Source organism: Rhipicephalus sanguineus, chromosome 3 (genome assembly GCF_013339695.2).
Source record: "Rhipicephalus sanguineus isolate Rsan-2018 chromosome 3, BIME_Rsan_1.4, whole genome shotgun sequence".
Classification (NCBI taxonomy): Eukaryota; Metazoa; Arthropoda; class Arachnida; order Ixodida; family Ixodidae; genus Rhipicephalus; species Rhipicephalus sanguineus.
The window spans coordinates 118,641,722-118,763,617 of record NC_051178.1 but is presented as its reverse complement, the minus strand read 5'-3'; the positions used below and the strand labels follow the sequence as shown (position 1 = coordinate 118,763,617).

At 45.2% G+C, this 121,896-nt stretch overlaps 5 protein-coding genes across 6 annotated transcripts; 1 reads left to right on the top strand and 4 right to left on the bottom strand.

Annotated features, from left to right (window-relative positions):
- Positions 1–2,255: 2,255 nt before the first annotated feature.
- On the bottom strand, positions 2,256–16,852 carry LOC119387004 (zinc finger protein 623). 2 transcript variants are annotated; one of them, XM_037654308.2, is made up of 7 exons: positions 16,458–16,852; positions 15,809–16,318; positions 12,402–12,749; positions 11,197–11,397; positions 9,209–9,532; positions 5,084–5,414; positions 2,256–2,457 (listed from the first exon to the last, which is right to left on the bottom strand). In XM_037654308.2, the coding sequence occupies exons 1-7, from the start codon at positions 16,509–16,511 to the stop codon at positions 2,270–2,272; spliced, it is 1,956 nt and encodes a 651-aa protein (XP_037510236.1). In that variant the 5' UTR covers positions 16,512–16,852; the 3' UTR covers positions 2,256–2,269. The 2 variants fall into 2 exon arrangements, with proteins under 2 accessions (XP_037510236.1, XP_037510237.1); XM_037654309.2 differs by having other exon boundaries at positions 12,402–12,746.
- A 997-nt stretch (positions 16,853–17,849) lies between these two features.
- Positions 17,850–62,109, top strand: LOC119387003 (integrin beta-PS). Its single transcript, XM_037654306.2, has 21 exons — positions 17,850–18,056; positions 18,614–18,745; positions 20,741–20,835; positions 21,056–21,160; positions 21,262–21,346; positions 22,617–22,845; positions 24,643–24,814; positions 28,299–28,382; positions 32,858–33,118; positions 36,198–36,277; positions 38,194–38,245; positions 39,234–39,389; positions 39,781–39,923; positions 41,262–41,334; positions 43,077–43,158; positions 45,465–45,574; positions 47,076–47,174; positions 47,994–48,123; positions 54,412–54,528; positions 55,427–55,593; positions 59,406–62,109. Exons 2-21 carry the CDS (start codon positions 18,646–18,648, stop codon positions 59,472–59,474), a joined length of 2,409 nt encoding a protein of 802 aa, XP_037510234.1. The 5' UTR covers positions 17,850–18,056; positions 18,614–18,645; the 3' UTR covers positions 59,475–62,109.
- A 17,745-nt stretch (positions 62,110–79,854) lies between these two features.
- On the bottom strand, positions 79,855–88,293 carry LOC119387002 (uncharacterized). Its single transcript, XM_037654304.2, has 9 exons — positions 88,138–88,293; positions 87,232–88,053; positions 86,766–86,878; positions 86,143–86,386; positions 82,964–83,119; positions 82,804–82,873; positions 82,242–82,288; positions 82,096–82,177; positions 79,855–80,322 (listed from the first exon to the last, which is right to left on the bottom strand). Exons 1-9 carry the CDS (start codon positions 88,190–88,192, stop codon positions 80,079–80,081), a joined length of 1,833 nt encoding a protein of 610 aa, XP_037510232.1. The 5' UTR covers positions 88,193–88,293; the 3' UTR covers positions 79,855–80,078.
- Positions 88,294–93,377: 5,084 nt separating this feature from the next.
- On the bottom strand, positions 93,378–96,652 carry LOC119385787 (uncharacterized). The gene is made up of 2 exons (XM_037653171.2): positions 96,239–96,652; positions 93,378–93,989 (listed from the first exon to the last, which is right to left on the bottom strand). The coding sequence occupies exons 1-2, from the start codon at positions 96,650–96,652 to the stop codon at positions 93,378–93,380; spliced, it is 1,026 nt and encodes a 341-aa protein (XP_037509099.1).
- Positions 96,653–107,075: 10,423 nt separating this feature from the next.
- On the bottom strand, positions 107,076–108,591 carry LOC125757966 (uncharacterized). The gene is made up of 2 exons (XM_049414361.1): positions 108,163–108,591; positions 107,076–107,536 (listed from the first exon to the last, which is right to left on the bottom strand). Exons 1-2 carry the CDS (start codon positions 108,589–108,591, stop codon positions 107,366–107,368), a joined length of 600 nt encoding a protein of 199 aa, XP_049270318.1. The 3' UTR covers positions 107,076–107,365.
- Positions 108,592–121,896: the final 13,305 nt, after the last annotated feature.

Here is a 121,896-nt window from a genome sequence, read left to right as displayed (position 1 = left end):
CTTAAGAACATTGGTTTCACTGTGTAAAGGAACAACAAGAAATTGACTGAACATTTTTATTCAAACAAAAATAGAGAAGCTTTTGTCACCACATGACAGTGACTATACACATTTTCATACATTTATGGGGATAATAATGTAATATATACACCTATATTGTTGCATGAACGAGCAATATTTTTTTAAAAATCCATGACACAAAGGCAGAGCTCGTGCATTAGATTAGTGTAATTTTGCAACAAAATTCACACCACTGCCTTAGGTGCTGTGTACATTATTTGGCCCTGAACTAGAGGAAGCCGCACAAAGTTGACTAAGCTTCCATAATGGATCTGCCATGCGACCATAAATTGTAGCTGCACCCATAAAGACATACTCCGCAGAGGACTGGACGTCCGAAATCCAATATTCTGGTGCAAAAAGCAAAACACAATGCCAATGTTCATTGCAGGATGTCGGGAGTTTTATGAAAGATCCTGTTCACTTTGGAACCGGCTTTGGAACCAAATTATCTTACAAGTGTCTGCCATTTTTCACATTTCCTGGGCATCATCGTTTTACATGTGAGAACTGTGCAGTAGAGCTTCTGCTCCATCTAGAAAAATATGTATCAGCACTCCTTGAATGCTGGATGAAATGCGATCAACTGGAATGGCTTCCAGTTGCAGATATTCGAGGCAACGAGTCTAAAGAAGTACCGAGCGATTCTAACGCAGCATGGGCTCGCAGTACAAGAGATCAATAGTCATGCATTACATGTCAAGAAGAGGCAGAGTCGACAGCTCAGTTCATTGCACACTTTCGGTAAACAACACAAAGCCTACAGTCAGCTCAAAGCACTGTGAATTCCTCAGCTCTGGTGTGCCGTTACGATAAAACATTTTCCGCCCATGTACCTCACACGACTGCTGAAAAAAATTAAAGGTTTGTGTTTTGAGTGCATTCCACGTGCAGTGTATTCACTGGACCTGTGATGAAATATATCTTATACATTCAGGCTCTGTCGTTTAGAAGACAAGTTGATAGGAGCAGTGCATTTTCATTACAGCAATCAGGCACGAGTTTTTTTTTTTTTTTTTCCTTTTCCATGTGGCATACATAGGTAGTAGATTGCACATGTCACAGCCACAAAACAGTGGGGGGGGGGTGTGTTTTGTTGAAGGTTGAAGAATGACATGGTGGTACTTTTCTTCTGGTCTCTATAATTATGGTGAAACTGAATGATTTTCTGTTACCTTTCAAATGTGCCAAGCAGAGGTCAGATTACACATGTATAAACCTTGCAACACGTGTTGTGTACCACGAACCAATTTAGTTGCACAGAAAATCATGACTAAAAGGGCCAAACGAATCCGAAACACGAGCATCAAACTTCTCAAGGGCAACAAAATGTGCGAGTACACTATGTTAGCTTTGGCGACAACAGAAAAGGCCTTTCATTTTTTGTGATACATATACTTACACATAATCTGAAGTTTTTAATCAAGCTATTGATGCAGAAAACTTACCGAAACTTTGATAAAGCTATGATGATGGCATGTATGATGGCTTCAATTACAAGTACCTTATATTACACAACAAATGGTCATCTATCAATGTTTCAGTTCATCAAGTGGCAGTTCATAAAACACAGCAGTTCAAGCAACCTGCAATGTGACAAAGTGACACCTGCAGTTTGTGTTTATGTACAAGAAACAGCTCTGTTTAATGCAACACTGTGATAATATACTGTGAAGCTGTGTGTCATCATCTGCAATAAGAAATGACCATCATGTCACAATGACAGTCAAATATAAGAGCTCAAAGAAGAGAAGGCACTGCAGCCGACACCAAACCTGGGAGCCTTCCTTTAAAAGTGGTCGTTACATCAATGTAGATCAGTGCTAAGGGGCACCCTTTGTGGATTATGCCGGAGTGCGCAAGGCGTTATGTATACACAAGCAGGTGATAAAGACGTCCCTTTCAATCACGAAGGCATCCACGCAAACACCAGAGAGCAGAGCCTAGTGAGCTTTTTGACAATTGGAATCACTTCAGAAGAGCAACGTTTACTATAAACATCCACCAAATATATACCATCATTTCGAATTCATGCATAAATCACTACGCGTGTTCAAATTTCAATCGCGAATCTGTCGCAACTGCAGCCTGCGGCACAAGCGTTCACTGCCTATTAGTATACGTACATACAGCTGCTTTGAGATTTCTAAAGTGCTGCGAAATTTTTCCCGACATTCATGAAACTTGAAAATCTCTTCTTTCTTTGAGTTCAAAATGGTGGCAGAGGGTTTGTTAGGTACAGCAGGGTTGCAGTCTCCGCAGGTTGCAGCATGGCTGTCGAGATCTGTCCAATCACGTCGCACGTGTCTTGAATGGGCACGGTTGTTATGACATGCTCTAGGCCAGGCACCTCGGCCACTGGTCCGGACATGGCAGGAGCCGTGCTTCCAAGGACGTCTGGTTTATAGCAGAAGGAGGAGGGGGAGGGGGGGAAAGAAAAGGAAAAGACATGAATGAATGGCAACTCGCACTCTGTTCTGGTAAATTAACTTCATTAAGCGTTATGTTACTCAACAGGCCCATAGACAGGAACTTTTTTTGAGGGAGGGGCCCACTTGCTGTAGTGCTTGACTATTTTAGAAAAACACCTATTTTCATTATTTATTTTCTGTAAAACACCCCCCTCTATAAAAACCTGGGGGGAGGGGGGGGGGAGGGCCCTCTTCCCCCCTGGCTACAGGCCTGTTACTTAATATCAACAATACAGATGTTCAGGGAAAGATGGAGGCTTAGGCGACGAAAAATCGTTAACAGGAGAGTCTTCCGGAGCCAATGCTTCGACAAGACGACTTGACTTTGCCTCAGCAGCAACCCTGCAGACAAGTCTAGGGGCATTACCTGTTCAATATACTAGGGATGGGCGAATAGTAAATTTGATGTTCGAAGCGAATCCGAAGCGAATAGTGGTTTGGTCGAATAATTTCGAATCGAATAGTTCGAATAGTTCTCACCACATATTATTAAGCAAAATGAGCATTTTCGTCATGACCCTTGCACAATATTTTTAAGAATTGGAACTAGGTATGAGTGAATGTCACTTTTTTGGTTTGAAATGAAGTGGAAGAAACCTTGAATAGCATAAAAATTTGAATAGCAGTAGGGTGCAAGTTATAAGTGGTACAATACGTTACAATTTAAAAATTACTAGACTTAGCGCATATAAGCCCATATAGCAAGCTTTTAAACTTAAAAAAAGAAAAATATGTACATTTAACCTTGAAGTGTGGCCTTGCGGCAGTGCAGATTTCCCCTAGATAGGTGGTTTCACTGCACAGCAATCAGACGCTGCAGTGAAACTACCTTTACAGGAAGTTATGTGTGGTCAAATATATACATGTATTCGTTCATTTCGAATACTTCGAAATTTCGAATAATCTAAATTCGTATCGAAGCGAATTCGAATACTTTAATATTCGTTCGAATATTCGAAACGCCCGAATATTCGCCCATCCCTACAATATACCCTATATAGCAGTGTGGATAAAGGAGTAGAAGGTTCAAAAGCAGCGATCAGACATTGAAACAGGAGGATATGACGATGAAATAAATTAAAAAAAAAAAAAGGATGTGAAACACGTTACTACAAAAAGTAAAGACTGTAGTCCAACCATTTGTAGCACAAAGCTTAGATCATTCCCTTTTAGATCCTCTATCCACCTTACGGGCTTCTGCAGGACTGAACTGTCATTAAATGCTCATACCGCCATGGTTTAAAAAGTTATCCAGCCAACACGAGACACTTCTGACTACTTTAATATTAGACACACTTGCCCCAAGTACTACTAGTGTGGGATGTCTTTCTTTTTTTTTGGTCATACAGCATTTTCATAAACTGGTTGTGACAGAAAGCGCAATCGTAATCTCCGAGCACGATTAGTCAAAGTGACAGACTGACATCAGTACTTGGAAGGGAAGTCAAAATACCCAGCTGGTTAATAAAAAAAATTAATAATCAATAGCAACTATCCTTGAGGCTACTACTTACTTTAACGCACATACTGCAATTTACAAGAAGCCAGTGAGCTTCCAGGGTGCGTCTACTTCCAACTGATTTTCAGGATGGACACCATTTTCAAGACATTCATTCTGGGCGTGTTTGATAAAATGCATCGGTACACATACAAAGTATGTGAATGTCCTTATACTCAAGCTTCAGTGTGTTTGATGTAAGAGTTCCCCAAATTTGCATACATGTGCGAAGGTTAGAACTTTCGAATGGCTCCAACCACAAAATGGGTCTGCTTTCTCGATGTTTCGGGACAAACTTGGTTCCTTTTTCAAGGGGAGTGAAGATGGAGACAGTAAAATTAAAGTTTTAAAAGGTGCGTCATGCAATCTTCATCATCACTACCCCTGAAGAAGGCACTGGGTTGGCTCTGAAATGTCGGGAAAATACTAAACTAATTTATTTTCGTTGAGGCTGCTTGAAAGTTCTAGGTTATGTTTCTGGTTAGGTTTCTAGGGTTTAACATCCCAAAGCGACTCACACTATGAGAGATGCTGTAATGAAGGGCTTGGGATAATCTTGAATACGTGGGGTTCTTTAACAAGAACTGACCCTGCACAGTACATGGACCTCTAGCATTTTGCCTCCACCGAAATACGACTGCCGTAGCCAGAATCAAACCCGTGTCTTTGAAAGCAGGAATGTTAGCTCTAATGATATAAATGCTACTGAGCACAAGAAAAGACGCAACACACAAGGAAGATACACAAGGGAGCTTGTGTATCTTCCTTGTGTGTTGCGTCTTTTCTTGCGTTCAGTAACCTTTACATCATTATACACCAACAAGGCCGTCAAAAAGTCCTTTCACGTTAACTCTAAGTATGTGTGAAAGTGTGTGTGTTTTTTGTGGAACGTACATCTCACCCACTTTTGTTGCTGGCTGTACAACAATTTAACGAGTGGTAAAGGTCGAGCATACACTATCGATATTTTATGCTGGAGGGATGGGGTGAGAGGCAGAGGAGTCAGGAGCCCAGCTTCTGCCGCTTCAACTGCAAATTTACTTTGTGCATTTACCTTGAAGTGTTGTTGCAGCATGAATCTGCTCCTCTGGTAGTGGCAATGATGGGGGTGCGAGTAGATGCGGCTGTGCTGGCTGCTGGTGCCGTTGTTGCTGCTCGGATGGCGGCTGGTGAAGCTTCTGGTGCCGTTTTAACGCATACTGAGTGTTGAACTTCTTGGTGCAGCAGCTGCAGCAGAATGCCCGCGGATTGTTGTGAACCGACTGAACGTGCTTGCGTTGCACGGAGCGCGTCTTGAAAGCCGAGCCGCAGATCTCGCACAAAAATGGTCGTGCCGTTGAATGGATTGCTTGGTGCTCCGAGAGGTGCGAGTGGGTCCGGAAGACCTGGAAAAATGGTAATTTCATTGCAAGGTCTGCAACCATGCAAGCTGAAAACGTTGCCAATCACAGATGTGGGCATCGAGATGACAAAATTGTAATCATGAACTGGGGGCTACTCACTTCTTTATGTCCTTCTGCGTTGGACTGTCAGTTTAACACACAGTAATCAGATTCCGCTGTTTTGTTTTTTAGTTAATGAAACCGATATTAGCTACAGACAGCACACCATCTTGTTACATGTCTTGCAGTCACACAGCAGTGAAGTGACAAAAGGGAAATGTAGTAAGGAGAGCAGACAACAGAAGAACGAAAACCTCGACATGAGACAAGATGCCAAGAGACGAGAGTACATCTTTTCTTTCCTTCTTTTTCTGTTGGTGCTTGGTTCTCAAGATGAGGGAGCATACAAATTAGACATTTCATACATTTAACAATCAACAAAGCAATGTTACGTTAGATTGTGAAGGTAGCGTCATTGGAAAACGAAAAAACAAACATCAGGTGCTTTCAAGGATAAGAATAAAAAGAGCACTGTAAAAGGCCAGTGACCATGTGGTTCAATGGAGACAAAACAGAGCAATCAACCATGATTTGATACTGCTGTCATCACTATCACACTATAGAAAACAACTCTGCCATGCTGCAGGATGGAATAGTACAGTCGAACCTCGATATATCGAACGGCACGGCGATCGCGAAATAGTTCGATATATCCAGAATTCGATATAAAAAATCACGTAAAAAATGCGTCAAGAACTTGTGGAAAACAACCAACGAACTAATCGTGGTGCAGTAAATACTCACTTGAAGATTCAAACAAAGTATTTATTGTGTTGGCTTAAAATACTGAAAAAGAGTAGCCTGCTTTTTGTTGGCAATGGCGTGTTTGACGACTGCGTCCTCAACATAGTCCAGGCGATCCACAAGTGAAAGGCCGGTGCCTTCAATCGCGCTGCAGTGGCGGCGCGCAAGGGCCAATGCGGCTACGACCTCAGCTGATGTCGGGAGCGGGGCACCATCAGCGCTTGCGGGATCCACCTCGGCAGCGTCTTCATTCGGCTGCTCAGCGGTAGCTTCGGCGACGATCTCTACATCCGTTAGCTCCGCCGTTGTACCAGTGCTGTCGTCACCTCCAACGAAGTCTTCGATGCACATGCTTTGCGGCTCCGCACCAACAAAGCTCTCCAGCTTGCTCCACGTTTCGGCGAGCTCGCTTTCTTCATCTGCGCATGCCAACCCAGCTTCCTCGGATTCTTCCACTGATGCTTCGTCAGTGCGTCCACCGAAGCCCGCATGCCAAAAGCAGTTGGCTATCGTCGACTGCTTGACGTTTTCCCACGACGCCTTGAGCATTTGGATGGCGCCCAAAAGATCGATCTTCAGATCTTGGCCCATCCGGAGTCTTACAAGCAAAATGTCGATCAGCTGACGCTTGTAGATAGACTTAAATGTGCGGATAATGCCCTGGTCCAACGGTTGGAGCTTCGAAGTGGTGTTGGGCGGCAGAAATACCACTTCGATGTTGCTCAGCTGGGCATCGGTGTGGTGTGCCGTGCAGTTATCGACGATAAGGCATACCTTCCGTCCCTGACGCACCAGGTCCGAATCCCACGCCTTCAGCCACTTGAGGAAAATATCCCTCGTCATCCACGACTTCTTATTCCAGGCATAAGTCACCGGAATATTGGGGCAGTTCCGCATGCACCTCGGGGTTTTAAATTTGCCAATTACAAGTGGCCGCAGCTTCGTGCTCCCATCCATATTGGCAGCCAATAGGACCGTCACACGGGCCTTGCCTTGCTTGCCCCCGTGGCACTTGTCCCCGCGAGTGTCCAGCGTTTGCCGCGGAAGCATTCGCCAGAACAGGCCCGTCTCGTCAGCATTAAAGATTTGGCTCGGCTCATACTTGGCGAGAACTTTGGGCCACTCATGATCAAGCCACTTCTGAATTTCTTCATCATTGGCGTCCTCACTCTCTCCCGACACAGTCTTCCCGACAATGTTGAAACGAGTCTTAAAACGTTGTAGCCAACCGCTACTCGCACTGAAATTCTCGACGCCGAGAATGAATGCAAAGTTCTTTGCCTTCTGTTGCAACATCGGCCCCGATACAGGAATATTTCGGGCCCTTGCGTCCATGAACCACTTGTGGAGAGACTTCTCAACATCTTCAAAAGCAGCTTTGCGTACACGCCGCGCGCCCGAGTGCTGACTCTTCTCGGCCTTGGCCTTTATGTCGGCTTTGTTTTTGAGCAGAGTACTCAATGTGCTCCTTGGTATGCCTAACCCGTCCGCGACGCTCGACTTCTTCTCACCATTCTCAACGCGCTGGATTGCTTCCAGTTTTGCTGCAAAAGTCAGGGTCGTCCGTTTCTTCGCGTCTGCAGCCATCGCTACACACACCACAACGCGCGGCAGGCCTAACACACGAGCACAACAACGACCGATGCGACGGATGCCTGGCGATACTATCAAGGAGGAGCTGGTGCAACAAGTGCAGTGCGTCGTTGCTGCAAGGCTGCGGCGTGCGTATGCCGCTACGTTCAAGTGGCGCACTCGGCGCCATCGATGTGTGCAGCAGTCGTAAACGCCCACCGCGCTACCGCTATTTTCGAGAGTTGCGGGAAAGCTCGCCGCCTGTCAACGGAGCGCGGCGGGAAAGCTCGCCGCCTGTCAACGGAGCGCGGGCGGTTTGGGGTGGCCGAGTTCGATATATCCATTATACGTCAAATTTCGTTCTAAATAAAAAATTAAAAATGCATGCGATTTCCCACGTGATATAGGAACCGTTCGATATAGGCAATAATTCGATATGTCCGTGTTCGATATATCGAGGTTTGACTGTAGAAGTTAAAGTGCAGAAACTCTCACCACTGGACAAGAAACAAAATAGTGGAGAGAGGGAGGAAGACGGGGCAGGTGACCAATTTTCCGACATCGGTTTCTAGCGGTTGACAGAGCGAGAAGATAAGTTTAAACATCCCTAACTGGTCCAAAATGACTATAACCAGAGAAGAACCTGCTATTACATGCATACAGAATTAACAATGCATCTGAATATCTGGGAATCAAAATAGTAGCGAATGATTTAACATTTAGTGTGCACATTAAATACAATTTTTCATCAACATATCGAAAACCGATTGCTCTCGCATTGCCTGACTGCACAAGTCAAGGCCGATGTGCAGTTGCATTGTTTCTATAGAAGATTTTATGCATGGGCGCGCCGCCACCTTGGGCTGTTATACGAATGCTTTCTTGTTTTTGTATATCACGACATGAATTAATAAGGTCATGGAACATCGAATGCACAGACCCAACCGTCTTCATGCGTATGCGTCTACCTTAGCAATGTTCGTCGAGTTGTTAAACATACAAAACGGCAAGGCTACAGCCCAATATGGCGGCACTGAAACCCATCTGTAAAATAGTCTACAAGGTTGGTATAGATTAATACTGAAGTCGTTACAAAGTTTTCACGGCATCATCATAATAAGGTTTCTCATCGTTTCACTATGATACCATTAGTGCTACACATACCTGACACCTATTGCAGGAAAACAATACAATAGAAAAGACAGATGACCTCCTCACATCTTGTTCATCAAAACATTTCTTTGCTAAATTTTGTGAACTCATGAGTCCGCATATATGCATACTTCCACACTATGATAACATGCTGCAGGGCTTGCTGTTGCTGTACCAAAGGCTCGCATGTTTTGTGTTCTAATGGTCCTCAGCGTCAGCAACAACACAATTTCATTTGGCATTTGGCACCGAATGCAGACAGTACCCACCTTGTGGCATTGTGGGCATGCAAAAGAGGCTGGAGGGGCACCCTCGTTCGGGCCGGCATGTGTCAGATGGTGCTGGCGCAAGGCATCTGCCCGTTTGAAGGCCTTGCCACAACGGTGACACAGGAATGGGCGCGCCCCTCCGTGGACATTGGCTCGGTGCCGCACCAGGTGCTCCTTGCGATGCGTCTGGTAGCCACACTGGGTGCACTGGTGCAAGGGCGCACTGCTCTGGAGCGTCCCGCTGTCGCCTGCGTGGCGTTGACGGTGTCTGGCAAGTAGTAGTGGCCGTGTGGTACGGTAGTTGCAGTGGGGGCATTCCATAGGCTGCAAGGCAGAGGACACATTGAAACTTTATAAAAGCAAGTTTTATCCTAAATATTTGTGACTGCTTGCTTTGGAAAAAAATGCAATACTGCATGGAGGGTGAGTGACCTATCTAGAATGTAATCAAGCATGCAATGAGTGTTGCATAAATAGAAGCGGAGGATGTACACAACTTAAAACTAAACTGCTGGTTCATTTCCGTTGATGTACTTTTCACAGACATAGCATTTTGCAAAAGAATCAGTTTAATAGCCCAAATTCAAGCTTATTTGCCTGTGTTGTTCGCAGTAAAGCTTAAGTTCATGCTGTCTGCCAGGGCATCATTCAAGAAACGCCGATTTCGCTGAAGCAGCCCGGAGGCACCACCCGTCACTGTTACGTGTCTTTCAACAAAGCGACAACCATTCTTTTGCAGTGGTGAATGCAGGCTAAGTGGCTGCTATTTCTCACCTCCCCGTTTCAAAGGCCACGCCAATGAAAAATAACCACCATCCATTAAATTGACATTCCTATAGTGCCTAGATTAGTAAACAATGTGCACTCAAGCTTTATTGACAAGTAAACAGAGAAGAAAATGCTCTCGTCCATGACTGTGCACAGCGTGGCATGCTGTAGAAGAATTGAAGGCGGGCAAATTGGGAACTATACCTTTAAGCAGCACGCAAAGGGGGCCCATTCTGTGCAATATTTCAGCAGAAACTGACCAGAGGTGTAGGTAATACAGCTGGCTCTCTAACTGCAAGCTTTGGCTGCAGCAGGTTGCAAGGATAGACTTCGAGTGCCATCAAACACCATGAAGCCGTGCCTCCTGCACCTCGGCACTACCACCTACACACTTAACATTCTTACTGGCATACAGCCGCATTCCTTCCCATACCCCCAGTTAACCTCTGTATAACAAATGTCCAGCGTCATACGCACCACTAAGTGACTAAGACATAACGAAACAACATGGTGTGGCTAACTAAAAACAAGATGAAGCTGGCAATAAATCACACATAATTAGTCAAATGCTGACACCAACCATTATACAGCTACACTATCGTATACTCATCTGCCCTAAATAGTGCAGCTTTCCCTTTTGGCACTATGCGTTTGAGGTGATGGTATCTCCAATCTTTTTCACCTTATTTTGGTAAAATTTCCTGTGCATGAACACAAAGGGGAGCGAGGAAGGAAGAGAGAGAGAGACCAGAAAAGTAATTCAGCCCTATAATCATTCATTCATTCATTCATTCATTCATTCATTCATTCATTCATTCATTCATTCATTCATTCATTCATTCATTCATTCATTCATTCAAATACTACCTACAGTGCCGAAATGGGCACTACTGTAGGGGGCAAAAAATAAAGTGATACAGGTAGTATAATACAATATCAAAAGTAATTAACACAATGTTAAGATAAGGGGTAACATAACATCTACACTCAAAACATAACACTCTAAAAAAACATAAAATAGAAGACAAAAAGAGTACAAAACAATGTATCAATAAAAGGAGGATACAAACTACAGATGGTTAGACAAGGTTCAAATGTAACACAAATTTATATTACTATGTCTCAAGCATTCGACTACGAGAAGCTGCATAGATCCCACATGCTTCTGAAGTTGAAACTAAGCAGAAAGCATAGGAAATGTAACTGCTGTTGCCCCGTACCTTGGCCGGTGCTTGTCGGGAACGCTTAGTCCGATAATGGCGCATGCGGTTGTGTCGCAGGAGCAACTTTTGGTCGTCAGTTGTGTAGCTGCAATGGGTGCAGCGATGAAGATGGTTGCTGTGAGTAGATGCATGCCTTCTCAAGTGGCCCAGGCGCATCGTGGTGAAGGAACACTTGTCGCAGCTGTGCAGTGTAGTCACCTGCCATTGAGATAAGAGCACACATCTGCTACTCAAGACGAGGAACATTCTCTAAACACGGAAAAGGAAGCTAGTCAGCAAAGAGCAATTGGTATTAATCTTACAAAAATAAGCCAAAGTGCAAAATTGATGTGTCTAGGTTAGCAAATGCAGTGGTTTCAAAGCTTTATCAAATTAGAGTCTCAAATCACTTGGCATGATGTAAGATTCCAAATGTAAAAGTAGAAGCATAGGGGCATGTGATTAAAAATTTATAGCACGAACCAAATGGTCTTCTCTATTCAGTTTGCATTGTTTGAGAATTTGCCTTTTAGTTGTTTCTTTTTCAATACTAGGAACAACGAAACTTGTTTGAACACACAGGGAGAAAGAAGGATGTAAGTAGTGAAAAGCCATGATAACGCCTCGTTACATAAAGACTGCTCATGCATGATTAGGTAGTACATAAGAGAATTCATTATTCTGGTACTGTACCTTCCTTGCCATTGGTCCTGCGCTACTAGATAGAAATATTTTGGTCAGTGCTAAATTGCCTGCTTGTCAAGCGATGTCACCATCACTTTGACACACAGCACATTCATAAACCAAAGAAACCCCACACTTTTATAAAATAGCCGAACAGTACCCCCTTCAAAACAAAATATAAGATGGCTACATCTCATGAATGTTAACATCATTTTGCAGCAGACATAACTTTTAGTTAAATCCCTACTTACAGTCTGCTCAGTTGAGTGAACATCCACTTTTAAATGCCATTTTATTCGATAAGTGAAATATTTTAAATAAAACTTTTTATTTTTTTTAGTACTAAATGGACCATTCACAATCTTTACATGTAGTTGGAAATCGCAAAATACTCGACAGTCGATAAAGTTTCTTTTTTCCAAATATCTGCATTCAGTTCGATTATGATTTCGCTATATGAACACTCCCAGCTGTGGGATGATGATTCACTGGGCTAGCCTATGCAACAGAGCAGGTGAAAGTCACATTCAGCACTGCACCTTTTCGTGTATCTTGATGTGCTTCAGGTAGTGGCTGTTCCGCTTTGTCTTGAATGAGCACAGCTCGCAGAAGTACTTGAAAGGCGTGACCTCCTCGTAGTTACGCTTCTGTTTCTGAACTTCCGTCACTGGCTCGAGGGCGACGTTGTCTCCTCCGCTATCCTCTGCTATCTGATCTGTCGTACAGGTGACGGCCACGGCTGTCGGGTCTTCCATGAACTGCTCCACCACATTGTCTTGGGATGGGGGAAGATCCAAAGGGAGATTCAGCATGGCGTCCTCCAGTTTCGAGCAGTGGATCTCAATGACAACTGGATTCGGCACTGCACTTGGGTCACAGCTGACCTGCTGTGTAATAAAAGCAGTCGGAAGATACAGCAAAATATGAGGTTTTTGACATGAACTCCTCTAAATGTTTATTAAAGTCTGCAGTTTTATGTGCCAAAACCATTACATGACTATAAGGTATGCTGTACTGAAGGCCTCCGGTATAATTTTTGCCACTTGGGATATATGCACCCACATGGATGAGGCTTATAGTGCGCACGCAAAAATACGTGACATACACAGTGCCCATGTGTGTCATGCCTTCCTTTGTCCGTGTTCTTTTGTGCGCTATAAGCCTCATTATGTCATACCAACATGCCCAAAAAGCTATGTTACACCTGCACGGGTGTTTTAGCATTTCACCTCCACTGAAGGGCAGCCACAGTGGTCAAGAACAAAAACACTGTGTCCTTGGTTGGTATTCTAAACTTTAATAGGACAAGTCAATTAAGGGAACATGTTGATGCATAACAGCTTGTCTTATTAACCACATGACAAGAACTTATGTGTAGCCTGTCACAAAGGTTATAGCTGGGAGCTCTGGAACAATTTTGATCAAATTATCCTTCTCAGTGCAGCCACGTGTGGGTTGTGCAGAGTCATTTCTACACCTCAGTGCTGCCAAAATGCCCAGGGCAGGGCACTAGGACCATGACTTTAGGCTTAAAGGGGCCCTTCAACACTATTCAAGCCCCCATTTTTTACTTGCGGGTTGCATAGACGATGGCTGGGGATAATTTTAGCATAAGTCTAAGCACCGATATCAAATGATTTAGTATTTTAATCACGCAATAAAGTCGCTACATCACTGTTGACCGCATCAGCGCATAGTGGCGCTCGCCAGAACTATTGCAGGTGGAAATGACGACGATGCGCGCCAGCCTATGATTAGATAAATGTAACATTAGAAGTGATCGTGGCGTGGCATCAAAGTTGAGATTACTATTTGGTTTCACTTTTCTTTTCTGTGCTTTTTCAATAAACTCCAAGTAGATGCCGTCACAACAAAAAATATCACTACAACCACAAAGCACGACAGAGGCACTGGCTGCCATTTCGCCTCTGGTTTTCTTGCCTGCGCCGGTCGGATGTCCATACGAAATGCTTCTCCCTCTTCCCTCTTTTTGCGTCTGTACGTTGCAAGCTGCCTCTTTCCGCACGTGCGGTAGGCTCTTGATTGTTGTTGAAGCGGTGCAAGTAATCTTCTTCGCTGAATGACCTTGTAATTCGTCGGGCTGTTCACCGAACAACCCGCGCAGGGGCGACCGTGTTTCACCACCCTTGCCGCTCCACGAATTCCCTTCTCAGATTGAGAGGAGGGAATGACATGGAATGTCGTTGTAAGGAACAGCAGACAAAGCCTCGCCAGCCTCGCTTCGAAGCAGTAGCGCCCGCTCAAGTTGTGACAAGTAGGCACCACATTTGTTACTATGGCAGTGACGTCAACGATACGCTGGAAAGGACAAGCAACAATGGTGTGCAAGCTTCCCCTACGTAGGAGCGTTCAGCTCATTTCATTGTGGCTCTCTGAAATGTCACAGGGGGAATGAAATGCAGTCATGTGACCCCGCGAAAATTGAGTTGAGGGTAGGCATTTTTTTCTTGTATTTTGAATTTTCCTGATCGAATAACTTCAGACCACGTGCCGCTATCGCTGCCGTTCTTGCTGCACTAACCTGTCCGTACTTCAGTCTACGCAACCCACGAGTAAAAAATGGGGCGTTGAAGAGTGTTGGAGGGCTCCTTTAAGAGTGGCACATTCCAACAAGACTTCCCGAAATTTTGATATATTTGTTTATTTATTTGATTTGCATACATAGATACACACGGACATACACAAGGCTGTTCCACACACTTCAATGTATCAACAGACACAGCTATACTGCCAGTTGCTAACTGCGTGGTGACCCCAGAAAAAAAAATTATCATAGTAATAACTGCATCATTTGTCAAACAGAAATGAAAAATTATGTCACAGCGGTTGAATATAAGCCCACAAAATATCAATATATTGTAGTCCATGTTGGTAACTTTTGATAAGAGCTTGGCTATATTGCTTTTTGTAGTCAGTGACAGACATGCACTGCCAAATCTACCATGCATTCGAGCATTTTGGCAATGACTTCAGCCAAGAGTAACACATATCACAATGATGAGTGTGACAAAAAGGCTAGACCTGCCAACTGTGTGCCTGCACAATTTATGGTGTCTTTATAATCCACGTGGACATGTTGCTAGGGAAGATGTACCTTACTGTGTGTTTGCTATGAATGTGTCATTAGTGTGCAAATGTGTACGTAAGTCTTTGTCTTGAGCACTTCTAATACCCTGCTGATGCCACGGCAATGTGCCTATAGATTGAAATCGTGTCCCGGAGGCTGGTTTACAGGTTTGTACGATTTGCCCAGCATCTTATGAACTAGCTTGCAGCAGTTATGTGCCTATTCTTGTTCGTGCACGTCTCTCAAAAGTGCATGGAGTGCGGTAAGGTTGCCATTCATGAAGCCTGCAATGTGAAATTAATGACAGTTATGCATATTGCTGACATGTTGCATCCTCTGAGGCAGCAACACCCCATTAACTAGTTCGCTAAATGAAAAAGGACCGAATGTACCGCATATCTGGGTCACTTGCTACTGCCACGTGCCAATTATGTCAGTGCACTGTATTTCATTTATTTTTTCCCTCAAGGACTTTCGGCATTACAGAGGGGGGCGGGTATGTTAGCCTCACAACATCAAACACAACATAGATATATAAAGACCATCTAAAATAACAGATAGCACAACAATATCGGAGATAATATTGCTAAAAAAAAGAAAAAATTAAACTTGACATTGTACTAATACAAATGAATCATAACAACAGTAAAGGAGGTAGTTATTATACTAATGTCAAAAATAAAGTAAGTGTAATACACGTGTAAAGTTAGAAATTTTATTCAGGTGCAATGACGTTAGTTATGGCATGTTTGAAGTGGCATTGATCAGTAATGCTAACAATATTATGCGGTATTAATTCGTAACAACCGAACATTCGTTGTATCGCTACACTTTGGCGCGACTGAACAGGAATGTTACCTGCGGCTCCTTTTCCAAGGCGACAGCGCTGACATCACTCGCAACGGCCTCGATTTGGTCAAACGAGTGCTGCAGGTCGGAGGAACAAAACTCACTACACGCGCCGCTTTCGGCAACAACGTTGACGAGAAGCGTTGTTTCACTGGGTGAACAGAAGCCATCTTCCTCGGCGGCCAATTCGGGGCAGTCTTCGATGACATCAGCACCAATAACCTCGTGCGACGCCACATCAACGTAGTGGTCCTGAAACGCTTCCGACAGGGCAACATCGTCAGCTTCGGCGACTCGCTGCAAGTCGACGGTGTCTTGTTGCAGCAGGTGCTTCTGAAGTATCTTGCGCGCGGCAAGAATGTCGATGAACGAACCGTGGATGATGTACCGCAAGCAGGCGTCCGAAACGTCTTCGCTGAGTTTTCCCGGCACACCGTTGTCCCGAAAAAACACTTCGATGCTTTCGGGAATCGAGCGAACAACTCGATCGGACAGGAACGCATGCACATCGTCGAAGACCTGAATAAAGAAACAAAACGGGAAATCGATCAATCACTCGGTGATTCAACACGTATGACTCGCAAGGCCGGATCAGGATCGATGACCAACGCGCTAACGCGATTAGTCACATCGGAAAACCCAGCATGCAGGTGTTTACCTCCAACAGCCTGTTGCATTTTTCTCTTTCTTCTCGAACTTCGACCGCAGGCATGATTCGTTTCTTGCATAGTAGTAGCGCCGAGGGCACTTTCTAGACTAAATTCGCTTCCGGGGGAGCGTCTCTTTGAAAGACATCACAGTGCTTCAAACAGAAGCAGTCTATCGAGAGCACGGTAGACGAGATCATCCTTTGGAAATGTGCCAACTGTGTCCTTTTACTGTTTGCGTTGAGAATACATTAAAGGTAAATCAAATGTACAGAGCGTCAGATCATCGCAAGGCCTGCGCAGAGCACTGTCGTCCGCTTGCAGTCACATTTAATGTCTTTCGGTACCCTTCGATGCTTGTTAGCGTACAAGAGAGCGATATCGGACCAGGTCGTGTACCGCGTGTACCGGACTAACCCAACCGACTAGCGGCTGCAGTCGACTTGCATGCGGCTTATATTGGCCGGCTACCTGGGCTACCGACTACTTTCGCATCATCTTTGCTAATCTTTGCTTTGCAAGGCTATTTCTCTACTACAAGCCTACAAGTCTGCCTACAAGTATGCGACGCTCGGTCTAGTTGTGTCCGCATTGTCCGACGTTGTCCGTTATTTTATGGTTGTATTTTCATATTATTCATGCGCGCTGCCGCGGTACCAGCCGCTTGTATGTATGTATGTACTGTACTTACGTACCGTCGACAGAACCGTGGACAGAACAACCACACAGAATAACAAGGGGTCGAAAGGGTCGAGAGGCTATCAGATCTCTTGTACTACTTCCTCGTTGATATCAGTTCTACCTGCGGTTCCTTGTTGCTGTAGCATGATTTTAGCATTGGCGATTATGTGTGACTAACACATAATCGCCAGTGATCGAAAGAACGTGCCAAGCTCGCACTCAAAGACATGGCATTTTCGTCCCTTTCGCTTGCCTGTTCTCGAAACGGGCATTGTTTTATTTTTATTGCACGTCGGGTCGCTTACAAACAAATAAGCCAGAAAACACGACTTCCGCTTCCACTGACACGACAACCCGTCTTCGAGGTTTCTTTCGCACAAAATTAAACGAAGGCGGCGCGAACCCGTTTTTAGAACCCCGACGAGCCCGACGACAACCGCCTCACCGCGCAAAGAAACGGGACGCATCCGTGAGGAGGGCGAAACGTGGGCGTCTCAACATTGGGCGCGGGCGCGCGTGCCCCCCATTCGGCTGAGACTGCGGGCTACGACAGCTGAATTTTACGAGCGATCTTGCTCGTACTGTTCAGACGCGTTTGGATACCCACTGTCGTCGTAGCAATCGGAACAGAGTGAACTCTGGATCTGCGGATTCTTACGAGGCAAGTGTCATATTACTCCGGCAGATGCAACACATCCAGGCAGACGCCAACGGCGCCGGTCGCAGTGAGCAACACTTCCCGAGTGACGTCACTGCTCCCCCCATGAGTCTCCTTCTCCTTACATAGGCAACCGAGGCTGCTGGAGTACCTCGCGTTAGGAGTTGTCGTGTATCCTCTGTGTGATTTTAGCGGCGTTAGAGCGGCGCTTCTCAATGACGTGATATACGGAAGAAGGATTACAACCCGTTAATTTACTCTTCGTTAAGTTGTAAGTACGCTTTGTCTTCGTGCTGTGGGCGTCCTGAAAGTTCGGTTTCTCGGCATTCTTCGGCAGTAAGTTTCGGGCACGGCTCTCGTTGCACGTTCAGACTAAATTGTCAGGAGTCAGCGACCACTTTGAAAGCTTACGCTTGAGGTTTAGAGGTGTTCTGCTCCGTGGCACATCGGTTTACGACAGGTTTTCGTAGTTCGCAACTTCGTTCGGACGATAATGTATACACACAATGGGCAGGGCACATCTGCGGGCCATCTGGACTTTAGTTGTGGTTTGTTGGCTGTCCTAATGAAGATTGATCGTAGTTTTACCGGCGGGACTTTAGAGCGACCGTGCAGCCGCATTTTGCTAGTCCGATCGGAACGGAAACTGCTATCTACCCTTCCTCTGTTCGTTTCTTGTGCGGATCCGTTGGAAGGGCGGGGACGTGCGAGCTTGCAGGAAACTCCTTTTGCGTCGTTCCCGTGCCCTTTTTATGTGTCACGATGACATTTGGATCATGCCTTCGTGTTTATGGCGCTTATGTACTCTGATTTTCTTTACGATTTCAGGTTTCTTTTTATGTTAAACAGCAGTTGTGAACATGATCTCCTACACCGCCGTCAAGCACCTCTGCTGCGTTCTGTTTTTGTTCGCCTCCGTCGCACACTGCCAAGTGAAGAGTAAAGAAAGTTTCAAGAAAGGTAATCTCTACTGACCATGTTTCGCGTCTGTGTACTCAAAGACGTTGACGACTGCTTATTTAACCCTTTGATGGGCACGATAAGATAACGACATGTAAAGTATTATCATATGCGCATGTTTTCGTCATATTTCACGATAGTTCTGAGATAACGGATGTTTCTTGATAAGTTCGGGAGACCACGCATTCCTCACCTACAGTGCTATCATCTGTGCATAATGCAATTATATGAATTGTTTGTTATTGCAGGCATGCGTATGGAATGTTGAGGTGTCAGACCCCACTGGAATCATTGCAATGCAGATATGAAACTTTTTTTGCTGAATAGATAACTAATATATCAGTGAGTGTTGATAGACTTAAGTGTTAGTAACTACACGACCTCAAAGATCATGAAATAAATCATGACGTCGTGTATAACCAAGATCTTCGTAGCATCATAACACAGACAGACCGCTTAATGGACTGGCACACGATATTCAAACGGTTTCTTTGATTTTATTCACATTTGGATAACCCCATTCTTCGGCCACTGTGTAGTACAAGCTTCAAATGTGTTTAGATATGTCTCAGTTTTCTGTGTGTACACGGTTGTCATCACTACTTTCCCGAAACGATTATTGTGAATTGCTTTCGTCTTCATAACACAGAGCACTAAGATTAAAGACGATGAGGCCATGTGTTGTCTGCTACTGCCGCTGTCTTGTTATATTAAACAGGCTTTGCGCCATTTAGATTTCGCCATTGTGTTGAATCTGCATGGTTTTTCAGTAAAAGAATTTGGATAAAATGAACATCACTTTTTTTCTGCGTGTATTTGCGAAAAAAACATTACCCCATGAAGCTTCATTTCTCAATGTCAGGGTTTCAGGGATGTTTCCAGAGATGTAATCTTGGGGGAGTGTCTGTAGCCTCATATATATATATATATATATATGCTAGTGTATTTGATGATCTGCGTGTGTGTATGTACACAAACTGCAAATCTTTTTCCGGGGGGGGAGGCTGTAAGGCCCACCCCACTGGCTACACCTATACACCTATGGAGGGCTTAAAGCAAGGTGATAAAATTAATGTGCCTTCTCGAAAACCCTTTTACGCAAAATAGCATGATTTGGTTGCAACCACATTAGACTGTCAACAATAGAAAAGCTTATGCTGCAAGGCACAGAAATGATTATCTTTAATGATTATCTTTATTTTATTACAATGGAAAGAAGTAGGAATGCATCCATAATGATGAATATTATATAGGCACAAGTGGCTGCAGCTTCTTGTAAATGCTTGCGGTGTCGCTTGGAACATGTTTAGACGCCGTCCTAGATTGGCATACCTTCACTGTCTAAAGTTTGCCTAGTCAGGTATTGAGACGGATTGCAGTGGCATCAAGTTAAATTCCAGCTGAGTTAATTGTGCAAGTATTGTGAGAGTGCAGTATCTTGAACAAGCTATGCGAAAGTGAGGAAGAAATCACTGACAAAGAAACCGGCTATGTCAAAATATTTTGATGAGTTAAATGCTGCCCATGCCTGTGACAAGCGCCTGAAATGGTAATAAAAGATGCAGTATTTTTGTGGCCTTTTTCTTCATTGTTTGGTTTACACTTCAGGAAAATCTCTTTTTTTTAATTATCTGGTCATCAAAACTTTAGGTGTTGGCTTAGAATTGAGTACACATGCACAGCAACTGAGCATTGCGGGAAAAAAAATGGGGAATTTAGCAGCTAATATAATAACCATTTTTTTTTTGTTTATGAATACGGAATTAAACAAAAGGTGTATGTTCTAATGAGGTATGGAAATGCAATCGCATAGAAAAGTTCTCTCAGTTATTTTTCACCATTGTGGTGTAGTAAACCGGCCCTTCAAAGTGAGACTTACAGTTCTCTGTACATCAAAGGGTTATTGATAGCCTTCTGAGGAAGAAAAAAAAAGTATATATATATATATATTACCTGTTGTCAGTAAAAAGTCTTTGCTTATTGTTCACTTTGTAGGCCCCGAGAAGCTGCTCAGTAATCCATGCAGTGGAAGGGAAACGTGTTCCGAGTGTATCACATTTGACTCCGACTGTGGTTGGTGCACAAAACTGGTGAGTGTTCTGAACTGGGGCACATTATATCGAATGTTTTCACACACTTTGCTTCACGTAAATATGGTGCGTTTATTCATCAGCACAACATGTATAGAAATTCCCAGTGTACATGCTCTCATGTCATCGCATGTCTCGCGTGTCATCGCATACTTGCAATTTGATCTGCTCACGTTGCAACGCTGTAATTCTTTTCTTTTGCTCTGCTAACCTTTTCAAGAATTACACGAACGATGGAAAGCCCAGGTGCGACACGCTCATCAACCTGGCTCAGTACTGCCCAGATGACTACTTTCATCCCAAGAACACTATGACAAAAATTGTGGCAAGTACATCTTTACAAGACTGCCTTGAATTTGGTGCATTGAGATTGGATGATGCTCATAACGGTGACATACTTATTTCTTTCATTCTTACCCCAAAAAGGACAATGAGCTGAGCAACAAGGGAGCGAGAGAAGGCGAAGCCATTCAAATCAAACCACAAGAAATTCGGCTCAGGTTAAAACCGAGTAAGTGCCACTTTATTCCACATTTTAACACTTCTTCTGTTAGCGGGACTAGTATGTTGGGCTGTTAAAGATTGGATTTCCAACTCTCCACATGTTTAATTTTGTTTGTTCTTCCTTCCCAAGTAATGCCTGCGTAATAGTTTCATATAAGAGGCTTTGGAAGTGTCCTTCTAGTGGGAAAAAGGAGGCCTAAAACATTTGTGCAGGCTTGAGTTTTAGTTGACTCCCTCATGGCATGCAAGATTGCATCCTGTCGACCGTCGAGCTATACCACTGTACCATGTATGGAAACTGCAGGGTATAAAATGAGTAATACAAAGGTTCGGTAGAAAAGAAAACGCACGAGTATTACTGAAGTGTGTAACTTTGAAGGGAAAACAGGTAACACTCATTCACAAATGACAAGGGGTCCTTCTGTCAGAATGCAATTTTTAGGATTATAGAATCATTGATTATCGAGAATAGATGCATGTTGACGACCGACCCGCAGCAGGCATCTCATAAAGAGGCAAGGGATTCTTGTGCCCAATTTAAGCGGGTCACATTCCTCTGGGCAGCGGTCACAGCTGTGCAGGCTATTGAAATATCTTTGAAAAGGCATTTATAGAAACATCTACATCAGGAACAGTTTGTTGCGCTTACATTTGTTTCTGACCCCATGGAGATCATTCGGAGCACAGAGTATGTCAAAACTACTGCAGCGTGTTCCCAGATGTTTGAGTGCACTCTTCATATGTTTGGCGTTTAAAGGACTCTAAAGTGAAACACTGAATTGGTTTAGGCTGATAAATTATGCTCTGAAAACTCTACAGTAGATGATTTCACCATCATAGGTTTATTAACAGAAGAGAAAATCGAGGTCAAACTTTCATTCTTAAACTTTGCGCCGAAATGTCCCCACGTGACGTCATGGATTTCAAAGAGTTTTTTTTTTTTTCGTATCTGGGTGACATTGACTTCACTAAATTTTCTGAAACTTGGTATGTTAAGCCTCCAGCTCGCTCAGCAGTACAAGGAACTTCATTTTTGCTGATTATGAAATATGTAGGCTGTGGTAGACGCTGTCAAAATTTATGACTCACGATGATTGGTACGGGAACTTCACGGTGGCATCGCCACCCACATGCTCCTTTTACGTGTCTTCTCACAGCAAGTGTAGTGGTTTTGGTATTGTAAAAGAGAATTTGCTGATGCGAGAAAAATTGGTTTTCCCTTTAGTGTTCCTTTAATGTCTCCATCCATTATATTTCTTAAAAAACCTAATTTGCAGAGTCTCCATTCCCACTGCATGTGGAATTCAAGCAAGCAGAGGATTATCCGGTTGACCTTTACTACCTGATGGACCTTTCCAACTCAATGAAGGATGACAAGGACAAACTAGCATTACTGGGTGACCTGCTGGCCGAAGAGATGGGCAAGATAACCACAAACTTCCGTCTTGGCTTTGGCTCATTTGTCGACAAAGTGGTCATGCCCTATGTGAACACAGTCCCTGAAAAGTGAGTTGGCACAGTTCGTATCATTTTGCTCACTTGTAGAACAAACTCATTCTAGAAGCACATGGTCACCGTGGAGTAAATGTCGCTGTATGTAGTGTTTTCTGAAGTCAGAAGAATCTTATCAGTTTCTCTGAAGTGATTACTGTTTATTTACGGGTGATACAAGTATTTACACTCACCAATTAACCACTTGGTGTGCAGTAGTTAAAACTGTCAACAATAATTACCAGGTCATTTTGTTTGAAAGGGTATGTATACTGTCCACAAAGCAGTGAACTGTATCTCTCAACAGTGCGCAATGACATTGAAGAGACAAGACTCATTTGCAAAGCTTCATTGGAACTATGCATAAGTGCACCCCATGTATACTTAATAAAACACGTTACGGGGCTAGTTAATGTTGCATATTCTTCTTCATGAACATTATCCAGCGCTACATTTTGGAGCAGACACACAGAAAGACATAACAGGACCTGTCATCTCTTTGTGTGTGTGTCGTAAAGTTTAGCACTGGATAAATTTCGTGTAGATAAATATGCATATACTTGTTTACGCATTTTCACGTAGCTTGCACTTATGGCAGTTTAAACAAAACCACGTGCTGTTGAATTTCGTTCTCAGAAACACTGATATAGTGAATTATTGGTTATAACGAGCTAAATATGGACTTTGGTTGGTTACACTTCCTTTCGGTGACATTTACTCTTTTCATAATGAAACCGAAAATGCGAGAGCTGCCGCAATACTGGCTGTAACAGAGAAATATTTGCTTCCCGAAGAAATATTCGCTTCCCGTGAGGCTTAAAACTCGGAAGATTGCGTAAACAGCAAAATAAATGTTGAAAGAAATTCACAACTACATTGTTTTTAAAGGGGCCTTGCAACACGTTTTCAGCATGGTCAGAAAATGCTGCTGATTGGTAGTCGAGGCTCCTGAGAACATGCAAGCCAAACATTATAGCGCAGCACGTGGCCTGGAATTTGCAATAAATTCTCAAAGTCAGCCAGAAATCACTCCCTCTTCTCTCTACAAATGATGCTATGTACCCGAAATGACTGCGCCATATACCCAAAGTTCACGGCCATTGGCTGAATTGAGCATCTTGAGCTGCATAGTTACCATGGCCACCGCGGGATGCCGCCGTGTGCCCGCGCGTATGTTCATGATCACACTGAAAGTAAGCTGGCGCGTTCGAAGAAAAAATTAAAAGAAAGTGCTCAAGGCCATGGTGCTTGCTGACGAAGGGATGCATCTTCTTACCCCCTTGTCATTCCCCTCAATGCGTAGCTTTCAGGCCGCTCGCTGGTACGAAAAGAGAGAGAAAGCGCTTAAAGCGTGCGGCAAGTCCCTGCAACTCCGCTCGTACTTGACAGATTCTAAAAATTTTTGTGGCAGTCGATTTGTGAGGCTCTTTTAATGAAGACATTAGATGATTACTCTTAAAAAGTGTTGCAGGGTCTCTTTAAGAGGTTCAAAAGGTTCCGAAAATTTTGGTCATTCAGTGGAAAGAAAAGAGTGCATTTGACTGGTTCCACTGCCGCATGAACCGAAGTTTGAAAGGCCACAAGGAGGCGGGTAAAGATTACCTCGTTTATAGTGGGTTTGAAGCCTAGAATAATTCGTTTTTGTATCTATGATTTTTCATAAGCCAGGCTGCTGATCTTCATCGCTACTGTTACAATAAATATAGGATATAACGAACTAATTTATGGTCCCAATGCTACTTTGTTATAATAAGGTTTGACTCTGCTTTCGGGACTGTTCTATTTCCTATTGAATGTACCCACTTCTCACAGGCTGCAGAGTCCTTGTGACGATTGTGTTGCCCCCTATGGCTTCAAGAACCACATGCCACTGGACACCAAGACTGGCCTCTTCAAGGAGCAGGTGGCCGGCGCCAAGGTCTCTGGGAATCTCGACGCTCCCGAAGGCGGGTTCGACGCCATAATGCAAGCCGTCGTCTGCCACGTGAGCTTTTGTCCTTGGTTTCTCACGTGTACACTTTCGTGATCGTACATAGTACTTAGTTTGTATGACAGTTATTAAGAGGAACTTGTTGCTACCATCTTTGAGAACTACGAGTATAGCGCTTCAGTGAGCATGTGCTGCGAAACCCTAATGTAGCATTTCACAGGGGACAAAAGCAAAATAAAATGTACGTGTGGACACATGTAACATCTGATATCAATTTTGTTTAGTGCACAAAACTATGCAAAAGCCGGCGACATGACTATGTGCGCACTGTAACAGCCGTTTCGTTTATTGGTCAGGCAGGAGCAGTGTAAGCACAATGTGGTGTGCAGGTGGCGCCTGGGCATCTGCTCCCTTTAAGAAGGAGACGCCCACACGAACTTACATGCAAACCTACATGCGCAAGCATTATTGAGAACTAACAGACAATAATGCCAAGGAAAGTATAGGGGACGTTTTTAGTAATAAATGTAAGGTAATTGTGAAGAAAGAAAAGTGGACGAAAAGATAGCTTGCCGCGGGCAGGGACCGAACCTGTGACCTTCGAATAACGCGTCCGATGCTCTACCAACTGAGCTACCGCAGCGGCCATCCCCCCGTCCACTTTATAGGGTATATGTGTGCATTTAAACGTGGGAGCGTCAGTCAGTGCCGCCAGTAGCCATGACGGCGAATGTGGAACACTCTTTTTCTGCCTGTTGGCGTCACGTAGCACGTGAACTTATTACGAGCTGGCAGCTGGCAGCTTACGTTTGGTCAGCTGGTATTATGTTTGGTCAGCTGGAAGCTGACCAAATGCTCCCATGTTTAAATGCACACATATACCCTATAAAGTGGACGGGGGGATGGCCGCCGCGGTAGCTCAGTTGGTAGAGCATCGGACGCGTTATTCGAAGGTCGCAGGTTCGGTCCCTGCCCGCGGCAAGCTATCTTTTCATCCACTTTTCTTTCTTCACAATTACCTTACATTTATTACTAAAAACGTCCCCTATACTTTCCTTGGCATTATTGTCTGTTAGTTCTCAATAATATTGTGTATAACAAAGAAAACGAGCCCTTGAAATAAACACTTCTTTCCTTCATGCGCAAGCATGTAGTTTTCAAACGAGCAGTTAGCCTCCTGAATTAGCACTGATTAGACATGAAAGGCAATTACGCTGTTCTTTGTAAAGGTGCTGCAACGCGGCAGGCGCTGTGACCGTTTCCATTGGTGATGTGTCAACATAGGTGCTGTCGCAGTTTTTGTACATAAGAGCGGCGATGCATAATGTAACAAACAGGAAGTTCATACACATGAGCCTATGGGAATTGAACGGGACTGTAGCCTTAGAGCGTAACAACTGAAAACACGAAACTGGGACGTCCATTGAGGTTTTACTTTATATGATGGTCAGTAGGACGGATTTGGTCAGTAGTAGTTTGTGCGATGTTGTGAAAAAACTCCACAGGTAAGTATGCACCACATGAATTGGAGAAGCCCCACTACCGAGCACAGCAGGTGAAGTGGGGCACATGAAACACGTGAAAGAGAGAGAGAGAGAAAGAAAGAAAGTGATAGAAAGAAAGAGAAATAAAGGGAATAAAGGCATAAAAAGATAAAAAGACATAGAAAGAGATAGAAAGAAACAGAGACGAAAAAGACGAAGAAAGAGAGAAATAAAAAGAAACAAAGAAAGAGAGAGAATGAAGCAGAGAGAGAGAGAAAGGCAAGAAAGAGAAATAAAGATTGAAGGAGAGGGGAAGAGAAAGAAATAGAGAGAAAGAGAGAAATAGAAAGAAAGACATTGAAACAAACAGATACAAAAATACAAGAAACAGATAAAGAAAGAGAAGAAAAGATAAAAAGAAACAGGGAAGGCCACGCAGCTGTGCTCTTCCTTTAGGCTTGGAACCACTAGTGCAAAGCTGCCATAGTTCTTTTTATTTTGTGACTTTGGAAGTGGATCATTTTCAACAAAATAGTATTGCATTAGAAGCCTAACCATTCACATCAATTAGGTGTGCATGCAGAGGCTAATTGTCTGCCATTGTTTACAACTACTGTGAGTGCTTGGAAATGTAGTAACTTAAACATGATAATGTTTGAAACAACAAGTATGAAGATTACGTAAATTCATGTTGTAAACAATTATCCACATGCTAGTTGAATAATAGGAGCCCTAGATTTCCCTACAGTAATTTTTCTAACGAACTCTACGACAGTATGTATGCACTTGGCAATAATTTGGCTGCAAAGGCAAATGGCAGTGCTGTTGACTCTTAATAATTCATACTTGGATCATTTGGCAGGCATGTCCTTCTTTCTGCTTTTACAATTTCACTTTAAAATTTAGAATTTTTAGAGCTCGCTTGCAATTTTCATAATGACACCTGGCAATTTTTCATTTGCGTCCATTTTAGGCTGACTGATTTTAAAAAATAACGCAGCAGTTTAGTCGCCTTCCTCTTTTCTTGAAACCTTGCACATTCAGTACTTTCAGTGGTGCCATCAGTCTTATAGAACCTATTGTATGACAGCAGCTGAAATATTGGTCGCTGTAAAATCATTACGTATTTAATGGATAAGCTTGAGACGCATTTCTGCTTGACATGCAGATCCTTGTTGTTGTGACATGAGAACAATGTGGCTGTTTTCAGAGCGTCCCTACTGAACGAAGTTTGTGAATTCTTAATGAACAGTCAACATCTCAAACTGCTAAACAGTTCTTACCATATTTCATCAAACTTATTATCTCTTTTGGCTTTTACTGTAGTATTTTCTCATACCCAAGTTGAGTCGTAGTACAAAACATCTTTTCCTTTTTTTTGCGAGTTGTGGTGCTGCAAACTCGCATACGTACTTATGTAATTTTATAGTACTTGCTTCGAGAATGAAGTCCATTTCATATATCTCATTTGAATGTTAGTTTTTGCATAATTCCTTTGAATAATATTGTGGAATAATTTTAAAAGATAGGCTCCTCATTCTGCCAAACAGGGAATAGCTTTCTTCGGCACGATCCATGAAATCCAAAAGCTTTCTTTTGCTATATGCCTTATCATAGGAGTTATGATGCCTTGAAAAAGACTTCCAGAAAAGCAGGCTTCTGAGTGTCGACTTAAACATTTCATTCTAAGAGACAAGGCTTGCAAATGCAGACACAAGAAAGAAATCGAGACACCATAAACACCACGGCTTTAGTGGCGTCTTGACTTCTTTCTTGTGTCCATGTTTGCACGCCCTCTCTTTTAAAGTGAATACTCATCAACTAGCTCAGCTCTCTGTTATTTTAAACATTTCACAACTCCCATTTTAAAGTAGATGGAGTAGTAAAATTTGGCTGGATTGCTTCGAGCCACACACTGACACCCCGTTGGCCGAAGCCTAAGGAACCGGTTTGTTTTATTTCTGGAAGAATTACCCAGGAGTGTAGTGAGAACAATGTGTACAACTTTGCTGTCATATAGTTTCACGCATTTCATGTTTCTGCTTGCTTTGCAGAAGGAAATTGGCTGGAGAGATAAAGCTCGCAGGCTTCTTCTCTTCTCCACAGACAGCGGCTTCCATTACGCGGGGGACGGCAAGGTGAGGCACGGAACATCTCACGTGTACACTTGCTCATGTGCACACTTGCTCATATGCACACTTGCTCACATGCGAACCACATTGAAAACTGTCAAGCAGTAAGTGTTCTTTCTGAGTTAATTGCTAGATGTTCACTTGGCACAGCTGCAACTTGTTGTCCTGTCTTCTTTATTTTACCACTCCTTGCCCTTGTGCCTTTTAAACACTGCATATACATTAACTACCCTTATTTTCTTTCCTTAGAGAGTCTTACAGTAAGTATTTTACTTCTTCGGCACCATTTACACCTTAAGAGGAATCTTTAGGTTGGTGCCAACTCCAATGCCTCCCACCCAAGTACATATAAAGTGCAGAGATGTTATTATGAGAGAGTGCCTTGACCAATCTAAATGGAAATTCTTTAAATTTGAAGAGAAATGGTTAGGTTTTAGTGACGTTTGAAAGCAGAATTTTGATTTAGGACCTTGGATTTCTTACAAAAATTGTTGGAAATTGGCAAACTAAAATAAAGATAGAAGCACAAAGTTTAAAAGTTTGTTACTCTGCCCCCAGAAGAGATCTTAGCGTGTGGACATATTAATATTCATTTAATTGGGAGGATATCTCTCACGCTGCCATTTGTTAGTCCCCTGCTTAGTTCAGATGGTAAGGTTGCTGCCTCACAAAGGTGTTTGTCCTGGGTTCAGATCCGAGACCAGGATGACATTTTCTTCAACCGTGAAGATTTCTTTTTGAGTGACGTAGATGGGGGCTTCCTTTCTGGCCTTGTGCTACATGTGGTCAGATGAAAAGTTTTTCCTTTCATTGTTTATGAGGGTTTTGTGTAGATTCTACTCACGTAGAAATGGTGTAGATAAGAGTGATCTAAAATTAACCAATTTTGTCTGTTTTTTGATGTAATGATGCTGATTTCATTGCCAAATTAGAGTTGTAAACTTGATAGCTTCATTTCTTGAAATTTTGTGGTATTTAGCCATTTTTGATAAAAAAATTGACAACTAAAATCAGAAGAAACAAAGAACCAGCTTACACATATGTACACAAGAAGAGAAGACGACAGACACTCCAGCGAGTGTCTGTCGTTTTCTCTTCTTGTGTACGCGTCTGTAAGCTGTTTTTTTCGTTTCTTCAAGTATGTACCGACAGGCCCAGCAACAGATTTTCCTTAAATCAGAACTTTACTTGCTGCAGTAATGAGGTTTTACTAACGTTTTTTATTAATGTAACTAACGTCACCAAATTTACCAAGAAAAAATATTTCATTGTTTCATCGTACTTAGATAGAGCCCCAGAGCTAAATTTGAAATAGGTGGCATAGCTGGACGAGTACCGTATTTACTCGAATCTAACGCGCACCTTTTTTCCAGAAAAACGAGTCCAAAAATCGCATGCGCGTTAGAATCGAGTACCGAAAAAAAAAAAAGAAATTCGGTTATCGTATTGCCATCGACATTTCAAAATGGCCGCCTCCTACGCGCCTTGGCCATTTCTGCCATTTTTTCAGTTCGTACGTGTGCCGAGGAGATTGTTATCCCGTTCTGCGTTCGCATCGACGGCATCGAAGTGCCGACTCCAAATACTCGACGAGTGTACCACGATGGACGGAAATCGGGCCGCATCGCGGTCGTTCGGATATAGTTCGAAGTTCCCGAAACATGCGTGCGAGACTGCCGCAAACAGAAGCAGAAGATTTTTTACAGCAAAGCTTCACGAAAAGGTTTCAGTGGACCAAAGCAGGGCCGGTTTCCCGAAATCGAAGAGTGTTGACAGCGACAAGGAGTTGTCCGACAGCGACGAAGAGTGATCCATTACGCGACTCGTATCGCCGCCGTAGTGGTGACAGTTTTAGCGGCAAGGCCCGCTTTTTGACTTTGTGTTTTACTTTTTTGAAACTTCAGTTCTTTAAAACCCAAATACTTGTTCTTCTGAATGTGCGAAGTTTGACTCCTACGGACTTTTTTTGTTCTTTTCTCTCACGAAAAATGGGTGCGCGTTACAATCGATGTATTACATTTTTTTTTTTTTTGGTCGCGGAAAACGGGTGCGCGTTACAATCGAGGGCGCGGTAGAATCGAGTAAATACGGTATATTGATGTTAATTTCTGGAAATCGCTGCTGCAGAATATGAAGGCTAAGCTTTTTTTTTCCCATTGTTGTGCTTTCTGTGGTGCTACACTCCAGTGATGTATATTACTTGGTTTGTTATCTCCCCATACACAAAATTGTGATGTGCTTCTAATATTTGCTGCCATATTGGACTTTGCTAAGTAGGAAGCCTGGTCTTAGGAGGCCATAAATCACATAAAAGTTGATTCTCCACTTTTTTTTGCACTAGCCTGTGCAGACCTCGTGGACCAATGTCCTTGCCACAAAACCAGTACTCCTCTGGAACGAATCGGAGCTGGAATTCACGCTAAAATAATACTTCTTCAAGGATTCATAGAAGACTACTTTAAATCTGCAAGTGCACTTAGAGCACTTAGAGCAGACAGAATTAAAAAAAACAAACGTTTTGCAGTAGAAAGCCACACTTAGGATGATGGCTATAATAAAGGTAGATTTTTAAACATTGGCTTCAAAATTTCATGATTTTGCCCTGTTTCCTGCCATATTAAATTCATTATGCAAAAAGTGAAGTTCAGTGTATTGTAATGACATTCATACTTACAACTTTTTAAAAACTACTTGCATTGTTACACTATTTACCTTTCTGGCTATTGATTCATGCAGTAAAATGAAATTTTTCTAGGCTTCTGCGATATTCGAGGCACTTCGAATATTCGAAAGAATATAACAGTATTCGAATTCGATTCGATTCGATTTAAATTTAAACAATTGGATATTTCGAAGTATTCGAAATGAACAAGTAGGTGTACAGTGAACAAACCGTGAATACACCTTTCCAGAAAAAAATTGCCCTTCCATGAAGCGTCACTTCAAGGTTAAATGAACTTATTACCCTCACATCGTTTCATCATTTTTTAAGTTTAAAAGCTTGTTGTACCGGCTTATATGCTCTAAGTGTAGTAAATTTTAAAATGTAACATATTTTACAGGTTATCACTTGCATTTTACCAAAAGCGAAATCCTGCTACTTTTCAAAATTGCTTCCACTTCCTTTGAACCAAAAAGAATTACATTTGCCCATGCCTTGTTTCAATTAAAGAAAAATATTGCACAGGTTAGTTGGGTCATGACAAATGTGCTCATTTTTCTTTACAATATGTCATATATGCTATTCGAATTCGATTCGAGATTATTCGACCAAATCACTATTCACTTTGAACCTAAAATTTGCTATTCGTACAAGCCTAAATTTTTCGCTTTGCAGTTCTTCCACCACATAGGCATGAAATGGTAGGGTGTTTTTGTTTACATTTTATTTTAATTAGCCTATTAGCTACTTGTCATGCACAAAAGCTAAACAACATTTGAAATCGGAATGTAAACCTGAAAAAGGATGCCTAATTTCACCAAGATTGGTGGAAAGAAAGTTCGTATGACCAGGCTTCTCTCCTATCTCGTGTTCACATCTTGCATAACACCATGAAAGCAGCATATAGTAAATTCTATTTATTGCTGCATTAGCCAATGAAAAAAAGGAAGTAGCTTTGTACTTCACATAACTTAGCTAATGTTTTTGAGTAGTTTGTGTACAACTATTACTGTGGAGAAAATGAAGAGGAGCAGTGTTCTTGTGTGTACAGGAATGCCTGGATAATGTCTTCAGTTTGCTTACTTGTATCTTCACACATGCCTCATCCTATGATCCTACTGTGCCAGTAGTGCTCTGTTCAATCACATTTTTGTGCTTGAGTTATGTTCTTGATGTCTGGCTTGATTGAAATGAAAACAATAACGAACAGTCCTTACATAGCCTTGTTTGTGCCTATCACAAATTGGCATTTGGCACTGGCTGTGTATCTGTATAATCTGCTGTCCTGTATGAAGTTAGTTTCATTTTGAGCGTGTCTGGACATCGTTTCATTCGTTATTTCACTCAAACGCTTTAAATCAGTCAGGTTTTTTGGAGGCTGTACACTTTGTGTTCTGTCGATTTACAGTACCTGTGTGTATTAAGCCAAATGCAACTTTGGCTTTTCACAAGGCTATTCATAACTTAGAAGGGTATCGGCTTGGGCTAGTTGATATGTCATGACGAATTGTATAGCGCAAACGGGGACAGGCGCTGTCCTCGTTTTCTCTGTCTGTCCAAGTACCCCGTTTGCGCTATACAATTCGTCATGGCTATTCATAAATCAGCTCTGAGTGGGAAAACGAAGAGATAAAGGTCAAAGGAAAGGCAGTGAGGTTTACCAGGTGATGTAATTTGAGTAATATACTGGCAGCTGTTGGGTGTCTGTGATGTGTACTGCAGAAGGCATTGCAGATATACCCGAGGTTTTAAATGCTCTTCGGACCATCTAGATTCTTTAAATCCAGTAGTTCAGTTGTGCTTTTGTGTTATTTTTTAGCTCGGGGGCATCGTCAAGCCCAACGATGGCAAGTGTCATCTGGAGAATAACGAGTACACTGAAAGCGTGCACCAGGATTACCCGTCACTCAGCCAGATCAATGCCAAGATCCAGGAGCACAAGGTGAACATCATCTTTGCCGTAACAGCTGACCAGATCAGTGTCTACGAGAAACTGGGAAACCAGCTCGAGGGTTGTAGCAGTGGCCGCCTGGAGAACGACTCTTCCAACGTGGTTCAACTCGTGCGGGAGCAGTACGACGTGAGTCTTGGCTTTCTTGTCCTCTGGTCGTTCAACGGGGTTTTCACAGGGAAAGCTGTTATGAGATCACAACTACAGCCAATTTTGGTGGTGTAGTTGTCCATTGCCGCCAGCATCCGCAGCCGCTATCACGCACAATGAGAAAAAAAAAAGAATATCCAGGGCCAAGCGGAATTTGAACCCAGTGCATGGCAGTCGAGTATTCTACCACAACGTCACGCCAGGTGCTTGAAACTTTCGCAAAAAGGCACTACACAGGCATCACGTGAGGCAGGGAATTACGTTAACAGGGTAACATAGCATGGTAGAAAAGTAAAATAAGAACCAGGCGTCACACAATGGAAATTGTGTAACGAGTGGGTGGCTTAGAGCTTCCCTCCCATTACAAAGGGCTCAGCCATAATTCTTCATCGTCATCAGCCAGAGCACCAACAAAGTGCACATAATGCCTTACAGATGTGTAGCTGGTACCTCACTTCTTTGCAGAATGATGAATAATGGCATAGTAGGTACTTCCCTACTTCGCAAAATTACGATGAGTTATGGTGGAGTCGGTACCTTGCAACCGTAGTTGTAGTGGTCGCCCCAGGAGAGTTTACAACAGGCTCTAAAAGGCCGCTCCTCCAGCTTTTGCTGTGACTGTGCTGCATGTTCTGTGCAGGCCTGGTGTATTTTTTATAGGATTGTTGTATGGGTAGGGAACGGAGAAAGAAGTGTTTGAAGGGAGGAATGTGTTGGGCTGCAACGGCTGGTCGACATGATAAAGTCATGGCCGGGTGAGGAGACAAAGGCAGGTTTTGACACAGCACGAGATATGGTGCATCCTGCGTGTTCCCTTTGTTTGCACATTCTTCCGTGGAAGCGACGCACAAAAATTGCAATATTGTCCCGTATATCATATTTTTTCCCAGACTTCAGCCACTAATGCCATGAAACAGAACTAATGTACATTTTAGTGGCAGTTATTAGGGATGGGGCGCACATTCAGCTGCTTCGAATATTTGAACGAATATTACACTATTCGAATTGGCTTCAACATGAATTTAGATTATTCGAAATTTCGAAGTATTCAAATTAAACGAATATACGTATCGTCGAACATACTACATAACCTCCCTGAAAAGGTGGTTTCACTGCGGCGTGGCAGTGCTATGCCGTGAAACCACCCATCTAGGGGAATCCACACTGCCGTGAAGCCACACTCCAAGGTTAAATGGACATATTAACTTCATCCCAATTAATTATTTTTTAAGTTTAAAAGCCTGTTATACTGGCTTATATGCGCTAAGCATAGTAAGTTTTGAAACGTAACATATTTTACCAGTTATAACTCGCACCCTATGCTGTACAAATCTTGCTACTGTTCAAAGTAGAACCTAAAAAGTGACACTCACACATGCCTTGTTCCAGTTCTTAACCCTTTGAGGGTCGAATTTTTTCGCAGAATGCACTGCATAAATGCATATTTTTTTATTGCTGAATTAAATAGTTCAGATGATTCTATTTAAGAAACAAATTGTCTAAAATTTTTTTTGCACGTCTGTAAAGTAACAAAAAATTGTTTTTGTTACCAACACATGGTTTATTCAAGAGTAATGTCAAGCAAAATCCTAAAAAAATACTTATACGAATTTTTATAAATGAAAATTATGCATTGTATTAAACGTTGCTCACAGACATACAGAAATAAGCGCACCTGAGCACTTTTCCGGTAAAAAATACTCACCTTTGATCCAGCCCGCATCGTCTCGCTGCTCACAGCTTTCGAGATGTCACTCCTTCATCATCATCCGAATCTGAACTCATAAGTAAATCCTCGTCTGACGAACTGAGATCCAATGAATCAGATTCTGATTCGGCACTTAGGGAATAGTCCACATAGGAAGAATCGCTGCTCGGCTAACTAGCAGTAGAGCAACTGGCGCGCACTTCCATAGCTGTAAGTGAACTCTGTCGAGTGAGCTGCACGGAAGAAAACTGTATGGTTGTGCCCCCGTCTGGAAAGCAAAACGAGTGAAAATAGTTATAATAATCTTTCATCTTATCGCCAACGAGATGGGAGCTAGTTTTTCTGACTCCCCAAAACAGGAAACGCAACCACGGCGGCATCATTTGTGTAATTTAGCGCCTGCATGGATACAGATGTATTGCACCGCCGGGGAGCAATAAACGAGAGAGTAACAAGCGGTCACCCTATGAGAGATTAGAAACCAGACAGCCATCAGCTTTGTGGGCGCGAGAAGTGATATCTACTTGAAGGACGAAGCAGAAACCAGCCGCACCATACCGCGCGCTTGGACGGTACAAGTGAAAGCCGGTGCGCCGCTTTGTAAAGAAAATGAAGAAACAACGGAGGGAGACATCGGCGCATGAAAAAATTTCCTCGTATTTCTGAAGTGTGGCAGCACATGCCAAGCTAGAGAAATGATCGAAAAAGCCTGCGTATTTTAAGCATACAGGCAAGTGACGTACATAGGCGTAAACCCTTTGGTGCGTGTTAGTGATGCCGTACATGTACGGGTAAACCCTCAAAGGGTTAAAATATTGATGCAAGTTAGTTGGGTCATGACAAAAATGCAAATTTTTCTTAATGATATGTGATATATACTATTCAAACTATTCGATTCGAAATTATTCGACCAAATAACTATTCGGTTCCAACCTCAAACTTACTATTCACCCATCCCTAGCAGTTATTACTGGATAGTGCCTTAATGAACGATATGCTACGGTGCACGTGAAACAAGCTACTAACAGTGATTCCGGCGCACCAGGTGTTTGCCAATGAATCGCCACTGAATGGCCTTGAAGCAGCAAACTTCTCCGGGGGCAGCATGGCGTGCATGTTTTGCCATCTCCACGAGACGACAGAGGACGCATTAGCTTTGTGACTTTATGAGGACACCCAAAGGAGTGCTGTTTTGTTTCCTAAATAATTTTTGCTCTGCGGAGTTGGGATTACCTGTACTGGGAATGTTTGAAATTTTCTTGTAGTATGGTGGCAGTGATTTTGTAGCTTGTGCTTTGTATACAAAGAATACTGCTGAAGTACTACATTGCACTGCTCTATTTTCTACAGAAAATCTCCTCCAAGGTGGAAATCAAGGACAATGTCGTTAGCAACCATATCCAGATCAGCTACATGTCCAGTTGTCTCGGGTAATTTTTCTGTTTCTTTGTGGCAGCTAGTGAACGGAAGAATGTGGTTTCCGTGTGCATGTTGCTTTTCTCTTTCATCTTGAATGTGCGTACAGAAGTACAATACTGGCAGGAGGGATGTAGATATCTTTCTAGACGGCTTTGTTGTAGCCCAGCTCATAAACAGAGCATGTGGTTCACCTCGCATCTGCTGTGTTTTTTTTTTCTTTTTTCTTTTTAAAGGGAGAAAGCATGAATGCATACCCACTCATTTCTGCTCTACTACAGTCATGCGCAATCTTGGATATTTTGCAGTCACGTTTTATATGCTACCAGCTATGCGTTATTTGAGTGCACTCCACCTACGCTATTTACCAGATTTGACCTACTGTGAATGGTCAGTGATAAAAAATAAGGAACAATCAAGCAAAAGAAATACATATACAGTAGAACCCCGATGATACGTTTTTGAAGGGACCGTAGGAAATAAACGTAAGAGACGGGAAACGTAACAGCTGAAAAACAGGAAAAACGGCAAAATATTTAGTGGTACAGAATTTTATTTCAATTCTTACGAGCAGCACGAAAATTGGCGCGCTCAGCCGCGATCTAGTCGATGGATAGAAACGCGGAGCTTAGGACGGCCTTATCCACAGAAATGTAATCAACGTATGTGATTTTTTTAACACCAACAGCTGTAGGCATGAAAGAACTAAGCACACGCAATCACGACCGGCGCGGCGAGTCCGACCGCGAACCGCACGCACGACCATGCGAGCTCCAACCAGCTCGAACTCCTCCCGTCTCCGACAAATAACGATGATGATGAGTCTACGCCAACGCGATGGCAGAAGTGAATGCCAATCTCGAAGGCCTTGCTTTCGCAAGCAATTACGTCATACACGCCATGTTTGTGCAATGCAAATCTCAAAGGCTGTGCTTTTGTCAATAGTAAATGCCAATCTCGAAGGCCTTGCTTTCGCGAGCAGTTACGTCATAGACGCCATCTTTGCAATTTGAATCTCGAAGGCCATGCTTTTGTTTGCATCAATTGAAAGATTCTGTTGCTTGCGCCTCTCATGCGGCTAATATTACGGTCAAACGAGGCCAAGCTGCGTGAAAATGCGCCATGGCCGCTCTCTTTGGTAGTCACTCGGTCGGCTCCGGGCGCACTTCGCGACGTATCATACGGGAACGGTCCGACAGTTACGACGTAACAGCGGGGTTCCCAATACATTGTATCCTATGGGAGCTATGCCGGGACCGGCGGAAAACGACGTAACAGCCGGGAAAACGCAGCAGTGAGGAACGTAACAGCGGGGTTCTACTGTACCTTCATTATTGTTGTCTTAACTTGACTAGTGGTAAGGGGCAGCACATTGGTTGTATCGTAGTGTGCATTTACAATCGCTGAACAATTTTTTTTCAGACACTAATGTGGAAAGATCTCGCAGTAATTGGGCAACCCAAGATATAACAATATCAACAGTAGTCTTAATCTTGTTTTTTTTGACAGTGCCTGAAATTTTTGCATCAAATTTTACTTTATATTATCCATTGAATTACTTATAAGATCTGCCTCAAGTTTTATTGTGGATTATCTTCCATTGTGCAGGTGTGTTTGTGCAGTTGCGCAGCCTGATTGGCATCATGTGTTGTCACTAATTGCAGATGCACATGTCAGTGCATGTGCAGATGTCCCAACTACAGTTTCATGAGTTAGTTGACGGATGACACTGCATTGTCTTCAAAATGATCGATTAGTAAAATCTGAAATAGGTTAGTGGCTGTACATGTAGAAATTTAACCAAATAGGTGGGCTAACGTACTCATGCTGTAAATGTTTCAGTGAACGGTTCAAAATAAAACCTGCGCTCCCATCACGACTTCTAAATGTGTTTATGTGCTGACACAGTGTCAATTTTGTGCCCTTCTAGAGACAAGAAGGAAAAGACCAACGTATGCAAAGGTCTTAAAGTGGGCGACAACGTGAGTAAATTGCTGTGAATTACATTGTGCATGTTGGGATGTGATTACGATTGATAATAGAGCGCTGCTAGGTTATGTGTCCATTATACATGTGATGAAAAGATCTGATACCGCTGTAAATTTTTACGTTTAAAAACGACAACTTGTATATTTGAATGTATGGAGATTACAGCAAGCGATGCTGTCTCGGCTAAGCAGGAAATTCTTCTACACTCCACAGACTCACTTTGAGACTGACATTTAAAATGTGCAGATGCAACACAATGTTGGAATACGATACTAAGAAGCTTGTTTAAAGCCATGTGCTTCTGTAGAACACTTCAAGAAGAAAAAAAAAAGAACAGGTAGTTTGGTAATGTTACTTCGAAAATAATTTGGGAGGTAAAAGGTTAAACCTTTCGCTACCGTAAAAAGAAAGAAAGAAATTGTACCAAATTTAATGAAAACATTTTTTCGCTCAATTTGTAGGGCTTTTTTTTTCTCTGAATAAAATGGTAACCATTCTTTCAATTCAGTGGGGTTCCTTTATTTCACTAATTGCACAAAAAAAAAGATAACTTGAAGATGGCTTCACCACATGGCAATACAATGAAAGATGGCTATAAAATGAAAGCCGAGACACAAATGACATAACATGGACAAGTGTGGCATTCGAGCGTCAAGAAACACGACTGTGACAACTGCAGTCACCATTGGTTCCATGTGGAGCCAGTTTTCGTTGATGACAAGTATAGTCGTCATCGGTCATATTGATACAAAATCTGATGATGACTATACTCGTCAATGGGAGTGAAAGGGTTAAGGAACAATGTGGAACTGCCGTTCAGTGTGAAGATTGCTGATACTGAGCATAGCGGAACATAATTGGAGAATCAATGTGTGTGAGCTATCGAAATCACTCCGATTCAGATATTTGTACAGTTGCGCAAACGAGCACTACAGCCGTGATGTTTTTCTTTTGCTTAATTTGCACGTTTCATTGTGACAGGTGACTTTCGAAGCAATGATTGAAGTCAAATCGTGCCCAAAGGACCGCAGCCAGTGGAACCAAACGATACAGATCTACCCTGTTGGCATTAGCGAATCGCTCACTGTGCACTTGGAGATGATCTGCGAGTGCGACTGTGAGAAGCCTTGGAATGAGGTGAGGCCTCTGTTATTAAAAGGGCACTAATGTGAAACACTGAGTCAGTTAAAAGTGATAAATTATTCTTTGAGATCTCTATTGTCATTAATTTCGCGATCATAGGTCCATTACTACGAGAGAAAATTAAGGTCAAAAGTTTCCATTGTCAAATTTTATGAAGGGATGGTAGTTGTAGGATTTTATGGTAGTCGCGAGTTTGACTTGTCCGGAATCAAGTATAAAGACACGGCCTCTTTGCTGTGTCACTGGTGTCCTAAATAACTATGAACCAATGTTCACATGTGATTGATGTTGGTAAGGTGTCCCATGGAAACAGGCTTAACTTTTTAGTTTGGTTTGGCCGTCGTAAGATCTGGTACATGCTAACCAATAAGAAAAACTTGTGCAGGAACCGAACAGTCCCAAATGCTCGGACGGAAAGGGCACCTTTGAGTGCGGCATCTGCAACTGCTACAACAACCGTTATGGTCGAGAGTGCGAATGCGATGCCAAGGACACTGATCAAATCAGGGATGAGAAAGGATGCTTCCTGTGAGTATAGATCGGTTCTGTAATTTAAGGCTTTAGCGGAGCCCGTTTTTTTACTGCGACATATTTCCGGACATATTTTCAGGGATTCCATCACAGCACTGTCTTCGTTTCCATGGCACTAGTATAAGGGGACAATCAAAATATCATTTGCTTAAGTAGCAGAAGCAGTCATTCTAGTAAGTCAACTACACAAGCTAACCTGGTTAGGAATCAAGTGCTGTGCACTCGCAAAGTAAGCGTATGCAAGGCACAAATCAAACATATGGAGAATTAGGCTATTTACTTAGCTGAAACTTGATACTGTGCAGCAACTTCAGTCAGTGACACGTCTAGAGACAGAGCTACTAATAACCACTTGGGAAATAGTGGATTGACATGGATTGATGTTTTAAAAACAGGATAAAGTTGGTGACCCCGGGCACATTTATTAAGTAAAAGCTATGGTGACCCTGGTTGCATACAGATAGCTCGTCATGCATACATAGCAAACATCTACCTACACTGATGTTTTAGTACGAAAGGAAAAAAGAAAAAAATTAATGCTCATAGATTCAATGCAGTCTGGAACTACACTAGAAGTTATTGTTATCTCTGAAGATTAAAGGATGGATGATTATGTCCACATTGTGAATTTTTTTGACATTATGTTGAAAGGTGTCTTACAGTAAAAGTCATGTGTAATTTGAAATAAGAGTTTCTGAATGAATAGACCGATGCAAAGGGAAAGTGGGCTGAGGAAAAAAAAGATCCTTGTTTTGTCATGGAAGTTGTGCTAGCAGCTTGTCTGCATGTGAAAGTTATCTGTCAAGCTTACCTCATACTTTGCAGAGTTCACTCTTTCGAGTGTGGCTACAGTCTCTCTTCAGTTTAATTGTTCATTTTGCTGTGTATTCGCACTGCAGTTTCGCACTGTTCAGAAACCCACCACGGTGGTCTAGTGGTTATGGTGCTCGACTGTTGACCCGAAAGTCACGGGATCGAATCCCGGCTGCGGCGGCCACATTTCTATGGAGGCCAAATGCCAAAGGCCTGTGTACTTAGATATAGGTGCACAGTAAAGAACCCCAGGTGGTCGAAATTTCCACAGCCGTCCTCTACGGCATCTCTCATCATCATATCGTGGTTTTGGGATGCAAAAAACCCCAACAATTATTGTTATTATTTCACTGTTAAGAATATTTTTCTCAAGGATAATTTGTATTACCGAGGGTCAAATTGACAAGGTGTTACTGTAGTAAGTCAGATTTCATAGCCCAACAGGGCACATTGTCTGTGTTGCTCACATCTGTCGGGAAGTGATAATGGCAGGTGGTCACATGTGATGCTTCTGGTTTGCAGCCCCAACGACACCAAAGCGTGCTCTGGAAGGGGAGATTGCCGCTGTGGTGTTTGTGAATGCCACCCAAGAGAGGTACGTTCATTTTGATTGTTGCAGGTAATTTCACGATAGAGCTTGTAATCGACGTCAGAACATCTTAGACTGTAGTGTTTTAAAGGCAGTAGTGAAGCACTCTGCTGATCGTAAACTGAAAAATACATAACTGACCTTAACACGTCAACTTTTCTGTGTGTGCAATGCTCGCAAGCAAAGATGTTCCTCTTGATTCTGGGCTTGACACCTTCTGTGCTTTCTTCTCTGAGAGAATGGTAATTTTGCCAGTAAAAGCTCCTTTTAGATGCGAAGTATCTCTTGCTCGGGAGTATGTAACGCGGTGTGGTAATCTGCATGCGGCGTAGTTGTCCGCACTCACACTACTGCATGCGCGACTCTCCTCCTTCGCTCTCTCCAACAGCTGCGCGTTACTCTCTCCACTTCTCTACCAGCACCTGGTTGCGCTTCTCCTGCGTTCTCGCTTCTGCTCTCACGGCGCATACGCTACTCTCCTTCAAGTGATAGAGCGCTGCGTGCGTTCAGTCCAGCGCTTGCCTCGGTTGGCTCCTCTGAAATGCGGGCTCGACATGCCGAAATTCTCTCCTGCGCAGCGCCGCGATGAAGGGCCAGCGCATGCGCGTCCCCTCCCCCTCTCTCCTCTCCTACGCTGCCTCTCTCTCGCGCGCCTGTCGACTGCGTTCCCTGCACACCCTGTGAGAATTAACGGCCAGGCTAGAGGGAAGACACGACGCGCATAGTGTTCCTCTTCACGTTCCACAACGCGAGGTTGGTAGCATGCCCAGTGAACGCCAATGGAACGCGATCGTGCAAGTGCTCCGGCTTCGCATCGCCTCCTGGTCCCCTTTAGCGGGAGATGGTGTGATTTTTTTTTCTTTTTGATTCTTACTTCATGAAAACTGGCAACATTGGGTCAGGGATAATTTGCCGTGAAAAATATTGGAGCTGCAGCCTCCTGCTTAGCATACCTCGATTACATTTTAACAGCTGTAAATGCTCGTGCCATGCATTTTTGGCACAGTATTCCCAGATTTTCCGATTTGGTAAACATTTAACTGGAAATCATTGTAAGTGGTCTTGCAGTGACACACGTTTGCAGCTTCCACTTTCTGTGCGAGTGGTCTTTTTACTACTTTGCACCCATTTGGAAGGCTATGTTTCTGTACATCGAAACTTCAACGATGCTAAGTGATGAGCAAGTTGATATGTGGTCAACTGGGACTAAAACTAATGGAAAGAACGTTTATATACAGGAAACGAAGTGTACGAAGGATGATTGCTGGACTAGCAGCTGAACTTAAATGCGCGAGGTCTCGAATCAGCATCTACCAGCACAAAGCAACACCATAATCACGTGTTACGCACAGTATCATTCAAACTTATCTCTCATTGATGGTTCTAGAGACAAATTATGCAAATGCCAGTGGTGAAAATGCCATCTTACTTAGTCTGGAAGGCTTGAAAAATTTCCCTGGCAATATTTATTTTTATTGCCAGGGAGATTATTGGAGAGTTTAGGTAATGAAACACAACCACAGTGATTGTAATGACAACAGTATGACTATTCTCTCCCAACTTGTCTTTATGTTCCCTCGACTTCTTGTTTATATGGTGCCCCGTTTGACCACTATAAGCCATTGCGGAAGTCACGTGAGTATTGTATGCTGCTTGCATGGTGCCGCTAACAAATGGGCTGTTGTCGTTGATGATTTATTCCCGTTTCTGACTCTGTACCTGATTGCACTGTTTCTTCTTTTCTGCAGAATCGAGAGGAGACTGTGAGTGGAAAGTACTGTGAATGTGACAACTTTTCGTGCGACCGAGTCGACGGATTGCTTTGTGGAGGCAAGTTTGTCTTTATTTCTGTTGTTTTTCTTGAGGAAATATGCTTCGATGATGTTGTTGATAAATTTAACTACATAAAACGCGAGGCAACGTGATGAAAACTTACGTCCCGTGTGTATTCTTCTGTAATGGCTGCATCCCTACATTTTTGTCTGAATACAAAAAAAAATGTTGACTTGAAAGATCAGCTCTAGAACCCTCTTCAGCTCAAGCTTCATTTCTTTTGTTCTAGAATTGGCAGGGAAAATAGTGTTGAGTCTTATGGCATTTCTTCAATCATACAGAAGCCGTAGATACCTTGTTCATTGAAATCTAAGGAGCCAGTAGTTTTCAAATCTCTGCAGAAAATTAATTCAACGAAGCTTACGTAGAATTGATGGAGACAGGCAAAAATATTCGTCATGTTTGAAAGAAGTGCACAACCTTAAGTGCAAGTTTTCAGCGTCCCCTACAACATACAGCATACAATGTGTCATTACTAGAGGCTGCATTTTTAGGCATTAAAAAAGCTCACTTTAGGTGCCAAAAATAGGCAGGCAAAAGAACGTTTTAGGCCTCCAATATCGTAAATATAGGCACAATAAATGTTCACACAAATGCAAATAATTTCAAACAAGGACATGCACGACCTCTATCTATGACAGGAAAACAAAAATGTTATTGCTTAAGTCACTAAGGTGCCAACAGTTGAACATAGCTGTGCAATAGGGCTTTGTCCCGCACGGTTTGACTCCCGTGTTCCTGCACAGTGAGTCAAGTCCATTGACGAATCAACACACTCCTGGGTGCCTTTTTGGCGTGACTGAGAAGGGCAGAGCAGGAGCAGATAGCCAGATCGCTAAAAAACCAGAAGGGAGGGATTCGCCCTATTGGCCAGGCCGAATCGCGTAGAGCCAGTTTCTCCCCTTGCAGTGAACCACTGGCATATCCGGGGGGAGGGGGGATGTGTTTAACACCTCCCCCCTCCCTGAAACTTTTCAGTTTTGCATGTGTATATATAGGTGCACACATGCAAACGCACGCACAAACATACATAAAGTACGATTGAACCCCCCCCCCCCTTCCAAAAAAAAAATTTCTGCCTATGCTACTGCAGCGAACACCTTACAAGTAAATTACAAACAAAACAAAAGCCATGTGCGCATCACATTTTTCTTTCTTTTTTTTTTGCTCTTCACTCTCCTTTCCTCTGACAGCTCTCTGTGGTCTCGCGTTTGCCAACCGCTCGCGCCGTGTCAGTGCGGCGGCAAATGCTCGCCGGCGTGCCCCACTTCACTGCTGTTGGCAGTTGTCTCCGGGAGAGTTAGTTGAACTAGAGGACTAGGTTCAACCCCATAGTTCCAAACAGTCAGTGTTGCGCGGTAACATGAATAACAGTCTCAAACTGCACCCGGGAGCGAAACTTGAGGCTAAACAGTGTTCGTATAAGCGCTAATTTCGAAAATAGGCATTTATAAGCATTTAGGCACAAATGCCAGAAATAGGCATTTATGGGCACTATAAAAACACTATAAAAGCCCTTCTTAACCTCTAAGTCGTGCTGATATGTAAAAGTGGTGCAATAGGAGCGCAAGTAACAAAATAGGCATTTGCTTAAAATCCGGTCTCTAGTCATTACAGTGCTTATTGCTAATCACATTAATATCAGTGTTGATTGTAAATAGCTGTAGGTTCTGCCAGAATTGAATAATTTTTTTTCTGGTTTATAGGCCACACATGAAATTCAAAACCAAATAATATGAAAGAAAGTCCTACTCTTACACAGGGACGTGCCTTTTAGAAATGATTCTGACCCTTTGGTTTTCGCAGCACCCTTCCAATTTTCGCTTAGGGACATGCAAGCACTGAATACCAAGTTAAAACATACCCCCCCGCCCCTTCTATCAGCATGTGCGGTGTTTGATACAGCTTCGCTGGACATTCACATTGGCAGGGCGGGACGGCAGCCAATTTTTTCTTTATGCTTTCTACAACAGTAGCATGGACACAGCATTAGGTGTGGGGGCTGGGTCCATTACCTGGCGAAACCTGCTAGAGAATGCTTGAACAGGACATTTCATTATGCACACAAGCATGTCCTTGCATAACATTTTGGCTTTGTGCTTCATGATACGGAGATTATTTACTCTACGTTCAATGCTCACACATTTTAATTTGAAGGATGTGTAGCCTTGCCAATGCTGAGCACTTCAACTTCTATACTCTAGTACCTCTCTTTTCTGGGTCATGGTAGGATTTGTAACTGCATTAAACAGCGGCAGCTGTATTGGAGCTGCTGTTAAATGTGGAATTGTTTTCATGTGCAGGCGAAGAACAGGGCAGCTGCATCTGTGGAAGTTGCGAGTGTAGGGACGGCTGGACTGGTCCCAACTGTAACTGCCGAGACACGAACGACACATGCATTGGCCCCAATGGGGTTAGTATAGGCTATGGAGCATTCTTTTGATTCATACGAAAAGAGCCTGCATAACCTGGACCGTTGTTACTCTTGTGGTCTGCCTCGGTGGTGCAGTGGTTACGATGCTCGGCTGCTGACCCGAAGGTCACGGGTTCGATCCCGGCTGCAGCGGTGGCATTTTGATGGAGGTGTAATGGTAGAGGCCCACGAACTGTGTGATGTCAGTGCACGTTAAGGAACACCAGATGGCCCAAATTTCCAGAGCCCTCCACTACGGGGCACCTCATAATCATATCGTGATTTTAGCAAGTAAAACCACAAATATTATTATTACTCTTGTGGGATAACTTTTAAAATGCTGCAAGTGAATCTGGCAAAAGGAATTTGAAGGCGGCCTCACCTTTTATCGGCAATAGTTTGGCATCTCATCATTGTCAAGTTGATGAAGTTTTGTGGTGGGATTTGGGGACATTGTTATTGCAATGTTAGGCTGCTCTCAGAGTAAGGTTTGTGCTAGATCCCTGATGTCATCCAAGCCACCTGAATGTGGCGGCACAGTTCGAGAGTGTGTGCAAACCATTTCAAAAACTAGTGCACGAAAGCAATGTGCTTTACTGTTGGTGTTGTGTGCTTTGGAATTGTGCTCCACAGTTCCTCATGTAGGCTTCACGTTTGCTTGCTTTTATGTTGTCTTGCAGCATGATGCAAGTTTATTGGCTTTAAAGGTGCACTAAAAGCGAATGAAATTTTATGTCAGAGTCTAAAGTCAATCTTTGAGAACATCTGAAACGTCAATATTATGCATAGTAGCGCTTCAGTAATCTAGGAAATTAAGGTAAATGTACGACACAATGTATGACGCAGAAATTCCCACCAGTGGGACTTTCCGGAACACAAGTTCGATGATGTAGTAGGGGCCTCAGTACAATTAACCACGAGTGCTCAAACTACCCACGACAAAAAGAACATTTACAAGAAGGAATAAAATTTTCATTACAAGAAGGAATAAAATGAATCTTTTGCATTTTGGCCCAATTCATGCATAAAAGAACTTCACGTTACCCTTGAGAACAATGCAAGTTCTGTTTTAGCCAGGCTGTGATCCACTAAAGCCTCTTGCTCTGCTACACTGCAGTGCCGGCTTTGGGGCAGTGCGGCAATGGCAAATGTTACGTCAGAATGCCGTTCACGGAGGCACGTGGTTTGAATTGCACCAACAGGCCTCTAAAACCTTATTTTCTTTCAAACTAAGCATTTCCTTGGCACAAAACAAAGCACTACGAGGTTTCTGGAATGATATTTGAATAATTCACGTCGATTTAACATTTGCCTTTAGTGTCCCTTTAAGCTCTTGAATGATTCTGTTCTTCACACAGTGCATTGCTCTATCTAGCCTTTTACATATGTAAGGGCCTGCAAGTCATGTCAGAGAAATGTTAAAATGGTTTTTATTAAAAAAAAATGTCTTGCCATTCGCAAATAGTGTTTCTGATAAGACTCGTTTGTGTTTGCATTGCAGAAAATCTGCAGCGGCTACGGTGATTGCGTCTGCGGGCAGTGTAAATGCCTTGAATCAGACGAGGAGCGCTACAGCGGAGTCTTCTGTGAAGACTGTCCCGTGAGTGCCAGCCTTCCCGTGTTTTGCTCAGTGCACGCAATTAGGTTGACGAGCGCATCTCTCAGCAGGTCTCGAAATTCTCTTGACGATTTCATATGCAATCATAGTTAATGCTATAAAAAAACTAAGGCATGAAATCTATTTCATTTCTGTGTGCTCTGCAATACTGAAAGGCACAGAACATTCAACATTGATGCCTTGAAGTGCTCCAATTATGGTCTGCTAGTTCTTTCATGTGCACCTCCATCATGGAGTAATGTCTTACTTGTTCAGAACACCGAGTTCAAGCAGTTACACAAACACTATATTTACGCACGTTTCAGTTCAGCACAGCGACGGGACATCCTCCGACGGGGCTTTACTTCATTTCAGTAAGCTGTTACTCGAATCTGTGGGGAACTCTACGCGTGCAAAATTTTCAAGAACAGTTTGGGCTTGTCGGTACAAAATGACAGATTTAGAGCAAAAGCATGTGTCTTACTTTCTCTGTACATGTCTCTCTGTTTTTTCAATTGCTCAGTTTTTGCTCATGTTTCATTAGAATTCTGTGCCTGCTATTTTCGAGATATTCTTGTAGCTATGCCCAACATTCTTAGGTTTAGCTGCGATACGATCATCAGCAGCAACAATGGGAACTACAGCAGCAGTGTTTTCTAGCACGTAAAGACAACTTGATCACGATATCAGAGCTGCAAGCAGAGGGTTATTGATGGTGCAGCTTTTGCGACTGTGTTTTACTGTATTTTTACCCTTATTCATATATGCCTGTTGTATACATACTGCATCTTTGCAAGAGTTCACTTGCTTGTATTCATACAGACCTGCCCTGGAAAATGTGAGGCATTCAAGGACTGCGTGCTGTGCCAAGTCTTCCAGCTGGGCCCCTATACTGAGGAAGAGTGCAGGACGAAGTGCGAATTCCTGGCCATTCAGGCACCGCACATTGAAGGTATGGCGAGGGAAATGTCTTGCAACATTGTACAGACACACCGGTCTCTCAAATAATGTGCAGATTTCTCATGATGGCACTGATTGCACAGTTGTGCGTTCACTTTGGGATTTGTTCACGACAGCAAGATTATACCAAGTAGCTAGACATCAAGGCAAAGGTCTCCCTCAACTATAATATTGTAGGCTTGTGCAAATAGTGATTTGGTCGAATAATTTTGAATCGAATTCGGATAGTATATATCACATATTATTAGGGGTGTGCGAATATTCGAAATTTCGAATATTTTTCGAATAGTGTTTGCTATTCAATTCGATTCGCACTGAAATTTTACTATTCGAACTATTCGGACTTCCCAAAGACAAATGCAGTCAACGTCCGGTTGAAAGTGACCCCTTCAAATTTTCAATATGCTTCGCCTCATTACACTCTCGTATTGCGGCAAAGCTGCTTTTCAAGCTCCGTTACGGTCGAATTTAGCCAAGAGACAAAGTCCGATTGAAAGTGATCCCTAGATTTTCAATATGCTTCACCTCATCACACCCCCGTATTGCGGCAAAGCTGCCTTTCAAGCTCCGTTACGGTCGAACTTAGCCAAGAGACAGTCAACGTCCGTTTGGAAGTGGTCCCTAGAGTTTCAATATGCTTCACCTCATGACATCCCCGTATTGCGGTAAAGCTGCCTTTCAAGCTCCGCTACGGTCGCAAATGTATTAACTCAAGAAAACGCTGGTTCCAATATGGAGATGAAAGATGTGGGAGAGTTGGGGGCTCAATTAATGCTGTTTTGGACCTGAAATTTGGGCAGAAAGTCCGAAAAATCGGACGCCGAAGCTTTTTAGCATCCAGAATTTCAGATGTTCTTATATATCGACGTCTACGAGGCAGATTTGGAACTCCGGACTTGAAGGGAGCACACCCTTGTCTGCCACATTAGTTGGGCTTCCACAGAAGTTGAAAGAGGAGGAGAGGCTGAGGAAATGGCATCTCTGCCTATCAAGTGTAAAGTGTTGTCGGCAACACTTTGGTTGCACCAAATACAATTCGGCCTCTCCATTGCCTCCTTCTTGATAAGAAAGACAACTATGAAATATCGCCCCACCAGCGCTTCATCAACCTAGCGAAAAGAAACACTTTCATATTGCTATCTCACAAGAACATACCTAAGGATTTTCTGCAACCTTTTCTGTAATTTCGCTTCGAATTATTCGAAAAATGTTTGAGAAATATTCGAAAATTATTCGATTCGATTCGCACTCAATCTTTATTATTCGAATTCGCTTCGCACTCAAAATTTTGCTATTCGCACAGCTCTACATATTTTAAATAGCGGTGTGCGAATAACGAAATTCAATCTTGAGTCGAATTCGAATCAAATGGTGCCGAATAGTGGCAAGAAATGTCAAATATCGAATCGAATATCGAATACTAAGGATTTTATTGAAAATTGAAAGAAAGAACAACAGTAATGCTGTGCTTCATCGTCATGAGTGCTCCAGGCCCAAAAATATTCGGCCGCCTGTTCACAGCAGTCTTTTAACTGCGCGCCGGAACGATGGGAATTTCTGAACGAGTGGTGCATTGCGGCAGTGGCGACTACACAGCGTGAACAAGTTTTCCCATGTCATATCCACCACCGAGGGTTTTGTGGGCCAAATTCGAGATGTTTCACGGCGCTTGTGGCATACGCAACCGAACTACACAAGAAGTACGTGCCTTCGTTTCGGAAGCAAAGTTGTGAAGTGCTTGATAGTTCTCTCGTGTGTTCCTTTTGCTGACAGAAATGGCATTACGTCCTTTAAAATAAACATGTGGTCGCTTTGAACCAGGATATCGGTGAAAGTTTTAACGAGAGGCGTACTGTAAAGGCGTTTGCGCTAGTTTTAGATGCCCCACCCTAACCAAAGTTGCACCGTTGACCTTTGTCGCATTTTAGGTATTGGTGATGTCTAATTATTCGAAACTTTGGATACTAGCTATTTGAAAGTCGAATCGAATTATTCGATTAGGTATTATTCGATTCGAATTCGAAACTGGAATATTTGCACACCCCTAATTATAAAGAAAAATGAGCATATTTGTCATGACCCAACTAACCTGCACAATATTTTTCTTTTAATTGAAACAAGGCACATGCAAATGTCATTACTTTTGGTTCAAAGGGGAAGCAACTTTGAATAGTAGCACGATTTGACTTTCGGTAGAATGCAAGTGATAACCGTAAAATACGTTTCGTTTTAAAATTTTCAATATTTAGAGCATATAAGCCGGTATAACAAGCTTTTAAAGTTAAAAAATGATGAGTCAATGTGAGGGTATAATGATCATTTAACCTTGAAGTAGGGCTTCACGGCCATGCGGATTTTCTCTGAATAGGTGGGTTCACGGTATAGCAGCCCTCTACTGCAGTGAAACCGCCTTTACAGGGGGTTACATGTGGTTTATATATGTCTATTCGTTCATTTCGAATACTTCGAAATTTTTAGTAATTTAAATTCGTGTCAAAGTGAAATAGAATACTGTAGTATTTGTTTGAATATTCGAAGTGCTCGAATATTCGCACAAGCCTATAATATTGTTATCTTCTAAAAAGCCCCACACCGATGTTCTGCAACTCTTTACTCCTCTTTCATGGTTTCCCTTTCTCCTACTCTTTTCGTGTCACCATTTTGCATTTTGGCTGTGTTAACAGCCAAACGAGAACTTAGGATCATGAAAGCCATGTCTGATGGCAGTACCTTGAAACGCAGTGAAGGGTTAGAGGCGTTTAATTTGCCTGCAAACTCCTTACTGTTTGCAGAATACTCAGAGTGTTAATGCAAGCAGCCAGGACGGGAGTGAAGAGTTTAGCAAAGGAAACACAAAGCTGCTATTATGTTAACGAAGCACATTTTACTTTGCCACTGACTCAAATTTTCAGCAGGGGCATAGCTGTGAACATGTCTTAAAGGGACACTAAAGAGAAACAATGAATCGGTTTAGATAGATAAATTGTGCTCTGAGAACTCTAATGCCTTTAACTTTGCCATCATAGGTTTATTTACAGAGGAGAAAATCAAGTTCGTAGTTTCATTTTTAAATTTCGCACCAAAATATTCCCTCGTGACGTCACGGATTTCAAAGTGTATTCATTGTATTTTGACGCCATTGGCTCAACAAAATTACCCCAAGCTTGGTATGTTAAGTCTATGGCCCCCTCAAAGGACAATGTCTACTTCTTTTTTACCGATTAGGGACTACGTAGTCCCTAGTAGGCGCTGTCGAAACATGTGACATCACGGTGAATGGTGCGAAAACTTCAAGGTGACGTCGCCACCCACGTTTTGTTTTTGCACGTTATTGGGTTATTTTTCATTTTCGCGATTGCGAGCGTAGCAGCCTGGAAATTGTACTAAGTGGGAACGTATCAACGAGGTTCTACTGTATTTCTGTGGATAGTTCTTTGTTTGAGCCATATGGTTATAAACAGTTTTTGATTTCTTTTTCTGGGAGGATGTTATAATTCGGGATATAGTTATATGAAGAAGTGGGTTATGGGAAAGTACAAGGTTTATTGTTGCTCCTGTGCCTTGTCTTTTCACAGCAAGATGCTGACAGGGTATCAAAATCTGCACTAAACCTTTTTCTAGCTTCTCAGAGGCACACCCCAGTTATGCTCCTTTTGCTTAAATGCGATATTAGTTTTTTTTTTTCAATGTCTGCATGTATCAGTGATTCCACTTCTGCACCAACTGCACCAAAGTGCATCAAATTGGATTTACTATGCCATCCTGATAATATGGACAGAAATTGTGCCAAACTGCGCCAGAGTCTTGGGTTTGGTAACTTCTATCACCGGCAGTCACACCGCTGATATGTCAAAACACGTGCAGCTTGATCTTGGGGCCGCCAAAATCACAGCCATGGACCAAGAATTATTCCGCTGAATAAGCCAGATTAAGCCATGATGCCACACACAGTGCCAAAGCAGCTTCTGCTGTCTGTTGACTAGGCAAATCGGTAGCGAGAAAGTGTGGTGGCGATTCATCGGCGGACGTCGTCTGCTCCAGAAACGCTGCTGATGGCTTGTTTTAAGCATCACATGGCTCGTAATTAAATAAAGCGATGTTCAGCAATAACTACACGCGTGCCACTAAATTGTCTGTCACTTCTGTTTCTGGACATCGCGAAATGAAATCTGGGAATGCTAGCAAAAGATATCTAAAACAATATTGAATTTTTCATGCTTCGCATCTATGGAAAGAGTACGTGAACGGTGGGAACTCGTCGCCACTTTTCTTTAAATGTACTTTATCCATGGGTGTTCATCCAGAAGTGCTTTTTGGTATTTCCTCCCTCCAGCACATCGGGGTTTGTAATCGCTCTTGCGGTAAATACCGCTTAAAAGGGCCTGCCCTTTCGAATTCGTGAGTGCTAGGGTCCCAATTCGAATTGTTTGTTTGCTTCTTTAAAAATGTCATCTCATTAATAAAAGCATGCTTCCTGGTCGGAGCAACCGCAATTCAATTTTAATATGCGCAGCTGTCAGTAACGGGCCCGTCGCTGACGGCCATGTTATACATCCACCCCTCGCTTTTCAGGGTCAATAGCTGACGCTTAAAAAAACTGTTTCGCTTAAGGGCGAAGCAATGAATGCGATGCCAACAAATTGTATTGTTATACAAAGTAAGTCTATCAGCTGACTCTTTTGGACCCGATCCCACGTAACTCAACAAAATGCTGGTTTAAGGAAACATGACCGCTCCAGAGACTGAAGCAGCTTTCGTGCTGTGAGTTCTTTAAACACGAAGTAACGTTGCGAGCATTGCAAGTTTACGAGTCGTCTCCTGATACTTCGAGATAAGCACGCATCCCAGCAACTACGCCCTTTGAGCGACGCACCCCCCTTCCCCTCGCGTCCTTTCATGCTCCTTACGAAATACGGGTGGGGCACTTCCCCTCTGTTTAATGAGCAATCAATGGCATGCCTTGCACGTGGGCTGATGTTATTGCTTGTGCCCTCTGTGCGATGGAGACGGCCGGCTCGTTTCATCTTTGCTTCATCTGTGTTCGTCGCCAGGGCTCGCGAGCTTTTACTCTCAGGGAGAACATCGATGTGCGGGGTGATGTTATCAATTTGGACTTTATACGGAAAATGACGCCAACGGTGGCGGCAAAGACCCGTCGATAGTGTCCATATAATTGCTATCGCAATAAAAAGAAAAAAAAGGAGCCATTACACTCTGGGAGGTGGATGACCAGCGAAGCTGTTTAGCATATGGCACAGAGGCTGCATGGTGCAGGCCAGTTTGGTATGTAAAGCCAGGTTGTTAACAACCAGGCTGTTAACGTTCAAAACGCAATATTAATGCGAAAGCCTTAGATGCCTCATCAAACACGAAAATTGACCGTTGGCATTGGCGGTGTAACACGAGTGATGCAAAAAGTCATCATCACGTGATGACGTCATCATAGCATCATAGATCGCCAAAATTTTTATGTCATTATGACGCCATACACGGCGACGTCATCACATGGCATTAGGGACAGTGTAACTCTTTAGCACTAAGCCACTGTTGTAGGTTGCAGCGCTTGTCTACTGCGTCTGCTGATAACCACATTGATGTATGTATTTAGAGTGTTACTTCATAAAGTACTATTGATCCAGTGTTCTGTTTATTTGCTATTGTCGAAAATGATCGCTGAAGAGGTTATTCCAAAACACTCAACTGCATGATGCACTGTTTTTGCACTATCGAGGTAAATATGGAGCGCTCCTGAGATGATTTTGTCCATGAGATTTGCAATTAATCGAAACATTTCAAGCTCTTCATAAGAGCCCCATTGTAATTATACTGGTGCTTGAATGTAAATGCAACGTGCTTCTCCAGTGCCCCCCAGGATGTGAAACTAGCTGCTCTTGAGTGCTCCCAGATGCAAAATTACCTGCTCCAAAGTGCTCCAAGATGGAAATTTTTGCTGCTTCAATGTTGCTCGAAATGAAAATTTTCCTGCTCCAAAAATTGCCCTAAATCAGAAGTCCTTGGTAGCATCACCGATGTATGTTTATAACAAATATTCCAGTATTTCTATGGCTAATGTAACTTCAGTTTTAATAAGGTTTGACTTTGTGTGGAACATTTCTTGATATTGTTTTGAATATGAGCTCTAGCCTTGTTTATGTCGTCTGTTTTTAATTTTATTAAATCTTTGTTAAATTTATAGAAAAAATTGCTGACATTTAATCAGTATGTATTTAAGAAAAAAAATTGCATGTTACATGAAGCTCTTGCGGTGTGTCATACGCAGTTACTGAAGAAGGCGAGAAGCTCTGTATTTTCCGTGACGAGGACGACTGCAAGTACACCTTCATCTACAAGTTGGAGCCCACGAACGAGTACACTGTACGAGCCAAGAATGAGCGTGGTAAGTGGGAGCGGTACTGCACTCTGCATTCATAAAAGCTCATGTTCACGTGCCTTTATCATTTACAAGGGTAGGTTAGTGGCTAAAGTATTGCTCTGCTAACCTTGAGAATTTGGCTTTGATTCTCGGCCACGGTGGCCGCATGTCTAGGGAGGTAAATGCAAGAACGCCTGTGTACTTAGGCGTACGTGAAAGTACCCTGGGTGGTTAAAATTAATGTGGAGTCCCCCACTATGGCATGCCTTAAAATTATATCGTGGTATTTAGAATATAAAACTCTGGAATTTAGTTTCTTTTTAACGCAAGAGCGTTAAAGAGCTTGTTCTGCAGAAATTACGGTGTAGGTGGTCTTTGGTTGCGAGCGAAAAATCACTGTTGTCTGTGAGCGAAAACTTGTGGTAGATGCAAATAAATAAATAATAAGAAATCTTTGGTTCGAGTGGGACCGGGGATTCAAACCTGCGACATCCTCTAGCATACTAACGGCGAGCTATTTATATACACGATTTAGGATTGGGAGTATGCACGTCTCGGAAGTTCTTCAGTGGCTTGATTATCACCCGTGAGATGGTGCAAAGGGCCCACGGGGCGCGCTTTTAATCGGCATCGCCCCGCTGTATGGCCATGCTTCATCGTGCCACATGCATGGATATTGTAGCTGGAGGGCGTCCACACTTTGACTTTCCTTGCGGCACGGTTTAGGTATCCACCGAGAAGTGAAGCCAGGCTAGCAATTGGGAAGGCGATACAAACACGGTCCGATTAAGCTATCGTGTTCTACTCTTGAAAGCGAAGTTCAAGCGTCCTCCAAGTTTTTAACCGACCTCTAGCGCTTTGGATTGTCTGGGCTGTCCGTGAGCAAAAGCGGGTGCAATGTTCTTTCACGTTTGCATTGCAGAGTGCCCTAAGCCAGTAAACATCTGGGCCATCATTCTGGGTGTGATCCTTGGCATCGTTCTCATCGGCCTGGCATTGCTCCTCATCTGGAAGCTGTTCACCACCATCCACGACCGCAGGGAGTTTGCCAAGTTTGAGAAGGAACGACAGATGGCCAAGTGGGACACGGTGAGTGCTACTGTGTGTTTCAAGGCTCAATAAAACATTTTGTTGGGCACGTTGGTATGGGACTTCAGAAGGAAAAATCATAGTACAAAAGGAACAAAGACAAGACGAGAACACAGGATGGGTGCCTTGTGTCTCGTGTGCTTGTCTCGTCCTTTTTCCTTTCGATTTACGGTTTTTCCTTCTCAAGTCTTGAGGGCTCAGCTTGCGACCTTTCAATGATAATGTACAATGCTCTCACATTCGTTCTCACATGCGATAGTCGGCAATCTGTGATGGCTGCTTCCAGCACTATCTGTTGCGTTAGGTGTATGAGTGATGAAACGTGATGAGGTTTTCTCTTATACACTATAACCTCATAAAAAAGTCGCATCTGACACGAAAATAACTTCGTTATATCTGAAAATTCGTTATAAACATGCATTCACAACACTGTATCTCTGACAGGACTATTTTTCACTTACTTCGTTATAGCCGATAATTTGTTATGTCCGTGTTCGTTGTATCGAGGTTTCAGTACGTCAAATACCGCAATCAAATCATAGTTTATGGATACCAGTTTTCTGTGGAAATTATGTGCCAAACGAAATGGGAAAGAGAGGATAGAGGTGTTACAAATTATTTAATATAACAAGGTAACCTAAAGTATGGCTGACCATGCTTTATTACAGTTAGCATTCTACTGCTCTGACGGAAGCAGTAATGTAGGGTTTGAAACACTTTAAATTGTAGCAGACTGAGTATGTTCGTTTGCTTGCAGCTAAAAACAAAATACAAGTAGCATCACCACCTTGAGGTTCCCTCACCAACTTGCTATGATGTTATAGATTTTGACAACACCTGCTAGTGCCTACGTTATTCTTTATTGGTAAAAATTTATTTCCTTGTGTTATAAAGGAACCGGATATTCAGTATGGCAGGTTTCAGTAAATTTCAATGAGCCAATGTGACCATAAAGAAAAAATCCAACATTGAAATTCGTGACGTCACAGTGATTTCAGGTGTTGGGGTTTTGGCATAAAATTCAAATCATAAAATTTGACCTTCATTCTTTCTTTTGATAATAAAACTAGGGGTGTGCGAATATTCAAACTTTCGAATATTTTTCGTATAGTGTTTGCTACTATTTGATTCGATTTGCACCGGAAGTTTGCTATTCTAAGTATTCGAACTTCCGGAAAATAAATATATTGATTTATAATAATGGAAAATAAATATAACTACGAAAAATCAGCGTGCAGCATGCTTGGTCTTGCGTTTTGGGGTGCCGACGTGCAAAACTGCTAGCCGCATCCACCGCTGCTCCGAGCGGTCGCTGTGCGACAAGCTTGGCCAGGGATTCTGCTGCTGATGTGTAAAATGCCCATCCACGGTTCCGAGAGCCAGCGGGTGATGTGATTCGTTGCTTACGACGAAGCGCATTGCGGCTTCTTCGCTTTCACATGTCCGCTAGTGCGATGTACTTGCCCGGAAAGTTCGGAGTAGTCTCGCACATCAGTTCCGTGAGCGGAGTTAGGCCTAGCCACGACTTCAAGCAGTAAGCTTGGTCGCGATGTGTGTGGCCGATGTCATGCTCGATCGCGATTTATAATTATAATTATATTCAAATTGATTGTCGACTCGTGAACACAGAACAAGTGCGAATGCGTCACTAAGTAGCGCGATTTTCGACAGCCGTGACCCTGCGAAGCGCAAGCAGCAGAAGGCTCATGCTGGAGCAACACGGCAGACGCAGCCTATCGGAGGCCTCAAAAAAAACTTCAAACATTTGCTTTTTGTACGCTTGTTTCTGAATAGAGGAGCTAGCTCCCGAAAAATATCGCCCGAAGAATGGCGAAGTATCAAGTTATCCAGGTTCGTGGCAATAGTGCCCGTTATGTCACCCGCGTTACTACACGACAGCTAGCAGCACAGTTTCATTTTCACACAGCGGACAGCGCACTGCCGCCGGATGTGTGGATTGCCATGCAAAGGAATTTTTTTTTTGGCCGTATTTTGCACTACATTTTAACGCGAAAGCATTACTTGGCCAGGTTTGCGAATGTGTGCACTTGTCTGGCGTCCACAAAAGCCATGTGCAGAAAACACATGATCCCTCCCATCGGCATTGACACCGGCACTAATCTGCAAAGTGTTGCCAACATCACTTTGCTTGTACCAAATCATGTAAATACAGTCGAACTCCGCTACAACGAACTCCGTTTCAACGAAATTTCCGGTACAACGAAAAATTCTCGGTTCCCCATCAACAGTCCATAGGAGTCAATGCATAAATATGCTCGCCACAACGAACATTTCTTCTGCTGCCGTTCCGCTTCAACGAAATTCACCATGCCATTCCGGGCTCAAAAATTTAAGTTACTGTGCAATAAACACAATCTCAGACATTTTGATGCATTTTAGAACATAAAAATACGAATACAAAGTCTAAATCGCATGTTGACACCTCCAGAAACCGCCACTGTTGATTGAGTATGGGGGCCGCCATTCCTTGATAGCGACGGCGATCGGACTTCCGTGCTTTCGCAACTGGCTTGAGTTGCTTCTAGTCGCAGACAATCCGAAGCCAAAGCTCAGTTGTCTACATTGATAATATTGAGGTGCAATCGCGGACCGATTCCTTTTCCCTATGCCTTTTCCGATGCCTTTCCAATGCTTTTCATGCTTTTCGCGCTTCGCTAGTGGTCAAAGCGACGGTACATCCGCGTTATCAACGCGAGCAGCCCTGGGGTGCAGTCGCGGAACAATGCCTTTTCCAATGCCAATGCTTTTCGTGCTTGGCCAGTGCGACCGGTTCATAACCGGTGGTCGGAGCAACAATTCGTCCACGTTATTAACGGGATCAGCCAGCCTCGAGTGTTGGATAGGAATAGCATAGAATAAGGCGTAAGTCATCGCTCCGCGATAGCACGCCTGCATCTCGCCGTTGTCGGCGAATAGCTTGTGTTAGCGTATTAGTGCAACTGTGCAGTTCGTGTTGCGCGCCCGTGCCTCTGTTTGGTTCGTTCGCGGAAGCCGCGAACGTTGTTTCTGCGTGCTTTTCAACGTGGCGTCGCTATGCATATATATGAGAATCGCGTCGTGACGCGGCTGGGGACGCAAAGGAAGCAGCAGATACTTTTTGAACTTTGGAAATAAAAGTTTCTCTGTTCAACTAGCTCAGGTCAGCCATATTTTTTTCGATTTCACTTCAACGAAATGTTCGCTTCAACGAACATTTTTCCAAGCACCGTCAATTTCGTTGTAGCGGGGTTTGACTGTACACACAATTTGGCCACTGCATTTTCTCATTCTTTATGAGACATCTAGGGAACACTACTTAGCAGCACCCCTCCAGTGCTTCACCAACCTAACCAAAAGAAACGCTTTCATGTTCCTGTCTCGTAAGAATATGCGTAGGGATCCTCTGCAACTTTTTTCTGTAATTTTACTTCGACGTATTCAAAAAATATTCTAGAAATATTCGAAAATTATTCGATTCGATTCGCACTCAAACTTTATTATTCGAATTTTCCTTGCACCCATAATTTTGTTATTCGCACAGCTCTAAATAAAGCTATAATAGTGAAATACAATTCTGAAAGAATAGTTTATCAGTTTAAACTGATTCAGTGTTTCATTTTAGTTTCCTTTTAACTTTGTCTCAAGCGCAACAAACGTGATTCAAATCAGTCCATTGGTGCCTTGCATTTCCGCACTTTTACATGCATATCTGAAGAAGGAAATACATGTTGACCCCTAGCGATAGCATCCTATTTTATATAAATTGTATGACGCTATCCAACTGATATATATGCAATCGGCTTTTCTTCCAGGGAGAAAACCCAATCTACAAGGGCGCCGTTTCAACATTCAAGAACCCCACGTATGGCGGGAAGCAGTAATGGGCCAGCACACACTGAAAGAACGTAATGCGGCCTTATGCCATTGCCTGCGTCTCCAGGCAAAAATCACAACTAGCAGGAAACCCGTTTTACTTTCCCAAACGTTCAATCTTGCGGCTGAGGAAATCATCGTCATTCTCGTCATTTCTTTCTCTGTCGTGTTGCGTTGGTTGTGTCAATCCCCCACTCTTAATTTATGTTCATGAAATGCATACCGGGACGTTAGGTTTAAATCGCATTTTACTTCTGCGGGTGAGAATCAGTGGATGATACTATCGCTTCGTCATCGTTACGCCGCGACCTCAAGTTGCTGTTATAGGCGATGCTTTGCTAGCCAAACTTGTGTGCTAGACCTTGAATCCCGTTTCCTCGCAATTGTCGTACTCATACGTAACGGCGTCTTTGCATGTTAACGATGTCTAATTAATCGATGTGTGATGTTTGCGCATTTCTTCCTTGAAGGTTGGCGCAGTGTACTTGTCAACTCTTGCATTGTTAAGCGCACTATTTGTTTCACGGTCTGCAGTGCCTGGTTGAGAGTTGCAGAAGGCTGTGTAAATGAACATTATCGTGCAAAGTCAAAGTGCGGTTGATGCTGCAGAGACACGAGAGACTGTTGGCACACGGTCTTTTGTTGGTTGCTCTGCAGGTGCCACGTGGCGTTTAATCTGTGAATCTACCTTCATGTGCTCTTAATAATTATACCAGTTCTTTTTCTGGCACAGCTCGTTGCCCTATTAATCGTTGGCATTTGTAGGAGTACTGTAATTTGTCTCAGATGTGACGGCGTAGAGCTTTTGAGTGAAGAAAAAGGAAGCGCGTGTTCTGTTTATTTTTCCTTAGTCTTTCTTTTTCCGGTTTTGCGAAGCTTTTAGTGTGAGGGTCAATATACACTAGTAGTGACGTCCTTTCTTCTTTGCTATTCTCATTTTTTGTCATTATGATCGGCCATTGGCACTGTTGTGGTACGCACGCGGTGTCATATGCCGTTTGCACAATGATTGTCTGCGTTGTATAAGGTATTAAACAGAGTGTAAAGTGGTAAACATTTGAAAATGTGGCCCAATGGCTTAATTTTTGTTATTAACATTTTCTTTGCCGACCGGAAGTTACTCTAGGTGCTCAGTTTTCAAGACTCAGTTACAATGATTGGGGAAATGCTCATTCCTCGGTTTGTCATGTTTAGCTCCAGTAGTAGTGCTTTAACCACTGAGTGGCCTTAAATGAGGAATGCCTTTTTGCACTTTCGCTGCCAATGCTGTTCATGATAGAGAGAGTAAGCGTGACTTGACAGGGACGTAGAAAGAAAACTGTCAAGGTCAAAGCGCTACTCACTCTGCCATGAAGGCTAACCAACTAGCCCGCCAACGTGTTTTTGCCAATGCTGCTTGCAAGTACAAACTGTCTATGTCTGAACCAGGTCTTCACTGAAATGTATTAAAAAAAAAACATGCATTATGCCGAAGTCTAGAACTTTTTTAGCATTTCTGTCAAACTCATTTATGTTAACAGTGCTTCCTATTTTTCAAGTGGTGTAAAGAAAGCTCTTGCTTGCTCTGTAGTGTGTATTTTGCAAGAGACTTGCATACTTTATGCCTGATCAAGCTTTATGTATTGTAAAATTTTTTTTTGCTAATGAAGGGTAATGTTCTTAAAAGCATCTGGCTTGCCACATACTTCACCTCCTCCGACTTCTTTTTTTTTTTCTATATAGTTTAGCCATTAGTTTTTATTTATAAGTATAGTCTATGCATCTTGAAACTTGTAATGTTCACACAACACCTCCCTCTACCTAGCGAGCTTTTGTCGAGGTGTTTTGCCGTAATCTTGTCATGTTTGGTTTGCAAATGTTTTTTTTTTTTTCATGGAATATGGTCAACATTCTTCCTGAATGGAATAATAGTGCAAATGGTCTTAGCACCTCGTTTTTTTTAAGTTGTGGAAGAAAAAAAACCTGCATTTCCCGACACAGAGTATATACGGATACCTGTGTACACTTTACTGCCATTTGCAAGATGCGAAAGCATCACAACTGAGGAACAACAAGCCCAAAGCTGTTGTACATAGTAGTGCTGTTTCGTTTTATTGAAAGGTTGACGATCTCCCGCATATGGCACAGAAGTGTGCATCTATGTAGGGGGACCAATGTGAAACGGAGTATCCAATATGTATTCGAGACAGTCTGTTGTAGCTGCTTTTCGCATGATAGTGGAAACGTTTTTTGGCACACAACTGTTGAAACAGCAACCGCTTGGCAAGCGTTTCGGCAAGTGACGTTAGCCCATCTGCTGGTACTGCTGCTAGAATACTGCCGAGATGTTCCCTTTCATATTGGACTACCCTGTATATGTGAGCTGTGACTAGAGTGCTACTACTTTTACATGAATGATGTTGCAGGCACTTTGTCAAGCAAATGTGCAATACACCACCAGAGACAAGGGCTATGTTGTGTGCAGTTCCCTGTGTAACACTGCACACATGCTGATGATGCGCCTTTTAGCACCATGCCATATATGATACTGAGGCAAGCAAGTACTTTTGGCTTTTGGTGAATAACGTGTTCATCTATACAAACATGAAAAGCAACTTTGTTCTGAAATCATTTTTTTTGTAGTAAAGACTGATTTTAGTGAAACCAGTGTACCTTGTCTTTGTTCATTGTAACTACCTCACCAGTGACATAAACAGCTCTGGATGGGAGTGGATTGTATGGAAGCATTAAACAATAAAGGTAAAGCAAGAGAATCAAGTAAAAGGCATGAGGATTAACTGAGAAGAGGTGTTGGCCACATGTTTCTTCCCTCTGTAGTAATAAGGCCTCCCAAACTTCATTAAGTAGTGAATCTCCCATCTACTCCTTCACTCCTCCTCGTTTATTTTTCCCTTTTGACTGTGACACGCCCACTTCGTTGCAGAGTAGCAGACTGACCTCTTGCCAAATGAATGCACATTTGGCAGATGGCGCACTTTAAGCATTTGCACTAGCAATTCACATTCACTTAACTTCATGACCAGCATAGAATTTCTCTCAGCAGACATGAGCGCCTTTAGTAATGGCCATTATTTCTGTATCACTTCTGCAAAAAAATGATCTAAAATGAGCTCTTAGGTTAGCCGCTGTCGACTCCCGGATGTATTAGTATATGTTACTATTAAATATGCAACTTCTGCCAGTGTCACAATATAATGTTGCAAATGGTAATAAACGAGATTTAGAACCAAACACGTACCAATAAGCTCTCTTCGTTGTGTCAACATTTGGTGCTACTGGCCACCAATAAGCTGCCTTCGAAGCTAGCTCATTTACGCCATCTTCACTAGGCTAACTTGCAGTGAATATCGGCTGTTGCGATCAAGCACTGGCAAAAGGCAGAGGCAACTGCTCTTCTGATGGTTCGCTAGTGCATCATAGCTAGACTAACAACGACAACGTGCTCGCTTTTGTGTGTGCTTGCTCTTTCGAGCATCTGCAAAAGCTTCGCTACAGTGCTGTACAGAAATGTGCGCGGCCGATCACCAAGTCGGGATTTTGTGTACGTAATAAGTGCTCTCAATTTTATGGCATTTAACGGGAGATATTGTCGTCACAACATTTAAACCTGGCTGACAGAAAGGGGAATAGGGAGCTTCTGCCGAAAAAGATCATTCAGTGCTTGCCCATTCAAAACAGCTCGTTCGTGGAACATACAGATTATGTTCCAATATCTGTACATCACTTCTGAAACAAGTTAGACATCCACTAAATATCCGAGTTTGGATATCCTATCGAGGATGTCCCATGGATATCTTATCTGGACTTGTTTTGTCCCACATGGAATAATTGTCTGCCCAGAAACCTTACCTTTCAGTTTTCTCATTACATAATTATCTTTTCTCAAACGTTCGAGTACAGGCCGATGCTACCTTGTTTCCAACTCGCAAAGAACGGACGCATTTAGAGCGGACCACAAAACCCCCATTGCACGGGAGTTTTGTGGTTGGCCCTTGTATTGAATTCTTTTGTGGACCAGGCCCTGGTGCTGTGCATGGCACTCGGGATGGCTAAGTGGCGTTTGTTTTCGCTGGTCATATCGATGATTGACAATACTCTCACGTTCGATTTCTTTTATGGCCAGGCGCGTCTAGCAGTAGCGGGAACCTCGGATGCTCACAGATATGAGGGCACGCCCAACAGATCCTTGCTGCTAAAGTGGAAGCTTGGAAATTGGTTCGACATACTTGAGCGGTATGCCAGAGCGCACAGCACATTGGTTTCACGACAAGAAGTCTTAAATCCTGCCGTCAAAACATATATAGTGCGACACTCGTCGCTTGAACTGACATTGTCGTGGGCGCCTTAATTCAACCCCGAAGATATACTGGTCTGTTAACGCGATCCGTGCTGAGTAGTATCGAAGATACATGTATCTTAGATACTCTTTGGGTATCTTGTATATGTATCGCGATACATCTCGCAAAACGAGTATCTGTATCTGTATTTATGATAGTAAACCCTCGTTAACTCGAACTCGCTTATCTCGAAATCTCGGTTAAGTCGAAACTTTTTTTCGCCGTGCATTAACCTCCCATAGGTGCTATGTATTTGCCCCCTCTTATCTCGAAACGTTTTCCGGAGGGAACAGCGGATATCTCGAAATCTTGACCGGGAGGGCCGAAGGCAAAGTCCACTCCCAACAGGAAACGAGGGCTCCATGCGAACGCTTAGCTCTTACTATACGTGCCGAACGCGGTCGTGAAGGCCGAATTTGAAATTCCCGCGGACGCAGCCGTTTCCTATCAGCCTTGTCAAGCAACCGTGGGAGTGATCACATGTGCGCACCTGCGCGCGACTTATGCGCCGTGGGCGGCGTGTGCAAGCGTGGGCCAGTCAGTACGCAACCTAACCCTTGCATGTGCGAGCTGGTATTCTTTGTTTTCCCCGCGATCTGCGCACGACGCATCTTGAGTTCAGTTTTACTGAAGATGGCAAAGGACGGTCGGAAAGTGTTGTTTGTTGTGGATAACTGCCCCCGTCATGGAAAAATCGACAACTTGGCGGCTGTTAGGCTGGAGTTCCTGCCGGCGAACATGACGTCCGTTCTCCAGCCAATGGATCAGGGAGTCATTGAGATTGCCCGCAAGTATTATAGGAAGAGCCTGCTGCACCGAATTCTGCTGTCATACGACAATGGGAAAAAGTATGAAATCGATCTGCTGGGTGCAATCAATCTGATGGCCGAAGCCTGGCGCCAACTACGCCCGCTGGCGATTGCTAACTGCTTCGCACATGCAGGGTTTTCTCGCGCCCCCGAATCGATCGAAGAAGACATTGGCGCAGAATTCAGCGGCTGTGATGAGCTGTGCAATGAAGTGCGCAAGGCAACTGGCTGCGTGAACGATACTGAAGACGGCGAGATGGCCTTTGAGGAGTATGCGCTCTACGAGGCGGACGTCCCCGTTACCGGAATGCTGTCGGACGCCGATATCGTTGAGATGGCCGTGAACGACGCAGAAGACCATGCAGACGAGGAAGAGCCCCGAGAAGTGCCTACGACGACAGAAACACGTAACGTGCTGCGCTTGCTCCGCAACAAGGTCGAATGCAGCGGTGGCGACCAACGGCTCATGCGATGTGTTGAGCAACTGGAGAACGCCTTTCTGGGACCGAACGCGAACGCGAAAACAGGCGAGCATCACGCAGTTTTTTGGTCCTCGGTAATAAATTTTTTTTTTCGCTCTGAATTCTTGTGCTTTACTACGGTTGCCGTCTCGTGCAGTGGAGCTTTTCCTGGCAGCACTGGCTTTTCTTTTACAGTGACCTGGGCAAACATTTTCGGCGTTTTGCTTAACTCGAAATACCGCTTATCTCGAAATTTTCCCTGGATTTTACGGCTTCGAGTTAACGAGGGATTACTGCACATTCAGCAATGTATCGTGTATCTTAAGATACAAGATACTGCTATAGAAACAGCATCGTGCGAAAAAATAAACTTCGGCTGAACCCCGCTTCCTCAGCTGATACTGCTGTCAGTAAGCAACCAGAATAAAACAAAACAACTGCGACATTCTTTTATGTTTCCGCCAGAGTGCTCTAGCGAGCATAGGCGATTAGGTATACGCATCCCCATTGGTGGAGCAGAGTTACGTGATGGCTCTCGAGCCATCTCGACAAAAACAAGTGCGCGAACGTCTACGCGCAGCCGACCTTTTGTTTTCTCGATGTTTTCTTTCGTTTTAGTTGTGTCGGTGTGATGTCATTTGTTCGTAGCGACGGCACTTTGTCTGGTACTCCGATGCGTGCGGCGTCTTCTGCTCAAATTCAGAGGCCGCTGTAGCGTCGCTATCGAAGGTGGTGCTTCGTTACAGTCTCAAGAATGCAAGAACGGGGTTGCTTTGCGTCTCGCTGATTTCACACATCAGCGATTTGAATGATCTTGTGGATGTAAGCTACGCTTTACATACGATGAGGTTCACTTGCCTGCAGATGAGATTCTCACAACTGCTGCACCACGGGTGCCGATGGTAGATGCAATAGAACAAGAACAAGCATTTACGTAACAGAAGATACTCTGGCGTGCTGTATCTTTGTTCTTCGTGCTAAATTATTCAAGAGGTTCTTTTAATGATAATTTGATCGTTAGCACAAGTTCTATCCTCCGTTTGCATCCCACACATTACCTGGGCTTCTGTATAGGTTTTGCTCGTCTGTTTGCTATAATGTATTTTGTTACCTTCTTATAAATCACTTCACTGATTGTTGTTATTTTTAACTGTCGGCGTCATTACTATTATTTGCATATCTACATTCTATGTGAGTTTACTGTTATGCTGAGGACAAAGGTAAAATAGGCCGAGCTTGACTAGAGTATACCTTAACAAAAATTCTGCTTACGATATAGTAAAAGAGCGAAATTGAGTTTGCATTATAATAATGGAAACTATAAGAAAAAATCATAAATATGTGAGGAAGGCAATTTGAGAAACATAATAACAAGTACTCCGTTTTCCTCATAAGCGTCCCCACGCGCCCTTTTATGCTATTTTCCATGGACACTGAGTTTTCTATTGTCTGACCTTAACATACCTAAACTGACGATCAGTCGTGCTCTGTTGTCATAGCTTTTAGGGGTGCCGCTTGTATCGTGTTTATACAGGATGTTTCAGGTAACTGAAACCAAATATTTACAAAGAAGTGGTTAACCTCAACCACGGTGTAAGCTATCGTGACCCGAAATGAATAAAACCAACCACATGGTTTACCGTCACGTGGCACTCGTTAGGGTATTTTTATATATCGCTTAATTCGTTAACTAACTAAGATGAATTATACGACATTTCTGATATTCACTTTAAGGCCAAGTGCGTTTCGTTACGTTGTAGAAGGCATTCCAAAACGATCGATCCAATTTTTTGTGGATACGAACATGCTGCGCAGTGATATTTTCCGGCATTTAAATAAAGCCGGGGAAATACGGCCACGTGACTGCTCTCGTGCGCTACCGTACTGCAGCGCTGTCAAACGCGCTTCGAGTGCAACAACCGGCGCGTGGACCCTGGCGAAATGAGCGGCCGCTGCTCCTGGCATCGTCTCCACAGTGCGTCATTTCTTGCTGCCGCACATGGCAAGCAAACGCCATTGTCCTTGAGAAGCGATGGGACGACAGACCGCGCGCCGGTTGTTTCGCTCGAAGAACGTTTGAGGGCGCTGCAGTACGGTAACGCATAGAGTGCCTCGATGCGCGCGCCCCCGCTTAGAGTGGTGTCAGCTTTTGAAAGGGCAGGTGCCGCCTCTTCGGCCTTGGCGGCAGCGTAGCCGCCATTTTGAATCCCCCGCCCGGTCTCTTGTGCGTGGCGCGCGTGCGGTTTTTAGGTCGGCGCTCGTTTCCCTCCAGTTTTATGCGCTCGCTACCGTCACCATGGCCGGGTGTTGCGTGCCGCAGTGCACCAATTATTCCAGAAACGCTGGGAGCTGTATCGTTTTAGAAGATACGAGGTTTCTTTGGACAGTAAAAATCAAACGTCACAAGCGGCATCCGAAGAACACATTATGCACTTGCAGCGTAAGTTTCCGGCCGGTATTTCGAATGCACATGCAAGGGCAACTTCTGGCGGTGTTAACCTTGCGTAATAAATGGACACACTGATATCAGCTACATGCTTAAAATGCTTTGGTTCACGTGTGCATGAATCCTGCATTTTTCTTCGCAAACATTCTTTACTGCACTTGGTTGGTCCTGTATCTGCCTTTGATTTTTGCTTTCGCTATTTTTGTGATTTGAAATGTATCATGGAATATATTATGCGTGTTTGTCTGCAGATCAAATCCTTCTTTTTTTCCAAATAATAATTATTTGTGAGAATTTACGTCCCAAGAATCCCATATAATTATGAGATGCGCCGTGTATAGTGGAAGGCTGCCGAAATTTTGACCATCTGTTGTTCTTTAACGTACACCTAATCTAAGTACGCGGGCCTCTTTCATTTCACCTCCATCGAAATGGGACCGCTGCGGCCGCGATTCGATCCCGCAACCTTCGGGTCACCAGTCAAGCACCATAACCAAAACCACGGCGGGTTCTTGTTTTTTATATTCCTTTCCGTGTTTCAAGTACGTCTTCTGTGCTGGTCTGATGCCCATGTATGTGTGTGTGCAGTTAAATGTTTTTTATCCTTCCCTGTTTCTGTGTTTCAAGGTTACATTTTCGTCCTCTCTTAAATAATTACGCAGTTCCTGTTTTTTTAATCATTTACGATCACTGTGAATCGACTAGTGGCAGTTGTGTTTTATTGTGTAATTTGCGTTTTATTTGTGTAATTGCTTCTGTCAGCGCAGCATTAACGCGCACAAATAAATGGTCTGTACACTGGATATTAACGCGCGCGCGCGCGCGCGCGCGCGCACACACACACACACACACACACACACACACACACACACACACACACACACACACACACACACACACACACACACACACACACACACACACACACACACACACACATTCAGTATTTTATTTCTTTGAGCAAGCATAATTTACTTATTTATTAATAATGTAAGCCATAAAGACTCATACAGGAATGCGCATACAAACAGTTCTCGCGAAGCGTCTATACAGAGAAGACGCATGAAAACAACAAGAAGACGGGGAAGCATTGTGTACAGTAGACAGGCTATGTCAGTAAAAAAAATACAATAAATAAAATCAAGTTGTACAATGGGTACGTCATGAAAAACCAGTTAATGAAATAAAAACTCACAGGGTCCCTTATGCGTTCGCTTAAGACGACTCGAAAGCGAAAGCCATCTTGTTAGTTTTTTGCGCACCTAGCGTGGTTTTGCATTGCCTCCAAGATCGGAGGCACGTCACCTGGTTTTGCACTGCATCCGTGATCTGCCCACTTTTGACCAAGCTACGATGTCATGTGATAACGGCATCATATGACGTCACGCCAAAATTTGTGAAGCCATGATTACGTCATATGATGACGTCATCACGTGACGATGATATTTTGCATCCCTCGTCCCCAACGTCGTGGTACGCTGACGCCATAGACGCGGGACGCCGACGGTCAAATTTCGCGTTTGATTAGGCATTTAAGGCTTTCGCCTTAAAGAATACGTCCGCCACGGTGGTATAGTGGTGACGGAGCTCGGCTGCTGACCCGAAAGTCATGGGTTCGATCCCGGCCGCGGCGGTCGCATTTAGGTGGAGGCGAAATGCTAGAGGCCCGTATACTGTGCGATGTCAGTGCAGGTTAAAGAACACCAGATATGGTCAAAATTCATGGAGCCCTCCACTACGGCGTCCCTCATAATCATATCATGGTTCTGGCAAGGAAAACCCCAAATATTAATATTAATAAAAGAGACAAATAAACGACGCCCTGCATCTGCCGCACAAAGTGTAAAACAGTATTGGAAACACTCAATAAAATGTGCATGCAATTGGGCATGCGAGAAAACCTGCAGATACAGAAAAATAAGGAAAAACGCACTGATACTGCGCGCATGCAAAGTTTTACGGCATACTACTCAACAACGTATTCATCGTTTTGATAAGGACTCAAGGTGCAACTCGAGTGCCGATAGAGTAGCGGCTACAGATTGCGAGCAAGAAATGTCAGCAATAATAATGATAAAGAAGCTTTCGTTTCATTTTACCAGGATATTCACACCGTACTGCCCCTCGGCCCTTTATTGTGTGTACAATATGTACGATGCAATTATAATAAACGAGTAAATTGTTTGCAAACTTAGCAAAATGAGCCACCTTAACCGCGCTTAGGTAGCTTCGCAGCACTAAATTGTGTGTGTTCAGATACATATACTGCTGCTGCTGACATGTATACAAATACTTTAAACGATAATTATTTGTGTATATGGAAGGCAGAGCTTGCGAGAAAATTAAGTAAGGCTATAGACTTTGTCGTTTCCGGCGTAAGGAAGAGGATTTGTTTTCAACAAAGCAGAGTGTACGTCTACCTCTAGGCTCTAGCGCATAACACATGCACAGGCCGTCAGCTTGCATGAATTACATGCTTCGTTAATAAAATTTAGGCAACAACAGCAATAAAAGCTGCCCAAGCTTCAAAAAAGAAAAGAAAAAAGAGAAAGCTCACTAGTGTGCACTTATTTTCGGACGTATCCGCGCACCGCAAGCGCTTTGTGTAGCGCGTTTCGCATGCTGCCGAGCTGCGGCGGGATTCGCAATGGCGGCCGTCGTAGCAGACGACGCGCCTGTCCTCACCCTCAGCGGAGCGCGCGGGCATCAAGGCACCCTAGTAACGCATAGTGTGCCTCAATGCGCGCGCGAGGAAGCGCGCATGAAGAGTAGTACATGAGCGCAGTCACGTGGTTTGATTTCATTTTTCGCGGGCGTTCTTTAAAAGCCAGAATATATTCACCACGCAGCATGCATGTCGCCAAAAAGAAATAATAATAATGATAATGATAACTAGATCGGTCGCTTTTAAATGCACTCTGACATGACGAAGAGCACTTTGCCCTAAAGTAAATATTAAAAATGTTGCATAATTGCTCTTAGTTAATTAGCCAATTAACCAATAAAAAATGCTACAACGAGTCCGCATGACGGTAAACATTATGCCGTTGTTTTCATTCAGTCACGTTTAACCGGTTGTTTTTTACATCTTTGGTTCAACTTACGGAATCGCCCTGCTATTTGACTTACACATATTCGTTTTCCTTTTTTAGGTCACCGTAAAGTTTCTTTTTTTTTTAGTTGTTACAAATAAGAAGGTAAGCAGAGCTAGAAGTGGCAATAGCGGGAATAGCAGTGATATACTGCAGCGTTCTGAGTCAGTAGGATACGTCTCGGACGTTTCTGGGCGGTGCAAGTCTTCTTGGAGAACAAATTGTAAAAGATTGCACGTTAGGTAATATGTTGCTAACGAACGCTGTACGTCGGCAGATCAGTAGAATATGAAATATCATTGCAGTTTCATGTCCTCAGTGAATTGTGAGCGCCGACTCTGTAGTTATCGTCTTCACACGATGCATCACAAAAAATATCGCTACTAGCGTTGTTGCTGCTTAACTGATCATGTAGTGCAAATTTTGACACTGGACAAGAGAGGGACGAAGACGAGCGCTTACTTCCAACAAGGTTTATTTCGAGGAGCGTACACATATATACTCTCGAAATGCGAAAAACAAACAAATCATTCAAGAAGCCCACAACTGCCATGCGCGAAAGTCTTACATTCTCAGGAAAGACAATTCTTTTTGACAAAGCCCGAGAGAGGGAGTGCTGAAGCAGTTCAGCCCTAATCTACAAATCCTCTCTGCCTCGATAATTTCTCTTGTCGTTTTATTTCTGTTTTTTCCCACGATAACGGTGTCATGAAAAAGCGGTTTGCAGCCACACGTGCTGCAGTGCAATGACAAGAAACCATCGCGACCATTCTTGACATTACAAGCATGTTCCCGGAGCCGGTCATTAATACAGCGGCCAGTTTGTTCTATGTACTTCTTGCCGCATGAAAGAGGTATATCTGATAGATTGCATTTGCTGTACACGTGACGAACGGGATTTTGTGCTTTTTTGAGCACCCTCGTTTTGCATTTGAAACATCCTTAGTGCACAAGTACGACAGCTTTTTCGGGGCAGAAAAAACAAGCTTCACATTGGCCCTCTCCCCAACCTTTTTCAAGTTGTGGGAGACTCCATGTAGATACGGGACTACAGCAAGCCTCTGAGGCCTTACTCGCTCAACATGTGGCAGCGCTTGTTCCGAGAGTTGAAGCTTCCTCACCAAGCTTTCCGCAACTGAAACCTGTATGTGAGAGGGGTACCCGGCATTCGAAAGTCGCTCTGCTTGCTCTTTAAAACTGGCTTCCATTAGATGGAGGCAAGACTTTTGTAATGCATTGCGAAAGCACAAGTTTACAACGCCTCTTTTAACGAGTTTTGTGTGGGCGGAATGGTACGGAAGCAGAGGTTTGTTGCTCCTGGGCTGGTACGCACAACAGGTGTGGTCTTGGTGAAAAGTAAAGGCTATGTCTAAAAATCGTAGAGTGTTGTTAGTTGGCAACTCGTAAGTTAACAGGAGGGGTTTAAACCGCTCCTTAATGAAACTGAGGATGTCTAGAGCACAAGACATGGGGTCACAGCCAAGAAGAATGAGGAAGTCGTCAACAAATCTAAAAATGTGCGTGATATGCTTGCCACATAGGTCGCCGGAAACGGTTGTGTCAAGCTTGGCTAAAAGCAAGTCACTTAAGATTGGAGCAATACATGACCCGATGCATATACCCTCCTTTTGAAGGTGGGGCTACCCGTCCCATTGGATAAAGGTAGCTCTTAAGTAAACGGATAAAAGTTCTAAAAAACTTCTAGACGGCACTCTTTCTTTCTTTCTTTCTTTCTTTCTTTCTTTCTTTCTTTCTTTCTTTCTTTCTTTCTTTCTTTCTTTCTTCTTTCTTTCTTTCTTTCTTTCTTTCTTTCTTTCTTTCTTTCTTTCTTTCTTTCTTTCTTTCTTTCTTTCTTTCTAGACGGACAATTTCTTTCTTTCTTTCGCATTTCGAGAGTATATATGCGTACGCTTCTCGGAATAAACCTTGTTGGAAGTAAGTGCTCGTCTTCGTCCCTCTCTTGTCCAGTGTCAAATTTTGCGCTACTTGATCAGTTATGCATTACCAACATGCCCAACCTCATACTCTTGTTGCTGCTCGACACCTGTCGGGTGACGTATTATGAAAACGGTAATACGCTTACGGACAAGAGAAGTGTGCACAGCGGCATTTGCGCCATCGTGCGGAAGCTTCATGACGTTCTTGCAAGTAGATGGCAACCCGCTAGCTGGTCGCCAAGGAGAGCAGCGACATCCATCAGTTACAAAAGTGCCAAGCAAAAACCACTGACAGCGCAGAGCTGTCATGTTAAGCAGCCAAACAAATTCCAAAATGTTGTTTCGGAATGAAACTAGTATGTTTTGAGCAAGAAAGACAGAACTTTCGGGATACAAACATATATTTTATTAAAATTATACAAAGTTGGTCGTAGTTAAAAAAATTTCAAGTAAACTTTGGGCTGTCCAGCAGGCCCGCGAGGCGGCGGTGAGGCAAGGCCTCGATGTCCCCTCGTGGGAGACCTAAGGCCCGGTCGGCGAAAGCTCTGCAGGACTATCAATGAAGTTGTTATCAACCAACCAACACTTTTGTGCACAGGCCATTGCTGCTTCATTATACGGATCTATAATAGCAAATATGACAGTATCGAAGTAGCTTAAGATATTGGGAAGTATCGTATCGGATGCAATAATTCCGTTAGTCGGCGTTTGTGGTGTCCTGACTTCTTTCTTGTGTCCGTGTTTGCACGCCTTTCTTTTTAGAATGAATCCGGAAGTATCCTGTATCTGTATCTCAAGTACTTCGTGCCCGAGTATCTTCTATCGTATCGCGATACACTTTCAAAGTTTCTTTCTTTCTTTCTTTCTTTCTTTCTTTCTTTCTTTCTTTCTTTCTTTCTTTCTTTCTTTCTTTCTTTCTTTCTTTCTTTCTTTCTTTCTTTCTTTCTTTCTTTCTTTCTTTCTTTCTTTCTTTCTTTTCATTGTGAACAAGGTTACACTATGGCAGGGGCCAAGATAAAAGCTGCTGTAAGCAGCTTGAGAGGCTCTTAGCCCCCGATGCTATATGGCGGCAGCAAGTGGCGGGCATGGCACAGGTGACGCGGTTGAGTGTTAACAATGAGGATTTCATCTACACTGTGTGACAACCATTACACAACAGTTACAAACACAACAATTACAAAATAATATACAGTGCATAAATATAAGTATAGGTGAAGAGACAGTCGTTATCCAACAACGTAGTTTGAGAGCATCATCAATGCACACACTTCTTAAAGGCTGTTGCAACTTCCAACAAAAATAACCTGAGAGAGGTGCCCGGACGAGCGAAGACAGTTGAGACCACTGAAGAAGGCTAAGTATGTGTGAGTCTAAGTGTGACTTTAGTGTGGCGTCTCTTCCTCAGCGCAGTTTTTGTTCTCAAACATGAAATAGATACGCTTATGTCAACCCGCGCAGCATCGGACGAGAGCTGAACTGGCCATAAAGGCTGGTGCTCAATATGTTTTCCACGCTGGCTGTATTTCCGTAACGATGTGCGCAGCGTTATGGATGACCGACGAGCCCGATATCGCATCTTGCCTCTGTATTTTTGTTTGGGTGCTTTGCGGATGCTGTGAAAAAGGGGTTTAAAACCATCTCAAACGCAAGCCATAGACTGTTTGAGGTTACGCAATTTGTGCCGCGCCCATTGGAATGTAGCAGTTGTCGTTGGTAATCTAACCTCTGACTTCTTGTTCAGCAGCACAACGCCGTAGCCGCCGAACCACCTCGGCGGACATTATCCAGTTTCTGCATGTGTACACACACAATCTTTGCGCTAATAGATCACCATATGAGATCATGGAGAGCTAGGTATACAACGTCGTAATCCACGGTAGTCCTTACAAACAGATCAAGTGAAATTAAAATGTGTAATATTTAAGTACCAATTGTTTATATGGGGTGTCCCAGCTAACGTTAGCCGTAGTGGTGTTTGTTTTATTTCTTAGTAATATTCCTCTAAGTGGTGAATGAAGGAAAGAAGTGTTAATTTCTAAGGGCTCGTTTCTTTGTATGCACAATATAATGAGCCCTAACAGACAATAATGCCAAGGAAAGTATAGGGGATGTTTTAAGTAGTAAATGTAAGGTAAATGTGAAGAAAGAAAAGCGGACGAAAAGATAGCTTGCCGCGGGCAGGGACCGAACCTGCGACCTTCGAAAAATTACACCATCTCCCGCTAAAGGGAACCATGAGGCGATGCGAAGCCGGAGCACTTGCACGATCGCGTTCCGTTGGCGTTCGTGTGGCATGCTACCGACCTCGCGTCGTGGAACGCGAAGAGGGACGCTACGCGCGTCGTATCTTCCATCTAGCCTGGCCGTTAATTCTCACAGGGCGAGCGGGGAACGCGGTCGACAGGCGGGCGATAGGTGGGCAGCGTGGGAGAGGAGAGAGAAGCGGAGGGGACGCGCATGCGCTCGAGCTCATCGCGGCGTTGCGCAGGAGAGAATTTCGGCATGTCTAGCCCGCGTTTCAGACGAAGAGTGGAAAGGGGGAGGGGAGAGGGAAAGTGGAGAGGAGGTGTGTGGAGAGGGTATGCGCATGCGCAGTAAGGGTGGTCACGCCGCACACCACCACCACCACCACCACCACCGGATTGAGCTCCGCCTTAAGATACTTCGCATCTAATAACGCGTCCAATGCTCTACCAACTGAGCTACCGCGGCAGCCATCCCTCCGTCCACTTTATAGGGTATATATGTACTTTTAAACGTGGGAGCGTCAGTCAGCGCCGCCAGTAGCCATGACGGCGAGTGTGGAACACTCTTTTTTGCCTGGTGAAGTGGTGATGTGGTGAACTGGTGAAGTCACTGATGCACAAACATAGTGTTTTTTGGCGAAAGTACGGGGGTCGAAGAACCGTATATTGCGCTAGTTTTACAGCGAAAGCTGTTATGAGATCATTTCACCGGCGTTTTTGGTGCCGTAGTTGTCCGCGCCGCCGCCGCCGCCGCCGCCGCCGGTGTCCGTAACCGGTATCGCTCGAAATAAGAAAAAAAACACCTAAAGAAAAAACTTCCAGGATGGAACGAGGTTCGAACCTGTGCCCTCTGCGTGGGAGCCCCAGTATCAACCCTCTGAGCCACTGCCGGTGCTTGAAACTGCTTTGCAAAAAGGTCTCCTTACAGGCTTCATGTCGGAAGGAACCACATTAGCAATATGCACTATAGGTGGTAAAAGAGTAGAACTACTCACAAGCGTCGCACAACGCGAATTCCTGTAACCAGGCGCACACAATGCGAACTGCGGCAACGAGTAGGTTGTTGAATGCTTCCAACCCATTACAAAGAGCTCTTCCATAATTCTTCATCGTCATCACGCACAGCATCAACAAAGTGCGCATAATGCCTTACATGCGTTTAGCAGGTACCACGGCTGTCTGTAGAATGACGAAAATGGCACAGTGCCTACTGCCCTACTTCTCAAAAATTACAATGATTTATAGCGTAGTGGGTTCCTGGCAAGTGCACTTCTGTTGGTTGCCAAGGAAGCCCTAAGGCTCCCATGATCCATTTCCTCAGGGTCTCAATAAAGTCAATTTTCTCTCTCTCTCGCTCTACTTTTCTCTGGTTAAAGTGTGTTTAAAGCGTGGTGGGACAGTTAAATAACGACCGGGCGTCACACAATATGCATTACGTAACTAGTGGGTCGTTTAAAGCTTCCAACCCATTACAAAGGGCGCAACCATAATTATTCATCGTCATCAACCGCCGCATCAACAAACTGCACATAATCGCTTACATATGGTACCTCGCTTCTCCGCAGAACAACGAATAATGTCGTGCTGAGTGCTTCCCAACTTCCCAAACATTACGCTTTGTTTGCGTAGTGGGTACGTTGCTAATGTACCTGTATTAGTAGCCACAGGAGAGTTTATAACGGGCTCTAGAAATGCCGCTCTTCCAGCTTTCGCTGTGACTGTGCTGCGCTTTCCGCGCAGGCCTGGCGTTTTTTTTGCTTGTCTTTTTAAATGCTTGGGTAAACATAGCCGGAACACCGTATGGTGATTCTAGGCCTTTTTAGGCAAGGGGATAAGGTGGCCGTTCACCGCTCATCAAATTAAAGACACGCATTGTTTTTTGTTCCAGCAATACTGCTGTGGCTTATTGCGTGAATAATGTAACAAAGCGGCGTCGCCGAGCAATGAAAGTAATTAAAGTAAAGATTTATTAGGCTTTATGTCAAGCGTAGCCATAGACGATTTTGAGTAAGTCACATGGGCGCTGCCACCTTGGGCTCTTAAACGAACGTTTTCTAATTTTTGTATCTCGTGACGTGAATTGATAAGGTCAGGAAACGTCGAATGCACCAACCCAACCGTTTTTAAGTGTATACGTCCACCCTAGCACTGTTCGTTCAATTGTTCAAGATACAAAACGTCAAGGTTAACAGCCCAACATGGCGGCACTGAAACCCATCCCTAAAGTAGTCTATAGTGCGTTTGCTCGCGTGTGACGTAATAATGAAATTGTTATAACAAGCTGATGACGAGCTGCATCACCTTCCTGGTTACCCAGTCGGCATTGCTTTTGTCTTTATTTCTTGATGCGGTCGTGTTGCATGTGAGCAAGGGCGGCTGATTTTTTAGGTATTGTTTCGGGGGAGGATAAGGAAAGGGAGGGGGGTGACGACGTTGTAATCACGCGTATATTGCACGAGATATGCATTATTTACCCTTATGTTCGAGTTGTTCAATGGCGCAACGCGTGTTCTGGCTTATCAATGTAAAGATACTTTTCTTTGAGATACAGGCAAATAATGACCGGCTTTTAACTGCTACAGCGTTACCTGGCCTAGCATGCGGCAAAAACCGTACAACTTGCCAGGCAGCGATAATGATTCGTTTGCGATTAATGCAACAAAAAAAATAAAGTATATACCATGGTTAAGCGTTTCCTTTGATTTAAGGCTGGATCTTATCTTTTCTCTCTCTCTTATTCGAATGAGCATTTTTTGAAAATGCGCACGCACTTCTGAAAGCATGCCAGAAAGGTTGCTTCACCGCAACATGAGTGCGCTTGAGGAGGTGCACGCTTTACAAGCGATAAAAGAAGCTAACTTTAATGCGCGTGAAATATATGGTACGCGCTCTCAAAATGCATTTGTGCTTGTTAACGAGGCTTTAATAAAGTGAACCTTGAAGCTGCTTCTAAGTCTTGTTTGCTCGTACAACATGGGCATTTGCTCCTCAATAAAAAATCACGCCATATTCATGGAATGAATGATGATGAGTGGGGCGAAGCTCGAGAGGGGAGATCATCGGTAAAACCGTAACTCTCCCGTGTAAGTTCGCCCATTACATCATTAAGAAAGACGTAAGACTCGCAAGTGCGCTTCATAGAACTCGCAACTCGTAAGACTCGCAAGTGCACTTCATAGAACTAGGCGGTCACGTACCACGAAAGACATGCATGTACAGACCCACTGCTTTAGGAACCTCGCAAGTGCACTTAAAATTATGATGATTTATAGCGTAGTGGGTTCCTCGCAAGTGCACTTCGCCCCTAAAATTATGATGATTTATAGCGTAGTGGGTTCCTCGCAAGTGCACTTCATAGAACTAGGCGGTCACGTACCACAAAAGACATGCATGTACAGACCCACGGCTTTAGGAGCTTCGCCCATAAAACTTTTTATTTGACCATACAAGGTTAAAACCACTCCAAGAAGTATTCCTTTCATAATGATTCGGGCCATTGTAAATATTAAGATATTTGTCCCGCGCCTGCACTGAATAGTCATGACGTAAGCTCGTGCTACGACAGAAAAAATCGAATCCTTCGAAAGAGCTTCTTAACGGGTGATCTTCTGCGCAACTACCCCATTGCTGGGACGGTGAGGTAGAGTAACAGCTGATGACTGTGACATCAGTGAGAGGTTCCAAACTATAGCTCTGATGTGTCAGCCAGTTGCTTCCGTTATGGTGCTGCCGTCTTGTCTTCAGGCCGCATTGTTGTCCTCAGCTTGACCATCGACCAATGGCAAACAAAAGCAAAACTTTGTCCATCACTGCCGCAGGAGAGTGAAATCGCCCAACTGCGGTTGCATGGTTTCGTGTAATCCTGCGAAATTTCCTAGAGAAAGCTTTGGCTGTATACGCCACGAGATTGAGCTGTAGGTGGTAGAGCCATCACCGCGTTTGTATGAACGATTCTGCTGCAACGAAAAGTCCGGACACTGCTTAGTACATCGCAATGGAATGCCGGTATGTACCGAACAACACCCGTAAAAGCTGTTCGCCTTTCAGAAACGCTGGGACTAAGTGGATAGAAGTATTGACTGGTCAGCAGTTGAGATAAAGAAGTTTGCAGTATTGGTAAAAAAAAGAAAACGAAATCATAGATGAGATTAATAGAACTAGTGTCCAGCGCTGTTTGCGTAGGTAAGTGTACAGTATATCAATAGATGGCTTTAATGAAGAATTAAAATATGAGAAAGATGGACGAAATTTCAGATAGATGTAATAAAACCTGATTGGAACAAGCAGGCTGTGTGACTATTTGTTGCCGTCTTGTCTTAAAGGGGACGCCATTTTTCTTTTAAATTGACAAATGCCGTGGTCGAACGGGGTTTGCGTGGGAACGCACGATATCGGTAGAGCTTAAATAAGGTCACAATGTCGGCGTGTTTGGCATTTCTACCCACGTACCGAGGCCGATGAACATTTCTAAAGTCGAGGAGTATACTTTTACCAGACAGTCGAGAAAAAATGCGGTGCCGAGCAGGAACCCGCAGTTCCGCACAATTAAACGGATGTTGCCGCAAAGCCAAACGATAAAAAAAAAACATCAATATTAGATCAAAGCGTGGGACGCGTCTTACACGCACTTTGAAGTAAACTCGTGCGTTCCGTGCATCTCGTTGCGCAAATAAAGCTTCACTTAACGTACTTATTTCGATATTTCAAGAAAAGCCTCGCGACGAGATTTACTGTGAAGGCCTTCGGGACTTATACTGCCTTGAATGGCGTAGCCAGGTGGGTGGTTTGGGCCGTCGTTTAACCCCCTCCTCCCCCCCCCCTAAAATTTTTACATTTTTTAGGCTTACATATGCGCGCACACATGCGACCACACAAACATACCTAGAAGGGGGGGGGGGGGGGCTATGCCCACCCGAAAAGATTTTCTGGCTACGCCCCAGACCACACTACATAATAGGTGGTGGGGGTTGTAATTATAGGTAATACTCTTGCAGGCCAGGCCCGCCTGCAGCAGCTAAAACACTTTTTACAAGGTTTCAATCATTCAAACACACCGCATCCACGTTCACAATCGGTACACTTTATTTCGCTGCGCAACGACACGCGCAGAACCAAAAATATGAGACCTTCTGCAGGGTCGGAGTGGCCGACGCAGGTCTGATTAAGTTAGTGCCTTAAAAACCGCGGCGGTTGCTTTAAAATAAATGTGAGAAAGAGTTAGATATCTAAAAAGAAGTGTTTCTGCGTATATGCACTCCTGGAAGTGCGCGTACGAGGCCTCGCATCACTTGGAGATGACGGACACGGCCACTTGCGACAGTCCGTCCTCGAGACTCTTGGAGAAGGCAGAGTGCAGGCTTGCGCTGCCGGGCGAGACGCAGACGTTAGCGCGTCGGTGAATGCCGGCGCTGGGTGGTTGCCGAGCACTGTGGGACAGCTTGGTGTTGAACTGTCTTTTGGTCGAGCTCCTCTTGGCAGGTTCCATGATTAACATGCGGCACACCTGGTTGTTGCAGCTCTGGAGGCGCCTGAACGATGAGAAGCATCGGCGTATGTAAACTTCAGAACTATATCCGTACATTTAACTTAGTCGTATACGCGAAGAACAACACTGTCCACTTGGAAAAATACCGTTTCTCAGCAGTGGAAAAAAAAACGCGATATGCATGATTATGATCGAGGCACGCCGCATAGCGAGAGTTCCCGGAACGTTCACTTAAAGCAAGGTACACGGGTGTCTGCATTTCGAGCCTATCGAAATGCGGCCACCGTGACAGGGTATCGAACTAGCGTCCTCGAGCTTAGCAGTGCTACACCGTAGCCACTAAACTACCACAGCGGGTACTCAGCCAGCAGCCAAGCAAATGACAGAACAGTTTGTTCCCATTCATAGTTCCGCTTTTGTACCTTTGAGTATGTCGTACATAACAATATTTTGAACCTTTCAGAAGCGACGCTTAAAATTGGTTACGGCGAGTGTTCCGACACGGATACATGATCACGCTTACCACCGCAAACAATATTAACGAGAACAACGTGTGAGATACGAATGTTCCCATCAGATTTGTTAATCTACGCAATAGTACATGCGGCAGATGGCGCTCTGCAGCAGTTGCTCTCTCGCTCAAATGTACTGTCGGCCGCAAAAGTTTGCGGGATCTACAGCGCGTGGCGGAGCGAGGAAAAACTGCATTGCTGCGTCAACCACCGTGACGAGGCCGGTGTTGAGGTTATCGGCCTCGGCAATTAGCGACGGCGCGTTTATACATCGTGCCGTTGCTGGATCTAATCGCGGAGGCCGCGGCCGATAGCCTCAACCCCCGCCGCGTCACGCTAGGTGACGCAGCAATGCAGTTTTCCCTCGCTCCGCCACGCGCTGCAGATCCCGCAAACTTTTGCGGCCGACAGTACCTGTGGCGTAAACACAGTTGCAAATTATACAGGCTATGCATATCTTTTGGTCGCACTCCTGCACATATTTTCGGTCCCTCCCAGCCAATGTAGATGCGCGATAAAAACATCACGAACAGTGCGGCGTCTACGTGCTCCGCTGTTCGCGTTTTTCAAGCGCTTATAACCTGGCTCGTAATAAAAGGACACTAGTCACCCGTGATACAACTGAGGAATACTCTAGCATCTTTTTATTACTACCAAGGTAAGAGCACTACAAAAAACGAGCCCTTTAACGCGACAGCGTTAAAACATGCTAACAGCGGAGCGCCGCGCTGTTCGCATTTCTTTTGATAGCCCGAGTACACTAACCTTGGACTACAGCAGACATCGCAACGCTTATATTCCGTACACCATCGGCATCTACCACCCCAAAGCGCCTCCACATTCTCCAGCGTGGATTATTAGCTCCTGGATATGTCAAGAACAGGACGGTCGCAGTAGACGGTGGACCTTTAAATAGATTTACCTGGACACTTTCTCGGCTATCACTGAACACACTACTTTCTGCTGCTAGCTTGAAATGCGCACTGTAGTAAAGGACGAAGGCCGCTCTGCTAACGGAAGAGCAGTCAACTACTTTAAGAGTATCCGGCATCGCCTGGATGTCTTGCCCAATAAAACAGACATATGCCTGTGCAAGCTAACAAGTTTACCTAGTCATAACGTATAAACATTGGGTTTATTCTTTGGCAATATCAGGAAGGTATACGTTCACATTGCAGATGACCAGAAGCAGCGGGGATTCTAATGTGGTGGTCATTTAAAGTGCTTGTGACAGGTGTCTTAACTTTAGGTCCCAAGGCACTACAAAAGGATGAATTCGTATTCTGTTGAACGATGCGACATACCCTTTCTTCCAGTACTTGTGAAATGTAACTCCTACAGCCGTGAGGAGCACCGCTGCTACAACCACCATGATCACTATTATTCCTGCAGGATAAGATGCGTGTCTGTTATAAGCTGATCACGAAACCGTGGGCGCAACTCGACTTACGCTTCATTTGGAATTGGCATCGATTTCCGACGTACCAGTCTCGACACCTGTAAAGACGAGAAAAGAAAATTTGGAAATTAGATGCTGATAAAAGGAAATCAAACATGACAATTGCAGTAACAGCATACGCTTAGTCTGTGGGATGATTTCTCTACTAAGGAACAGTCATGGTGGTTAGTACGCTATATAATGGCAACGTTTACCGTTTTTAGCATTACTGCTTATTTATTGACGGTAACCCAAGTCACGTCATATTAGGCAGGCAACTCTCGGCGTAAAGGCAATCGGGGTGCCATCAGCCTTCTTTACATCAGAACACTACTGAAAATTGACGCGGCGCGTTAGCATTTGTATTTTAGATGCATGCATACGGTATCACATCGCAGCGATCCGCCACTGTCAATGCGCGTTCTACGCTTCCGCGAATTCTTGTTAAGGCTACACAGACAACATGCATAGCGAATGGCCAAACGTTGAGCTTCACGAATGGTACTTCGTAAACAGAGTCGAGTTTCGATGTACACTAGAGGGTCACAGGCGGGAGCCGGATGCTGTAACTCACTCGCACTCTATTCCAAAACCGAAGCTCTTGCACGTGCCGTTGTTCTGGCAGTGACCGGGCTCGCATATGGCTGCGTGAAGGGTAAAATAGTTTCAAGTCACTTGTCGCTCCACGCTCAGGTATAGCGTCACAAAGTTACGACTCCTCGTGCGTCACTCACAAAAGCAGAGTTCTCCGGGATGGTGTCCGGTGTCTGGAGACACGTCCTCGTAGCCAGGTAGACAGCGGCAGCTCATGCCGTAGTCCTGCTTCCGGTAAGTACAGATGGCGTAAGGGCTACAGTAGTTAGAGTCGCGGTCCTCGCACGGGTTAACGGCTGCAACACGAGACACAGGGAGGTTGGTTACCACTATTCCATGAACCCGACACGTACTATCGGCGTCAAATGAGACGCGAACAGCGGCAGGCATTCGCAATGGCGTAGTGCGCGCCGTCCAGTCACCACAATGGACAAGTGCGCGCACCCTGTTCGGCAGCACTGAGCATATGCGCACCTTTCCATGGTGATGACTGGACGGCGCGCACTATGCCACTGCGAATGCTTGCCGCTGTTCGCGTTTCATTTGACGCCAATAACATTATAGCTACTAACCGCTGAACACATCATATGCCCTGAAGTATTAGATAAAAATCACACATTGCATATATTCAGGTCCCGATGGGGTTTTTTTTATTACGTCAGCTTTCAATTTCGAGGTAAATGTCCTATTTTTTTTTTCATCTCGTGTTAGCGTTCATAAAAGTGGTTTTTCCAGCATTTCAGCTGTCAGTCGTCTTTAGCAAGCGTGTTTGACAAATACCAAACCACAATGCACCACCTTAGAACATGTTTTAATCGAACGATAAAACGCCTTCCACCTGTACACTGGTACTTAGTTGCTCTCAACATAACCCTTTCATGAAGTAGAGCCCAAGCTTGCTTCCAAGAAAATATTTTCAGGCCGCAAAAGCAAGTGTCCCCTTGACAAGGCTACGCGAGGTCTGACCGGCACAGCAATAACCGCTCTTGAATAAATATCTGCACACTAACAGTGGCCTGAAACTTCAAGTTAACCAAATGGGTGTCCCCAGATTGTTCCTGCTCACCTAGCTCGAAACACGTGCAAGCGCGCCTTCACTTTGATGATTGCCTTAGCACCCATAGCAATGCTTAGGTACACTAGACTTACGCAAAATGCATTTCGTGAAAAGGGGGGGGGGAGAAAAGTGAAGCGCCAACTACCAACTGTTTAATGACACTCCGAGAAACGTACAGGAAAAAAGAACACTTTCCGCGCATGCGTGAAGAGCCAACCGATGACGCGGAGCGACATAGTCAAGGTAACATGTTATCGAGAGAGCGCATTTCTGAGGAATACAAGGTAATCGATGTGTCACTGACACAAGACTTTCTTTTTGATATCGAAGGCTTCGAGTTTGTTTGCTGCTTTTGCCGAGAATCAGCACTTACGCCATGCTTTGCGCAAGCGCTTTTTATCGTATTTTTACCACGCACTATAAAGTGCTTTTACTTCTCAAAGTTTTTAGATGCGTCGATGATTTCTCAGTTGTTGACAATAGATGCCCTTTGCCTTGCCCTGTGATGCTTGCCCTGCTACTGGTCTTACGTTCACTAATGAGCATCTGAAGGACAGTTCGTTGCAGTTTTTAGACCTTAACCTAATGACCTTGAGTGATCATATTTGTTGTGCGTACCTCCCACGATGTAAGAAATTGTTATAGTACGACTCGGCGCACTCGAAGACAATCGTGTAACCTCTGCTTTGCTTGGAGTTGGCCTTGCGCAGATCATGTGAGCATTTTATACAGGCTAGTTTTTGCTTGAAAGACTTTCCAAAGCTGGCTTCCCTCAATCTGTCGTAAGTTCCGTGGTTGAGTCCGCTGCTGCAGAAGTTTAAAGCCAGCGCTGCCAGTGCAAATGCCACTCGAAGGAAAGGGAGCGGGTTAAGCCAGAGGTATACCCTTATGTGCATCGTGTGAGCCATAACCTTAAAAAGGTGACTACCCGATACGGCATCCGGGTCTTTTTTCAGCTCCCAATAAGTTGGCTCAATAGGTGGATGGCAAAACTGCGCGTCGTCTGCTACAGCACTTCCGGCTCACGGAACCTTCAAGGCTCAGCTCTTCGCTGCTTCAAGTTGTGCTGTTCAGTGTAACCGGGGAAGAGGCAAGATAACTGGTAACAACTGCGTCGCAGAAAGTACGTGTTTCCTCCCCGATTACACTGAACGGCACACACCCTGAAACAGCGAAGAGCTCGACTCTCAGGCGTTGTGCACAAGGGGTGGTCTGTGAGATACCCCTAAGCTGCGGCAAGTCCTACATCGGGAAAACGGGACGTTGCGTTAACGACAGACAGAGTATGCTAACAGCACAGGTAAGAGAGATCATGCGCATCTTCCCGCGCATTGCAACGCCTGCCATTGTGTACCATGCTTTGCGCAAGTGCCGATTCTCGGCAAAAGTAGCAAACAGACAGCTAGAGAGTTGCTGGAAGCCTTCTATATAAAAAAGAAAGGGTCTTATTGTGTCAGTGACACATCTATAACTTTGTATTCCTCAGAAATGCGCTCTCTCGATAACATGTTACCTTGACAATGTCGCTCCACGACATACGTTGGTTCTTCATGCGTGCGTGGAAAGTGTTTTTTCCCTGTACGTTTCTCAGAGTGCCATTAAACAGTTGGTAGTTGGCGCTTCACTTTCTGCTCTTTCCTCCACCCCCCCTCCTCCTTTTTTTCACGAAATGTATTTTGCGCCACAGTCAAGTGTACTTAAGCATTGCAAGCACCAACTCGCCCAAAAAGAAGTCCTTTTGGAATACCTTGCCCATAGCATACTTTGGTCATGTTATCCATCTACATCCCACATCTCCGTCTCAAACAATTCTCAGTGCCCGAATATGGCCACCGCATTTAAAGCCCAAGAATATCCGCGATGTACTACATCAAGCACACCCGTTGCACCGAGGCCGCCAGCTGCTTATCACATCGCCGAGAAGCAGTTTTGTAATTTCTCGCTCAATCGTTTGCATTAGCATTGATGTAAGAAAGTATGTCAGTTTACAGCAGCTACACTCACTCATTGCCAGCGAACCTAACTACGTTTAGTCGAGTTCTGAACTATAGCTGCTGCCAAAATTCACGTCTTATGGATTACCAAGCTTGCTATCTAGGCAAGGGTGACAGCTTACTCAATTACAGAGTCCAATTTACTAATGCTGCCTGACGAGCTATTCCTATTGGTCACTTTAGGTAACACGAAGAAATTCGATTCTGGCCGTTTAAGGAAGTTCAAGCATTACGACAATAGGAATTGCCTCGTACAACGTGAACTTGCCTACGTCAGCGGCCACAGTCCTCATGTTTCCGGTCCGCAGGAAGAGCCCGGACGAGTTGTGCCCCGCGATGGACTTCCGAATCTCCTCGTCTACGGCTCCAGACACATTGCCGGCGAGCTTGTGTACCAGGGACAACATGACGACGAGCCTACTGCGCACCAAGAGCCCAGGTCGGAAGCCCGTGATTTCGATGTCTATGACTGTGCCGGAGAGGACTTTGGAGCTTTTCACCAGACCCCAAATCTGCGAAGGAAATAGGGAGCGCTTGGCTAGGATAAATGTGTATCACGAGTTCTTAGGATTAGGAACTTTTCATGAACTCGCATATTGTTCGTCGTCAAAAGGAGAGGACAGCTCATAGCAGCATTGATAAATGTAGCACGTATAAGCAGAAATTTTATTTCTCATTCACGGCGGCAGCTCTAGGAGCTCGCCAAGTGCGGAAAGAAGAATGGGGTAGGCCTTTTGTCTAGGAAGCCTGGCTAGTTAACGCAGAAGCGGTCGTCGTCGCTTCCGTGGCGTTGGGAGCGGGTTCAGTGCTGTAAAACTTCCAGAAGTCCTGGTCCTCTGGCTCGTAGCGGGCGAGAGGAGGGAAGGCCAAGGGTTCGGCCTCTTCCCTTACCAAGTGCTGGGCGGCCGACTCGTACGCCTTGAACTCGAGGGTCTTCTTGTCGGCGACTTCCTGCACGTACGAGTGTTCCGGAAGCTCCAGAGAGACGAGCAGCGGCAGCTTCCCTGCGAATAGGCAAGGTAGAGCAGTGAAGGACGGGACGAAAGAAAACGTTACATGTGAACACGCGGTAAAGCTTAGGTGGAGCGGTGACAGAAGACAATAGACGACAGGAGACACGGACGAGCGCCGTTTATGTCTACCTGTGTATTAGTTTAAGTCGAGCTGCAGCTCTCCGAGTACAGAAGACAAGTTGACCGAGCTGAGTAATGAAGCAGGCAGCGGCAAATTAGCTGGTCGATACCTTTACATCAGCCCATTAAAAAAACATCGAAACCTCCAGATGCATTAGCAATTTTACATTAAGAGCTGAAAATGGCTCGGAAGCAATAGGAACGCAAGACTGAGAAGTACTCACGTTCGCAAACGAGCGTTTCCGGGTTCCTGTAGAAGGCTCGACCACAGCCGCACACGCTCTTCATGTGCCGCATGACGCAGCGTTCGTTCAGCTCCATGTAGCAGTACCTGGCCGCGATGCAGTAACGTTCCCGGCTCATGTTGTAGCCGCTCGGCTTTTGGATTGTGGATGAGTCCGCGGCTGGCGCCGTCGTTGGCACCGAGGGGAGCGTTGAAGCGACGCCCTCAGGCGTGGAGTCTTCGAAGAGGTCCAGGTCCGGAAAGAGGCTTGCGAGGTACGAGATGTCATCTTCCTGCTGAGGCCCGGTACTGGTTGTTGAAGCGGCGGCTGTCGAAGTCATGGTCGCGGAGAAGCCTTCAGTCACGCTCGTATGCGAGTCTGTCGATGACTGAGCGGGCGTTGTAGTGGTAGTGCTAGGTTTGTGCGTGTCATCCGTGAAAGAGTCTTCGTACGCTAGTGCGGGCGTGTGAACAGTGCGGTCTTCGACTGTAGTTGCCTTGCTTTCCATTGAAGAACGAATTCCGCCTCCCATCAGGCCATCAACTGACGGCATCACAAATGTTCCCGGGAGCGCTGTCTCTGTAGCCTGCTGGGTGACGGTATGCCGCGTAGTCGTGGCCATAGCGGGAGGCTTGGTAAGCTTTACGAATTGGCTGCTTTTTGAAGGATGCACTGCTGTCACTGTCTTGGCTTGGGCAGTTGCAGTTGGTGAATAGGAGCTCGAAGGCACCTCGAAGGCGCTGTCAAGTTTGCGCGGTAGTGTCGCCGTTTCGTTGTAGACCGGAGGACTCGTCGATGTGAAGTTTTGCCCGGAAGCCACTGCTGGAAAAGAAGAAAGGCAACACGTTCGCGGTGAAAAGCTCGAAAAAGTGTCGGCACGCTGGTAACTATAGGGAATATGCCTACCTCCGAGGAATGTCAGCAGCAGCCAGATCATGGCGGCACGATGGCGAACAGACATCCTATTCGAGCGGGCAGTTGCTTGTCGCTGGTGCGTAAACGCGCGCGTTGTGTTCCTCGTCGATCGCTTGCCGCTCTGACCTGTGCCCTCATCGGCGTTGGCCTTTTTACCAATCTCGCTCATGATGTCATTATCACGTGCTTTACTTTTATCGATCAGCTTTAGCGTAACCACCTAGCTGGCGTTCGCAGGCTTGCGCATGCTTCCGTAGCGTCCACGCATCCTTCGGATATATATTTTTAAATGCGAAGCATTTCTTAGCGAACCTTTGGCACTTTGAGCGTTTCTATCTATCTATCTATCTATCTATCTATCTATCTATCTATCTAGCCGCCTACGTCTGGGTGCTCTCATGATCGCCTCCTTAACTTGGTGTAGACCAAAATTGGCATGGGTGGGTAAGAGGGTTTGACGAATATGACTGTCGGGTCGTGACATGAATATCGTGAAAATCCTATCGCTTACGTCATCAAACCCTTTCCACTAGACACGTGTGGCACATACCCCTTTACTACGGGCCGCGGTGTACGGGTATGCGCCACAGGTGATTGACAGTTTATATCTACCCAGGAACGGCAAGAACAGACATTGGTAACTGAAATGCTATAGCGTTGAGGAAAACCAGAATTGGCAGCGTTGACTCGACGAATGGAAAGAATGAAAATTAGGATCCCAGCAGGAATCGAACCCAAGCATTCTGCTTGGCAATCAGGTATTCTACCACTAAGCCACGCCAGGTCTATCAACTGGTTTGGAAAACAGCCTACGCAGGCGTAATAACGGTGCAGCGTCAATTGTGGTAGTGGTGCTTGCTATCTAATTTTACAAGAAAGCAATGAACACTACATGATACTCCTACGATGTGTACTCCTACGACACATGCATCATATCGGATTAACATCTGTGGTTCCAGTGTTGGCTCCGCTTTTATAGCAGTCTAATAAACATTACGCTTGTATTCCTATGATTCAGCAAGCTATATTGAAGCATTGCTCGATCCCAGAGGAATGCATTAACGAAAGTCACATATATGATATTCACATCACCGCGCCGTAAAGTGCACTGCGCCGTAAAGTCAAAGTGAACTGCGCCGTAAAGTGAACTGTCAAAAACTTCTTCCGCACATGCACATGGGTTCGCGAAACGTGCGTGCGTTCTCGGGACACGTATAAGCACTAGATATCAGCTTACGGCTTCTGGTGTTGGTGATACCCACGTTGCCATTGGTGGCGTTACCCAACCGTAAACAACAGGTTATATAACGCATATGCGGCTCTTCAACACACATGTGTGCGTATAAAATTTATACAAATCTGTAGCGTCATTTTGTAACCTGTCGCTCAGTAAAAAAAAAAAAAATCTTACGCCACAGTCACTTTTCCTCCGCATGCTTCGCATAACATCGACTCCCACGGTACGTGGGATCTGCCCGATTTTTTTTTTTAATGGTTGGGTTTAACGTCCCGAAATCACGGTGTGATTATGAGGGACGCCGTAGTGGAGGGCTCCGGAAATTTTGACCACCTGGGGTTCTTTAACGTGCACCTAAATCTAAGTATACACGGGCCTCGAGCATTTTCGCCTCCATCGAAAATTCGCCCGCCGCGGCCGTGATTAGGTCCCGTGACCTTCGGCCTTCGAAACTGGTGAGTTTCCAAATTGTGCGAATCAATTTCTTGGGTTTTACGTGCCAAAACTGCGATACGATTATGAGGTACACACCCTAGCAAAGGACTCCGGGTGATTTCGACTACCCGGGGTTCTTTAACGTTCGCTGACATCGCCCAGTACACGGGCCTCTAGCATTTCGCTGCCCCGCCACGGTGGTCTAGTGGTTATGGCGCTCCACTGCTGACCCGAAGGTTGCGGGATCGAATGCCGGCCGCGGCGGCTGCATTTTCGATGGAGGGGAAAATGTTTGAGGCCTGTGCACTTAGATTTAGGTGCACGTTAAAGAACCCCAGGTGGTCGAAATTTCCGGAGCCCTCCACTACGGCGTCTCTCATAATCATATCATGGTTTTGGGACGTTAAACCCGAGATAATAATATATTATCTAGCATTTCGCCTTCATCAAAGTGCGGCCGCCGCGGCCGGGACCAAACCCGTGCTACTGGTTAAGAGCCGAGCATCGAAAAAAAAAGTGCGAATTCACAGACCATTTACAACTCTTCCCCTCTCCCCCCTCATCATCCCTGGCTTAGTAAAAGAAAGAAAACGAAAAGAAAGAGGACACAATTTTTTGTTTTCTCTGGAACTGCGGGCGCGCAGTTTCTTTCACCTTCATTTACATAGGGCATCTTTATAGGAGGCGTACTGATCTCATCAAGGCCGATATGCTGTTGTGCAGCTATCAGAGTGAAAAACTGTGCTTTATCTCGACCGCCTAATCTCCAGAAGCATAGGGGAACTTGGAAGCGACGAATCGTACAATAATATGACTTACGTTGACGTCAGTTAAAATACGTGTTAGTTACTTCATTCGTAATCATAAATAAATAGTGACCGCGATTTATATTCGCAACAAGCGGAGCATAAGTTCGCGGCTAAAAGGAGCGACAGAAATTATGAATATTTTGCTTATGTGCATAAGAAAGTGATGAAGTGATGAAAAAAAATAATAAATGCGCTTGGTCTTTTTTCTTCTCTCTGCTGCGTGCACCTTTAACGGAACGAACCTTTATAACATGCGCACAAATGCGTCATCGCGGCTAGTTGTTAAAGCTACGCTTTCCCATGCATTGAACGTTCCAAGTTATGATCACGTGTCATGAAGACGAATATAATGGGCCTACGACAGCGCTAAGAAATTACAGTTAAGCTTTCTTCTCTTAACTTGCGTGCCCGAACACAAAGGTTCGCGCTCGAACGAGTGCGCTCACTTATTAGTGGTCATCCTGCCTTCTGCAAGACGTGCAAATACAGATCGTCCCACCGTTTTTTTTTCGTTTCTCTTTTCAGCGAGGCTTGTTATCGAGCTAGATTTTGGTGGTGGCGTTGCAGGTGATCAAATCGGCGTCGTACCCGAAAGACCTAGCGCCGGCGAACGTACAGAAATGCTGCCCTCGAAGGCGCGCCGGTCGCGTGCGTATTCGTACGAGCCGTTTTTCAATAATTTATGCTCTCTCGATTCTTGGGCTTGTCGGCGATCTGCCCTTTCTTATATGGAAGTCTGATCTTTTATCGGCGACACTTGTCATTTCACGTTTGTAGATTTCATTGTTGCCTGGGTATGAACGCACGACCGTCGTTGTTGCCTGTAGCAACTGAAGCGTTGCGCTGCTAAGCAAGTGAATGAAGGTACGATTCCCCGGCCTGGAGGAAGGAAACAGTCAGGAGGGAGCATTACGCAATGCGATAGAAATAAAGTAGTTCGACAGGCACACACACGCCAGGCTTCGCTTGCCCCCGTTTTCCCGACAAAGCAAGAGCTCCTGATTTTTTTCACTCTCTCTCTCTCTCTTCTTTTTTTGCTGTATTAAATAAGTGTCGACTGCCGGCGCCAAATATGAACGCCTTCGTGCGGCGCAGAACGCTGAGCGATGTGAGTGGGGACCTCAGTCGTCATAAGATATTCGAGTTACCAGACGCGCACAGGAAAGAGGCACTCGAGTAAAGTGATAAAATGTACAGGAATGACTGTACACAATTTTTTTGTAGTCTCTTGTTTCACGCGAGCTTTGGTCACGCTCACGCGGAAGGCAGTTCTAAGCCTCAAGTTCGAGGCAAGCGAGTTTCAACAGTTTTATTCGGTGTCTCTGCAACGTGACGTTAAGACGAGGAGATGTCAGCGAAAGATTCTGCTCAAGAAACGCAGAAGTTCAAGGACCGCACTTCATACGCCCAGTATAACTGTTGACGCACGGCTAACGAAACACACGATGCAAACTGATTGTTATTCAAGCATGCTCGAACTCACTGCTGCTTTGGATTCGTTCAGTGACGTTTGTTTAATGACATTGTTAAAGGCGCTGATGGTGCAGTCCCGTCAAAACATGTGTTAAGAACGTAAAAATTGAGCTAGTTAGCACGGATTCTTGATAAAAGAAGTTAGGCGTACAAACACGGACACAAGAGAAGAGTATCAAGAAAACACAAACGCGGATTATTAACTCAAAAGGCGCACTGCGGCGGAAAAAAAAGAAGATACAAAAAGTTGTCTGCGCGTAGGCATGGAGCGCCACCGGTTCATAAGCACACGTCGGGTTCTACGCCGGAGATAATTATAGTCAGGCATTTCGATTCATTTTTCTACAAGTTAATCGACGATTGCCTTGCGCGTTCGCTACCATTGTTATCGGTAGGCTATACCTTGACCATTAGACGCGTTTGTTCATTCTTGTACCTGTGCAACGCTGCACATTCATCGAACGTAGGCGTGCATTTACACTGTCAACAATGTAAAGATAGATTATATGCAACCTCCGGTCAACGACCTCTTATGCTCCATTAATCTGATTAACACACAGGGGCCCGTCTGCCCTACGTAGAAGGAACTTTTTATATATACCAGTGCACACATGTAAGGCAATTAGTTTCTTCGTGTGGTTTACGAATCGCATGTCAGTCCGACTTTTATCTATTACTTCCTCATTCTTTCTCTGCATGGCAGGGCATATCTTGCCTATAGTTTATTGGCAGCCGTAAAAACAACATTAACTCCTACGTACTCCTGCTTCCTTAGTCTTAGAGATAATCCATGGATGCAGGGAATACCTATGGCACGCTTGTTTCTAATGCGTTTTCTATTAAGTTTTCGTGTCTGTTTATGTCGTCTTGATATCTTCCCTTGCGTCCGTGTTTGCACACCTACCTTCTTTTATGATGAACATCTCTGAAATCTGGAAAATCATCAGGGCCGATGAACTACGAAACATTCACGCTCTTCCCCACTAATACTTGAGTTTTATAGTTGTGGAACAGTTTAAAGGCTCTGGCTGTTCTCATGAGCAACCGCTGCGCTCAGGTGCACGTAATTGATAAACAACCGCAAGGCAACGCAGGTTTATGTCACCCCATCTTCTGGCGTGCCACAACGTTTCGTTATTTAATGCACCAAGTGAAACAGTTCGCATAAAACGCTACCGCCGTTTTAAATGCGCAGCGCGAAGACGCAACAGCAAACCTTGCTGTCGCTATGTGGGGCGACGCTCCGCAGGAACTGCCGAGCAAAATGTCCCGAAAAGTTAGTATCGGGTGCCGGCGGCCTCCTTGCGCTTGTTCATCATGTAGCAGGCGGCCGTGACGCCGCTCAGCACGAGCAAGATGGCGACGGCCGACACTCCGATGATGGCGAGCTGGAACTCCTGCTCGCCGCTGTCCTCGCACTTGCGGCTGCCCGGGTTGAGCACGTAGCCCGCCTTGCAGACGCAGCGCCCTTCGACGCACTCGGCGTTGCCGTCCAGGCAGGCGCTGGTGGACTGGCACGTCGACGCGTCCGACTTGGCCACGCAGTGGCCGGACTCGGCGCTGAAGCCCGTGCGGCAACGGCACACGTGCTCCTCGCACTGCGACCCGTTGTCGGCGCCCGCGCACTGCGCGCTGTCCACGCACGGCTGCTCCAACTTGGCCAGCTCGAGGCAGCGCATCTCCAGGCTCGAGTAGACCGGGTGCGCGTCGTCGCACTGGCAGACGGTCGCGCCGCCGCCGGACGCGGGCTCCTTGCACGTGCTGTGCTCGAGCTCGCACTCGACGCTCGTGACACAGGGCTCGCCGATGAGCTTCTTGCCGCCCTCCAGCCGCTGCGTGATGGTCATGGGCGTGCTCAGGTGGAAGACCCGGTCCTCGTCGAGTCGCACCTGCGATCGATCAATCAATCAATCAATCAATCAATCAATCAATCAATCAATCAATCAATCAATCAATCAATCAATCAATCAATCAATCAATCAATCAATCAATGAAGTTTAATCACGATTATACAACTACGGCATTCATGCACAACAGCATCCGCGTCCTGCAGGAAAAGCTGTCGCTGAAACAATAGCTTTAAAAGAGCTGTCAGGTTCCCACAGGGGCAGAAAAAGTATGTGCCAAATTCAAACATCCCCAAATGAGCACAATATAAAATAGCCCCAAACCCCGATAACAACCTATCAGTTATTTGGTAACGCTGTTGTTATTTTTCAACAATGTTATCTTACAGCGCTCTTGGAAGTGTATGTGCGCGTCTTGTTTTTTGCAAGTACTATTGGCCTGGTGTGCGACCGATGGCGGCGCTGCGAACGGCGCCTGTATGACGTCAGAGCGGGGATTCGCGCGCTTTCGTCTGCTACGTAGGCCCGGCGCCGTGTTGAAACCACCGTTGTGGTAAATCTCAACAAAAAAGCAGTTCAATTGGTTATGTTGCGTATGGTGGCTACTGACGCTGTTCGAACAACCGTGGGACTGCCTTTAACGTTCATTTAGAACTACAACTCTTTGTTCTTTAGAAATGCGGCCGCTTGTCACCGCGGCGAGTGCTGCGCAATGGTGAAGTACTGCTCTGTGCCTCAGTGTACTTCGTCCGCTCGTGAAAAAGGCGTTAGCTTTCACAACTACCCTAAGGACCCAAAGCTGAAGAAGAAGTGCATCGCAAGCTCAGAAGGGGAAGCTTTAGCGCCCCACGCCTTCATCGACTGTGTGCAGCAAGCACTTCGCGGACAGCGACTTCTGCTACCCACCGTACGCGCGACTCTTAGGTAAGCTTGTGACCGTGCTTAAGAGCCCCGCCAATACTTAAGGCGTTTATTGCACGCAGGCTATAAGCATAGGCGACTTACACCAGGTGTGGTGCCGTCCCACAACCTGCCGCGAAGGCCCCTAGACAAAGAGCCGACGACGCGGCCTCCGAATCGCCTCGCAGGAAAGCGCGCCTCGTGAGCTCAGCTGAGCGGCGCAGGATGTCCGAGACTACGGCTGCATTTGGATGGTGTACATACGTATTTTACTTGTGAAGGCAAGCGTGCGCCTAGCGGACTGCTTATCATAATGTCATAAGCGAAACCTGTTGCCACTGTTTAGTGCACATTCTCTAAAAGTTGTCACCTGAGGCAGTGCAGACGCTTTTTAAAAAGCGGAGTTCTTTAAGCTTTTTGTTAGGCTGCGTGGCGTGAAACTGGACCCATCTTTCCTTTGCCACGTTAATCTCTGTGGCCCTGTGCGTGGTATAATCAGCGATTAACTATTTGTTATATTCTAATACTCATGCGACGGCCTTGTGCGGTATTATAGGAACTACGACGTAATATCGTTCTCACTGAACCAACATTACGGGACAAACTGCGATCATGGGCATCGGCAGGGGGGTGTGCAACAAGGCGGCACTTGCGCACTTGTTTGCAGGACGAAAGCAGCGGCGGTGATGCGATCTCCGTTGACGGCCTCGAACGCGCATTCAACAACGTGGCCTGCGTCGTACACTGCCTCACCCTCGATGAGGCACCGCTACCTTTCACAAGCTTTATCCACATACTTGTTGATGCTGTAGAAGGGCACGCTTACTGAAATATCGAAAGCACCACCCAAACTAATCAGTATCGTACGGCGGAAACAAGATAACGAGCGAGAACACTCACACATACTTTCACTTTCTAACCAGCAATGCGACCGGTGGCATCGGCGCACTCGTCGACCATCCGGGGGATTTCTTGGCCCTGTCGATTGGGCCGCAACTAAAACAAGTTCAAGATTACACTCGAAAACATTCGTTGCAGGCGTTAGTTGACCGTCGCGAGGCTGTTCGTTCGACAAAGTTCCCGCCTGAAGCAGATGATCCGCATACAGGAGCAGCGGCTGCTGCAGCGCGGTTGAGAGCGGAGCCCCCGCTCTGACGTCACGCGCGAGAGGGCGCCACTCCAAGATCTCGCGGCCAATAGCTGCGTGGCACTATAACAACTTTCGTGATGACGTATATGAAGAAGCCCAAATCACAGCCCTTAAATCTTTTGACGACAAAAGAAGCGATTATCGCGAATGGACAAACGAACAAACTCATTCGGTTCCATTCTTTAACCCAAGAACTATCATTCGCAAAACGAAGATAAATCCAAAAGAGGGGATAACAAACCTTGCATCGCACCATACTCGTGTAGTTGAACTGAGCCTTCTTGATGGTCAACGTGCTGCTGTAGGTGTTGCCAGCGCCCTGCGACGTCTTGACGACGGTGAACGGCTCCCCGGTGACGTCCTGGTCGTACATGAACCAGCTCACGACCGACTTGGAGGCGTCGCTGGCGCGCACGGTGCACACGAAGCTCACGTCGTCGCCCACGTACACGACGTCCTCCTGAGCCGAGATGTGAACCTCGGTCTCCTCGTCCTTCTGTCCGTCGCAGAGGGCCCCCAGTGAGGCGAGAACCATAAGGTACACAGCGCGTGGTGGAACGGGTGGAGCCATTCTTTCGTTCAGCTTCGTTCTGCGTACAAACGAAAAGTGCAACCACTGCGACAACAGCTGCTTCTTCTTCTTCTTTTCTCCCATCTCCGCCTTTGCGCTGTGTCGCGTGAATATAACATGGGGTTCCAGAAAGGGGGGCCAGAAAGTAGAACGTGTACCGGGCTTTTCCGTGGAAGAAGTCCCTGCCATGCTTACTTTCTATTTTAAATGCTCATTCTTTGCATCATTCCAGGCTCTTTGCTTTTGCGTGGTCTCGCCTCGTTCTGGGTAGAAACGTATGATCGAACCTCTGTATTTCGACACATGAGCTGATGTTGTGGTGGTGATGATGATAATGATGATGATAACGACGATGACAACGACAACGCTGATACTAGGAATATTGGCACCTACCCACTCAGTGGGATAGGTCAAGAACCGGGCGAATAGAGATAGAATTTTAAAATCTCTATTTATTCTGGAACTTTTGAAATCAATTAGAACGAAGTTTTATCGCGGTCGCAATTATATGGACACTCTCGACGGGTTTTTGCCGTCGGCTTTGCCGTCGCCGTCATGTTCCGTGTAAAGCCCAAATCGATAACATCCCCCGCACGTCGTATGTTCTACGCGCGGGTAAGAGCGCGCGAGCGGGGACGACGAACGCGGCTGAAGGAGAAATGAACCGAGCCGACTCATCTCCGTCGCACGGAGGGCGCACGCGGTGACATCACCCCGAGTGCGAGGCCTGCTGTTGATTGCTGTTCAAGCAGACAGGAAACGCCCCGCCCGTCTTGAAGGAGTATGAAGAAAGGCGGGGGTGGGGGGAAGGGATGTTTCGCTTGAGCAGCAACTGTGAACTTTGATTCTAAGGGCACGGTTGTGATCGCTTGCGCTGGCGCTATCTCGGCAGGCATCAGCAGGCGGCCTCGTATACTCTTCTACGTGCTGCGCTCTCAACGCGAAGAGACTGTGCGAAATCCGCTTTTCTCCCTGGAGCGGTGGTATTCTCTTACACCAGCGTTTTGTAGAGTTACGCGAAACCGGATCCAAAAGAGTTAGCTGCCAGCCTTACTTCGTATAACATTACAATTTGTTGCTATCGCATTCATTACTTCGCCCTTGCGGTGAAACTGCGATTTTTTTATTAATATCAATATTATCAATCAGCCATTTTCATTAAGTACTTAAAAGGAAAGAAAGACAAATAATTAGAGAGCAGGATGTGCGAAATGTTATGATCGATGAATTTAACAGTTAAAGCAATTTGATTCGGAAGTGGATTTCTCCACGGCAGTGCGCATAGCTAAGCCTCTTCGAGTGTCCCAGCACGGCAGCTTCGAAAGACAGCATTGCAGGGACAACAAATGGCATACCGAGTCACTGCACTGTAATTCGAAGGGCTCTTTTCCCAATGAAGGAAAAACGCCGGCAAGTGAGCAAGAATGGATCGATTGTCCCATGATCGATTGTCCAACGACGGCGATGATGTTTCTACAATTTGGTCTTCGAGGGGGTGAGGAACAGGACAAGAATAGAGCTCGCTGAACTTTCATTTAATATCTTAAAGTATTACGAAATGGTAAAAATGGAGAATAAAGAGAAAACAGACAGAGGAGAAACTACAAGCGTTGTGCAATGGGGCAGTCGAACCATACAGATGAACGGTTAACCGTAAAATAACAATAGTGTCTGTAGATTTACGAAGTAAAGAATTTCTGGCACTACGATAAAAATATTTTGAAGATTACAAATTACAACCGTGTACGCTTTGTTCCTTGGACAGAAGCAGTAACGGCATCAGAGTCGTCCTTGTGTTGAACGCACAGTACCAAGGTGTCTAAATATCTTGGCTTCAATGTAACCCAAGTTTGCTAGTTAACTGTGCTTCCTTCCTTCTTGAATCTACCAACTATGGCGTTTGGGCGATTAATGGGGTGATTAAATTTTTCAGACTTTTTACGGAAGAACTACTCATCGAGTGGTTTGGTTGGACCTGAAGAAATATGCCGTAAGCTGGAGTTCAAGTGTTTCTTTTTTTTTATTTACTGATGCCGCATGCTCAGTGTGGGTGATTATAAAGGATTCGGATGGCATTACGATATATCTCTGATTATTTATAATACCAGCACAAAATATGGGAAGTATAGTGTACTACAATAATATCGTTCTAGTACACTATAATGGGAAGTAAACGAACGAAAAATTTTGTAAAGAAAATTGCTGTTAAACAATTAAAGATTTCTTAATGGTTGAGCAAGCACCCCTCTTGCACCATTCACAGATTGGGCACAAGGGAAAGGGTGTGAGACGTGGTAAAAAGCATGATTGTTGATTCCTCTTTCATAGGAGTCGCTGACATCATTAAAGTGAAACATGCTTCCATAGAGGTAGTTGCGACTGTGTTGGACCTTAAAAAATACAATTAACGCAGTGTGACACTGGTCGTTGTGAACTCACCTACGATGCATACAGCAAGTACAGTTGCGGAGTACCTACTACGCCATAATTCGTCATTTTGCGATGTAACCACTACGCGTCTGTATGGCAACACGCGCATCCTACGTAGCCACACACTTTGTTCATGCTGTGGCTGATGATGATTATGAATTATAGCTGAACCCCTTTGTAATGGATGGGAAGCTTTAAACCACGCGTCGTCACGCAATTCACATGGTGTGACGCCTGGCGAGATTCTGTGCTTCTGCCATGCAATATTACTTCTGTTAACGTGACTCCTCGTCCGACATGACGCCTTTGTAAGGTTTTTTTTCCCGCCAAGTCAGTTTCAAAGAGTGGCGTGACTCTGTAGTAGAACTCTTGGCTGCCACGCAGAATGCCTGGGTTCTATTCTCAGGTCGGGTAGCTCTGTAAAGATTTTTCTTAATTTGTTTTCGAGCCACCCACGTGCCTTTTTACTGACGTCACATCCGTGACCGAAATGACGTACTTCAATTCTCGGTGGACCCCGGCATACAACACTTTTGTGTTAAACGTTTGAAGTAATTGGATTTATTTCGTAGAAGTGTTTCCATCATTGAAGTGACATTTGCATAATGCAATTGAGAGTTTTGTAAATATCGATGAAATCTTCTTCGCACGTTTATTCCCATCCGTCGAATTCTTTTCTCGACCCAAACATTTATGTTATATTGCTAGTTTAAGGATATGATGCTCAGTTTGTCCACCACAGCTTGGGAGCTGAATGCGGTATACGTTAACAGCAATTCTTTTTCTAAAGAACGGTCTGTTATCACATTTATTGTGAGCGCCCCTGCAGCATACATCCAGTACAAGTATATATTGACGCGACGCAAACGTATAGTATCGACGCGGGGCTCGTCATCACTGCAGTCTGACGACGAGCCGGCGCTGCCTGCTGTGCTGCGTTCCGTGCCTCAGCGGTACCAGCTGGCACATGACTCGCGCAACCGCGGTGCCGACCAGGGCACCCAGCGAGATGAGGCAGAACACGCCGGCGAGCAGGAAGAAAGCGGCGCGAAACCGCACGCCTTCGCTGCGCACCTCGGGCACGCATTTAGAGCCGTCGAAGCGCCGCCCCTCGTAGCACTGGCACGTGAGGTTGTCGCTGCAGTGCGAATGCTCCACGCTGCACATACTGTCCGCGCTGCACGTTTCCGTAAGGCCCACCTGCGAGTCGGAACAGTGGTCACAGCGCGGCTAAAAATGCCATTTATGGATGACATAAAGGCACCGCTTCATAAAAATTTATTCTGACTATGATTAGGAAAGGTAACCGCAAAACCACAGAAAGAGAGAACACCGTGTGTGTTTTTGCGGTTACCATTTCTGATTGTGAATCACCAAGTGGCCTACATCCAGTCTCTTCTAAGTTTATTATGACGCCGTAGCGTGTCAGGCATGACGAACTCACGCCTTGGCTCGAGATTGAAAGACGGTGCTACTGTTGTAATAGCAGATATCCTACATTATCCAGCACTAGCCGACATTTATTGAATATCAGCATATGCCAAGCAGTGCTGGTATTGTGTGCGTAAATGCAGTATGCCAGTACACCACCGCTTATATCGTTCATACACAGGTTCCCGTGGGAGGGAGGATCAAGGGCTCGTTTTCTTCGTTGGACACAACCTAATCAACGTTATCACATGGCCTTACAAAACAATTAAAAATATTGACGGTGCACTCTTTTGCTCCTGTTTGTGCACTGAAGATGCCACCTAGCGAAACGTCTATGTTTTGTTAATGCGTTATTGTTGAGTGAAGCCAGTGATAAAGACGTTTAAGTATGAATTTTCGCTGGCTTTTGAAACATCTTTTTTTCACGTTAAGATATGATCTCGCATATAAGTGTGACAACTATAGTGGAGTGTATTTCAGATGTGTCTTCGGCAGTCACGTTGTCCGCCGCCGACGTCTGCAGTTTTACACCATGTGAAAACAACTCTTTTTACTTTGGCTCCGCACCAATGCCGAACGAACGTATAATGCACCCAAAACACGCGTGAAACATGCTCCATGTGGTTGAACGAACACAATTTAATGAAACCTACATACAATGAAGTCAACGAAGGTATAGGGCACAATATTGTAGTTGTAACTGCAGTGTAGTATTTATATTAATTACTGAACTACAGTTAAAATACTACAAATAATGTCTCCTATACCTTCTTTGGCTGCATTGTTGGTTTCATCACTCAATCACAGTGGCGTAGTCAGGGGGTGGCACACCGGGCACGTGCCCCTCTCGAAATTTCTTTCTGCTATGGGACACAGAGCACAATGGCACTCGACCGCACTTGCGTGCGCGGCCCCCACTTCGAATTAAGGACGTGCCCGCCCCCCCCCCCCCCCCCCCCCCGAAATAAATTTCTGCCTACGCCACTGCTTCATGCCGTTGGCGATTTCACTAATTGTAGTTGACCACGCACCTCACGCACGCACTCTCCCAACCTGTACTCGCCGCTGCACGAAGGTGCGCACACACAGAGACCGGCGGAGCCGCACACGGTGTTCGGCTCGTCCCTGCAGTCGAGGTCTGTGACGCAGTGCGAGCCCAGGCCCGTGTAGTGCTTCAGGCACGAGCCACGCGACGCCGAGTAGAACGGGTAGCCGCGAGTGCACAGGCAACGGCGAACCTGCGTATGCGTCAACGCGGGGAAGCAAGCAGCTTTTTATGTAGCGCGAGACAACACATGGACACGAGAAGGCACATAGGGCACCACACAGCGCCTTGTGGCATGGGGTGTCCATTGGCGCTGTGTGGCGTCCTTATGTACCTTCTTGTGTCCGTGTGTTGTTTCGCACTTCATCAAAGTTGTACAGCTGATTAGTCAACAAGCCCTCACTGCAACGTTTGTCGACAGCAGGCAGGCCTGTATAGTCTTTTCCATGCGCGCTATAGACAATGGTTTGGGATTGCTGATTTATAATATGTATTCAAACGGAGCATCTCCTCCGTTACTGTATCAAGACCTTATCTTTCTGTAATCCTTCCTATAAGTTTATATAATCTTCCCATAAGCCTCTGATAACGTTGTTCAAGTTGTCTTTCTGAATAATATGAAGTCCTTCACGTTACTGCTTCAGACTTTTTGCACGGTATAAATCTTCTCGCTTATATACCCCGAGAAGAAGGTTGACCGTTGCCTTTTTAATGACTAATTCCTGCGTCCGCTGAAGGCAAACAAATGCACAGACCTGCACGCGTTTCGGTCATATAGTTAGGAGATTCATCGCGTTTTCTTTATTATTATTATTTTTTTTTGCACTGCCAGCCCTTGCATACCTGTCTGGCGAGATCAAAATAGCAGCTGGAATTCCCGTCCACGCAATTGCGCTGGCGGCCGCAGGTGGCGTTGTGCGAAGAGTGAAGCTGGCGGCCACCGTCCGAGCTTATGTACGGCGAAGACATTTTCATTGGTGGCTGCCCAACGCCGCGGGTGCCATTGGCGGTGACGAGGCAGCTGACGCTGCCCACTTTGGGTCGGTCGGCGCGTACCTCGAGCACGGTGTACTCGAGCTCTTCGGGCATCAACGCGCGGTCCTCGCCGTGATGAAGGCCGATGCGGAACGGTCGGTCGGGAGAGAACTGGTCCGCCTCGACGAGCCCGTCGTCCACGAACCACTGGAAGCTGGCCGCCCAGGACACTGGCGCCGAGCACGTGAATTGAATGACCGAACCCACCATCGCCTGCGGACTGGACGTGGTGAGCCATGCCGCGTCGGACACGTTCGTGGGTGTTTCAGTGGTGGCCGAACAGCGATGGTACATCAGCGGCGCGACCACTTGCACCAGCCACAAGTGATGGACGCGGTATCTGAATTGCATCGAACCGCGGTGTCGAACAGCAACGAGGAACGGAGCCGCAGCGAGGCGCATCTTCTTCTTTATTCCAACACGCAATACGCGGGAGACCCACAGTAGGAGGCTGTACATGGTTGTTGCTCCCAAATACGTACAAGCACGAAACGGAGTGTAGCAAGCGATTACTGAAAAATTAGAAAAAAGAAATGCATAGAGAAGTCAACAAGCCAAGGCTCGTACTCACGAATAGTTCGTGCGCCTGCATTGCGAATGATATATTAGCTCCTGTGTGGAGTTAATCCATTCCATTTAAGTACTTTACACTGAAAGGTAAAAATCTGACCGGACCTTTGGCGCACTCCTCCGCGGTCTATACACGCTTAGGCGTACAGCTTACACACCTTAGCTCCCATGCTGCGTCAAAAGAGAAACGTCTTCAGATTGTCGTTTCTTTAACTACCCTGGCGCTTCAGTGAGACATAATTGTCTCATAGCGTACCTTCAAAAGGACCAGAGGCTTGTTTTCTTGCGTGGCTGGGTGTCAGTTTTCAAAACGAGCCTTTCATCAGTAAGAAATAGATAGATAGATAGATAGATAGATAGATAGATAGATAGATAGATAGATAGATAGATAGATAGATAGATAGATAGATAGATAGATAGATAGATAGATAGATAGATAGATAGATAGATAGATAGATAGATAGATAGATAGATAGATAGATAGATAGATAGATAGATAGAAATTGATGAAGTTATAAAAATAATTAGGAACAGCAGAACGCGCCAAAAAACACATATTCTTTCACAGCAACATCGTGATTATCATCATCATCATCATAATCACCATGGCGTACTTTCACTGGATTGCTGTCGTAAATGCTACATGGTTTTTGGCGATGCGAGGCGACGTTTCCGGGCCTGGATATCATTCCAACGCCGTTATTCCCAAGCTTCAGCCACCTCGGACACTGTCGCTGAAGACGGGAGACGTACTGCGATTGCGATGCGACAGTACCATCGCCTCGACATTCAACGTCACTTTCGCCTGGCTTTTCAAAGGCCTCGCTATACCAACAAACCCCCGCCCCGGTCTTTATCGATACAAGATCGTTGTCGCGCGACAAGCCGGCCGCCATCCGCACGTGACGTCGTCTTACAGCACCTTGGACATGGGTCCGTTGCAGTGCGGCGCACGTAGGCACCTACACCTGCCAAATTCTTGTCGAAGGCGTGGTCGTGGACGAACTGCCCTTCGAAGTACGTGTGACTGCCAGCACTTCACAAGAGGTCGACATGCCGGCGGTCTCTGGCACGACCCACTGACGGATGTCAGAACGCAGGCCAGTGGCGCTATCCTTTCGAGGTGAGTGATCCACGTTCGTATAATGGTGGCCTTAAGCGCCAAATGTTTGACCTGCCCGTCGCTAGCACTAACCTTGGTGAAACTAGGTTAGCGCCCACTGAAGCGCAGTGCTATGCCCTGGCAGTGTTAGAGGATTACACGGCCGAGACTATAGGCGATGAGAATGTAACTGTGCGCTGTTGTAAAGGAATCAAACAGATAATTGAGGCAAAAAAAGATTAGGGGCCATTAACTGCCGTCTTTTAACTGTAGTGTAGTAGTTAAGACTTAAACTGAGATTAGTTAAAGTGGACAAAAATCACCCTTTCCTTCAGTGGGATCCGAACCCTAGCCTAACCTTCGAATTACTCGTTCGATGCTCTACCAATTGAGCTACGATAGAGGCTGCTTCCCCGTCCACTTCGTTGCGCATTCCTGTAAGTGTAATCTCTGGAAGTGTCAGCCAGCGCCTCTCGTAGCCAAGGCGGTGAGCGTGGCACACACTTTTTTTGCCGGAGGGCGTCACGTAGCAACGTTATCTTTGCACGGGGTGGTAGCTGACCAATAAACCTTCGCATGCCAAGCTAAGGCATTGAGTCTGCTGGGGCGAGGCCCTCGATATGAATGAACGAAAGGGGAAATTTTCTAGGAGCTCGTTCCTTTGTTAGACACAACTATAAATGAAACCAACACACAGCTAAGCCAAAAAAAAAAAAAAAAAACAAGCTTAGGGGCGGCTAATTGTTGTATTTGAACTCTAGGATACGTTAAAACGTAAATTAAAATGAATTAAAGTGAACGAAAACTAACCCTTTCCGTCAGTGGGATCCGTATCCACAATCTTCTTAATATGATGGTAGCTGAACGGTGGCAGCACCAGAGCTCCCTCTCGTAATTTTAGTAGGAAACTGTACTACTAAAACGAGTCGAGAAGGTTGTCAAGATCTTGCGTAGTTTGAGTCCAGCTATTGCTATCTATGCGCGAGAAAGAACGTGTGGACCCCGAACTCCGCGTCCGGTCCCCTCTGCGTGCTGCTTCATGCCTAGCATCCATAGGAACATGCCCAACCCGTTCTCTTCGATATTGGCAAGCAGGTACACACACACAAGGGCGCAATGGAGCTTCACATAGCTACCCTGACCTCATTAGTCCCCCTTGCTCATTGTGCGGGAAAATAGCCACCCTGTCCCATATTCTCTGGAACTGCAGGAAGAACCCGCCCCACGTAACCTCCCGGTCACTCCCTCACTGGTGATAAGAAATACTTCTATCCAACAACCCGGAGGTCCAGCTTCGGGCCATGAACAGAGCCAGGGAGGTGGCTGACAGCCCCGGCTTGTAGAGTCAATAAAAGTTTTTCATCATCATGATCCTGTCGTGCAGACGTGCGAACCGCCATGACTTTTCGCAGGCCTGCCCCGCCGTTCCCTGTCTGCCCAACCGTGGTGGAGCTCGCCCAGCAGGCTGGTGGGCCAGGCGTGCGATAACGACGATGTTTGCGCCGACACCGACCCGGTGTCCCTGTGTGAGGGCGGGGTCTGCATCTGCGCCCCTACATTCACGCTGGAAGGCACGCACTGCATCAAACGCGTGGGCCGTTACAAGCGCTGCGGAGCCCAGGTGGTGTGCCGCGGAAGCAGCATGATCTGCAACGAGGGCTTCTGCGAGTGCATCAAAGATACCGACGACAGCGATGACGAATGCGGCAGCAAGGGCCATCGCAGCACGTTGAGCCTGATTATGATCTACACGTCGATCGCCATAATACTGTTCGCCATTGTCTTCATCCTGTTTTACGCTTTCTGCCAGAAGCGATACGACCTTAACGATGACCTCAAGGGAGCGTTCATCGTCACCTGCGTCATCCTTTGAGTTGCGGTTTCTTTGAATATTTGTATCGAGACTCTACGTACTTGTTTTTTTTTCTCTTATTAATATGGCGTCATTTACACCTTCTATATAGCAGCTCAATATACCTCTATCTCGAAAGTTTTACGTCTCTGAGGAGTCATTCATTGTGGAGTTATTGCGGGGCCAGCCTTCGTTGCGAGAAACAGACCAGCTATTACCGTGGGCTCGTTCATCACGTCATCATTTCAGTTGCCATGGAGCGGATGTGCTGGAATTTGAATGAGACACTGCCCGGGGTTACCACGAAGTTGCTTTTCGTCGCTGAAACAATGATATACTGCTGTGTACGTTCCGTGATCAAGGTTGTTACTGTCTCCTTGCGACGATCAGTGTTGCTTGTTCGTTATCTATGTAAGTTATCGTCTAGGCTATTTTCCAGTGACCATAGCTTTAGGATTTGAAATGTGGGCTACTCAAATGGAAATTATAATCGTTCTCTCTTAAGCGCCATGGTGCTGACATCCTTATGTTCAAGGCACACCTCACGAATTCCACTGAATTCCACAAATTCAGTGGAACATTAACAGTCGCTCAAGGCTACAGGTCTTAAGCTGGGCCTTGAAACATCAAAGTTTACTTTGCAAAGTTGGTGAACGATTACCACTACATGTACGAAAACGCTGCGCCTGCGCCGCCGCGTCCCATTTTCCATATGTTGTCTCATGATTAAACCTTCCATAACGAAACACGCTTGGACATTCGGCGTTTTACTGCTGTTAAGCAGCAAATATTTTAATAGACATCGCCAAATCATATTGAAGTTTTTTTTCTTTAATGACCCGAGATACAGAGCGCCTGTAGTGGCCACACGTAGTACACGTATGCAGCCGCTAGTCTCCACAAACGGTGACAATAGAGAGGAGCGGAGAAGCCAGCATATCGTGTTCTCATGGAGGCTCATGGTTTCAGGTACGCACTTGTCTTGTACAACGTTTTTATAAGTCACACAAACTACACGAAAACTTCACGCGACATATGAAAAGCAGTGCAGTTCATACACCCAATGTTCTCGGTCCACAAAAACTGAAGCATGGCGCCAGTAAGTCCTTCTTACCTGGCTTCAAATGAAAAAGGGCTAACTTTCTCTCCGTTAACACTTTGCTACGTTCTGCTGTTAGCCAGCGTCAAGTGCAGCGTACGGCAGTCGTCTTGACCATCAGCTGTCCAGGTCTCTGATGTGAAATTCGTCGACGTCTGTCCGGTGGCGACGACAATCACGCGGTGCGAGCTCTTGGCTGTGAAAGTGGGTCCTCTTGAGACGTCAGAAACTGCTCAGAGGATGGTGCACTGGGCGAGGAAGCAGTTGTCGCACGCCTGGTCCTTGAAGTGTCGCTGCCTGACCTGCGTGTACAGCATTGATGACATGCCGCCCACCACGAACAGGACGGTCGCGGCGCACACCACGTACAGAAGTATGCGGCTGGAGGCCCGCGATGGGTCCACCTGCGAGGCGCGCACAAAGAGAGGAGAAATGTTGTTTTATTGCTGTCCCTATGCCCGGAGCTTTTGATTTGAGAATGCGAAAGCTTATTGGGTCTCTCCAAGCACGTTACGGACGTTCTGAACAAGGGACGTAGTTTCAGGTCGGTCATACAGAGAGAGGAACGGGGTGTAATCAAGGCCTATTTGCGTAAAGTGTATAGGAGTGGGACTTTTGAGCTGTCGGACAATCCCAAGGTATGTGCGTGAAATACGGGAAGTCCTCGCAGCGAGGGTCGGTTGGAGTATCTGGAGGAATGCAAAAGTGGTAGATCTTTGCTTGGCCTGTTCGCGGGTCATGTTTTGCGGGTGACGCCTTCTGTGATATCCACCCCAGCCGAACGTTCAACTGCTCCTAGAGCAATCGGCAGTCACGTGATCGGGATATTAAATTCTATGTTGGTCGAGCTCCCAGCTCAAAAGTGAGAGTGCCTATACGAACGCTCTGAGCTGGAGCGCGCCGTTCCCGAATGAAGCATGCAGACTAATAATTTCCGACGCTCGATTAGGACCTGCCTAATGTGAATCATGCAAATCGCATGGCTAGAGCGCTCTATAATTCTCGAAAGCGACCATTGCCATAAGTATACCTTAACGCATGCGCCCTCGTCCTCGGCGAATCCTCGCTCGCAGACGCATCGCTCGTCTGAGCACTGGACTGCGTCGCCAGAGCAGACCAGGTTCTCGGAACAGGCCTCGCCCAGCTGCACGAGCTTCTTGCAGCGATCGCCGAACTGGTCCGTGAAACCGTGCTGGCACACGCAGAACTGCTCGAGACAGCGGGAAGCCGGGTCCCGCATGCTGCACGTCTGGTCGGAGCTGCACGGCTCGGACTTGAGCAGGCCGTAGTTGGTCCTGCGGCCGGACTTGAACGGAGGCTGCTGTCGCTGCTGCTGAACTAACTGCAGCTTTTCCCTTGCCAGCGGCTGATCCGAGCTGCTGAAGTCGTAAGCCGTAGACGAGCACTCCGTGAGCAGCAGCAGAAGCAAGAGGAACGCAACACCGCACGTCGTCAGCATGTCGCTGCTGTCGTTGAGTCGCTTGTAAGGGGACCTTCTAATGGGCGTTGTGTCATGACACAGCGTATGGGGTTCACAACCTGTAGACGATGCTACATTCCTTGATCACAGTCTTCGCAGTAATTGCACGCAGGGGATGAACTCTCGTTGGGTGATGACGCATACCATCGAGGATGGTCTAGTTCCCTCCGCTTTCCACTGCACCGCAAAGAGGATTGTGTTACGTACGACCTCGCAGAAGCTAACTTCAAGAAACACAAGCTGCGTAGTTGATGATAAAGCCAAAGGCATTTTCGCGTGCGTCGTAGTACTGCTCTGAAGCCTCAAGAAATCTTTGAAAGCGAAAACGTGACCTTGGAATTGATCTTACTGTGTTTCATTTCGTGCTGCCTTGGCATCGAATGGCATAAATCATATCACCACTGTTTTACACAAATGCGTTTTTTGTCACTCTTACACCATTAGGATATCTCATTGCTGCTCTAAGAAGAGAAATGTGTGAGGAAATTGTAAACGGAACGCTTCAGTTCGAGTGACGACCATATGACGCGCTTCAGAAACATGCTACGCTTAATTGGTTTGCGCGGCTATTAGCTCACAGATCAACAACAGGCGTCCAAGTCAGGACGACTTCGATGCCATTGCACACTATACATGATGACATAACACAATTCGATGGAGAGTCAGAAAACGCCGGAAATGATTAACTCGCGCTGAAATTTCCAGCGCACCACAGAAACCACGGCATCGAAGAGTTTCGTCAATTTTCGCTTACGTCAAGCGACGCTACATTACCTGGGCGTGCCGAGGTGGACGACGTCAATGCTATGGAGACTAGATGCACCATGTCCCACTGGCAGGAGGATGCGCTACTGCTGCTGCTCAACAAGGTCAAGCAGGAGCCGCAGTCGTCATGGCTGCTTGACCGCCAACTTATAGACATCAGCTTCAGCAGTGGGTATAACAGAGATCACGGTTTTTAGTTGTCCTGGTACCAAAGTGGTATTCAAGAACCTGATTAAACCGAAAGCCTGAAAGCGTTATCGTGATGTAATTACGTAAATGCAAGAAAAATACGTTACACATCTGTTTTCAGAATGAACATAGAAGAGGAAGAGGCCGGATTACTGTACGCAGTTCTCGGATTCTTGTCAGCTCTTCAACTGAAATACAGCAATTATGTAACTGACTGTTGAACCATGAAATCACTGCTCTGCTCGTCTTCGTGTCAAATATTATGCTTTAAGATATGATTTTAAAATGCGATCTGTTTCTTCGCTAAACCCTTTCAGTGGGTATGTGCCATATTGTGAAGTCATCGTCGCATCCTCCTCAACATCATCGACGTAATTAGCACCACCACCGCCCCAACCCCACCACCACCACTACCACCATTGTCGGCATCATTATCATCATGACCATCGTTTACACCAGTATACTCTCGTGGCGTAAGCGCTGCATGACTCAAGAATGTGCAAACGAAAAGGTAGAAAACAGTTTAATTATCGATAAGAGAGAGAGAAAAGAAAAGTGACCATGTCATTTTATAGGTTTCCACCCTACACGTTGATAAAAAAAGAGTATTTTGTCTCTTTCTTGTGATGATGCAAACTTTATTTGGGTCCAGAGAAGTGATCCCTCTTTAAAGAAACACGTGATCTTAGGTAATAATTATACTCCCGTCGGTGAGTCGTGGGACTCAAGAAGGAGCTAAACTAGCTCTTTAAATAGAGTCATGTACGTGGGAATTGTCAGGATTCACCGAAATGGGACAACATGCTCTTTTTTTTTTCTTAGAGTGCACACTGCATGAGCTCAGAGAAAGATAATATTAATATATCTGGGGTTTAACGTCCCAAAACCACGATATGACCATGAGGGACGCCGTAGTGGAGGGATCCAGAAATTTCGACCACCCGGGGTTCTCTAACGTGCACCTAAATCTAAGTACACGGTCCTCAAACATTTTCGCCTCCATCGAAAATGCAGCCGCCGCGGCCGGGATTCGATCCCACGACCTTCGGGTCAACAGTCGAGCGCCATAACCACTAGACCACCGCGGGAGCTCAGAGAAGGAGGGCAAAGAAAATGTGTTAGGTGATCGTGAGTCATGATAACAATGCAGTGCTGTGTAGAGCATCACTGACATTATTGCAAAACGTTTATTTGGCGAAATGAAAAGTGTTTTTTTAAATAAATTTCTGATTGTCTCGCGTTGACTTCTTGTGAGCCTGAAGAATAAAAAAAAAGTATGGTGAATATAAAGCAGACGAGCGCCGATCTACTGGCTGAAGACACGCACGTGGCTGTTTGATTCAATGCAAGTGGGAAGCCGCGAGCGTCAAAGCTATTGAACCTCTGTGTACTCATATATGCAGACTTTTTTGTTTGTTGTTTCCAGTCGTTCTTGTGCTCTTCGCATTTAGCCGTTTCATCGCTCAGATGTGGCGTTGTTTCGAAGTGCAAGCGCGCTTGCTTGTAAGCTTCAGCTTCACTGGAAGATTATTACGCTAAAAAAAAAAGAGTACGTGCTACTCTTTTCGGTGAGTGCTGACTTGCCATGCATATGACTCTCTTTAAAGAGCCACGTTAACTCTCTTTTGGGTTCCACGACTCTCGGAAGAGAGTGTAATGATCTTATAATGATCTCCAAAGAGAGTTCCCGTGTTTCATTTAAGAGAGTTATATATGTGTGGCTAGTCAGCACTAAAAAGAGCCAAACGACTCATTTGTTTTTAAGAGTGTAAGACTAATCAGACAGACAGGACAGTTAACGACTAAACCAGTGCACTCTGTCGCGCACGCGGGGCGCACACTTAGCGACTCCACTGTCGACGGCGCGCGCGTACATTGATCGGGGATCCACTTTTCGTCCGTCGTCGTCGCCTCTCTTAAAGGGGGGGACCACCACACCCAATGAAAGCGCCATCTCGTTACGTCACGACCCCTTCAACCAATGGCGCGATGGCTGTCTCTCGCAGTTACTGTGGTTTTTCCACTCTTTTGTATTTTCTTTCATCGAGGTCCTCTCCCCGAGGACCAGGCGAAGGAAAGGGAGGAAAAACGTGGTGCACTCCGGGAAAGAGGCACCAAAACGAACGTACGTGAATCGGGGGTTTGTTCGAGAACGCGGGCAGAGTCGGGTTAGGGCCCACGCTGAAGAAGGTAGGCGCGGATGCAGCTGCTCGCTGTATGCCATCGAAGTCTTCGTGTTCTCTTGAGCCAAGCCAGAAGAGGCCTCAGCTGGCCTCGTTGGTTTCGCTGGGTTCTCTCGCACACGGCTCATTCCTCGCGTGCTCGTTTCAAGAGTGTCGCCGTTGCTGCTGCTTCGACGGTGGCGCGAACACAGCGGGGAGGTCATGAGTGGCGGTGGACGGCGGAAAACTCCGAGAAGCACGGACGACGCTGATGAAGTATGCGCGACGCACCACGGTCGACGACAGCCACCAACCGCCAGAGAACCAGGAGGACTTGACAAAAGTCATGGTGAGGGAACCAAGTTTACTTTTGCTTTCAGCTTTCTTTGCGTTCTACGTTTGCGAAGGAGGAGGCGCGCGCATTCACGCGAAGTTTGTTTGCGACCCCGTACACGAGTTAACACGAGATTGTATTGCAGATGAACCTGGAATCACCCGTTCTTTTCTGTCGACTTCGTCGCGAAACAAAATTCCCGATTTGAAATTTGAAAAACAATTTAAACAATGGGCATAGTACTCGGCATTGAGGAACGCCACCTTCGTTTTTGGCAAGCACGGGGCAAAGAAGGGAGCAGATAAAAGGTAAGCGGTAAATTAGGCTGAGAGCACTACTGATGGATACAATATGAAAGTATGGACACTAAAACTGTTGTCGTAAGCTTCAAGTTCATTTTAAGCGTGAGAACGAGGACATCAGCTGCACATGTCTGTAGTGAACGTTAGGTGCGTCATGACATAGTTCGTCGCTATGAGATATCACATAGGTGTAAACTTTATCCGCCGGAGAGGCGTTCATTTAATTACTCGTGGTTGGCAAACGAGACATGACATTCGGTGTTTTTCGGGGATTATAAGATTGAGTTATGCAACATCGCTCTAGCAACCGAAGGTTAGTTAATTTATTTGGAGCTAATTTGAACTGTTGACAGCTATTTCATCGCCGGCGTATTCTTAAGCAGTCGAATTATTAGCAAATGACAACATAAGGTACTATACGACCATTTTGGCAGTAACGAAATATCCAGACATGTATGCGTGAATATGCCGTAAGGTTCTGTGAAAAGGGGTAAGGTATACATACCTTTTAGAATCGTAAGTGGAAGGGGTGATTGGGGGATGTGGTACGGGCTCATTAGTTTTAACCGGCACCATAGATAACGAAAAAAAAAAACACCGTGTGTTGTTCAGTGTCTGTTAACCTTATTCTGTGGCGCGTTTAAAACTACTGAATAGTGGCACGGAAGCAGCGTGCAAATAGACCGAATGCCATTAAGAGACACCATCTTAAGACGAACTTCTTAAGACGAACATCTTAAGACGAACAGGCAAGCATATATACACATAGGATTAGGCAACTTGACGATTTCCATATTGCGTTTAAGTCTATAGTACGACTCCATTATACTACTTGAGTTTACTCGAATACCGACAGTTGACAGAGAGGTAGCGGAAGGGAGTTCATACTTTACGCACACGGAAACAGATAATTTGATTACAAAGATGCAGTAATGTCGGCATGAGCTACAGCTTACTCTGTGTCTTTTATATGCTTCTTAAGGTGAGCAGTAAAGAGAAAGGAGTGATGATAAACGCAATAATACATACTGAGGCAGGCACGTAGCCAGGATTTTTTTTCGGGGCGGGGGGGGGGGGGCTGTCCCCCCCCCCTCCCCATTGACTACGTGCCTGTATTGAGGCTTTGTGCGCCAAAACGCCAAGCATTCTCGCCAAGTGCGAGAATGCTTGAGACCCGTGTACTTAGATTTAGGTGCACGTTAAAGAACCCCAGGTGGTCGAAATTTCCATAGCCCTCCACTACGGCGTCCCTCGCAGTCATATCGTGGTTTTGGGATGTTAAACCCCAAATATCATTAACCGCGATGTAATTATGAATCACGACAGAGCATGTGGCTCCGTTTTAATTTTTGATAACCAGGGTTTCTTTAACGTGCCCATGAGCTTAAGTACGCGAGGGCTTCTACATTTTACCTTTATCAGTAAGCAAGGACTGCTCGCGGGAATTGAGCCCGCGACCTCTTGATCCATATGCTGCTGTACAAGCCATCGTCAGAAGGGCTGGTTTCTCACTGTCATAGAATGTGATTCCTCTTTCATTCATCAAACGTGTAAGGGCTGGAGCCGCACGTCAGCCCCCATCGTATTTATATCACAGGTACCAATACCTTTAAAAATGAGTTTGTTCATCCCCTGCACGCGCTCCTTAGCTCTATAAGTAACTATTTTATGAATGCGTTTAATGCATATGACCTGAGGCCTTGTGCAAAATCTTGTAATAGAGATGGTTTATCACTCACAAATAACCTCTTGAATGGTACGTTGTGCGCTAGTATTTGTTTGTAGTAGTGTTTTATAATGTCACTGCTTTCTACGAAGTCCTACTGGCCATTATGGCAACTTAATAAATTAATACGTTTTGTTCCCTATTAGTGTACTTATTTATGGATATTATGACGCACACAAAATTACAACGCTGCAATATGCATTTAGTTACAATACTATCTGAAAGTATTGTTTATATTTATAAAACATTAAATGAAAAAAATGCTGTAATACGGTGGCTTAGAAGCACAAAAAGTCACAAAGGTTATTCCAGTCAGTAAATAGGTTTTCTTGTTGTTATGTGTGGCTGTTGTTGTTGTTGATGATGATGGTGGAGGTAGCGTTGCCTCCAATGCAAGGCACGCGCGTATTTTACTGACGTTAAAGGGCCTTTTCAACACCTCTGCTTGCTCTTTTGCGCCATGGCTCGACGTATATTCTTTCTAATTAGCAGCGATTAGTACAAGCTCCTAAGTAAAAACAATGTGAACGGCCTATTGGAATATGCCCCGACAGAGTTACACAATGCAGAAACCTTGGGCAGAAGATAACAGCGAAAAGAAGTGATAAAGTTGAACGGCTACGTACTCAAGTATCTTATCTTTCTTTTTGTTGTTGCATATCCTATTTCCTTCTTTTGAGCCATAGCCCTCGTATTTATCAGTACTCTAAGAGACGGTGCTCTGCTGTGTAGAGGCGTTAAGCGCGCATAGAACCTCAGGGAGACCATGTAGAACGCAAGTTCGTCGCGCGCAGTCGCGAACGTGGAAAGTCAGCGACCGCTGGTTAGGTAGTTGAACCATGGCTGGTAAGTCCCGACGAACTTCTCTGAATACTGATCGATTTCCGTGATTGTTCTGCTTATTTAAAAGGCGAAAAACTGGACGAAAAGAAAACATTAAGGACGGCGCATTTCAAAGCTCTCGCACCTGTAACCTGGAGGCGCATGATTATGGCAATGGAAACAGATCAGCCACCAACCGTCAAGGAATGAGACAAGCGTGCATGTGTGTTAACTGAGGAGTTATACAGACGAGCGCGATCGAGTCATGGCCATAAGGAATAGATTTCAACTATCGAGGACTTTCTGCAAGTAAAGGTTAAAATGAAAGTTGCGGCAAATGTCGAGTGACCATAGCGCGCCATGTCACTCAGTGCTGACGAAGATGAAGCTGGTCGCGAGGAGCTCGTGCCGCTCGTGGCATACGGTCGCACTGGCAGTTGGAACAAAAGCTCCGCTTCTCCTGCGAAGACCACCGCAAGCAGCAGCAGTAGCACCCACGGCAAAGGTCCGCCTAGCCGGGATCACAACCAGGACGAGTGCCCAGTAGCGCCGAGCCCTGAACGTCCGGGGTACGACGTCGAGTGGACCGACTACTTCCCAGCGCTCCATCGTCAACGAGACCCCGCGCTTGGATCTTCGTCGTCGGGCTCCCGACATCGAAGCGAAGTCTTCCGCAGGTCCCTCAGGCAGAAGACCCCCTGCGTCCTCGTCATGTCGGACAACGCCAACAACACCAATGGCAACGGCAGCGACAGCAAGGACGACTTCCAGAAAGGGACAGGAGCCCCCGAAAGTGGAAGTGGCGTCGGACCAAGTACGACAGCCGCCGAGGGCGCCGGGTCCTCGGAGGACGCCTTGCTGCTGAACACCTCCAAGGAAGAAGTCTCCTCGGACGGCCTTGGCCAGCCGTCGCAAGTCGGCCCCCCTTCGGGCAGCTCCGAATCCGGCGACATGTTCCAGCAGCTGCGCCGCGCGCATCGCAGCCCCCACGAGGCAGCCGAGATCGGGTTCAGCGCGCAGCAGCAGAGCGACCGCTGGATCGTCGTGTGCTTGGTGGCCGGCCTGTACGTGTTCTTCTACGCGATCGGCGGGCTCGCCTACTACCTGCTCGACGTCTACGGCTACACGGTTGACTACTCGGGCCGCGCCAACCACTCCAACACCGAGTCCTTTGTTGTCGGCGGCCGCCAGTGGTAGTGTGCGCCGCACACGTGGGCGACTGTGGCACTTCGACGTCGGAGTGCCCGACCGTGCGTGGCCCTGTGTGGTGTGCCGACACTCTCTGGCGCCATGTCGCGCATTTTTTAGTTCTATTGATCGTTGGTGCCTTTTTGGCCGTTGAAACGTACTCGTTTCTTTAGAAAGTGTGAACAAACAGTCGCTGAACATTGATCAGTGATGATTTTAGAATATTAAAGTATATATGCGATGCTAACATCGAGTGGCATTAATTCATCCTTGCGGACGTCACTTTTTAGGTTTCAGTATTTGTGCGTGAGGTGTTTTTACAATACTCAGGAAAACGTCCAGGGCTGATTGCCAGTTTTTTTTTTTTCCTTCTCGCAACTCTGTAGATCTTGGCGTTTTTAGGGAAGGAGATCTACTGTGGCGAGCTTTCAGATAGTCTTAAGCACCGGGGACGCAATCGCTTCACATTATTTTGAGTACAATTGTAGAGACACCACTTGTACGCAAAATACCCGCATTATTTTGGCACTTCTCTCGCTCTCGCAGCGTGTGTGGGCGTTTACGTGGGTACACTCGCCGTTCTAAATGAAGGTTAAATTGTGATGGAATTATGCTCAAAAGTTTGCAATGCGCAGCCATGCAGCAGCTTATGTAGGCCAACGTTTTAAGTTAGCGCACTTCTGCAGTAAGAGGTGCAACGCTGCGCACCGTCGAAGGCCTATGCCGTGAACTTGAACTGTGATCTTTACCACGCACAGTGCGTCGAGTCGAACGGCATGGATATAAGGCCACGATGATTAGATAAGGAAAGTAACGGAGAAGCAGTGTTAGGAACTGAGACAAGTACCACACTTCATGGGCCGGTCTGACATACTGCCGCTAGTAAAAAACACACAGAGGAGAGACGAAAAGGACGACAAAAGGCCCGGTTCGTCTCTCTTCTGTGATTGTGTTTTTTACTAGCAGCAGTATGCCATACCGCAAGCAATACCAACTAGGCCAAGTAGTAGTTCTCTTCGTGGGCTGGGTTGTAGATGTAGATTGTAGATGTAGATGCGTACGCTTGAAAATTGTGAGGTTGGTGCATTACACGTTTGGTGACCTTATTAGTTAACGTCGCGATATATGAAAAGAAAGCATTCGCTTAACAGCCCAAGGTGGCAGCACCCATGTGTCATGTAAAATAGCCTATATACTTCGTTTTGCAGCTCCTGCTACAAGCAATTTGCTACAATTTAGTGCAACAAATTTTATGCACTACACCGTTAACCAGTTAATATAGAAATGCAAGTACTAGCTAAAGTAGCAGAACACCGCTTAACGCTGACGCAGCGATGTTACTGGGATGGAGGCGACGCATGAGTCCTGTCATGAATGATAATGAATGATAATGAGAGGTGCATGTACAGAGAAACGCAACACATGCTTGCTATACATGTAAGGATTGGGCCAATTCTCCAGAATTCACGAATGAGATTGCTCAAATACAAGAAAGTGTAGGAAAATCAAAGAGATCATTCACTATTATGCGTTACAAGTTGCTATAAAATGCCTATGACTTTCAGATACCTAGAAGCCGAGTTGTCAAAGCAATATTCGTTTTAAATAGCTAAGCGCTTGCTCCGTATTTCATCGATCGAGGAAGTACCCGTTGAAATCCTGGCATGACAACCCAAAGCAGTTGGAATATTTAAGTGGGCGCCCAGTAACGCTGAGGCATACTATGTTGTGAACTCACGCAGGTAATTCTTGCTCACTTTATATGAAAAGCTTTAGATTGTAATCAATATTTACACAAAGATAGAATTATCACTACCTGAGATGAGCGTGCAGCAGTGCTGTAATCATTTTCATTTCAAGGCGAGTATTTTATTATGTTATTCTGGAGAGCCTTCTCATTTAACGAGGTTCGAGATATACAGATTATTCTGTGAGGGAAGCAGGAGTGGGGGGCATCATCGCGCCATCATTAAAGTGGCCTGTTTCTTCGTAGACTGTCCGACATCCCACCCATATACTCTAGGCAGGCAGGGTTATCGTCAATCAATCCAGTACTACGGAAACTCCGACATCTATTGTTCAACTGTTACGGTGACTGACTTCTCATTCGTTTCTTCAGCTATGACAGTGGCAGGTACTACAAAAGTCTCCCTCAAGGAATGGCATTCACCTATTCTCGAAACGTGCACTAATACGCTTTGTACGTTGGGTTTGGGCACAAGGCCACACAGGCTTAGCTTTAAACGACTCAGCGAACGCACTGACCACTGTATCCATCAAAGACCCAGGCCTGACCGTTACACGCCCCCTATTATAAGTATTTACAGTCAAGAACAATTGCAGAAAATACACAAGAGGACAAATATACGCTTGTTTCTAAGAGTATTCCTGTCCACCCGCTTCCTTCCTTTAATTATTTTTCGTTGGAAATTAGTACAACGCACTTAGCGTACGTTCTAAATAAAGGTGATTTTCAGCACCTCATCATTTCTTGGCACAGCAGACGGCGTCGCACAATAAAATGCGAATCTTCATTAAATAAAATGCGTTCCTGCTCAATTTTCATTCGCACAGGTTCGATATGCTGTCTCCTTCCTCTCAATGCCATTATTGCAGTGTACCTGGTATCACGAGACAGTTCTTCGTAGAAAGTCATATAGGTTTGCACTTCAAAGGAAACAGCTTGTGGGAACACCCATCTTGGGCCCGGCCTCACACTTTCCGCGATACTTTCTCTGGGGGCGTTGGCACTGGGTTGCTGTCATAGCCACGTATGTGATGAATACATACAGAACTACTGTTGTCCAGATTGCACTCTTAGATTGCGTGTATATATGAGCGCAGAACGGTCGCCTACAACTAATGCGACCTTTTCGTTTTTACCAGGAAGTTCTTGTGTGCCTTCCGCTCGCCATGCATAATAAAGGTGCCCTTTTCTCGGAACACGCTCTCGCAGATTAGCTCGCCATGTGTATTCTCACGAATACATAAACGCACACATGCACATCACCTCACAGCTCGTGTGTACTGGTACGACTGTTCTGTATATGTACGTTTGTGTGCTGGTGTGCGGCATCAGACGTAGGAGCGACGAAGCAGCGCTGGCGCTATGCTGCATTCTTGCTGACCTGGATGCATTTGGAAGAAAGCAGGGCGCGCCCACTGGGAATATGAGTACATTAAATATGTGCTTGTTTAGCCACTGTGCAGTCACAGGTGCCACTACACCCAGTGTCCTTAACAGGGGTACGTTGGTGAAGTAGCGCAGACGAAACGCACGCAATTGTGTAAACTTCGTCGGGTATATAACAAGGGCAACGGCTAGCGACACACAGTTTAAAGTAAAGAGGTAGTGGAATATAATGATAAGTAATGCAGGGATTGAAGAAATTGAATGCAGGACATAAATCTACTTATGCCACTCTACGCTTTGCAGCAGTTAGATAGATAGATAGATAGATAGATAGATAGATAGATAGATAGATAGATAGATAGATAGATAGATAGATAGATAGATAGATAGATAGATAGATAGATAGATAGATAGATAGATAGATAGATAGATAGATAGATAGATAGATAGATAGATAGATAGATAGATAGATAGATAGATAGATAGATAGATAGATAGATAGATAGATAGATAGATAGATAGATAGATAGATATTCAAGCGAAGTTTTGGATCTCAGGCGTTGGCTTATGCTGCACGACGTAAGAAAAGGAAGAAAGAGACAAAGAACGTAAAAAATAAGCGCAAAAAAGTACTTGCGATGACTTAACTTTCGCAACAGTTTGAGATATTCCTAGCTCTCCGACACAGGCATAAAGGTGGTAGTTTTTGTGGGGTTATTTCTTGTAAGGAATTCAAAAAATATTGTCGGCCCTTAGGAACATAGCACGCGAGGCGATATGACTGAAATAGGCGCGCGTGTAGAAAAAAAAAAAGAAAAAAAAATATTGGCCGCCTATGTCGCTTTCACTTTGCTTGAGCGAAGACCGGCCATATGTCGGAAGAATGGAATAGCCCCGAACACCATTAATATGCAAAGAAAAAAGAAATGACGAAAGAGAAAGTCGGTTCAAGCGTCTGGTGGTGTTATGCGGGAATGCAGTCTCCAGCGAGCGCGCCACGCCGCAGATTTACGTATACCGGGGCCTCGCATTTGTCATGCGAAGGGATACACGTGGACGACGAGCAGCCGCCCGACGTCCGTGTGCCATCGTCGGCCTCGCGCTGGCAGCCGTAATGGGGAATGCCCATTCGTTTTCGAGTCCCGAGACCAGGTTGACAGGTCGCGCGAAAGGAGTGGATTAGGAGAAACAAAGAATGAGATAGAAAGAGAGGAAAATAAATTACAGATTCAAAGAAAAGAACGCCGATAATAATGATAAGAGCGAAGCGCCCACGGCAGACCCAGCGCTTCGGATTTGTGGGATGGGGGAGAAACTCTCCTCATTTATAATGCAGCTGCGGCATTGGGGGAGGAAGCGAGGCGGCGTCCCCTCTTTCTTTACTGCGGGAAAACGAGGGGCCGCGACCTCCTTTCCCTCTCCGCGTCGTGGCCTGCTTCGCTTTCCGTCGCGTTTTAGGCCACTCGACTTAAGAGGTGGCGGTGTTGCTCTGAAACTGGTCCCTCGTTGTTTCACTCGTTTTCCTTAAGTGCCCAAACCCCGATATGATTATGAGGCACGCCGTAGTGGGGGGCTCCGGATAATTCGAACCACCGGCAGGACTTCAAATTGCGCCTAAAATCTATATTCATCAGCGTTTTTTGCATTTCGCCTCCATCGAAGCGCGTCTGCAGGAGCCGGGAATCCAACCCGCGTCCTGGAGCATAGTAGCACGACAGCTGATCTGATACGCCATTGCGACGGGTACGAGGTAATATCACGCTGACTTTTGGATGGATCGGTGTGCTTACTCCAAAAATAACAAAAATAAAAAACACGCCTGTTAACCACTAATTTAACTTTTAGGCTGTTTTATTGCTATGGGAACAAAAGAGAGAGGGAGAGAGAAAGAAACAAAATGAAGCATGATTTCTTACAGCTTGTATGTTTTCCCTATTCCCCGGTACCTTATTATAGATGCTGGCAGAATAGCTATCGACAAAAAAAAAAAAAAACAGCCCGAGTTAAGCAAGGACAAGAAAGAAAAACAGGGCAAGGGCTGTCCTATATGCTTTCCTTGTCACTGCGTATTTTGTGAAGTTTTTTTTTTCTTTTTCTAGCTTGCATTCAAACCCTTTTCAGAATAATCAACTTGTGCAAGTTAAATGAGGAAAATCAGTCGTCCGCGGTGAGTCATGGTCTCTTACATCTGCGTCTCTATATAGGACCCGCTTATATTCCCTGCAGCTTACACAAGCTTTCCCGTGCCTTGCAAGTACAGTAAGCGTATCGGATCGACCATTAGCTAACGCGCCAGTTCTGGAATTTAATGCAAGCGCCTCAATCAGCCTCGAGCAACATATGTAACACGAAACGCAGAACGCATACGCAACAGTCATCGCGTTGAAAGCAGAACGCTTTACATCGCGGTATGCTGAGAAAGACATGGTAATGTGGTAGTCTGCGCTCATAACTCTTTGAAAACAAAGGATTCATAGCGGCAGGCCCGTAGCCAGGAATTTTTTTCGGGGGGGGGGGGGGGGCGGGGCACTTGGTGAAAGCCTTGAAAAACGCCCATTTTTATTATTCTTTTCGGTAAAACACCCCCCTCCATCAGAATCTGGGGGGGGGGGGGGCGGGGGGGCTTGAGACACCCCCCTTGCTACGGGCCTGGACAGCGGTAT

What these genes read in the sequence shown, in the direction of transcription:
- LOC119387003 (XM_037654306.2), top strand. Translation starts at nt 18,646, where the DNA reads ATGATCTCCTACACCGCCGTCAAGCACCTCTGCTGCGTTCTGTTTTTG. An exon ending in CGACGGATTGCTTTGTGGAG is followed by an intron (nt 43,159 to 45,464) that starts GCAAGTTTGTCT and finishes TTTCATGTGCAG; the next exon opens with GCGAAGAACAGGGCAGCTGC. An exon ending in AGATGGCCAAGTGGGACACG is followed by an intron (nt 55,594 to 59,405) that starts GTGAGTGCTACT and finishes CTTTTCTTCCAG; the next exon opens with GGAGAAAACCCAATCTACAA.
- LOC119385787 (XM_037653171.2), bottom strand. Translation starts at nt 96,652, where the DNA reads ATGGGAGAAAAGAAGAAGAAGAAGCAGCTGTTGTCGCAGTGGTTGCAC. An exon ending in CGAGTATGGTGCGATGCAAG is followed by an intron (nt 93,990 to 96,238) that starts GTTTGTTATCCC and finishes GATCGATCGCAG; the next exon opens with GTGCGACTCGACGAGGACCG.
- LOC119387004 (XM_037654308.2), bottom strand. Translation starts at nt 16,511, where the DNA reads ATGCCTGCGGTCGAAGTTCGAGAAGAAAGAGAAAAATGCAACAGGCTG. An exon ending in AATGCAACAGGCTGTTGGAG is followed by an intron (nt 16,319 to 16,457) that starts GTAAACACCTGC and finishes TTCTTTATTCAG; the next exon opens with GTCTTCGACGATGTGCATGC. An exon ending in CATGCCCACAATGCCACAAG is followed by an intron (nt 5,415 to 9,208) that starts GTGGGTACTGTC and finishes CCATTTTTCCAG; the next exon opens with GTCTTCCGGACCCACTCGCA.
- LOC125757966 (XM_049414361.1), bottom strand. Translation starts at nt 108,591, where the DNA reads ATGCTGACGACGTGCGGTGTTGCGTTCCTCTTGCTTCTGCTGCTGCTC. An exon ending in ACGAGGGCGCATGCGTTAAG is followed by an intron (nt 107,537 to 108,162) that starts GTATACTTATGG and finishes CGCGCCTCGCAG; the next exon opens with GTGGACCCATCGCGGGCCTC.
- LOC119387002 (XM_037654304.2), bottom strand. Translation starts at nt 88,192, where the DNA reads ATGTCTGTTCGCCATCGTGCCGCCATGATCTGGCTGCTGCTGACATTC. An exon ending in GGAAACGCTCGTTTGCGAAC is followed by an intron (nt 86,879 to 87,231) that starts GTGAGTACTTCT and finishes GCCTATTCGCAG; the next exon opens with GGAAGCTGCCGCTGCTCGTC. An exon ending in CACAAGTACTGGAAGAAAGG is followed by an intron (nt 80,323 to 82,095) that starts GTATGTCGCATC and finishes CTCATCGTTCAG; the next exon opens with GCGCCTCCAGAGCTGCAACA.